The sequence below is a fragment of the Petromyzon marinus genome, chromosome 28 (assembly GCF_048934315.1).
Source record: "Petromyzon marinus isolate PM22_M1 ecotype Great Lakes invasive population chromosome 28, UKy_Petmar_22M1.pri1.0, whole genome shotgun sequence".
Classification (NCBI taxonomy): Eukaryota; Metazoa; Chordata; class Hyperoartia; order Petromyzontiformes; family Petromyzontidae; genus Petromyzon; species Petromyzon marinus.
Window position 1 is genome coordinate 1715093 of NC_133694.1, and position 143397 is coordinate 1858489.

Here is a 143397-nt window from a genome sequence, read left to right on the forward strand (position 1 = left end):
GTGCGGTAGTGAAGCGGTTTGCGCGCTGTGCTACAAACCCGGCGACACGGCTTCGATTCCCGCTCACGGCCAACACCCAGTGACGATTATCTGAACGGATCCTGGGTCTCCCCAAGGTCGACACAGCCTCAAACATCGCCACTGGGGAGACGAAGGCGGCCGGGCGTGGTGCAGGCCACCCACTCCCTCGTGTGCAGTGCCGCCCTTCACAGGTGCTCGCTAAGAGCACTTTCCGCCCACAGTACGGGAGATCTTTGTCTTTGGAATCCGCAGGGCACGCATCCACAGAGGGACTTGTCAGACAATGATACTACGCACAGTAGTCATCATCAGCCATAGCCCATCCACTGCCGGATGAAGGCCCCTGCGATGTGGTAACCCGCCCGGCACCTGCGGACAAACCTCGCTCCGTCTCCCATGGCAGTGGACGTCCTCACCTGGACGCGTTCCGCAATTTGCGGCTCTGCCCACGGATTCTCAACGTTGGGCGGCAGGGAGTGGTGGCGGCGCGGTGGTGAAACCCGTGCCCCGCAGCAGGAAGACCTCGGTTCGATTCCAGACTCGGGCACCTTTGTGTATGGAGGGTGTATGTTCTCCCTATGATCTCCGTATGTTCTTCGTATGTTCTCCGGGGTCTCAAGTTTTCCTGCCCTTATCGACAATAAATTGCACGCGATGTAACCGGTATTGGATAGAACATCCCGAGGTTGCAAACATTCACAGCAAATTACTCGGTTGGGATTACACACAGCAGTATCCTTGGAAGCCACTGCGCACAAAGAAAAATGCACTTGGCAGGAACATCCTGACGCATTCCTGGGTAAAACAAGCGTCACAATTTTACTATTGAGAACCCTGAATTAAATTGCTCCTTGTAAAATGTAAATTATTATGATCATCAAGCACATCTTTTTAGAACTGTGTTGATGTGCTTAGTTTGTTTTGCCCTTCCCCCGCACCTCCAATTAGCACGGTTGGCTACGTACGGTGTGAAAGAAGTTCACCATACATACAGTGAGGGAAAAAAGTATTTGATCCCCTGCTGATTTTGTACGTTTGCCCACTGAAAAAGAAATGATCAGTCTACAATTTTAATGGTAGGTTTATTTGAAAAGTGAGAGACAGAATAACAACAAAAAAATCCAGAAAAACGCATGTCAAAAATGTTATAAATTGATTTGCGTTTTAATGAGAGAAATAAGTATTTGACCCCTCTGCAAAACATGACTTAGTACTTGGTGGCAAAACCCTTGTTGGCAATCACAGAGGTCAGACGTTTCCTGTAGTTGGCCACCAGGTTTGCACACATCTCAGGAGGGATTTTGTCCAACTCCTCTTTGCAGATCTTCTTCAAGTCATTAAGGTTTCGAGGCTGACGTTTGGCAACTCGAACCTTCAGCTCCCTCCACAGATTTTCTATGGGATTAAGGTCTGGAGACTGGCTAGGCCACTCCAGGACCTTAATGTGTTTCTTCTTGAGCCACTCCTTTGTTGCCTTGGCCGTGTGTTTTGGGTCATTGTCATGCTGGAATACCCATCCACGACCCATTTTCAATGCCCTGGCTGAGGAAAGGAGGTTCTCACCCAAGATTTGACGGTACATGGCCCCGTCCATTGTCCCTTTGATGCGGTGAAGTTATCCTGTCCCCTTATCAGAAAAACACCCCCAAAGCATAATGTTTCCACCTCCATGTTTGACGGTGGGGATGGTGTTCTTGGGGTCATAGGCAGCATTCCTCCTCCTCCAAACACGGCGAGTTAAGTTGATGCCAAAGAGCTCCATTTTGGTCTCATCTGACCACAACACTTTCACCCAGTTGTCCTCTGAATCATTCAGATGTTCGTTGGCAAACTTCAGACGGGCATGTATATGTGCTTTCTTGAGCAGGGGGACCTTGCGGGCACTGCGTAGTGTGTTACCAATTGTTTTCTTGGTGACTATGGTCCCAGCTGCCTTGAGATCATTGACAAGATCCTCCCTTGTAGTTCTGGTCTGATTCCTCACCATTCTCATGATCATTGCAACTCCACGAGGTGAGATCTTGCATGGAGCTTCAGGCCGAGGGAGACTGACAGTCATTTTGTGTTTCTTCCATTTGCGAATAATCGCACGAACTGTTGTCACCTTCTCACCAAGCTGCTTGGCAATGGTCTTGTAGCCCATTCCAGCCTTGTGTAGGTCGACAATCTTGTCCCTGACATCCTTGGAGAGCTCTTTGGTCTAGGCCATGGTGGAGCGTTTGGAATCTGATTGATTGATTGCTTCTGTGGACAGGTATCTCTTATATAGGTAACAAGCTGAGATTAGGAGCACTCCCTTTAAAAGTGTGCTCCTAATCTCAGCTCGTTACCTGTATAAAAGACACCTGGGAGCCAGAAATCTTTCTAATTGAGAGGGGGCCAAATACTTATTTCCCTCATTAAAATGCAAATCAATTTATACATTTTTTTGACATGCGTTTTTCTGGATTTTTTTGTTGTTATTACGTCTCTCACTGTTCAAATAAACTTACCATTAAAATTATAGACTGCTCATTTCTTCGTCAGTGGGCAAACGTACAAAATCAGCAGCGGATCAAATACTTTTTTCCCTCACTGTACATACTCACTGGTCAGAGTAAAATTATCAAGACTCAAGCGCAAGATTGCGAAAGATTGCACTCGAATAGCAAACTCAAGGTTCAATGGTACAAGATGACCAAAAAAAACCCGAAAACAATGGGCCCAATTGAGACCACGGCTGGCGTGGCTATCGGCGGTGAGTGTCGATTCTCCCTCCCGTCGTATCGCGCCCACCGCAGCACCTGAAGCCAGCTTGACGACCCTGGGGCACCAACTCGGTCCGCGCATCTCGCCCCCCCCCCCCCTCCAGTTAGAGATGATCGCGTGGGAGGGAGGCCTGCGACAATAAACGAATGGCCCTGACCTGAAGCGATGACTTCACAAAGAGAAAGATGCCCAACGTTGACGCGGTGCTATCTTGCTGCTCGTCTGTGTGTGTGTGTACACAATGGATGGGAGGGGGGATAGTGGCGCAGTGATTAGCACACCGCGCTACGATCCCGACGACCCTCACTTCAATTCCCCCAGCCATGGCCGTGGTATATCTGACGATGTCATACCCAAGATTATGTAACGTTGGGCCAACGTTGGAAATACGGTTCGAACTACATTAGCAACGTTGGCCCAACCGTTGCACGTGCAATGAGTAGCACCAGCCCTATAGACGAGTACCGGATGACTACGTCACGCACTGTGCGCTGGGGTGGGAAGACAAAGGCGGCCGCCGGGCTGCCACGCGGTGTCTGCCCATGCCGCCCCCGCATGTGTCACGTGGGCCTGTGGCAGGAGGTCCTCGCTCATAGCGCGCGGCCCTTCGCAACGTCGCGGAACGAGCGGGCGGCCGATGGCAGCGGACGAAGCGGCTGATCTCGTGGCGGCCACGTGACCTGGGTTATAATTGACCTTTGACAGCCAAAAACAAAGATAGCCGGCGATGATTAACGGAACGAATCCGTGGAGATTACAGAGGAGACGCTCACAGTTTAACACGCGGTGGGAGGCTTTACCGACCAATATCATCCATATTACAGGGTTTTTTGGGGGAGTTAGATCGCGTTAATATAAATGCGTCGTTAAATCCGCCACAAACCGAAACACCGCCAACGAGTAAGGTTTGTCACGTAAACAGAACGTGCCAATTCGTGACTAGTACAGCACACCGGTGTGTTGGAGAGCAAATCCACAACATTTACAATCTGAGTACTGTGGACTCGCTGTCCAACACACCGGTGTGCTATACGAGTAACAAATTGGCACGTTCTGTTTACGTGACAGACCTTACTAACGGGCTGTGTCGGGTGGTGGCGGGTTTAACGACGCATCTATATTTACGCGCGATCTAACCCCAAGAAAACTGTATTAGAAACGCTGACAGCACTTGCTCCCAACAACGTGAGAAGTTTATACCTGGGGGAGGTGAGCGTGGTGGAAGGGACCTTTCTCTTTGAGCACAATGCAGCCGCCGTGATCGCTTGTTTGCGATCGATAAGCCGCGTGTACAGAGGAGGAGTGTTGTGTACGGTTCTGATGTTACCATATTGTGTCAACGGCCGAGAGAGGTTATACAAGACAGCGCGCGCGTGTGTGTGTGCGTCTTTGTGTGCTCAGGGGAGCGGTAGTGTAGCGGTTTAGCGCTACGCTGCGCTACAAACCCAGCGACCCAAGTTCGATTCCCGCTCACGGTCACCAACACCGGTGACGATTGTCTGAACCGGCCCTGGGCCTCCCCTAGGTCGACTCAGCCTCAAATTAGTACCTGGTGCGGTGTGGAAATATCGCCACTAGGAAGACAAAGGCGGCCGGGCTTGGTGCTGGCCACCCACCCCCTCGTGTGTCGTACCGGCCTTCATAGGTGCTACTCACTAACAGCACTTGCCCCAAAAGTCTGCTAAGACTATACGGGGGGGGGGGGGGGGGGGGCTTTATCTTTGTCTGTAAGAAGCTCACAGGTCAGAACAAGTGAAGGCTGCTGCTGCGGTGTTTGTGTAAAATTGAGGGGTGGTTAAAATTCCTCTGAACTTGGCAACAAATTCCACCGCCTTATTATTATTGTTGTTGTTGCGACTCGCCGGTCAGAGGTCGCCTGCTACAGCCCAACAGGGGCACCACGGTGGCTAGGTGATGTTAACTACCTCGCCTGGTATGCAGGAGGTCGCTGGTTCGATCTCGACCTTGACGATGCCTGCTGCTGTATATTTGGAGCTTGCGTGTCTGTCTGACCGTGGTGGCGTGGATGTTTCTGCTGATCCTCCGGGTTCTTCTCACCACATTTAGAATCAACGTCACACGTTAACAGGATTTGTCTGCTGTGAATTTCCACGTGATAAGCGACTTCGTTGAACTGTCATTTGTGACCAGGTCGCTTCTGAAAAGGAGTTATATATCTCAGTGGACCTTACCTGGTGAAATAAAAATAGTAGTTTGAATTTATAGTTTTCAAGTACCCTGCGAAGCAGGTATAACCCCAACGGGCAATGTCTCGCAATTGCAGGGCTGCGCCTTCATCTGTGTCTGACTCAGTTCGTGTTGGGGACTCGTGCGGATTTGTGAGATGCGAGATGGCCAGGGGATGGATGAGGTAGACTAATAATAATAAGTCGACGGACCCACACTTTACACCACCCAGGACGGGCCCGGGGCATATCCCACCTTGTGGGTCCCCCTCCCGACGCCTTCAAACTAAACCGGAATTATCTGACGTCGCAGCGCGGGGCCCCCCAAAGCACGGGGCCCGGGGCGGTTGCCCCCGATTCGTCGTGCCCTGGGGACAGTTCTGACTCGACCACCCGCGGACCTGCCGTGCAGTGTCCGGGATATCCGCTGGGTAGGCAGAGCGTTTTGGCTCAGAGCGTCGGAAATTTTTAAAGACGAGAAAACTCGCAACATGATTTCACCTGCCGCGCCGTGCCGTGCCAAGTGTCGAATCTTTAGCGGCGACCTCTTGGGTTGCAAGTCCAGTTGAGACACCCCCCCCTCCCCCCCAGTGTGGCCATTTACACCGCGACTATGGCAACCCCTCGAAACTCCGAAGACTTCAAAGACTAAACGACGGCGCCTTAAATAGTTCACTCCCGAGGAGTGCAACTCTTAAAATGGCTCACTTTGGTGACGCGCGGCGTGGTTGTCATGGAGATCCGCGAATGGCGCACGTAGCCCACCGTGCATATCGGGAGGTGCGGGGGGAAGGACAACGAACGGTGGGGTCTCTGTGTGAGTCCATGGGTCTCTGTGTGAGTCTATGGGTCTCTGTGTGAGTCTATGGGTCTCTGTGTGAGTCTATGGGTGTCTGTGTGAGTCTATGGGTCTCTGTGTGAGTCTATGGGTCTCTGTGTGAGTCCATGGGTCTCTGTGTGAGTCCATAGGTCTCTGTGTGAGTCTATGGGTCTCTGTGTGAGTCTATGGGTCTCTGTGTGAGTCCATGGGTCTCTGTGTGAGTCCATGGGTCTCTGTGTGAGTCTATGGGTCTCTGTGTGAGTCTATGGGTCTCTGTGTGAGTCTATGGGTCTCTGTGTGAGTCCATGGGTCTCTGTGTGAGTCCATGGGTCTCTGTGTGAGTCTATGGGTCTCTGTGCGAGTCCATGGGTCTCTGTGTGAGTCCATGGGTCTTCGTGCGAGTCCATGGGTCTCTGTGTGAGTCCATGGGTCTTCGTGCGAGTCCATGGGTCTCTGTGTGAGTCCATGGGTCTTCGTGCGAGTCCATGGGTCTCTGTGCGAGTCCATGGGTCTCTGTGTGAGTCTATGGGTCTCTGTGTGAGTCTATGGGTCTCTGTGTGAGTCTATGGGTGTCTGTGTGAGTCTATGGGTCTCTGTGTGAGTCTATGGGTCTCTGTGTGAGTCCATGGGTCTCTGTGTGAGTCCATAGGTCTCTGTGTGAGTCTATGGGTCTCTGTGTGAGTCTATGGGTCTCTGTGTGAGTCCATGGGTCTCTGTGTGAGTCCATGGGTCTCTGTGTGAGTCTATGGGTCTCTGTGTGAGTCTATGGGTCTCTGTGTGAGTCTATGGGTCTCTGTGTGAGTCCATGGGTCTCTGTGTGAGTCCATAGGTCTCTGTGTGAGTCTATGGGTCTCTGTGTGAGTCTATGGGTCTCTGTGTGAGTTCATGGGTCTCTGTGTGAGTCCATGGGTCTCTGTGTGAGTCCATGGGTCTCTGTGTGAGTCTATGGGTCTCTGTGCGAGTCCATGGGTCTCTGTGTGAGTCCATGGGTCTTCGTGCGAGTCCATGGGTCTCTGTGCGAGTCCATGGGTCTTCGTGCGAGTCCATGGGTCTCTGTGCGAGTCCATGGGTCTCTGTGCGAGTCCATGGGTCTCTGTGCGAGTTCATGGGTCTTCGTGCGAGTCCATGGGTCTCTGTGCGAGTCCATGGGTCTTCGTGCGAGTCCATGGGTCTTCGTGCGAGTCCATGGGTCTCTGTGTGAGTCCATGGGTCTTCGTGCGAGTCCATGGGTCTTCGTGCGAGTCCATGGGTCTCTGTGCGAGTCCATGGGTCTCTGTGCGAGTCCATGGGTCTCTGTGCGAGTCCATGGGTCTCTGTGTGAGTCCATGGGTCTTCGTGCGAGTCCATGGGTCTTCGTGCGAGTCCATGGGTCTCTGTGTGAGTCCATGGGTCTTCGTGCGAGTCCATGGGTCTCTGTGCGAGTCCATGGGTCTTCCTGCGAGTCCATGGGTCTCTGTGTGAGTCCAAGGGTCTCTGTGCGAGTCCATGGGTCTCTGTGTGAGTCCATGGGTCTTCGTGCGAGTCTATGGGTCTCTGTGCGAGTCTATGGGTCTCTGTGCGAGTCCATGGGTCTTCCTGCGAGTCCATGGGTTTCTGTGCGAGTCTATGGGTCTCTGTGCGAGTCCATGGGTCTCTGTGTGAGTCTATGGGTCTCTGTGCGAGTCTATGGGTCTCTGTGCGAGTCTATGGGTCTCTGTGCGAGTCCATGGGTCTCTGTGTGAGTCCATGGGTCTTCGTGCGAGTCCATGGGTCTCTGTGTGAGTCCATGGGTCTTCGTGCGAGTCCATGGGTCTTCGTGCGATTCCATGGGTCTCTGTGTGAGTCTATGGGTCTCTGTGTGAGTCTATGGGTCTCTGTGCGAGTCTATGGGTCTCTGTGTGAGTCTATGGGTCTCTGTGCGAGTCTATGGGTCTCTGTGTGAGTCTATGGGTCTCTGTGCGAGTCTATGGGTCTCTGTGTGAGTCCATGGGTCTGCGTGCGAGTCCATGGGTCTCTGTGTGAGTCGATGTATGTGTAGTGACATGGAATGGGTCACGACGTTGCATTGCGCGGGTTTTGCTGGCAGAGAAGAGAATCTGCAGTTGCAGCTGCCCTGTCTGGGCGTCAGGTCACGTGACAAGCCAGCAAAGGTCACAGAGGGGGCACGTGAGGGAAGCCCGCGAACCCGCGAGGAGGTTCTAGAAGGGGGGCGTGGCCGGGGCGGAGCGAGGCCGCGCTTGGAGGATAAAAGGAAAACCCCGAGCGAAGACTCGGGGCTGTCGCCTGGAGTGGGATCTCCTCGTCGTGCTGCTGGAGTTGCGGATCTGGTCGTCACACCAAGATCAAAGACAAAGATCCCCCGTACAGCATTAACAGACTGTAGGGGCAAGTGCTGTTAGCGAGCACCTATGAAGGTCGGAACGGCACACGAGGGGGTGGGTGGCCAGCACCACGCCCAACCACCTTTGTCTCCCCTGTGGCGATGTTTACACACAGCACCAGGTACTCATTTGAGGCTAAGTCGACCTAGGGGAGGCCCAGGACCGGTTCAGATAAACGTCACTGGTGTTGGCCGTGAGCGGGAATCGAACTGGGGTCGCCGGGTTCACAGCGCAGCGCGCTAACCGCTACATCACACACACACACCCAGTGACACACACCTAGTGACACACGCAGATACAACAACAAAAACCCCCATTCGCCACTAAGTGGCGGTGACGTCACCACGACGCTTGTGCCAGGCTATGTGCACCTTGAGGCTACCACGTGAAGTGTCGAACGCCCGCTGGCAGGAGGTCACGGGGCAGACCCAGCAGGTGCCACGGATTGTCTGACGGAGACGACTGGCTGATGCACCACTTGTGCCCCCTACTGTGCCACTTGCTGTGCTTTAGCAACCCGGCGCTCTGCCCGTTATTGTGAGCATCGCTCCTCCGCCCTCCATTGTTGTTGGAGGGCGACTGCCTCCAAATTACCACGAGACCACAGACACATACACAGACACACAGATACACACAGACACACACACACAGACACACACACAGACACACATACACAGATACACACACACAGACACACACACAGGTACACACACGCGCGCGCGCACGTGACCGATTAATCGCCTGGCACGCTGCGCAGTGCGTACTTGCTCGCACGCTGCAACTGTCACGACTTGTCCAAATGTGTTCGCATATCCGCCTGCACATCACTCCGCAGCGAAGTGGGATGTGGCCACGGTGAGCAATGAACGCACTTCGTGCGCAATCTATGAACACGTTAGCTGCTGCTGCTGGGTTGGTAGCACAATTCACAAACTCAGCCCAAAACGTGCAAAAAATAAGACGAGGTTTCACCCTTTCTGGCAATAAATCAAGAGGTGATAAGATGTTCGAACACCAAATAGTAACCCATTGGCAGGGAATCGTGTCTGCATTAACCACAGATACCTGTGGTGAACATGCAAACAAAAACATGCTCTGATAATTACAAAATATGACGGCATCGTCTTTGAGACAACAGCCGCCTTCTCTCGGGCCCAGTCTCACCACCGGTGTCGGATCAGAGAACAACACAGAAAGGCGAAGTGGCAAAAAAAATGTCCCATTTTTCAACGCAACACATTCCGTGTCAATAACACTCTGCCTGGCAATAAATAAATATGACAGGCGACGTTACGGGCAATGCTCCTTTGTCCGTGTGCATTTGTGCATGTGTGTCTGCATAATGTCAGCGGCATCGGTTCGACGAGAGCAAACTCGGGTCCGGTTTCGACATGCAGTGTCTCATCAGCAGTCACGATCGCGTGAACCAATGCTTGTGAACTGCCGGATGACGGCCGCTAATCGTCTTGCGTACGCGGTGCATTTAATGACGACTTATATTCTCCACGCCGACGCGAGTGATTGCGTTCTGTTGCCATTCTTGGCTGGGGGGGGCCCTCGCGTGGTGAAGTATGGTCGAGTGACCCCCACAAGCGCTGTGGTGCGTGGTGGGTGGGGGTGGAGTGGAGGTGGGGGGACGGCGGCGATGACTCGTCTCATTTTGCCTTTGGGTGGCAGCCAACAGATGAATAATTGACACACGGTGCGCTGTTATACCTTGCCGTGAGATCAGCACGCGTGGAGTGGAGCTCGAGAGGGAGGGAGAGGAGAGGAGACGGTGGTGGTGGGGTGAGAGGGAGTGGTGGTGGTGGTGGGCGAGGGGGTGTCGATGATGATGACGACGACGATCCAGGGGGAGGAGGAGGAGGAGCGTGAGACGTGAGGGAGGTGCGGGGGGAGGGTGCCTCCAGCTGGGAACTCGCTCAGCTGGTGCCCGCGTCGCACATCGGTGCCAGGGGACGGACGAGAGCGACTGCCGCCCGACCAGGTAAGGGGTCCCTCCGCGTTGGGGTCCCTCCGCGTTGGGGTCCCTCCGCGTTGGGGTCCCTCCGCGACGGGGTCCCTCCGCGACGGGGTCCCTCCGCGACGGGGTCCCTCCGCGATGGGTACCTCCACGACGGGGTCCCTCCGCGACGGGGTCCCTCCGCGATGGGGACCTCCACGACGGGGTCCCTCCGCGACGGGGACCCTCCGCGACGGGGACCCTCCGCGTTGGGGTCCCTCCGCGACGGGGTCCCTCCGCGACGGGGTCCCTCCGCGATGGGGACCTCCACGACGGGGTCCCTCCGCGACGGGGTCCCTCCGCGACGGGGTCCCTCCGCGATGGGGACCTCCACGACGGGGTCCCTCGAGCCCGGCCACACCAGCGAGGCGTCTCCCCCCACGTCTAACGCGCGCACTCCCATCACGGCTTCAGAGACGCATGCCGCGTTGTTAGGCGCATGTTATGCACCTGGTGTGTGTGTGTCATCGACGTGGGGGTGGTAGTAGTGGTGGTGGTGGTGTTACCTGGCGAAGTGTAATGATGGTTTGTACAGCTGGCTGCTCACCCTTCTCATCTCCAGGTAGCTGGGACAGTGGGCAACTTAAATCCCCAGCCCCCCATTGCCCTCTTCTCGCCTTTGTCCACCCAGCAGCAGGCCGCGTGTGCTGGCGGTGGGGTAGAGTGTGGGTGACTCCCAGTGGTAGCGGTGGGGTAGAGTGTGGGTGACTCCCAGTGGGAGCGGTGGGGTAGAGTGTGGGTGACTCCTAGTGCTGGCGGTGGGGTAGAGTGTGGGTGACTCCCAGTGGTAGCTGTGGGGTAGAGTGTGGGTGACACTCAGTGGTAGCGGTGGGGTAGAGTGTGGGTAACTCCTAGTGGTAGCGGTGGGGTAGAGTGTGGGTGACTCTCAGTGGTAGCGGTGGGGTAGAGTGTGGGTGACTCCTAGTGGTAGCGGTGGGGTAGAGTGTGGGTGACTCTCAGTGGTAGCAGTGGGGTAGAGTGTGGGTGACTCCTAGTGGTAGCGGTGGGGTAGAGTGTGGGTGACTCTCAGTGGTAGCGGTGGGGTAGAGTGTGGGTGACTCTCAGTGGTAGCGGTGGGGTAGAGTGTGGGTGACTCCTAGTGGTAGCGGTGGGGTAGAGTGTGGGTGACTCTCAGTGGTAGCGGTGGGGTAGAGTGTGGGTGACTCTCAGTGGTAGCGGTGGGGTAGAGTGTGGGTGACTCTCAGTGGTAGCGGTGGGGTAGAGTGTGGGTGACTCCCAGTGGTAGCGGTGGGGTAGAGTGTGGGTGACTCTCAGTGGTAGCGGTGGGGTAGAGTGTGGGTGACTCTCAGTGGGAGCGGTGGGGTAGAGTGTGGGTGACTCTCAGTGGGAGCGGTGGGGTAGAGTGTGGGTGACTCCCAGTGGTAGCGGTGGGGTAGAGTGTGGGTGACTCCCAGTGGTAGCGGTGGGGTAGAGTGTGGGTGACTCTCAGTGGTAGCGGTGGGGTAGAGTGTGGGTGACTCCTAGTGGTAGCGGTGGGGTAGAGTGTGGGTGACTCCCAGTAGTAGCGGTGGGGTAGAGTGTGGGTGACTCCTAGTGGTAGCGGTGGGGTAAAGTGTGGGTGACTCCTAGTGGTAGCGGTGGGGTAGAGTGTGGGTGACTCCTAGTGGTAGCGGTGGGGTAGAGTGTGGGTGACTCCCAGTGGGAGCGGTGGGGTAGAGTGTGGGTGACTCTCAGTGGTAGCGGTGGGGTAGAGTGTGGGTGACTCTCAGTGGTAGCGGTGGGGTAGAGTGTGGGTGACTCTCAGGGGTAGCGGTGGGGTAGAGTGTGGGTGACTCTCAGTGGTAGGGGTGGGGTAGAGTGTGGGTGACTCTCAGTGGGAGCGGTGGGGTAGAGTGTGGGTGACTCCTAGTGCTGGCGGTGGGGTAGAGTGTGGGTGACTCCTAGTGGTAACGGTGGGGTAGAGTGTCAGTGACTCCCAGTGGTAGCGGTGGGGTAGAGTGTGGGTGACTCTCAGTGGTAGGGGTGGGGTAGAGTGTGGGTGACTGTCAGTGGGAGCGGTGGGGTAGAGTGTGGGTGACTCCTAGTGCTGGCGGTGGGGTAGAGTGTGGGTGACTCCTAGTGGTAGCGGTGGGGTAGAGTGTGAGTGACTCCCAGTGGTAGCGGTGGGGTAGAGTGTGGGTGACTCTCAGTGGTAGCGGTGGGGTAGAGTGTGGGTGACTCTCAGTGGTAGCGGTGGGGTAGAGTGTGGGTGACTCTCAGTGGTAGCGGTGGGGTAGAGTGTGGGTGACTCTCAGTGGTAGCGGTGGGGTAGAGTGTGGGTGACTCCTAGTGCTGGCGGTGGGGTAGAGTGTGGGTGACTCCTAGTGGTAGCGGTGGGGTAGAGTGTGGGTGACTCCTAGTGGTAGCGGTGGGGTAGAGTGTGGGTGACTCTCAGTGGTAGCGGTGGGGTAGAGTGTGGGTGACTCTCAGTGGTAGCGGTGGGGTAGAGTGTGGGTGACTCTCAGTGGGAGCGGTGGGGTAGAGTGTGGGTGACTCTCAGTGGTAGCGGTGGGGTAGAGTGTGGGTGACTCCTAGTGGTAGCGGTGGGGTAGAGTGTGGGTGACTCTCAGTGGGAGCGGTGGGGTAGAGTGTGAGTGACTCCTAGTGGTAGCGGTGGGGTAGAGTGTGGGTGACTCTCAGTGGTAGCTGTGGGGTAGAGTGTGGGTGACTCCTAGTGCTGGCGGTGGGTTAGAGTATGGGTGACTCCTAGTGCTGGCGGTGGGGTAGAGTGTGGGTGACTCCCAGTGGTAGCGGTGGGGTTGAGTGTGGGTGACTCTCAGTGGTAGCGGTGGGGTAGAGTGTGGGTGACTCCTAGTGCTGGCGGTGGGGTAGAGTGTGGGTGACTCCCAGTGGTAGCGGTGGGGTAGAGTGTGGGTGACTCCCAATGGTAGCGGTGGGGTAGAGTGTGGGTGACTCCCAGTGTGGGCGGTGGGGTAGAGTGTGAGTGACTCTCAGTGGGAGCGGTGGGGTAGAGTGTGAGTGACTCTCAGTGGGAGCGGTGGGGTAGAGTGTGGGTGACTCCCAGTGGTAGCGGTGGGGTAGAGTGTGGGTGACTCCCAGTGGTAGCGGTGGGGTAGAGTGTGGGTGACTCCCAGTGGTAGCGGTGGGGTAGAGTGTGGGTAACTCCCAGTGGTAGCGGTGGGGTAGAGTGTGGGTGACTCTCAGTGGGAGCGGTGGGGTAGAGTGTGGGTGACTCCTAGTGGTAGCGGTGGGGTAGAGTGTGGGTGACTCCCAGTGGTAGCGGTGGGGTAGAGTGTGGGTGACTCCCAGTGGTAGCGGTGGGGTAGAGTGTGGGTGACTCTCAGTGGTAGCGGTGGGGTAGAGTGTGGGTGACTCCCAGTGGTAGCGGTGGGGTAGAGTGTGGGTGACTCTCAGTGGTAGCGGTGGGGTAGAGTGTGGGTGACTCTCAGTGGTAGCGGTGGGGTAGAGTGTGGGTGACTCCCAGTGGTAGCGGTGGGGTAGAGTGTGGGTGACTCCCAGTGGTAGCGGTGGGGTAGAGTGTGGGTGACTCTCAGTGGTAGCGGTGGGGTAGAGTGTGGGTGACTCTCAGTGGGAGCGGTGGGGTAGAGTGTGGGTGACTCCTAGTGGTAGCGGTGGGGTAGAGTGTGGGTCACTCTCAGTGGGAGCGGTGGGGTAGAGTGTGGGTGACTCCTAGTGCTGGCGGTGCGGTAGAGTGTGGGTGACTCCTAGTGCTGGCGGTGGGGTAGAGTGTGGGTGACTCCTAGTGCTGGCGGTGGGGTAGAGTGTGGGTGACTCTCAGTGCTGGCGGTGGGGTAAAGTGTGGGTGACTCCCAGTGGTAGCTGTGGGGTAAAGTGTGGGTGACTCCTAGTGCTGGCGGTGGGGTAGAGTGTGAGTGACTCCTAGTGCTGGCGGTGGGGTAGAGTGTGGGTGACTCAGTGGTAGCGGTGGGGTAAAGTGTGGGTGACTCTCAGTGGTAGCGGTGGGGTAGAGTGTGGCTGACTCCTAGTGGTAGCGGTGGGGTAGAGTATGGGTGACTCTCAGTGGTAGCGGTGGGGTAGAGTGTGGGTGACTCCTAGTGCTGGCGGTGGGGTAGAGTGTGGGTGACTCCCAGTGGTAGCTGTGGGGTAAAGTGTGGGTGACTCCTAGTGGTAGCGGTGGGGTAGAGTGTGGGTGACTCTCAGTGGTAGCGGTGGGGTAGAGTGTGGCTGACTCCTAGTGGTAGCGGTGGGGTAGAGTATGGGTGACTCTCAGTGGTAGCGGTGGGGTAGAGTGTGGGTGACTCCTAGTGCTGGCGGTGGGGTAGAGTGTGGGTGACTCCCAGTGGTAGCTGTGGGGTAAAGTGTGGGTGACTCCTAGTGGTGGCGGTGGGGTAGAGTGTGGGTGACTCCTAGTGCTGGCGGTGGGGTAGAGTGTGAGTGACTCCCACCACCACTGCTTCTAAGACGGCTGCTCTGCGTGGAAGAGCAGGGTAGAGATGTCGCAGCAGCGGCGTAAGCAATTGCAGGGCAGCGCCTTTACCTTTGCCAATCAGCAATAACATCATCGTCAGCCATGGTCAGTCTACTACTGGATGAAGGCCTCCCTCCGCTAGCCTGTGATGTTTAATCCACATTAGCGCGGTTAATCGCCCCATCTCCTCTCCGGATGTCATCATCCACCGACCGCTCTCTCGTTTTAACTACCACTGTTACTATGACTACCACTCTCACCATGACTACCACTGTTACCATGACTACCACTCTTACCATGACTACCACTATTAACATGACTACCACTGTTACCATGACTACCAATCTCACCATAACTACCACTCTCACTATAACTACCACTCTCACCATGACTACCACTGTTACCATGACTACCACTGTTACCATGACTACCACTCTCACCATGACTACCACTGTTACCATGATTACCACTGTTACCATGCCTACCACTCTCACCATGACTACCACTCTCACCATGACTACCACTGTTACCATGACTACCACTCTCACCATAACTACCACTCTCACCATAACTACCACTCTCACCATGACTACCACTCTCACCATGACTACCACTCTCACCATGACTACCACTGTTACCATGACTACCACTCTCACCATAACTACCACTCTCACCACACTTTACCCCACCACGTTGCCTGGTGCAGGGCGGACGCGGCCGGGGTCTCGGGGTGGATTTACGGAAAGTTTCACTGCTTTCACGGCTGCCGCGCCGTGAGATCGAATCGAGCCGGCGACCCCTGTGACACTTCAAATCCAGCGCGCGCGAGCACCACTTTACACCACCAATGTGGCAGCATTCCCTTAAACGGCTGCAGTGGTTTAGAGTGACCCGCTTATGTGCGTGTGTGCGTGCGCACGCATGTTGAACTTCGTTCGCACAGCAAACTACACACAACAAGCAGTGCTGAAGAAATGAGTGTTCAATCTGGTGGACTTAAATGTGCACAGCTGCGGTGGCTTCCCGATATCGGAAGGAAAGAACGTTCCAGACGGCCGCGGAAGCGCATCTGAAAGCGCCGCGCGCTGCGGTGAGTCTCTTTGTTCGATGGCCCAGCCAACAAAAGCCGCCGCCGCTGCTGCTGCTGCAGCGAGGACGCGGAGTTGATCACAGCAAGCGGCTGGCTCGTCATCTTCTGCCCTGTCCCCCCGTGGCTGCAGACGGAGACGGAGTAGCAGCCCCGTACGCCGATACAGTGGAGGACAGGTGGCACGCAGCGTGTGGCAGTCACGCCAGGAGACGTGACCACCACCACCACCACCACAGTCGTCTCTGAAGACCAGGGGACCGCGTGAGACGCACGGCGCATCATGCAACACCACCAGACCACCTCGGCAGACCTTCCCGCCTCTCCCGAGGATGATCGCGGAGTTCGTCTCAAGGTAAAGGGCACCGCGACAGCTGCCGCGGTGCCCTGGGCGAGTTCGGGTTGGGGCGGTCGTGGGCGGTCGGGGGCGGCCGGGACCTTCGGTTGCCCCGGCCGCCTGACTCGACCCCTGCCGGGTGAATGGGTGGCCGGGTCCACCCGCACCCCCGCATCGATTATTTAGGGCGCAGCGGAGAACGCCGTCACGGTAATCCTACGAGGACTGTACAGTGTGGTCCAGATGTCTTGTGATACCCCCCCCTCCCCATTTAATTATCTAAGACGTAATCTCTTTTTTAAAAGTATCGTTTATTTACAATATGAAATGGGGGGGGGGGGGAAACGGTTTAGGGGTAAATTAATTAGGGGTCACAAGACCTTTGGACCACCCCGTACGCCACGCCTGATCCGGTGCTGCACCGGCCACAGATCCGTGAGTTCCAACCTCGCGCGTGGATCCCATCCGTCCGGGTTGTTCTCCCTCCCTCCCTCTCTCTGGGGCAAAGTCCTCGCTTTGATGGCAACGCAACCTCGTACTGGTACCCTAAACGTCACTTGGACGTGGCCATAAATGTCACCAATGCCCTCTGGAGGGACTGTCTGGAGCCGCGTTCTTCACCCATTTGAAACCATTGGGGGGGGGGGGGTTGTGACAGCAACACCACGACAACGATGGCGATGATGATGGAGTTGTGTTCTCACCATTTGTGTATCGTCAGGGCCCGCACTAAAGGCCATCAGGGGCCGCCAGGGGCCGCCAGGGGCCCACGGGGCCTTGCGGTGACTCACTCTGGTCTAGAGCCCCTCTCTAGCTGTGCCTTCTACCGCCAGCAGTGGCGTGAGCCGGCACTTGCGGGGCTGCGCCTTTACCTCTGACTCAGTCCAGCCGTGAAGGGCTTCTTCCCACAGCGGTGTCGGTCGTTCGCAGGGGGGTTATTTGACCATACTTCACCACGCTGATCAGCGCAAGGTTGGCGAAGGGGGCAGGGGGGGAGAAGTATGGGGGGGGGGGGCACAGTGGCACCTAGGACCGCACCTCCGATTAGCACGGTTGGCTACGTACGGTGCGAAAGAAGTTCAGCGTACATACACGACCCTCGAGGCCGACGTTAGCCTGACGTTAGCCGTGACCGTGAAAATCGAGAAGGTCACAGGGGTTCGTCGGCGCTGGGTGCTAGCCACTGCGTCACCGCTCCCCATAACACCTGCTTGGCAAAGGTACAGATCCCCCGTGTAGCCTTGACAGACTGGTGGGCAAGTGCTGTTAGCGAGTAGCGTCTATGAAGACCGGCACAACGCACGAGGAAAAGGGAGGCCAGCACCACTCCCTGCCGCCTTTGTCTCCCCAGCGGCGATGTTTACACACCGCACCAGGTACTCGTTTGAGGCTGAGTCGACCTAGGGGGAGGCGCAGGACCGTCAGCAATGGTTTGCTTGGGGGTGGGGTGGAGGGTGAACCTTACTTTCCGCAGCGTTTTCTAGTCGGGTGAATACGTTAACTGTGTGTGCAGTAAGGCAAATAACAAGTAGTAGTAATAATAAGTCGTAGTAGTAATAATAAGTCGTAGTAATAATAATAATAATAAGTCATAGTAGTAATAATAAGTCGTAGTAATAATCAGTCGTAGTAGTAGTGATAATAAGTAGTAGTAATAATAATAAGAGTGTGCTGAAGACGGGCGAGCGGGTGGATCGCGCGCGCGTGCCACGCGCACCGCATGCATCTTTAATGCGGACAATGATGCGGCTGGGTTATTTACGCAAGTGTTCGCTTACAACGTGGACACAACAACAATAATGATGGTGGTGGTGGTTGTTGGTGATCATGGTGGTTGGCGGTTGTGATGATGGGGCGCGGTCGCGTAGCGGTTAGCGCGGTGCGCTATGAGCCCGGCGACCCGAGTTCGATTCCCGCTCACGGCCAACACCGGAGAAGATATATGAACGGGTCCTGTGCCTCCCTTAGGTCGACTCAGCCTCAGTTGAGTACCTGATACGATGTGTAAAGACATTAGCACTAGGGCGTGGTCCTGGCCACCCACACCCTCGTGTGTAGTGCCGGCCTTCATAGGTTCTCGTTTACAGCAATTTCCCCAACAGTTTGTTAAGGCTATACCGGGGATCTTTGTCTTAGATGATGATGATGATGGTGGTGATGATGACACTATCATTATCTGGTGCAGGAGCTCTTCTGTATATAACAATTATAATGTCCAGCCAGGGTAGTTGAATTAATTTAGATTGTTTCCATAGGAAGTGTTATGACTGACGTTAATGTATGAATCGTGTAATGTATAGTAGTTCAATTAGAATTTAATCATTCTTATTTATGTATCGGAGAAGCCACTACTCGTGTTGTAATCCCGAGGTGGTGGGGGGGGGGAGTCGATTCGATCTCCCCCAGTGCGCAAGTTGAAACTTCTTAAATTCGCCCCCCCCCCCCCATACCTCTGTCCGGCCACCACAGCTAGTCGATGGACAGGTCCAAGTGTGGTGCGGTGAAGTGTGGGGAACGTCCCAAAGACGTCGGAAGAAGTAGGCCAAAATACCCTCGCAGAGGGCAGATCAACAAATAGCGTCTCGTTCGTCTGGTCGTGTTGCGTACGATGGCAAAAAGCGTTCAGGAGCTCGATGCCGATGCCGAGGTCTGCTGCTGCTGCTGGCCACGACGAGAGGGTTTCAGCAGAGAGAGAGACAGAGAGAGTTCGTGTCGTGTCGCTCTTCCTCCTTCTGCTACGTTGAAGGAGCGCAGAAGACCACAGTGGGTTCACTGCGCGGCCCAGAGTGTTGGGTTGCATGGTCACAATGGCTTGGGCCCCCACCCTTCCCCCACAGCGGGGCCAGCACGAACACCGCTGGGCACACGCAGAGAGACCACGGCGAGAGGGGTGGGGGGGGGAGCAGCAACTCGCGCCTCCACACAGACCGGCAAAAGAAATCTCTCTGGCCGGATCAATTTGCCTTCAACCGGGGATAGGGTGACGCCGTCAACTTAATCCACTACCCGCGCGCTGGCTCACGGGAATGCTTTGTTCTCGGAAGGAGTGGGATTAAAGATTAAAGATTCAAGGTGCTCACACGTGGACGCTCGACTGAGGGGGCACAGCCAGTGCGCGTGACCGTGTGTGTAGGGCCACCCACAGCGTGTGTCTAGATGTGACTAGGAGACACACAGCGTGTGTCTAGATGTGACTAGGAGACACACACAGCGTGTGTCTAGATGTGACTAGGAGACACACAGAGTGTGTCTAGATGTGACTAGGAGACACACGGGGTGTGTCTAGATGTGACTAGGAGACACACGGGGTGTGTCTAGATGTGACTAGGAGACACACACAGCGTGTGTCTAGATGTGACTAGGAGACACACACAGCGTGTGTCTAGATATGACTAGGAGACACACGGGGTGTGTCTAGATGTGACTAGGAGACACACACAGCGTGTGTCTAGATGTGACTAGGAGACACACGGGGTGTGTCTAGATGTGACTAGGAGACACACGGGGTGTGTCTAGATGTGACTAGGAGACACACAGAGTGTGTCTAGATGTGACTAGGAGACACACAGCGTGTGTCTAGATGTGACTAGGAGACACACACAGAGTGTGTCTAGATGTGACTAGGAGACACACAGAGTGTGTCTAGATGTGACTAGGAGACACACAGCGTGTGTCTAGATGTGACTAGGAGACACACACAGCGTGTGTCTAGATGTGACTAGGAGACACACAGCGTGTGTCTAGATGTGACTAGGAGACACACAGAGTGTGTCTAGATGTGACTAGGAGACACACAGCGTGTGTCTAGATGTGACTAGGAGACACACAGCGTGTGTCTAGATGTGACTAGGAGACAGAGTGTGTCTAGATGTGACTAGGAGACACACAGGGTGTGTCTAGATGTGACTAGGAGACACACACAGCGTGTGTCTAGATGTGACTAGGAGACACACAGCGTGTGTCTAGATGTGACTAGGAGACACACAGTGTGTCTAGATGTGACTAGGAGACACACAGCGTGTGTCTAGATGTGACTAGGAGACACACACAGCGTGTGTCTAGATGTGACTAGGAGACAGAGTGTGTCTAGATGTGACTAGGAGACACACAGCGTGTGTCTAGATGTGACTAGGAGACACACACAGAGTGTGTCTAGATGTGACTAGGAGACACACACAGCGTGTGTCTAGATGTGACTAGGAGACACACACAGCGTGTGTCTAGATGTGACTAGGAGACATAGTGTGTCTAGATGTGACTAGGAGACACACAGCGTGTCTAGATGTGACTAGGAGACACACACAGCGTGTGTCTAGATGTGACTAGGAGACACACAGCGTGTGTCTAGATGTCACTAGGAGACACACAGCGTGTGTCTAGATGTGACTAGGAGACACACACAGAGTGTGTCTAGATGTGACTAGGAGACACACAGCGTGTGTCTAGATGTGACTAGGAGACACACACAGAGTGTGTCTAGATGTGACTAGGAGACACCAACAGCGTGTGTCTAGATGTGACTAGGAGCCAGAGTGTGTCTAGATGTGACTAGGAGACACACACAGCGTGTGTCTAGATGTGACTAGGAGACAGCTTGTGTCTAGATGTGACTAGATGTGTCTAGATGTGACTAGATGTGTCTAGATGTGACTAGATGTGTCTAGATGTGTCTAGATGTGACTAGATGTGTCTAGATGTGACTAGATGTGTCTAGATGTGACTAGATGTGTCTAGATGTGACTAGATGTGTCTAGATGTGACGAGATGTGTCTAGATGTGACTAGATGTGTCTAGATGTGACTAGATGTGACTAGATGTGTCTAGATGTGTCTAGATGTGACTAGATGTGTCTAGATGTGACTAGATGTGTCTAGATGTGACTAGATGTGTCTAGATGTGACTAGATGTGTCTAGATGTGACTAGATGTGTCTAGATGTGACTAGATGTGTCTAGATGTGACTAGATGTGTCTAGATGTGACTAGATGTGTCTAGATGTGACTAGATGTGTCTAGATGTGTCTAGATGTGACTAGATGTGTCTAGATGTGACTAGATGTGTCTAGATGTGTCTAGATGTGACTAGATGTGTCTAGATGTGACTAGATGTGTCTAGATGTGACTAGATGTGTCTAGATGTGACTAGATGTGTCTAGATGTGACTAGATGTGTCTAGATGTGACTAGATGTGTCTAGATGTGACTAGATGTGTCTAGATGTGACTAGATGTGTCTAGATGTGACTAGGAGACAGCTTGTGTCTAGATGTGACTAGATGTGTCTAGATGTGACTAGATGTGTCTAGATGTGACTAGATGTGTCTAGATGTGACTAGATGTGTCTAGATGTGACTAGATGTGTCTAGATGTGACTAGATGTGTCTAGATGTGACTAGATGTGTCTAGATGTGACTAGGAGACACACACAGCGTGTGTCTAGATGTGACTAGGAGACAGCTTGTGTCTAGATGTGACTAGATGTGTCTAGATGTGACTAGATGTGTCTAGATGTGACTAGATGTGTCTAGATGTGTCTAGATGTGACTAGATGTGTCTAGATGTGACTAGATGTGTCTAGATGTGACTAGATGTGTCTAGATGTGACTAGGAGACACACACAGCGTGTGTCTAGATGTGACTAGATGTGTCTAGATGTGACTAGATGTGTCTAGATGTGACTAGGAGACAGCTTGTGTCTAGATGTGACTAGATGTGTCTAGATGTGACTAGATGTGTCTAGATGTGACTAGATGTGTCTAGATGTGACTAGATGTGTCTAGATGTGACTAGATGTGTCTAGATGTGACTAGATGTGTCTAGATGTGACTAGATGTGTCTAGATGTGACTAGATGTGTCTAGATGTGACTAGATGTGTCTAGATGTGACTAGATGTGTCTAGATGTGACTAGATGTGTCTAGATGTGACGAGATGTGTCTAGATGTGACTAGATGTGTCTAGATGTGACTAGATGTGTCTAGATGTGACTAGGAGACAGCTTGTGTCTAGATGTGACTAGATGTGTCTAGATGTGACTAGATGTGTCTAGATGTGACTAGATGTGTCTAGATGTGACTAGATGTGTCTAGATGTGACTAGATGTGTCTAGATGTGACTAGATGTGTCTAGATGTGACTAGGAGACACACACAGCGTGTGTCTAGATGTGACTAGATGTGTCTAGATGTGACTAGATGTGTCTAGATGTGACTAGGAGACAGCTTGTGTCTAGATGTGACTAGATGTGTCTAGATGTGACTAGATGTGTCTAGATGTGACTAGATGTGTCTAGATGTGACTAGATGTGTCTAGATGTGACTAGATGTGTCTAGATGTGTCTAGATGTGTCTAGATGTGACTAGATGTGACTAGATGTGACTAGATGTGTCTAGATGTGACGAGGAGTGCCGTGGTCTCCGACTTCGCGTGGCCGCTGTTTGGTGTCCAGGCGGTTGTGGAGCCCCGGATGATTTCGTCAGGAGTAGCGGGGTGGTGATGATGCCTCCTCCACATGCAACTCTTACGTGAATCTCTACGTCTCTATGTGAATCTCTACGTCTCTATGCGAGTCTCTACGTCTCTATGCGAGTCTCTACGTCTCTATGTGAGTCTCTACGTCTCTATGCGAGTCTCTACGTCTCTATGTGAGTCTCTACGTCTCTATGTGAGTCTCTACGTCTCTATGTGAGTCTCTACGTCTCTATGTGAGTCTATGAGTCTACGTGGGATCTCTGCGTGTGTCTGTGGTCTATGGATCTCTATGTGAGACTGGATCTCTATGTGAGGCTATGGATCTATATGCGAGTCTACGGGTCTCCGTGTGAGTCCGTGGGTCTCTGTATTTGGGTTCGTACGGCTGATGTAGAGCTACAGCCGTGATGTTACGTCGAGGTGGTGGGCGAGCCCAGATGATCGCGTCAGCAGTAGCGGAGTGGTGAATCATCGCTGCTGTGATGATGCCTCCTGCTGCTCCATCGCGTCTGTGACTCGTGAACATTGAGTCGGTCTGCGCTCCACGGCTCTGTTCTGGGTGGTGACCACAGCCCGCGCGCACTGCTGCAGGGCTTTAAATTCCCGATTTGTGCAGCAGCAGCATCAGCATCACCATCAGCAGCATCACCATCAGCAGCATCACCATCATCACCATCATCAGCATCACCATCAGCAGCAGTGTCCGCGTCTGCCACTGCTGCCTTGCGTTGCGCAGTGGATGCGGCTCCTTTGGGGAATGGCGACCCTTAAGCCCCGCGAAGGGAAGTCGAGCGAAGCCATGGAGGGATCTTCTGCGTCGTCCGCAGTCTTACGAGGAGGCGCGCGCGCGCTGCGTGTCGTGCCGACGGCCTTCACAGGTCCCCGCTTAGGCTACACGGGGGAAATCTTTGTCTTCGTGTGCGCTGTGTGCGCGTGCGATGGGTAGCCCCGGGGGATTCAGTGTGTGCGTGTGTGTGCCGCGAAGCAGCAGGTGTTGGCAGGCTGATAAGGTGGTGGTGTTGTGTGTGGTGTGTGTGCTGTGTGTGTGTGCCTGTTGTAAGCGTGCCTCTCCGGGCTCTCCAGTTTACCTATAAACAGCTCCTCCCACCCCCCCCCCCCCCCCCCACGGTCTTCCCGTGCGCGTGTAAACACCACGGGGAAGATGAACCCCGGTTTTGTCCCCCTGCCCTCCTCCGCGTTGTGAGAAAGCGCTGCTTCCTATAATCCGTTATGGCTGCGTCCTATAATCCGGCGCGTGTCATTCGATTTTCCACGTGTGGGGAGCGGTGGCGCAGTGGTTAGCTCGCCCGCGTTCGATTCCCGCTAGCGACCAATACCAGCGGTGCATTGTTCGAAGCGGTGCTGCGCCTCCCCTAGGTCGGCTCAGCCTCAATAAGTGCCCGGTACGGTGTGTGAACTTCGTCACTGGGGAGACGACGGAGCGCCTGGCCGGGCGTGGTTCTGGCCACCCTCACCCCGTCGTGCGCCGTGCCGGCCTCGCAGAGGTGCTCCCCAACAAGACTTGGCCCCAACAGTCTGTTCGAGAGACGGTAGTGAGATGAGCAGAGCGAAGCAGACGGGATAGAGATGAGCAGAGGGGCGAATTGGCTTTGAATGCAAATGAGCTCGGTAGGGTTTTGCTTGGCGTGAGCTGGGCCGGCGAGACATGTGGGGGTCTGGGCGGATATGCGAAAAGGTCACATGGGCGAACATCATCACATCGAGAGCAAATTGACGCTTACACCGCGCACGAAAACAGCGCTGGGTGTGGGGGCGGTCGATCGGGCAGGGCAGGCATGCGACAGCCGGGTCGCGTGGACATCTGTGCAAAGAAAGAGCTCAATGGCCCTTCGCTATTGCTGCTGTGTAAATACATATTCTGATTCCGGTGTGACATCGTACCGTGCGCGTTTACGGGCGCGAAGATCGTTGACAATCCGTTGGAACGATGTGGGACAATCTGACAACGAATTGAAAAAAAACATCAGCAGCAGCAGCGGCAAACGGGAAAAAAACCCTACCCACATAATCCGCGACAAAGAGAGCCCTGGACAGACAGGGGCTGCATGGTGGAGCAAAACTCATGCCACCAATTTATTAAGGGTCACGTCGTCATAGAGGTCAAATGTCGTTGGGGGGGGGGGGGGCGGGTTTGTTTAGCATAACCCTCCACCACCCGACAGAGCCAATCAAGTTGTCGCATGGGGTGCAAATCCGTCCCCGAATGATTTGTGTGGTTTGTTTTGAGTAAACTGGTGGGATTTAACAACAGCTGAGCTCTCTCTGGAAACAAAAAGAAAACACAATCGGGGCACATTCGCCCACGACGTGGCAACTTGATTTTATTCGCTCCGTCGGGTGGTGTCAGGGGTTATAGTTCAAACACGAATTTGACATTACACACTCCAAAAGAAACTGCTGTGCTCATAAACCGTTACATCTCCTTCGATTCATTTATTTCTCACGGTTCAAACGCCAGCTTGAGTTGAGTTGATTTGTTACGCAGATGGCGATGGTGGTCCCCTTTAGCCCAGTCGCCCGGATATTTTACACGGGTGATGCTGCATTGAGCAGAGCAGCAACAACGAAACTAAACTATGTTTAATTTTACCAGGTAAAGCCGACTGAGCGATATAGCTCTTGATCAGACGCGACCTGGATATCACATATGATAGCCCGACGAAGTGGCTTATCACGTGGACATTTATAGCGGCCAACTACTCTCTAGACACGTGATGTCGATGACAAATGTGGGAGGGAAAAAATCGGAGACACCCAGAGAAAAAATCCACGCGACCACGAGGAGAGAAAGAGAGAGATGCAAACTCCAAATATACAGCAGCAGACGGCGTCGTGGTCGGGATCGAACCCACGACCTCCTGCATACCGGGCGAGGCAGAGCACAGAAGGGTCGTCATTGAGGCATATCGCAGGACTAACAAGGGAGGCGTTTGGATGCTGCTCGTGCCGCTGAGTTGTTTATCGGCACAGGGACGCAGGGCCCCTGGCTCGGCGTGGCGTCGACTCGCGAGCGCGACGGAGTCGTAAACACGGGGTGGTTTGAACGTTGGATTGAGGACAGACTCCATCCGAAGCCCCGTGGCTCGTAACGAATTTTCCCCTCTGATAACCACCCTGCTCCACCCCCCCCCCCCACGTGGGACGAGGGTATTTAACGAACTGAGTGAGCGACATTCCGCCACTGGCGACCTTTGGTCCGGGCGGCCCTGTTGTTTTCGAGCGAAGGAAAAAGATAAAGAAGAAAAACCATCATCATCACCATCATCATCATGATCACTATAATCACCATCACTATGATCATCATCACTATAATCACCATCATCATCACTATAATCACCATCACCATCACTATGATCATCATCACCATCATCATCATCATCACCACCATCATCATCATGATCACTATGATCACCATCATCACCACTATAATCACCATCACCATCACTATGATCATCATCATCACCATCATCATCACCACCATCATCATCACTATAATCACCATCATCACCACTATAATCACCATCACTATGATCATCATCACGATCATCATCATCAATATAATCACCATCATCACCACTATAATCACCATCATCACCACTATAATCACCAACACTATGATCATCATCATCACCATCACCACCATCACTATAATCACCATCATCACCACTATAATCACCATCATCACCACTATACTCACCATCGCCATCACTATGATCACCATCACTATAATCACCATCATCACCACTATGCTCATCATCATCACCACCATCACCATTACTATTATCACCATCACTATAATCACCATCACTATGATCATCATCACCATCACCACCATCATCATCACTATAATCACCATCATCACCACTATAATCACCATCACTATGATCATCATCACTATAATCACCATCATCACTATGATCATCACCATCATCACCACCATCATCATCATCATCACTATAATCACCATCATCACCACTATAATCACCATCAGCATCACTATAATCACCATCATCACTATGATCATCACCATCATCACCACCATCATCATCATGATCACTATAATCACCATCATCACCACTATAATCACCATCAGCATCACTATAATCACCATCATCACCACCATCATCATCACTATAATCACCATCATCACCACTATAATCATCATCACTATAATCATCATCATCACCACTATAATCACCATCATCATGTTCCCTATAATCACCATCACTATGATCATCATGATCACTATAATCACCATCATTGCCACTATAATCACCATCACCATCACTATGATCATCATCACTATAATCACCATCATCACCACTATGATCATCGTCACCATCATCATCACCACCATCACCATCACTATGATCACCATCATCACCACTTTAATCATCATCACTATAATCACCATCATCACCACTATGATCACCATTATCACCACCATAATCGCCACCATCACCATAATCACCGTGTTGTTCGCCAGCGATGATCGAGGTGACGTCAGGAGCAATGCACGACGGGAAACGAGGAGAGACGGCGAGTCGGCTGTGGTTGTGGTGTCTGCCCAGACACCCAGTCCGCAACAATCACCATGGCCCCTCGCTCCTTCCAACCGACTAGTCTAACCACGATTTAAAGCTTTCGTGACTGCAATGATTCATCTTCTTTGGTTCTTTCGGTAAAGTCACGTAGAATGAGAATAATTCTACGTGACTTTACCGAAAGAACCAAAGAAGATAGTCTAACCACAATAGCAACAGCAACGACCTAATCATCATTTTTCTATGAGACCCTTTTTTCCAGTATCAAAGTATGAAAAAACAAGAATAGAATTTCTCCCTCCCTGGTAAAACAAAAAAATAGGTCTCAAGATGTTCAGAGATCAAATAGGTACCTTTTACAAGGAATAAAGTCTGCATTAACCACAAGTACCTATGGCAAAGCATACAAACAAACATGCTCTGACAGTATATCAGAGCATTGTCTTTGAAACTGATTGGCGTCCGTCGTGTATGTGCATTGCATCTCACAATTGCTTAGGAACCAGATGTGAAGGCGACGAGTGTTGTCTGCTTTTCCGTCTCGTTATTTATATTTCACTGCAAAGGCCCTCGACAAAACAATTCCTCAGGAGTCACCAACATTGGCCGAGCCGAGCGTCAGCACGGCAAAGAAGGACCGCTGTGACATTTTGGGATGGCGTTTTGTTCCACCCAAACGCCATGGATCACCACCGTTCATTTTGCCATGCAAATGTGGTCAAAGAAAATAAATCTTGGCTCAATTTGTATTTTGTTGCTACTGCTGCTGCTAAAGGTTAGGCCCATAAAGAGCCTCTGGGTAAATGGCCATCGGGAAGCGTTTTGACCGTAGGGTGCTGTGGCGTGGTAGAATGAGGCCGTGAAATATGGAAGTCTGAAATTGTGATAATGAAAGTCGACGTCTCATGCCCGCACAGGGTTAGCCTGGGTGTGTGGGTGTGTTACCGGCCGCGCCTGGTATACTACAGGAGGTCGTCAGTTCGACCCTGACGCCTGCTGTATTTTTGGAGCTTGCATGTTCTCCCCGTGGTTTTTCCCCTCCACATTTATAAACATGTGTTTATAAATTTTGACTTGAAACTTTCGTGACTGTAGGAATTCATATTCTTTGGTTCTTCCGGTAAAGTCACGTAGATAGAATAATAATTAAGTGAATAAAAAAATATGAAAAATAAAGTATCCAAGACGTTTCGATTGCAACACAAGCGGTCGTCTTCAGAAAAAGGGGGGTGAGCCTCTAAAGGCAAACTCTTGGGCACCATAGAGCCCAATGCATATCCGACCAGGAACACATAGCCAGTGAACTCAAGCACGTACACCAAGCTCTTAAGGTTAATGGTTACTCCGACTACACAATCCGCAAAGCTATCACTCCAACCATGAAGAAGGACCCTCTTGAGGAGCCATTCAAAACCATCACTTTACCCTGCATTGCTGGGATCACGAAAAAAGATCTCCAAAATCTTGAATAAACACAAGATCCAGGTCCAATTAAACACATTACATAAAATCCGTGATCTGGTTCCGTCTGTAAAAGATGTGATTCCGGATATACAGTACCCTGGTGTCTGCAAACTAAGTTGCCTCTGTGGTAGTAGTTACATTGGAGAAACCAAACGACATGTCTCGGACCGCATCCGTGAACAAAAAGCAGACCTAAAACATGGTAGGACCAACACCTCGGCCGTGGCAGATCACTGGTATAATTCAGTAGGCTCACATGACATTGACTTCTCCAAGACAGAGGTTATCTGCAAGCCATCTGGCTACCATGAGAGATTCGTTCATGAGGCTATCCACATATACAAACACAGAGACAATTTCAACGGAGAAGATGGATTCTGGCTTAGCAATCATTGGAAGGATTTGATAAACCATTTCGGGTCTTAATTGATTGTTCACGCTTACGGTGGCTTTCAGACCGCATCCATTATTTTCGTCTCCCCCCTCCTCTTTTCCGTACATAGATGGACTCGTCCATCTGAATAACTGCCAAATCGCTCTCCGTGGTGCTAACGTTAAAAAACCGCCACTTTTTTCAAAATTTTCTTGCTGTGGTTTTCACACCTGATGATGATTGCTTGTGTTGCAGTCGAAACGTCGTGAGAATCTTATTATTTTATATTTTTATTATTTTATTGTTTCTCTTCGAAGTGACTTTACCGAAAGAACCAAGAATATGTTTATAAACAGTTAGCCCCCTTTTCTTGATGACGACCGCTTGTGTTGTGATCGAAACGTCGTGGTTTTTATTTTTATTATTTTTTATTTAAATATTTTATTTTATTACTGTTATTAATTATTTTTATTTTATTATTATATTTAATTATTTTTCTATCTACGTGACGTTATAGGAAGAACCAAAGAATATGTGTTTATAAACATGCATTTCGAGTAAGTGGCTGATCTAAATTTCCACGTGATAAGCCACTTCGTAAAAGTTATCATTTGTGGCCAGGACGCTTCTGAAAAAAAGCTATCCAACTCGGTGAGTCTTACCTATTGAAAACAAAACATTGTTTCGTGTGCTTGCCCATATGTTGCGGAATTTATCTTGGTGATTTCGATTCTTTGCTCGACCCAATGCTCGATCTCACGCTGAACCCCACGCACAAACACACAACACCTCCAACGCTCTCAAGTCGAACCGGTAACCTCGGCGATTTCTAATTTCCCTCGTGACCGAATCGACGCTTCCCATCGGTTCGGTCACTGCGTGCCGTCGCTCTCCCCATCGGCTCCAATTTGGACCGCGCAGCACGTGCAGCGGCGAGCGCCACAGCGCCCCCCGGGCCGCCACGTGCGCCGTGAGTCCGCACCCGCCCCCCCCCCCCCCCCCGTGAGTGGTTGGGCCGGATTGTTTCCGTGGGGGAAGCTGGAAAATAACCAGAGGGGGGGAAAAGAATGAGGCCGCACGTGGGGGGTTGTTGCTGCTGTTGGCGTTCTGTTTTGATGGCGACACAATTGCAGCGGCAGTAGCATTGCTGCCGCTGCAATTGGAGGAGGACCCAAATAAAAAATTTCTTAGGCCCCCCCCCCACTTCCCAATTATCCTGCAGCCCCACTGAGCGTGCACATTACTCGGGAGGGGGGGGGGCAATTTAAACCCGCGTGACCTCGTCCTCACAATGACGGCAAAAGTCCCTCTGCAGCGCGCCGAGAGGAGCCAAGTTCACTGAGCGAGGCGCCCGCAGGGCAACGTCGTGGCAGGGCCACCAACCTCACCTCACGGTGCAGGGGCGGCAGGGCCACCACGATCGCTAACCGGCGACCTTTGGGCCCTGAGTTATAAAAATGTAAAAAAAAAACAGAGTAAAAAAAGACACCGACCCGAGGCGTCGTCGTCGTAGTCCGCGCGGTGTTAATGTTTCACCAGAGCAGCAGCAGCAGCAGCACGTGGCACTCGATGAACTCACACCGCCGCACATCGATGGCCTTGAGGTCAAACCGCGCGGTCCCCCCCCCGCCCTCCAAAACCTCAGCCGATTAAACGCGCTGTCAGCCACACGGGCAAAGGTGTTCAATGCTATCATCTCCACGTCGTCATGGTTTAATTGTGTACTATGATCATTATTCTTTGGTCTTTCGGTAAAGTCACGAAAGACCCAAGAATATGAATATCCTGCAGTCACGAAAGCTTTAAGTCACGGTGATTCTTGTTGCTTGTCCTTCCACCGCACCTCCGATGAGCACGGTTGGTTACGTACGGTGCGAAAGAAGTTCAACAAACATCTGCAGTACACACAGCTCTGTCCATCCACTGCTGGAGTATAGTACATTAACAACCGTGGATATAAACATTTATGCTTTTGTATTTCATCGGATTTACGATTATTACAGTATTTAAAAATTATCATATTGTCCCATTGCATTATTAAACGTCCGCTCGTTCTTATAATGTGGCTCAAATTTCCAGCAACGCGTTAAAACTCGTTCTTCGATGATGACGATGACATGAACGGTGCTGTTTGCTGCTGCCCTCTTGGTGGTGGTGTTTTTTTTTATTTAGCCTCTGGGACCTCTGCGCTCAGCAACCGCGATAATAAAAATAGAGGAGGAGTGAAACTAAAGGCCGACGTTTTGTAGCCTCTGGTGCCAACCGACTCGAGGGCCAGGGTTTATAATGCCACGCCATACCTTTGTTGTGACACGGAAAGAGGGGGAAAATTGCACGGTTGGGGCTGGGTTTCTTTATCTTTTTGAGGGTGTGAGGCCCTCTTTGAAGGCCAGCTCGCCCGCTCGGCGTCTGCGTGGAAATTCTATACTCGCCGGCCGGCCGGCGTCTTTCAGCAAGAGGAAACAAAGCGAGAGAACAAGTCCATTACTTTGTAAGGGCGCCAGAGGTATGAGGCGCCATCCTTGACGACAGCGGCAACAGCAATTGACATCGCTCATAGGAACGGAGGGGGATGGTGGGGGGGGGGCTTTGAGATTCTGTCGCTGCCACTTGTGGTGAAATGGGTTTTTTAGCGCCACGGACTTACAGTGATGGTTGGGGATGATGATGATGGTGCGAATGGTGGTGGTGGTGATGATGATGGTGGCGCTGATTGTGATGTGTTTAGTGTTGATGATGGTGGTGGTGCTGATGATGATGATGGTGCGAATGATGATTATCTTGATAGTGGTGCTGATGATGGTAGTGTAGATGATGATGGTGCTGATGATGATTGTGGTGTTGATGACGATAATGGTGCGAATGATGATGATGATGATGATGTTTTAGTGGTACTGATGATGGTAGTGTAGATGATGATGGTGCTGATGATGATGATGATGGTGGTGGTGCTGATGATGAACAATTTTGTGGTGTTGATGACGATGATTGCGGTGTTAATGAAGATGATGGTGTTAATGATGATTGATGGTGCTGATGATGATGATGGTGGTGTTGATGATGATGGCAGCTGAAACAACGGCGCAGGTTTCTTAAATCCGATGCCCCGCCGCACTCCCACGGCCTCTGTCCGCCCAGCAGTATGAATGGTGGTGTAATAAAGAGTAGGCCAAATACACATCGACAGAGAGGCGACTCTCGAGGTGGACCTCGTGTGGAGGCTGTTCCACCCGCAGTGGCGCGAGGAACAACGAGCGCAAAGTCAGCAGCAGCCGGCACGTGGCAATCCGGCACCAGAGCCCCCCCCCAAGCTCTGCGGTCCCTTACATATACTAAGATTGTATTGGCCGACCGTTGAGTGTTTACTCGCGCGTGCGAGGGGGAGCAACACCTCCCCCCTCCCCACACATACACACATAGCCGGGACACGCGGAGTCCACGTGTGTTGCTGTACCGCCGTCTCCTGGCCCAGCCGGGGTATGGCGCCTCCTCGACCCCGCACCCACGGGAGCGAGGGAGCTTCGCGGCTGCACCTGCGGTGATCCACCGACACTGCCTGCACAGCGCTGTGTGACAGGGAGCAGCGACGTGCAGCAGCGTAGCCACTACACCCCCGGTAGTGCAGCAACACAACCACCACTACACCCCCGGTGGTGCAGCAACACAACTACTACCACCACCACAGTGGTGCAGCAGCACAGCCACCACTACACCCCCGGTAGTGCAGCAACACAACCACCACTACACCCCCGGTGGTGCAGCAACACAACCACCACTACACCCCCGGTGGTGCAGCAACACAACTACCACCACCACAGTGGTGCAGCAACACAACTACCACCACCACCACAGTGGTGCAGCAGCACAGCCACCACCACCACAGTGGTGCAGCAACACAGCCATCACCACCACCACCACCACAGTGGTGCAGCAGCACAGCCACCACCACAGTGGTGCAGCAGCACAGCCACCACCAGGTGTGCTGCCACATGGCCACGGCGTCGCGATTGCGCGCAACCGGTTGCAGAGGCGTCCACGCGCACTGTATCAGAATCAGAATATTTATTTATTTTGGAGGAATCCGATGAGCTATGAAGCTCTTTTTCGCAGAGCGCAAAGGTATAGGTAATGTAAACAAATCGCGTAAAATAAATATGAATATACACAAATAAAAATAAACTACGTTTGTAGTTTTTTTTAATCGGCCGTGGACATCGACAGCGGCGACTTCGTCAAAGCGAATCTCGGATTTCACGCCACCACCGATCGCTCGCGTGTCGGAGCCGCCTCGACCCGGCCGCTGTCCGGCCGCCGTCACCGCAGAAGTTCCACTGCGGGGTTTTATTTCATTTTTTTTCCGCCTGAGGACGGCCGCTTGCGTTTGCGATCGAAACGTCGTGATTCATTTTATTTTCTACCTACTGCGTGATGACTTTACCGAAAGAGCCAAAGAGTTTGGATTCCTGCAGTCACGAAAGCTTCAAATCAAGATCGATTTGAAGCATGTTTCATGTTCAAAATGGAAATATGGTTTTGGGGGGGGGGGGGAGCTTTGTGACGTCATATTTGAGGGGGGTCTAACTTTTTGTGACGCCGTGTGACGAGGGGGGGAGTGGGGGACAAAAATCGGCCAAAATCGCGTGACGTCATTTATGGATGGCCCCTCTGTCTGTGAGTGAGTCTATGGGGTCTGTGTGTGAGTCTATGGGGTCTGTGTGTGAGTCTGTGGGGTCTGTGTGTGAGTCTATGGGGTCTGTGTGTGAGTCTATGGGGTCTGTGTGTGAGTCTATGGGGTCTGTGTGGGAGTCTATGGGGTCTGTGAGTGAGTCTATGGGGTCTGTGTGTGAGTCTATGGGGTCTGTGTGTGAGTCTATGGGGTCTGTGTGTGAGTCTATGGGGTCTGTGTATGAGTCTATGGGGTATGTGTGTGAGTCTATGGGGTCTGTGTGTGACTCTATGGGTCTCTATGTGAGTCTATAAGTCTCTGTGTGCGAGTCTGTGGGGTCTGTGTGTGAGTCTATGGGGTCTGTGTGTGAGTCTATGGGGTCTGTGTGTGAGTCTATGGGGTCTGTGTGTGAGTCTATTGGGTCTGTGTGTGAGTCTATGGGTCTCTATGTGAGTCTATGAGTCTCTGTGTGTGAGTCTGTGGGGTTTGTGTGTGAGTCTATGCGGTCTGTGTGTGAGTCTATAGTTCTCTGTGTGAGTCTATGGGTCTCTGTGTGAGTCTATGGGTCTCTATGTGAGTCTGAGTCTCTATGTGAGTCTATGAGTCTCTATGTGAGTCTATGGTTATCTGTGTGAGTGTATGGTTCTCTGTGTGAGTTTATGGTTCTCTCTGTGAGTCTATGCTTCACTATGTGAGTCTATGGTTCTCTGTGTGAGTCTATGGTTCTCTGTGTGAGTCTACGGTTCTCTGTGTGAGTCTATGGTTCTCTCTGTGAGTCTATGCTTCACTATGCGAGTCTATGGTTCTCTATGTGAGTCTATGGTTCTTTATGTGAGTCTATGGTTCTCTATGTGAGTCTATGGTTCTCTATGTGAGTCTATGGTTCTCTATGTGAGTCTATGGTTCTCTATGTGAGTCTCTCTGAGGTGTCTTTCTAATCGAGAAGGCTTCAAAGTTGGGCTAAAAATAAAAGCGCACAGATCAACAAGCTTTGTGCAGTGGAAAACACATCAGAGTTCGTGTACCCAGGGCAGTCATTGAAGGCGGATCAGCCTCAATAATATAAAACTGAGATTAGTAGCAGCATTGGCCTTGGATGATAACATAAAATCGCCACATTCCGTTGAGATGTGTTTTTGTTTTTCTGGGCAGAGTGCTGTCTGTAAATCTGTTATTTCCCCCCATTCCGTGAGCAAAGAGGCTGCATTCTGGACGTTTATGTGGTTGTTGTGACATCCTCTGTGACTGCCAGAGTGGTTCCTCGTCTGTGATGTCAACTCTGACCTTTCGGCCTCCTCGTGAGGATAGGGCAGGCCCCAATTCACAGGCTCCAGCAAAACCTGCACCACCTCCAGGTCTTCTCTACCACGCTCTGGTTTGGCCAAACTTACCTTCATACAGATCTTCATTTACAAGACACCTTGCCTTGGGCAAAAACACATCAAAGGTATCCCCATACTTTATGATTGCGTGTTACTCAACACTCATGCCTTGGCTGTTGAGCCATTGGTGGAAATTCCATGTTCTCGGGGCGAGGACTCGCCTGTCTTTTTTTCCCACCGTGCGGTTCCTCATTTTACCAACCCCCAGAGAGATGATGGGCTGAGTCTGCTCGTGAACTTAAAGTCTCACGACGAGAGCCCGACTTCTCTCTCTTTCTAGGTATCGGGCCTAGCCAGACGTCTCGGAAGAATTGCCATCACCCACACTTTACCCCACCGCGTGCAACCGTTTGCACTCACGGCTGGCGCAGACCTGCCGCTCCGGGAGAACGAATCGAGCCGGCGACCTCTGTCTAAGGCTTGCAAGTCCACTGGTGCTAAACGAGCATCCTTAGTGGTGTGTACGGGAACGTGTTGATTTAGTGCATCGTGGGGAGCGGTGGTGTAGCGGGTGGCGCTGCGCTACAAAACCCGCCAGAGACCCGGGTTCGATTCCCGCTCACGGTCAACGCCGGTGACGATTATCTGAACCGGTCCTGGGCCTCCTCCCCTAGGTCGACTTAGCCTCAAATTGAGTACCTGGTGCGGTGTGTAAACATCGCCACTAGGGGAGAGGCGTGGTGCTGGCCACCCACCGCCTCGTGTGCCGTACCAGCGTTCATAGGTGTAACTCGTTAACAGCACTTGCCCCAACAGTCTGTTCAGGCTACACGGGGGCGGGTTGTCTTTGTCTTTGTTTCGTGTCTTCTCGGCGTGGTGCTGGCGGCGGCACGTGCGGTCGCTAACAACAACAACAACATTCGCCCTCGCGGTCTGTTGGAGGCTATCTGATGGGGTACCTTCGTCGTTTGGTGCCTGTCCGCACATGAGAGTGACCCTAAGAAGCTCAACATACCTTGCGTGCAAGCGAAACAACAACAACAGCAAAACCTTGTTGCCGAGAAACGAAAAGGGAAGTTTGGCGTGGCGGTGGTGGCGGTGGTGGCGGCGTGCCCCCCCCCCCCCCCCCCACGTCTGGGGAGAAACACAAAGTGGGCCGAGTCAGAACCCGCAGATGAATATAGGACGACACTTTCAGTTCGTCCCACTGGAGGAATCCGATGAGTTATGAAGCTCTTTTTTTCTTCACAAATGTTCAGTAGGGGGCGGAGTCGGCAAGTGACAACAACAGACGAGCGAAAACGCCGCTCACACCCAGCGTGGTCCAAATGTCCAAGTTGTCCAAGTTGTTCAAGTTGTCCAAGTTGTTCAAGTTGTCCAAGATGTATTTTGTTTAGCCAGGTGACATCTCGCATTTTGCTGAGATCACTTGGGGCATCAGTCTGCCAGGAGGGGAGCGATCATTGCTGCTGCCGTGTGTACAATCTCAATTGGGTCATTTGCGGTGTCGCTTTTGAAATGTGGCAGAAAAACATAAATACGTAAATAAATAAACGTGTAAATTTTTATTTAAAGCTTTTGTGACTGCAGTAATTCATATTCTTAGCTCTTTCGGTAAAGTCACGTTGAAGGGAAACAATAAAATAATATATATAAAACAATACAAATTCTCACGACGTTTCGACCATAACACAAACGGTCGTCATATGATGACCGTTTGTGATGACGACCGTTTGTGTTATGGTCGAAACGTCGTGAGAATTTTTATTGTTTTATATATATTTTATTATTTTATTGTTTCCCTTCAACGTGACTTTACCGAAAGAAATAAATGTGTGTCTGTGGAGTCCGGCACGCAATGGGCCCCCCTGCTCGCGGTCACCACACTCGCAGTGGTAACCAGGGCGTCCCGCTGAGATTCGAACCTCTCGAATGGAACGCCTTGCAACGGCAAGCGACGGACGCGCTGAACGCCGGGGCAACGCCTCCAACGTGGGCCAAAAGCCTCGGGACATCACCACGTGCATGTTTTATAACACATCAGAACGATATTGTCTACGGATTGTACATACTATGGTACCCCTTTAATTATATGGGGGAGTTAATCAAAAGGTTACGGCTAGGACCTTGCTATCATGCACCGGTGTGACCTAGAGGTGATACGCTTTAAAACAATCATTGTTAGCATTTGCCACCCTCGTTGGTACCGAAAAGACAAAAGTGTGAACAATGGCTCTGAAGAAACCGAGCGAGCGGTAGCCATGCCGCGTTTTTGCAGCTGTGTTACGCGCAGGGCTCAATTTCTCACGCAGGGCTCAATTTCTCACGCAGTTTATTCCGGAACGCTGGTAGGGATTGTCGGCGTAAGGCACTACCACTAGAATAGTTTTGACAACAAAAATAATAATTAAAAAAAATAATAACCGAATGCAATCCAAAGACTGAGACTTGCCCCCATCTCTGCGACGTTTGTTGTCGCTGACTGTAGACATAGGGGCTTAGGCTCAGCTCACGGGGCGATCCTGAACGTGGCTGGGAACGAGGCTCAGAGCCTCGGAGAACGGCTCAGAGGTGCGAGGAGGAATTGCAGACGAGCGGGGAAGGCAGCGGCAGCAGCCTGGCGGTGATCCGGCAGCATACCCCCCCCCCTCCCCTCACACCAAGCTCTGCTGTCCTCTATATATAAAGGTGTTGTCGGCTAACTAACGAGCGTTTACACGTGGGAGCAAACCGGAGTTCCTGGGACTCCCTTAACAGGCTGTGATTACAAATAGAGCACGTGGGATTAATTGCGATCTGTATTGCATCTGTACGGCGACAGCGTTCTCCTGTCACCCCCACCCCGCGCTCGTGGGGTTTCTCCTGCTACTTTGGGTTTTAAAGGACTCGTTATGAATGGAGTTCGCCAAAAAATGTAGGACCGCAGAGCTTGTGAAATTGCCGGTAGAGCTGGTTCTAGCTGCCTTCCTGCCTGCCCTGTTTGTTCTGTGGATTCCCGCGCCTCTGAATCATTATCTCTCTATATTTGGGAGTGAAGGACAAACGCAGCACGCGTTTTATGAACGTGAAGCCGTGCCTTTATTTGTATTGACTTATTCAGAAGCAAAAGATACTTTGTTCGCGGTGCAGTCTTGCCAAATGAGGTCTGCCTGAACCCCCCCCCCCCCCATCGCTATTGTAATGCGCGGCCACGCCAGGTAAGTGAAGCAGTGGATTGATGGTGTTGTTGGCAGAGCAGGTGGGGGGGAACGAGTGAAGGGGGGGGGAACGAGTGAAGGGGGGGAACGAGTGAAGGGGGGGAACGAGTGAAGGGGGGGGGGGACGAGTGAAGGGGGGGGTCTCGCGTCGTTCCTTGCACCCAGGGTCCATGCCAACCATTCCTCACCTCTGGTGTAGCGTTTGCGTGTGTTGTTAGTATTATAATTAAGTGTGTGTGTGTAGTGTGCAGTGTGTATAACTTCTTTTTCACTTTACGTAGCCAACCGTGCTAATCGGAGGGGAGTGTATGGTGTATGTAATGCGTGTAGTGAGAATCGAATGTGTACACAGCCAATTAAGAAACGTGTGACGTGATGAACAAACGTGCTAATTTATTAGCGTGTCAGCACTACCGGTGCATTTCGAGAGTAATATCTCAATTCTTTAACAATTCGGTTGTCCGACGTTTCGCTTTTAGGTACAAAAACTAACATCATGATCAGACATTCATCAGAACTGTGAAAATCTCATGCATGGGTTCAAAGTGCAGAGTGCTAACCACCACGCCCACCCGTGATTTACACGACACACGCACAAAGACAAAGATCCCCCGTATAGCCTTAACAGGCTGTTGGGGCAAGTGCTGGTAGCGAGCACCTATTGTCGGCACGGCACACGAGGGGGTGGGTGGCCAGCACCACGCCCGACCGCCTTTGTCTCCTTAGTGGCAATGTTTACACACCGCACCAGGTACTCATTTGAGGCTGAGTCGACCTAGGGGAGGCCCGGGACCGGTTCAGATAATCGTCACTGGTGTTGGCCGTGAGCGGGAATCGAACCCGGGTCGCCAGGTTCATAGCGCAGCGCGCTAACCGCTACATTATCGCTCCCTACCCACACCCACACACTCACCCACACCCACACACTCACCCACACCCACACACTCACCCACACCCACACACGCACCCACACACGCACCCACACACGCACCCACACCCACACACTCACCCACACACTCACCCACACCCACACACTACCCCACCTGTGTGTGAGTGTGTGGATACGATTGGGCAACAATGCAAACACTCTCCTCTCCAATGGCACCTGCCCTGGGAGTGGTTACAGGTGAGCCCGTGGCGCTGTGATTAGACTCTATTTATAGTGCGTCCCTGACGTCACCGTGCGAGCAAAGTAAAACTAGTTGGCCAGACCTCCCACCATCTCAATCTCCCCTCTCTCTCCACACCTCCCCCCCCTCTCTCTCTCCACCTACCCCCCTCTCTCTCTCTCTTTTTTCCCCTCTCTCTCCATCTCCCCCCTCTCTCTTTCCACCTCCCCCCACTCTCTCTCCATCTCCCCTCTCTCTCCATCTCCCCCCTCTCTCTCTCCACCTCCCCCCTCTCTCTATTCACCTCCCCCTCTCTCTCTCCACCTCCCCCCTCTCTCTCCACCTCCCCCCACTCTTTCTCCATCTCCCCCCTCTCTCTCCACCTCCCCCCTCTCTCTCCACCTCCCCCCTCTCTCTCCACCTCCCCCCTCTCTCTCCACCTCCCCCCTCTCTCTCCACCTCCCCCCCTCTCTCTCCACCTCCCCCCTCTCTCCACCTCCCCCCTCTCTCCATCTCCCCCCTCTCTCCATCTCCCCCCTCTCTCTCCACCTCCCCCCACTCTTTCTCCATCTCCCCTCTCTCTCCACCTCCCCCCTCTCTCTTCACCCCCCTCTCTCTACACCCCCCCCCCCCTCTCTCCATCTCCCCTCTCTCTCCACCTCCTCCCTCTCTTCACCTCCGCGTGTTATTACCGCCGCTTACTCGACAATCAGTGGGCGCGCTCATAGAGAGCACAGAGGCAAGGTAAGGGAGCGAGCAATATAATGTGGTGATGATGTTTCTGCCCGTAATGATCGAGCTGTTCAGGCGCGTCCAGCGGAGGTAGGGAGGTTTCGCCGTCTGGAGGTGCCACCAGCAGGCATCGGGTCAAACCGGGGCCGACTCCGCTGATGAGACACTGAGAGTCGAAACCATCTTTGAAGCGATGCTGCCGGTCTGCCGGCCTAAATGATGCGCTTCCAGAAGGAATGGAGTGTGGCTGACGGAATGTGTAAAACTTGTTTTTTAAGCAGAGAGACAGATTCGAGGAGGCGAATTGACAGGGTTGTTTGTGATTTGTTTTCTGGATTATAAGACCCCCCCCACTCCCCGGTATTTTTAAGCAAAAGTTGGAGGTGCGTCTTGTAAGGGGCCATCCATTGAGTACGAACGCATGGAGGGGGGAGGGGGGGTTAACCCAAATGCGTTCGCTTGCGTATGGGGGGGGGTCTACTAACAATGTACTTACGCATAGGAAACGAGGGGGGGGGGGTGAAGCCTCGATAATAATTTGTCTACATTGGCCTTCAAATTAGTTAGATAGTCCGGCGGTGGACTATCTGTTTGCTTAAACACGTGAATATTATTAATCCTTGATCGTTTGTGCATGGATTATATATCGGCCGTTCTATAGGATTCGGTGGGGGGGGGGTGGGTCAAGCGAACGTAAGCAGGTGGGGGGGGGGTGTAAAGAGTCCCCGTGCGTACACAGCGCCATTGGGGAGACAAAGGCGGCCGGGCGTGGTGCACCCACCCCGTCGTGTGCCATGTCGACCTTCATAGGTGCACTTGACCCTACATCCTGTTAAGGCTGTACGGAGGATCTTTTGTCTTGTCCTTGTGTGTGCGCGTGACCTCATTTGTGGAACCCAATTCACAAAGTGCGCACGGTTTGTGGCGGAGCGTCTTGTAATCCGGAACGTCTTGTAATCCGGAGCGTCTTGTAATCCGGAGCGTCTTGTAATCCGGAGCGTCTTGTAATCCGGAGCGTCTTGTAATCCGGAGCGTCTTGTAATCCGGAGCGTCTTGTAATCCGGAGCGTCTTGTAATCCGGAGCGTCTTGTAATCCGGAGCGTCTTGTAATCCGGAGGTTGCAGTGACTGCGATGGGTTCCGGGCAGCTTTACATTAACTTATTTTTTTTTTTACCGCGTCAATTTCCCGAACCAAGGGGAGGAGTGGCGGCGCAGTGGTTAGCGCACTGCACAACCATAAACCAAGCCACCTGAGTTTAATTCCCGTTCGCGGCTATCATCTGAACCGGTCTTGAGTTACATTCCACACCCCGACCTCCCCCTCTTTCACAAACCCACACTGACCAGCGTGGTGAAGTATGGTCATATATCCCGGCCCGCGAGGCGTGGGGTGGTGGGCATCATCCCTTTTCTCGGTCTGTTTCACTTTTTAAATCACTTCCTTCAAACGCACCCATGTGGCATTGCAGGCTGTCCGTGTACCGTAAGATTTAAAAGCCAACTTCGTTGTCTGATTGGATTACTCTGCAATTATTATTCGCATTCATCATAGTTCTTCGTATTATTGGAATTTCCAGAGTAGTCGCTGATATTGTGATAATTATCAGCATTACATTTCTCTTCGATTTTATCTCGACTCGACAGTTGTTGTGGATTTGCTTTCCAACACACAACCGGTGTACTCTACTGGTAACGAATTGGAATGTTCCGTTAACGTGACATACCTTACTAACTGGCTTTGTCCGATGGTGGCCGGTTTAACGACACATTTATATCTTCTTTGGTTCTTTCGGTAAAGTCACGTAGAATGAGAATAAAATAATAAATTGATAAAATAAAATAACACAATAATATTCTCACGACGTTTCGGCCACAACACAAGCGGCCTTCATCAGGTGAAGGGACGAGACTGTCAGCGCTGTCCTCCAGACAGTCTCGTCCCTTCACCTGATGAAGGCCGCTTGTGTTGTGGCCGAAACGTCGTGAGAATATTATTGTGTTATTTTATTTTATCAATTTATTATTTTATTCTCATTCTACGTGACTTTACCGAAAGAACCAAAGAAGTTGAATCCTTGCAGTTACGAAAGCTTTAAATCGAGACATTTATATTTACTCGACCTAACCCAAATAACCTATATTATGGGTTTTTTTTAATGTACGGCGCTTTGAAATATTTCAATATGAAAGGCGCTTTATAAAATAAAGGCTATTGTTATTCACCAGTGGATTAACAAACGGACATGCATAAACCCTTCTGTACCATCACCACACACAAACATTCAACACTGATGTGTGCTTAAAGATCATGGCTCAACCAGTGATTCGCTCTGAAACCCAGTGTAAGATTCTTTCCATTCGCATTGCTCTTCACACAAATAGTCCTTGCGGTCATCATCATGATCACCATCATCATGCGTGCTTACCTCGAGAAGACTCACCGAGTCTCAAGACTCTTGGTTCTTTCGGTAAAGTCACATAGAAGGGAGACAATAAAATAATAAAAATATAAAACAATAAAATTATCACGACGTTTCGACTGCAACACAAGCAATCATCGTCAGGTGTGGAAACCACAGCAAGAAAATTTTTGAAAACTTTTTGGAAAAGTGTTTTTTTTTGCTGTGGTTTTCACACCTGATCATGATTGCTTGTGTTGCAGTCGAAACGTCGTGATAATTGTATTGTTTTATATTTTATTATTTCCCTTCTACGTGACTTTACCGAAAGAACCAAGAATATGAATCCCTGCAGTCACGAAAGCTTTAAATCAAAATCTCAAGACTCTAAAGTTTTTGCATGAAGAGGTGAGCTTGCTGCTGCTACGTGATCCCAACTGAGTAAGTTGTAAGTACATCTTCAGTACCACGATGTTTTGGCCAATACCAGTTACAACGTCTTACTTTTTTTGTTTAGCTATCGGAAGGGGGACCGACTAACCCCGGAGGAGAATACATGCAGCATAGGTGGAGAACGTACCAATTCTACACGCTCGCACACTCACGTACACCCTGCAGAACAGACGGAGAACATACACACTCGCTCTACGCACACCTTGCAGAACAGGGCGAGAGCGTACAGACTGCGCCACGCACATACACACATCGTCTATGAATAGTTCAGGGAACAGAAAGTTTACAGACAAAGGCACAGGTAAAACAAAAAATCACCTTGCTGCATATGAGCAGTGAAATACCACAGTTGCAGAGATTGCAAACAAAACCAGCCAAGTGTGGTGTAAACTCATTCTGAGTCAACAGCCATCGTCGTCAGCCACGGTCATTCCAATTCCGCTTGAAGACCTCCCCAAGGCGCCAACATCCCTCACGATCTCGCCGTGTGACTGAGATCGCGCGCCCCCCCCCCCTTCCGCCACGCGCGTTGATTTACGAGTTGATGCCCCCACCACCCCATTCCATTCCTCGGTTGCCACTCGGATCTCGTTATTCTCGACTACCGTCCCTTTTGGCGACGTCTCCGTGAATTGTCGCGTCTCCGAGACCTGGATGCGTCCGCTCATCCCAGGTGCTCTTCAGCCCCCTCCCCTCGGTGTAATCGTGCCCGGAGTGCATCTCTCCGTCTTTCTTCGCAACGCTTTTTCTGTTGCTGTTCTTCCCCCCCCCCCCCCCCCATTTTAATTCATTCGTGATCACGTTTCTGTGCCGCAACTCTCTTTATTTTTTAACCGTGGCACACCGCGGAAAGAGGGACTCATGACAGACAAAGAGAGGAGAGGGCATGGCTCCAGGTGACCAGTAGGACGATAGGAAGAGGGGAGGGGAGAAGGAATGACCGGGCCAAGATGCTGGGGATGAGAGGGCAGCGGCGACGGTGATGATGATGACAGGAGAGGGAAGAGAGGATGAGCAGGAGAGCGGGAAGGAGCGAGCACTAGCGAGCACTAGTGAGCACAAGCGAGCACTAGCGAGCACAAGCGAGCACAAGCGGAGCGGCGTCTGTCCTCGCAGCGGGCGGCGGGGTGGAACTCGGAGTGGGGGTGGCCACACGGAAGTCACGTGACTTACGGGAGGCTTTAGCTGATTTAAATAGATTTTGTCATTCCAGGTGCTGACTATGCAACGATTATTTTTTTTCTCTTGAGTCACATTGCTGCGTTACTTTAAAAAAAACAGATTCAGTTTTCCAAAAGTCGATCCGCCCTGCTCCCGTCCGCCGTCGCTTTATTCGCTGAATTGATCCCGGGCCGCCTTCAAAGCCTCTCCCAGGGTCACGCGCTCAGCCGTGTCTCGAAGTCGTGGCCCTAGGCAAGACGCCTCCAGACGTTTGACCAATGACAGCAAATTCCCTGGCACCTGTTGTCATCGCAGTTCACATCCGACTGATCAGTTGCATGCAAACCGAGCTGCATGCAACTGATCGTGCATAAAGAAAACAATTCTTAGCACGGACCCACCCAAAACACCCACTGGTGGTGTCGGTGATACCCGAGCCGTGTGTGGAGGGATACAGCGGCTGCGGAGGCTTAACCCATCACACGCATGGCTAAGTGGGGAGGTATTTGCAGGAGGTAAACACAATGCGAACGAGAGAATACAGCGGAGTCGGGTTGCACTCAATTTGTATTTCATCGACGCACGCTCATTGTTTGCCGAATCGTGCCGCATGGGAAGATTGACGCCCCAGCAGCAGTCGTGGGTCATTTTCAGTGCGCGGACACGAGCGGGCCGACGTTGAAGCCAAATTTTCCGATTTGCAGTAAAACGGATCGAGGCGGCGTGAGCGTTCACCCCCTCGTTATGAGAAGGGGAGGTTCGAACTTCCGAGAATTAATCAGGCGGGTCGCCCAGGTTCACCACAGCAGGGGGAAGCGCGTTCACCTGTGAACTCGCCCGGTTGCTCAAAGGCTCTCCATCGGAAAGGTTTGTGAAGTCAAGTACCTCCTCCTTCGATGGAGGGAGGGGGGGGGGGCGATAAATGAGGGACCGTAATGGGGATCTTTGTTTTTTTTTCTGTTTGTCGGCATTTTCACTGCACGCGTCCAGAATCCCGTCAACTCTGCAGCAGGACATTCTGAATGTATCTATAAGGGAAATAAATATAAAACTGGTGGCGCTATGCAAAAGTACCAAAATAAATATAGATTTTGCAACGCTTTGAGGAAATAACACGGGTGTCCCATACAGACGTCAATCATCTGAACATGTTGGTATGACAGCAATTTTCCGAAATGCCGCCATATCAAGTGGCAGTTTAGCTGCAACAACAACAAAGGCAAAAGCTCACACCTCCCCTCTATCAGTACTGTGCACCTGCAGGGCAACCGTCCCATGCCCCCCTCCTGGCGAGATGTTAACTACCTCGCCGGGTGTGCAGGAGGTCGTTAATTCGATTCCGACCCTTGACGCCTGCTGTATATTTGTGGCGTGGATTTTTCTCCGGGTCCTCCGGTTTTTCCCTCCACATTTAAGAAACACGCGTTTAGACTATTTGGCAGCTGCTATAAATGTCCACGTGATAAGCCACTTCGTTGGGCTATCATTTGTGGCCGGCTTCTGAAAAAGAGCTTTATAGCTCAGTGGGCACTACTTGGTAAAAAAGTAAATAGTGAATAGTTTTAGTGTAGGTTATTACTGTGGTGTTAACCGTAAATAAATAAATATAACTGTGCGTCGTCAGTTTCGCAGTTGACATAAACAGAACCCCCCCCGTGACGATATCCAAAACGGGTCGGCCGTGTTTGTGTGACTGCGTCACGGTCTCGATTAAATGACACCGAAAATGACTCGACTTGGAACTACACACGGATATCATCCGCCAGCAGGGTGGGACGCTGCTAATTGGTATGACACATGAGGCCCTTCGCCGCCTATAACTGAACGACATCTTCTTTCGCGTGGGCTGCCGATGTGGACGTGGAGCAACGACTACAACTTGACATTCAGGTGGTCAAGCACAGACAACCGCGTCAGGTGTAGCGGAGTGTATCATCGCTGCGATGATGTCTCCTTCTCGTGTGTGTGGATCGGGGCATTGCATCGTTATACGTTGCACGGTGTCTGTTCTGGATGACCGCAGCCGCACACTGCTGGAGAGTTTTTCATCTTCTACTTGACCGACTATCCGTCCGTGAGACAGCACAGCGCCTGAGTGATGGCCCTGCGCTGTATAGGAATGCCGTGAATACCACATTACCAAATTATCAGTCGGTATTATTCCTGCGAGCAGTTAAAATAATAGCACAGTGTATCGCACCGTGCATTGCCTTGCTCACCTGTCTCCTCATCATCCTCTTCCTCCTCCTCAAAGCCCGAGGCTACTTCTGTGGCCTTTACGGCTTACGATCTGGGGGCATTTTGACGCCCCCGACGGCATTCTTTCTAAATTCCTGGTGCGCCGAGCGTGCCTCTCTCCCTCTCGCCCCTTCTTCTTATTAGTATTCCTTCATCGTCATTGTCATCGTCGTCATCTGCGTTTGCGACATCCATGAGGGGTAGGGTCAGTCTGCTGCGGCGCAAGCTTCAGCCGACACGGCCAAAACGTGAGTCTCCGTCGCAGAATCGAACCATCTTGCGTGAGCTATCGGTGCGGTTTTAAATTGGCCACAGATATAATCGTTCCATATGTTGGTATTCCTGCACGTGCTAATGGCAGCAGCAGCAAGATGTTTCAGGAGCTCGATGCCAATGTCAAGGTCTGCAGCTGCTGCTGCTGGCCACGACGAGAGGGCTTTGGCAGGGGAAGTTCGTGTCGTGTCGCTGTTCTTCCTCCTCCGCAGACGGCAGTGGTTTAGTTTGTGGTCCACAGTTTGGGTCGCACGGCCACTTTCACACGACTGTGGCTTGTCTTGAATTCATCTCTATGGGTCTCTATGTATCTCTCTGCGTGTCTCTGTATCTCTGTGGGTTTGTATGTATCTCTATATGTCTCTATGTATATCTAATGTATCTCGTGCGTTTCTATGCATCTCTATGGGTCCCTATGTATCTCTAAGTCTCTATGTATCTCCTTGAGTCTCTGCGGGTGCACTATATAGTTAATAGTTTGTCGCTGCGTGGCCACAATCGCGCTTTTGTGGCTTGCCTTAAATGTCCCATTCATGAAGGAGTTGCGCGTGCCGCCAATTCATATTCCCACGCGGTTGATGCGAACCCCGGCGTATTCGAGGAATGTCGACGCCAGGAGGTGCGGTGTTCGGGTCTCCGCTCAGCCGCTCATTGTGGACGTCCGCGTCGTTGCTCGCTGCCCGCCAAGTGCCCTCCCGGATGTGGGTGAGATTCTGGTGGCGGTGATGGCGGCGGCGGTAGCGGCGCGATCGAGACTCGAGTAGTCAGCGGCGAGTGGCATCGCCGAGGTCTCGGTCGATGGGTAGGAAATGCACAAATCGCAAGCAATTACTCATTGACCGAGGATGGCCTTCACTCGATAGAATGAATAATGGTTCGGAGGTTCCTGCATCGTATGTCATTTTTTTTCGCCCAACGTCAGTGAGGGCCTGCAGGGCACACGCAAGCGGTGGGTGGGCAGCGACCACGCCCGGCCGCCTTTGTTTCCCCAGTGGCGATGTTTGCGCACCGCACCTCCCCAGTGGAGATGTTTACACGCCGCACCTCCCCAGTGGCGTTGCTTGATGTTTACACGAACACGCACACGCACTCACAAACGCACGCGCATGCAAATAAGCGTTATATCGCACACTCGCTGCCGTGATCTATCGGTTGGCTCGGTGGACTTGCAATCCAGAGGTCGTCGCTTGGACTCGATCTCCAAACGCGGCAGTTGAAACATTGGGGGGGGGGGGGTGAATTTCTTCAAGCCCCAACGTCTCTATCCACCCAGCGGTGTACATTGGCTTCACCGCGGGTAGGTTTATCGGCAGGTCACGTGTGGCGGTGGGGTAAAGTGTGGGTAAGTCCCACAACTTGAAATACATTTGGCCGGCGTTGAAGAGTAGACCAAAAATACCCTCCGGAGGAGGGTGGGGGGGGGATCTCTCTCTCGAGCTCACCTTTGTCAGTCGTTTTTGGTGGTGAGGTTGGTTCCGCCAGCAGTGGCGTGAAAGTGGGCAATTGCAGGGCCGCTCCTCTACCTTATCATCAATCTCTCGCCATTGCGCAATGCCGAGTCTTCCTCATTTGTGAAACAAAGGCAACCTCGATCGGTTTCGGAACTGCGCTCGGGGACGGCTTTCGCGCTTGGCGGCTATACAGACGAACACGATATGGGTGTCAAGCCCTGCGTTGCTGATGAGGAAGCCGGTTTGAATGGACGGCTCGGGCGTGGGCGTTCGTACCTTCGCCCTGTGCGCATTCCTCTGCAGAACTGGCCAGTTCAGCCTCAGCACAAACCCCCCCAAACCCCCCCCGCTCCCTGCCCCCTGCCCCCCCTACCCCCACGACACCCACCCCCTCCCTCCAAGTACCACATCCCCAAAGATCAAAGATCCCCCGTGTAGCCTTGACAGACTGTTGGGGGTAGTTCTGTTAGTGAGCAGCACCTATGAAGGCCAGCTTGGCACACGAGGGGGTGGGTACTCATTTGAGGCTGAGTCGACCTAGGGGAGGCCCAGGACCGGTTCAGATATTCGTCACTGGTGTTGTGCCGTGAGTGGGAATCGAACTCGGGTCAGCCGGGTTCTTTGCGCAGCGTAGCGCTAACCACTGCACCACCGCTCTCCCCTCCCTCCCACTGGCTACCACGTGCCCCCAGCACATCCACCAACATAAATTAACGCCATAGTTAAGCCCCCAAAGGTGACAAGACAATGTATTAAAAAATACCTAGAATGCGTGTGTGTCTGTGGTTGTGTGTGCGGCCAAGGCGTGGTGCTGGCCACCCACCCCGTCGTGTGCCGTGCCGGCCTTCACAGGGTGCTCGCTAACAGCACTTGCCCCAACAGTCTGTTAAGGCTATGAGAGGGGGGGGGGTCTTTGTCTTCGTGTGTGTACTTTTAAAAGCCACGTGCCAATCATTGCCGTTTTGCAACATCTAAATAAAGGCGCGGCCAAGCAATTGCTCACCCACGCCAGAGCTGGCTGGCGGGGGCCTCCACTGAGATGAGCTCGAGAGAGAGAGAGACCCTCCTAGTGGAGAGATAGTAGGGTACTTTGGCCTCCTCTTCCATGCTGGCCTGCTTTTTTATGCTATTGGGGCGGCGGTGGAGTGTACACCCACACTTTAACCCCGCCACCACGCGCGTCCCGGTCTGAGCAAGCCGCTGGGTGGACAAAGGCGGCGCGGGGCGGGAGTTGAGGAGCTCGCCTGTCGCCGCCAGCCCCTGGCGACGCCGTCGGCCGTTGGCAGCCGCGTGGACTCTGACCGCTTGGCTCCTCGGCCCCCTCCCGCCGCAGCTCACGCCGGCGGTGCTCGAGCAAGCGCGCCTCCGCCGAATCCCCGGGTTCCAGAAGCCGCGGACTCTCAGCCGCATCCAGGCGAGCCGCGAGAAGCAGGAGCTCGAGCGGCAAAACGGCGCCGAGGAGGGGGACGCCGCCGCCGCTGCCGCCAAGCTCAACGGAAAGGTGACGGAGAAATTGAACGACCGTTTAGTTTGGGTTGTTTTTTCTGTGTGTGACGATTGTCATGGGGAGCGGTAGTATAGCAGTTGGCGCGCTGCGCTATGAACCCGGCAACCCGAGTTCGATTCCCGCTCACGGCCACCAACACCGGTGATGATTATTTGAACTTGTCCCAGGCCTCCCCTGGGTCAATTCCCCCTCGAATGAGTACCTGGTGTGGTGTGTAAACGTCGCCACTGGGGAGACAAAGGCGACCTTCGTGTGCCACGCCGGCCTTCATGGGTGCTGCTCGCTAACAGCACTTGCTCCAACAGTCTGGTCAAGGCTATATGGGGGGATTTTTATCTTTGTGTGTGCGGAAACTTTCTTACCGAGTTCGATCCGTGCGAGTCCAGAAGCCCATGGGTTGTGTGTTTTTTAATTAAATCTTGTACTCGGTTGTATCCCGATTGTGCTGTCGGCGTTATGCCAAGAGACGAGCCATCGATTCAGAACGCTCGCACAGCGCTGGCACTCTTCGATATCCGCTTACGGCCAGTGGAAGCGGATATCACAGAGCTGCGTCTGACATCCCTCAGCGCAACAGAAGGCGGTGCGTTGTAACTCGCTCTGCATATGAGAGTAGTGCTCATCTTGTGACTGTCAAACCAATATTTATTTCTCAGAGCTGGAATTTAATGGGAAATTAGCGCAAAACCAAAATTAAATGTCCTTTTTGTGCAGTCATCGGTGACTGGGCTGAGGCGACCATCAACTCGCTGCTGTACTTGAGAACGTGATTTTAATCACAAGCAACTTCAGTTCGTGAATTCGGTTGCTGCATGAAGCTCCCGGCACGCGGAGAAAAACGCAGAAACGCCCAAAAACGCATCTGGATTGAGCGGCGTGCGCACGGCCCAGCGGCCAGACCCCCTCTCCCCGTGGGCACGCGTGCGGTGCCACTGCTAACGTGGCCGTCTCGCCCCCCCCCCTCCGTGCCCGCATGCTGCCCAGCAGCCCTCCGCTGGCAAGCGGGCGACCCTCTCCCAGCAGTGGATGGAGGTGACGCAGGGAGAGTCGGCGGACGGGGCGCCCCCCCGTGCATGCCCCGGCTCGACGGCAAAGCCCACCGCCTCCGCTCCAAAATTCTCCGCCTTCCACGCCACCGCCATGCCCGTCGCCAAAATCCCGGCCCCTCCGAGCCACCCTCCGCCGGCCGCCCCTTCCGCCGCCGCCGCCGCCCGCGTGCCGACGACGGCCGACAACCGTCCGGACGTCCCGGGCGGCGATCGCGCCGACGGAAGGGAGGCCGTCGTCCCTGGCTCCGCGGCCGCCGTGGATCTCGACTCCGACATCCCGCCGCCCCCCGGCGTGCCGGCACCGCCGCCCCCCGGCTTGCCGGCACCGCCGCCGCCACCGCCGCCGCCGCCGCCGCCGCCGCTGCCACCGCTCGTAACAGAAAACGGCGTCCGCTCGGCGTGGCCGCGGCCCGGCAGCAGCCTGAGCAGCGGCAGCATGGAGGAGACGTACGGCTCGTCGTCCCGCCGCTCCTCCTCCTCGTCGTGTAAGGCCCCCCCACACCACCCACACCCACCGACCCCCCCCCCCCTCCCTGCCGTTGCGCACCGGCGGTCATGGAAAGACGTGTCAATGATTTGGCAGATGTCACAGAGCTACCTCTGAGATCCCTTCTTCAAGTGACCTCTAGTCCACCGCGCATACAGCGGAGGGCAATTCTTTGCCCCCTACTCCGCCGTGTGAGTGTCAGATTCGTCACATGACAGCCAAACTGATAGAGGGCGGACATTGTCGCCACAATTAAGTGCAGAGCCAAATTTAACGCGATGGGTTTTTGTTGTTGTTGTTGTCGTTGAGACCATCAACTCGCTGGACTCTAGAAACCACTTGTATCACGGGCAGTTGAAATCTGGATTCGAACCCGGGACCCCAATAGTTGCCGGCTCGGCACTCTTACCTCTGGGCAACCGTCCCACCCAGCGCGATCCATTCATAGATACCCCGACTAAAATCGTCGAACCGCGTCACAACAACAACGCGGCGAGGGCTGTGTCGCACTCGAGTTCCCATGAATCGTTTTCTCCTCTTGTTTGCGCCCCCCCTTGTCCTGTGGACCCCCACACCCACCACGCCCCCCCCCACCCCGGCACCCCGCGCAGCCAGCATGCCCGTGTTCAACATGCAGTCGCCGGGGCCCAACGACGCGCTGCTGCAGGAGCTCAAGGCGGGCCGCGTGCTGCGCCCCACCGCCAAGAGCAAGGCCGTCACCACGGTGTTCTCCGGCCGGGGACAGACGGTGAGGCCCCGGGTTGTTTACGGCTCGGGGGGGGGGAGGGGGGGGTGGGGGTAGGGGCACCGGGTGGCCGAGTGGCTGTGAGCGGTCGCAGCGGTGGCCGGTTCCACGCGCGTACTTTTCCACTGGCACGTCGGAGCCGAGCCAGCGCAGGGCTCCGACGGTAAGGGGTATTTATTCACTTTTGAGAAAAATCGCCGGCTTCTTTGCCGTGACCAGCCAGAACCACAACCACAACCCATAACACGCCGGCCTCGCGTGAAGACGTCCCATAGCTGAAAATAAATAGTCGCGTACTATCTTATACAGGTTGAAGAGAGCAGCGCCTTATTTAGAGACACTTTAGAACAATTATAATATTGGTATTGAACCCACGACTCTCCCGTAAACCTGGTGAGGGAGTTAACATCGGCCTTCATTTATCGGTGCTCGCTAGCAGCACTTGCCCCAGCAGTCTGTTAGTCAATGCGGTGGATCTTAGCGCGTGTGCGTTGGGGGGGAGCGGCAGTGTTAGCGGTTAGCGTGCCGCGCTACAAACCCAGCGACCCGAGTTTAATTCTCTCTCACGGCCACCAACACCGGCAACGATTATATGAACAGGTCCTGGGCCTCCCCTAGATCGACACAGCCTTAAATGAGTATTTGGTAAGGTGTGTAAAGATCGGCACTAGGGAGACAAAGGCGGCCAGGCGTGGTGCTGGCCACCCACCCCCTCGTGTGCTGTCCCAACCTTGGTAGGTGCTCGCAAGCAACGCTTGCTCCTCCAGTCTGTTAAGGTAAAGGAGGAGATCTTTGTCTTTGTAAAAGTAGCGTGGTGGTTATCACACTGCGCTACGAACCCCGTGACCCGAGTTCGATTCCGGGTCGACTCGGCCTTAAATCAATACCCGGGTTGGTGTGTCAACATCAGCACTGTATTAATAGGTGCTCGCTATCAGCATTAGCACCCAACAGTCTGTAAGGCTATCCAGGGGTATCTGTGTGTTGTATATAGGTGACCGCTGCAGCCACATCCTTGTTTGCTGTTCGTGTGTTTGATGGGTGCTTGGTAGCAGCACTTGTCCTCTGGTGAACTGGAATATGGCGAGTGGCGCCACTGGACGTTCACATCCAGGGGTCACGGAGGTTCAATCCCATCTCCCGGTGTGGCATCTGAACCCGTGGTGTAGAAAGGGTACCCCCGCTGGTTAGCCAATGGGCAGGTCGCGTGCTGTGTGGGTACCCTCACCCCTTCAAGGACGTCTGACCGGTTTGGATGAGTTTGCCACCTGCCCGGGTTTGACTTGGCCACGTGCTGGTTTGACCCGGACAGTCTGCGAAATTGGGCATCCGTGTCCAGGTTGGTGGGGCTATAGTGTGGGGACTCCGACCCCTTCGGAGACGTCTGGCCTGCGTGGAAGAGTAGGCCTGGGGAGGCCCCCTCGAGTGGAGGCCCCTTTCCGCCAGCGGTGGCGTAAGCGGGAAATTGCAGGGCTTCACCTTTACCCGTCACCTGTACCTTTCTCTCGGCGTGTGTTGACTCGGTCCTCAAATGAGTACCCGGTGCGATGTGTAAACGTCGCCACTGGGGAGACAAAGGTGGCCCGGGTGTGGTGTTGGCCACCCACCCCCTCGTGTGCCGTGCAGGCCTGCAGCGGTGCTACTCGCTAACAGCACTTGCCCCAACAGTGTGTGAAGGCTATACGGGGGTGGGGGGGATGGGGGGTTTTTGTCTTTGTTGTGTGCGCAAGGTGGGTAAGGCAATCGGCTGCTGGGATGACATGGCAGCACGAGCGCGACAGCTCCGCTTGTTTGGCCGCTCCTAAAAGCAGGAAATGTGAATGCTGCTCACGGACTCGTGACATCGGGTGGTGGCGCAGGGGTAACACCCATGCCTCGCAGCAGGAAGGAGGGCCTGGGTTCGATTTCCGACCCAGGTCGCCTTCCTGTGCTGGATTTTGTATGTTCTCCCCCTGTTACGTAGAGTGTGAGTGAGTGGGTGATTTTGTATGTTCTCCCCTTGTTATGTAGAGTGTGAATGAGTGGGTGAGTGTGCGGAGTCTGTATGCTCTCCCCCTGTTCTGCACGGGTTTCCACCAGGTTCTCCGCTTTCCTCCCATAGCTGAAAATAAACACACGCATGCACACAATTTGACTGGTATTGCCTATAACATCCCAATGCTACACTCAGCTGCAGCAGCAGTAGCGGCATGATCGCGCCCCCTGCTGTGACATCTTGCGAGAGTCCTCCAATTAAAAATAAAGTCCTGAGACTTGGTGAAGCGTTCCTGGGGAAACAAGCGTGATCATAATTCTTACAGCAATACGGGGGGGGGTGGGGGGGGGCGGGTTGCGTTCCTGCAAAATGCCTCTTTGTTTAACGAGCGGACGGCTAGATGCATTCGACGATGTGAACACTTGCGCTGTGTCGTTATGTGTGTTGAGTACGAGTTACATTATTGTGCAAATAAACTATACGCGAAAAATGTACACGCGCAACAACATACGTGGTAAATAAATCATTCTCGCAGTCAATTCATCCGCACCTTCCGACGGACGCGGCACTACTTTTCAACGCGGAGGTGCCCTCGTGAAGCAAACCGCGTCGAGCCAAAACGAGCGTTCGATAAAACGGCATTGGGTAAGCTTTCCCGTGTATCGAATGAAGCGCGCCGACGATGCAATATCTCATTCCTCCACCCTGCCCCTCCTGCACGTGTCTTTCGACAGAGCCTGAACGACAACGCACACATGACGGAAACGCATGCCGCGCCGCAGAGGGTGGACGGTGCCGGGGCGCAGGCCGGCGGTGTCACCACCAACCCCACCAACGCGGTCAATGGCACGGTCAAAGCCACACCCTGTGTTGACCACATGGCCAATGGCGGCGCAGCTGGCACCAAACCGACAGCCAATGGTGTGCCGAAATCCTACAGCTCCAGTTACGGCCCTACCAGTCCCACCGCGGCCGGTGGGCTCGGCGCCAGTTCCAATGCCGGTAAATCTGCAACCACAAGTTTCTTCGGTGGACCCACTGCCAATTCCGCTGCCGGTAAATCCGTCGCAAGATATTCCTTCGGTGGACCCACCGCCAATTCCTATACTGGTAAATCTGCGACCATAAGTTCCTTCGGTGGAGCCACTGCCAATTCTGCATCCGATAAATCTGGGACAAGAAATTCCTTTGGTGGATCCACCGAAAATTCCGCTGCCGGTAAATCTGTGACTGCAAGTTCCTTCGGTGGAGCCACTACAAATTCTGCATCCGGTAATTCTGCGACAAGAAATTCCTTCGGCGGATCCACTGCAAATTCCGCTGCCGGTAAATCTGTGACCGCAAGTTCCTTCGGTGGACCCACCGCAAATTCTGCTGCCGGTAAATCTACGACCGCCAGTTCCTTCAGTGGACCCACCAGCATTTCCGCTGCCAGTAAATTCACCATCAGTTCTGCCGGTACAACAACCACCACCAGGGCAGGACCCAACTCCGGAGGTGACGTCACGGATGGTAGCGGCGGCGGCGGTAGCGGGGACGCCTCCAGACTCAGGATGAATTTGAATCCCGGAGGAGGAGGGGGATGGGTGGTGACGCCTGGCGGGGGTGGCAGAGGAGGTACCACCATCACTGGAGCAGCGGGTGGGAGTAATGTCGCTATCGGGCAGGTGCTCAACACCAAGGCAGCTGGGCCAGCTGGCGGGGGGGCCAGCTTCAAAATCCGGAGCGCGAACGGAAAGGAATTCGGAGGCATGACGGCCGGCACGGTCAAGGGGGGAGCACCGACCGGTGGTGGCGGTGGTGCTGTTGGCGCTGGGATGAACGGCCAGATCAGGCCGGTGGTGACACTACCAGGTGAAGGCAAGGGAGCAGCACCAATCAGTGGCGGTGGTGGTGGAAAAGCCTTGGGTGCCGGCGCCCGCGGTAGCGTTAAATCTGCTGAGAAGAATGGCCAGGTCCGGTCGGCAGTAGTGGCGCCCCCGCAGATGCCCAGCGCGACGGGAAACACTCTGCCCAGCTGGCAACTGGAGATGATCCAGCACAGGAAATCCAAGAAGGTGGAGAAATGAGAAGGACGTGTCCCGTGGTGGTGAGGTTTGACGATAAATGTTTTTTTGTTCCGGCCAGAGTGATTGTTTAACTGAGATTAAAAATAAGCACCCGGGTGAGTGGATGGTCCTCCGTCACCAAATGGCTGCACAAAAAAAAATAGAAAAAACAATACATTTATTTCTGCACTTCATTTGGATAAATTCCAAAGGATTAAATTATCCGTTTGACTCTCGTGCAATAAAACTCGCTCGCGCGTGGCAGATATATTGTGCTAGTTGACCAGAGGTCGCTGAAAACAACGTCCGACGGTAGCTCTGTGATATCTGCTTCAGCGGGCCCTTCCCCCGTCACGAATCGTCGCACTGCTCCGCGAGAGATCCGAATTCTCCGTCTCGTGACGCGACGCGCGTTGGCGCAATTGGTCATCAACATCAGGTGGAAGAAAAAAAACACAAAACAGATTGACAACAAAAAGGCACGGCATTGATTGCACGCGGTGGAAATGTAAATTAGTATATGCACAAAGGCAGTTTAATATAATTGAAGCTCGTGAGAATATTTTCTGGAGGGTGGTGGGGTGGGGGGAACTCGAGGATGGACTCAAGCTGCACTGCAATGACACTCACGCACTTCCCGTGATGTCCCTACTCGCTCGGTCGCTCGCTCGGACGTTGATGCCACGGACTTCTCCAGATCTCGTTCCGCTGCTTGGAGAGGATTCAGCAGGGGATGAGATGGATGGACGTTGGGATGGGGGTGGGATGGATGGACGTTGGGATGGGGTGAATGCATGGGCGTTGGGATGGGATGGATGGAAGTTGGGATGGGATGGATGGAAGTTGGGATGGATGGATGGACGTTGGGATGGGGTGAATACATGGACGTTAGGATGGGATGGATGGAAGTTGGGATGGGATGGATGGAAGTTGGGATGGATGGATGGACGTTGGGATGGGGTGAATACATGGACGTTAGGATGGGATGGATGGAAGTTGAGATAGGATGGATGGAAGTTGGGATGGACGTTGGGATGGGGTGGATGGACGTTGGGATGGGGTGGATGGACGTTGAGGTGGGCAACGGTGGTTTGGTTCAACGCAGCAATGGCTCTGCCCCATTGGACCGGATGGGAAAGTCTGGTGCGCGTTTCTTGTCGTACGGCTATAACTTTACTAATAAATCAGGTATCGTGATGATGAATGTCTTTAATAATTATTGTGATTACGATAGTCGAGAAATTATGATGGCGGCCCCCGGGCAGGAGATGGAGCGATGAAATGAGTTGCTGTGGAGGTGCCGGGGTGGATTATTTAATCGCAGGATCGCGAAGGGATTTTGGCGACAGTGGCGGCCGGCGGCTTTAGGGCAGGAGGCTCCATCCAGCAGTGGATTTATCGTAGCTGATGATGGTGAATAATAACCGAGTGTATTTTGTTGTTATGTCATCCATGTGAATCGTCAACACTCATTTGTAATACTGCAATCGTAACAAGCATGTCTTGCTCTACAAATTGTGCCATTTTGTATTTTAGAAAAACGTGCGCGTGCACAAACACACACGCACACACGAAGACAAAGACCCCCCCCAAACCCATATCCTTTAAAAGGCTGTTTGGGGCCAGGTCCTGTTAGCGTGCACCAATGAAGGTCGGCATGGCACAAAAGTTGGGGTGGGTGGCCAAAACCCTATCCCGGCTGCCTTCGTCTCCCCCGGTGTTGACGTTTATACACCACATCAGGTACTCATTTTAAGGCTGAGCTGACTTAGGAGCAGGCTCAGGGACCGATTCAAATATTCACTCGCACTCTTATTGATCGTGAGCGGCAATCGAACGCGGCACGCCGGGTTCGTAGCAAAGCGCAGCGTGCTAACCGCTGCAGCGACGCTCCCTCCACACGCATCAAAGACACACACACACAAAGACACACACACACATTATAAATTACACACATATAACCTTGAAAGTGTCTAAATAAAACGTGCTCTTGTGCGACGTGTGAATGATCCGCGTGTCGTGGCGATACTGCGGGGCTGTGCGTGCAACTCCATTCGTCCCGTGGTGGATGTCGCGAACTCGCCCCGCGGTATCTACGAACTGTTCCGTCTGTTTCGGCCGCTGGAGATCGCCGCCTATCGCCGTGCTGCAATGTAAGGTCGACTGACGAGAGGGAGGCAATAAACGTCGACTTTTCGTGGCAACGGGAGTCGTCGCTGTTCTTGTTTGCGTGCCGCGGATTTTTTTTTTGCTTCAACGGCGGTCTTCGGATTTTGTCTTTCGCCGCCCAAATTTGCCGTGACCTAAATCGCCTTCCCAAAGAGTGACCAGCGTGGAAGTGAGACAAAGTTAGCCCATAGAAGAAGGCAACCTGATGATGCCTTAACCCCCTTTTACAGACCGACTCAGACCTTATCGGTCAACCCGTGCCATTAAATCTCAACGTTCATCCTACAAAGTCCGAACACAAGGGAGAAACACAAACAAATAGACAATCACCACTCGTACACTCGCCACTACTCACCACGAGTACACTCACCACTACATACCTGTCAACCCCTTATCAGTGCCTACCCTATTACAGACCGATTCAGATCTTATTGGTCACCCCGTGCCCTTATAAATCTCAACGTTCATCCTTAAGTCCCATCACAAGGGAGAACACACAAAGACTAAAAAAATGTGCCCGGATGGAAACGGCTGTGGCGCCACATGGACATGAAAAGCAATTTCCCTGTACAAGAATACGGGGCACACCGTATGGGTTGACAGGTCTGTGGTGCAGACAGTGATGAGAATGAAACTGTAACTATTTTGACATTCGTGTTGGATGAACAACAGGAAAATTAAAAGTGTCTTGTTGTTATTCGGAAAAATGGAAGGAATAGGAAAGATAGGAAGACCTAACAGAGAATGTCTTAAATTTCGATTTAAAGCTTTCGTGACTGCAAGGATTCATCTTCTTTGGTTCTTTCGGTAAAGTCACGTAGAATGAGAATAAAATAATAAATTGATCAAATAAAATAACACAATAAGAATATTATTAATAAATTGGTAAAATAAAATAACACAATAAGAATATTATTGTGTTATTTTATTTTATCAATTTATTATTTTATTCTCATTCTACGTGACTTTACCGAAAGAACCAAAGAAGAGAATGTCTTGATGACGACAAGAGAGGTCGGTGCCAAAAAGATGCGGCCACTACTTGAGACTATTGGCACGAGACGGAGGAGGAAAGTGACAACAAATGACGAAATGTGCAGTGAACACCTACTGGCGATGTGCCCATGGATCGTGATAATGATGATGATGATGAAATCATTTCCCAAACCTTTCGCACATAAATTAATCAGCGGGCCCGTGATTGGGCAATACACGTGGCTTGTCTGTTGTAATACCGCACGCTGGAAGGCAGCAGGCCAGGGTTGGTGGATCACGCACACGTACACACAGATGTGAAATTCCCTTCCCCGTGGGTGGGCGTACCCTGACTCGCCAGCAGACGACGCCTGTCCCGTCTGTGTGGGATCGAGCGTTTCTCCTCCCACCCCCGTGGGGTTTCTCCCAAGTTTCTCCGGTTTCCTCGAGCATGTGAAGGCTCATTCATCGGCCGAGACCATCTCGGTATGGAGAGGACCCGCAGAGCTTGGGGGCCGTCCATGAATGACGTCAGGCGATTTTGGACGATTTTTGACCCCCCCCCCCTTCGTCACACGGCGTCACAAAAAGTCAGCCCCCCCCTCAAATATGACGTCACAAAGCTCTGCCTCCCCTCCCCCCCCCAAAAAAAAATAAACGATGCTTCAAATAACTTTAAACTATTGTCATTGTAGTGCGCATTTAATGTGGCGCTGCACTCTGATGTTGTAGGAGAAAACATTTATTATAAAAGTATTTAATTAAGTAGAACGTGTTGTACTCTTTGGTTCTATTCGGTAAAGTCACGTAGGTAAAAATTTAAAAACAAAAATCACGACGTTTCGGCCACAACACAAGTGGCCTTCATCAGGTGAAGGGACCTTGCTGTCACGAAGACAGCGTTGGACTTAAGAAAGTCAAGCCAGGTCGCGTCCTTTAAGCTGTGTGGGAGGAAACCAAACGCTTTGACAAAGGAATTAGCGTAAAGTGCTGATAGAGCACCTAACACGGGGGGGAGGGGAGTTTACAAACGTTGTTTTGAAGGGAAATAAGCTGCTGTGAAAGTATGGTATATCACTACTTGGATAAATATACAGTATCATTGAAAATTAGTTTCATGTTTGGTATGATTTAGAACATCTTTCCAATGATTACTTAATTTTAAACCATCTTCTCGGTTGAAATTGTGTCTGTGTTTGTAAATCTGAATTGCCTCGTGGACAAATCTCTGATGATAACCTATTCGTTTGCAAAGGACCTTGGTATTGGAGAACACTATATCGTGATCACCCACAGCGTTGTAACAGTGGTCAGCCACGGCAGAATAATTCGTTCTGCCGTGTTTCAAATCTGATTTGTGCTCGCGAATTCGGTCAGAGACATGTCGCATCGTCTCCCCGATATAGCAATCACCGCAGGTACAACTCAATTTGTAAACCCCGGGGTACTGTAAGTCAGGAATGACATCCTTCACGGATGGGATCAGGTCACGGATTTTGTATACTGTATTGAACCGGACCAGGATCTTGTGTTTGTTTAGAATTTTGGAGATCTTTTTAGTAACGCCTGCTATATATGGTAGTGTGATGGTTTTGACCGGAGTATCAAGTGGTTGTTTCTGTAGGGAGGGAGAAACAGCTTGGCGGATGGTACGGTCAGAGTATCCGTTTCTCTTGAGGGCCAGGTGTACATGTTTTAATTCACTGGTCAGGTGGTGTTGGTCCGACATGCAATGAACCCTGTGGTATAACGTTTTGATGAGAGAATTCTTTTGAGCTGGGTAGTGGTGGGAATCAGGCTTCAAGTAGGAATCTGTGTGTCCTGTAGACAGAATGCCCCAATGAGCCATCAGGTCTCCTCTCAAATTCTTCTGCCGTGGCTGACCACTGTTACAACGCTGTGGGTGATCACGATATAGTGTTCTCCGATACCAAGGTCCTTTGCAAACCTATAGGTTATCATCAGAGATTTGTCCACGAGGCAATTCAGATTTACTAACACAGACACAATTTCAACCGAGAAGATGGTTTCAAATTAAGCAATCATTGGAAAGATGTTCTAAATCAAACCAAACATTAAACTAATTTTCAATGGTACAGTATATTTATCCAAGTAGTGGTATTCCAAACTTTCACAGCAGCTTATTTCCCTTCAAAACGACGTTTGTAAACTCCCCTTCCCCTCCCCCCCGTGTTAGGTGCTCTATCAGCACTTTATGCTAATTCCTTTGTCAAAGCGTTTGGTTTCCTCCCACACAGCTTAAAGGACGCGACCTGGCTTGACTTTCTTAATTCCTACGCTGTCTTCGTGAGAGCACGGTCCCTTCACCTGATGAAGGCCACTTGTGTTGTGGCCGAAACGTCGTGATTTTTGTTGTTTTATTTTTTACCTACGTGACTTTACCGAATAGAACCAAAGAGCATGGATCCTTGCACTCACGAAAGCTTTAAATCTAGAATAGAACGTGTTGTCTATGTTTATTTAAAGTTGCGCATTTTGATGTGACGTCACATTTCTCAACCCCACCCCCCTCGTCACGCATCGTCACAAATGTCTGACCCCACCTCCTCCTCCCCCCTAGGTGCGTGACGTCATTTATGGACGTCCCCTTGGGCAATCGTGAGGGCCGGTTCCTCGACGCGGTGTTTTTGTTGTTGACGAATGTGCTGAGGCGGTCGTTCGGTCATTGTGTGCCCAGAGCCCGCGGGGATCGAACTCGCTTCGACGGCTCCATGGAGCTAAGCCGCGGCCCCTCCGCTCCTCTGCAACCAAAACTCGAACAAATGTGTACACAGTGGACGGCCCGCGATCGTTATGAAGAAGAGAGTACGTGGTGGGGTGTGTTTGGAGATTTATAGATCATTCATAAAGCCACTTCATTTAAAGGCCATCAGCCTGTGAGCCTTCCGGAGCAATAAAGTTGATTGATGGTTGATTGATTGTTGATTGATTGTTTATTGGTTGTTTATTGGTTGTTATTGGTTGTTGATTGATTCATCTTCTTTGGTTCTTTCGGTAAAGTCACGTAGAATGAGAATAAAATAATAAATTGATAAAATAAAATAATAATATTCTCACGACGTTTCGTTGATTGATTGTTTATTGGTTGTTGATTGATTGTTTATTGGTTGTTGATTGATTGTTTATTGATTGTTTATTGGTTGTTGAGTGATTGTTTATTGATTGTGTATTGATTGTTAATTGATTGTTTATTGGTTGTTGATTGATTGTTGATTGATTGTTAATTGATTGTTTATTGATTGTTTATTGGTTGTTGATTGATTGTTTATTGGTTGTTGATTGATTGTTTATTGATTGTTTATTGGTTGTTGAGTGATTGTTTATTGATTGTGTATTGATTGTTAATTGATTGTTTATTGGTTGTTGATTGATTGTTGATTGATTGTTAATTGATTGTTTATTGGTTGTTGATTGATCTGCCAATTGCGAACGATTGCGCCCCGGCGACTGTCCCGTTTTCCGACGTTGCGGCGTGACGTCACCACGCACTTCGGTACGCCGTGACGTCTCAACGCTGCACATGCGTTGTGACGTTGCCACCGCGCTCCGTACGTCGTGACGTCACCACGCTATCTCCGGGGCGTGACGTCGCCACCGCTCCCCGCACCGTCGTGACGTCACCGCGTCATCCGCGCGCCGTGACTCCCGCCCGTCGCTCTCCGTACGTCGCGACGTCACCGCGCTCTCCGCACCGCGGTGACGTCACCGCGTCATCCGCGCGGCGTTACCCTCTTACACTCCACCGGCGCTCGCGATGACGTCACCACGCTCCCCGCACCCGCGAGGTGACGTCAGGACGCACGAGGGGACAAGAGGCGGAGGCGAGCCGCCATTTCACGCAGGGACGAGGCCGCGCCGCACCGCTCCGACTCCACCTCCACCACCACCATGAGCGAGGCCGCGGCGCAGCCCGAGAAGCCCCGGCCGGCGGTCGCCGAGAAGAAAATCATCGGTAATGGGCGCCGAGGCAAATGTTGGGTGGATGGGGGCGGTGGGTTTACCATCACCACCACCGCCGCCGTCAGCGGTGGCCTGACCGGCGTCTCCGCACCGGGCTGCCCGACGAGGCTGTGGCACGTGTTCCCGGGGGCAGGGCCAGGGCGCCCCAGGAGTTGAGCGGGAGCGCCGGGAACTACGAGAGGAGGAGGGGGGGGGGGTTGAGAAGCGTGGCTTAAGGGGATGAAAAGATGGGTGGTGTGTGGAAGCCGACACGAGGGGTGACCCCTGGGCTTGCGGAGCTTGGCGGGAGACGCGCGGTGCAGGCGGCTCCTGCCACGTGGTGGCCGTTCGGGGCCTCCACGAGACCCGCGGCCTTCGCTTGGTATCCCTTGGCCAGCGCGGCTCTTTGTTGGTTTACACCTCTGGGATTTTCGTGCGTTCCCCCCTCCTCCTCCCCCAGTGGTCCACCTCCTAGCGGGCCGCTCTTTGTTCCATTTTTATTAATCGCGCCGCGATGTCTCTTAAAGGTTGCGTCCCGGATCTCGCATGTGTCGTGCGCTCGTCTCTCTCGTGCGGCTCCCCCCGAGCCCTTCACGTGGCATGGGGGGGGGGCCCCTTTCATTCTTAATTTTTGTACCGGGCATGCATTTGATCTTGTGTCCCCTGGCTTTCTTGTTTCGTGAGCTCGTGTGGAATTAATTTATCCGAGGCCCGTCCTCCTTCCACGCGTTCAGGATGTTAAGTGTAACTATCTTGGTCCTTGATTTATATTCATTTGTCGTGGGCCTTCAAGCGTTCGCGTGAAGGGGCCTTAACATATATTTAATGTGACGCCTGACAATTCGTTGGGGTGGGACGCGCATTGATTTTTTATTTGTACCGCTTCAGGTTTCGGATTTAATCCGTGCACGTGTTCCCGAGCCTTCCCTTCGTCTGCCGGGTCCCTTTTCCCTTTAAGTTGGATCCTTAATGCGTACACGGCCTTAAATGCATCTATTTAACCCTGGTCTTCGTGTGTACTCGTGTGGCGTTAATTAGTGTCTTCACGTGTGCAGGATGTAAAAAAAAAAATCCATCTGCATCTCCCCCGGCCTTTGCCGTGTGCGGGGCTTTAGAATAGTCCCCCTGGGCCCCTTCAATACCTCTGTTTTTGAGGCCTTCCACGCGTGCCTTGCACGTGTGCCACGTGTGGTGTCTGCTGTGTGTCAATGGACAGACCTAACCCCCCCCGCTCTCTGATTTTCTTGACGAAATATTTAATACATTTAACTTTGGCTTTTTGAGCTCGTGTGTTGAAGGCCGCCTTATAAATCCAAATGATGTTTGTCCCGGGTCACACACTTGACGTGTCGCGCGCGCTCGTCTCCCCCCCCCCTTCCGTAGCCACCAAAGTTCTCGGCACCGTCAAGTGGTTCAACGTCAGAAACGGATACGGCTTCATCAACCGGTGAGCCTGGGAGGAGGGGTCATTCGGTCATGTGGGGTCATTGGGTCAAACCCATGAGACGGGGGTGGTGGTGGGCTCGCGTCGGTAAGGGCGTGACGTGTGGCCGTTCGGCCCTTTGTGGGTTCTTTGGGGCTGGTTGTTCCACGTGACCATGCGGGCCCTGAGGCTGGTGGTCCCGTGACGGGTGGCTGGGGTTTGCGGCGTCTTTTTCGAGTGGCCGGACTCCCGTGTTGTTGCTTGTCGTCGTCTTTGCTGAGGGATTCTTCTTGCTTTGTGCCGCAGGAACGACACCAAGGAAGATGTCTTTGTCCACCAGGTGAGGCGGGTGACGAGCGAGAGTGGTTTAGCCGTGCACGCCGCGGCGCTCGGCAAGATCACGCGGTGGTGGCTGGTTGGAGATGTGGGCCGCGGGGAGATGGGAAACGGTGGATTGTGAGGAAGAGATTAGGGATTGAAAGGGAAATTGGGGCTTGAGAGTTGAGGATCAGGAGAGATGGGTGTTAAAGGGGAGTTGGGGACACGGGCGCAGTGGAGCCAGGGGGTGGGGAGGGTGAGAGAGATGGCATTGGAGGAATGGGAGGGGGGGGGTGCTACAAAGATGAGTGATGGGGAGAGAAATGTGAGTCAGAGTTTGGAGATCTGCGTGGTGTAGGCAGAGATGCGAGCTAGAAAGGGAGAGATGAGTAAGTGGGGGAGGGTGGCGGCAAGGGGGGGGGGAGGGGAGATTGGGTAATCGAAGACCCGAGTCGGGGGGAGGTGGAGTCGCAGGGAGAAGTGGGAGAGATGGGGTCAGGTGGTCAGTGGTGGGGGCAGGGCTGTCGGGGGAAGGGGGGGGAGAATTTGGACAACACGTGTTCCATGCACACGTGTGGTCCCGGAGTCATTGTACCGCAGCAGTAGACAGAGCCTGAACCTGGCAGAGGGCGCAGCCCATTGTGAGCTGCCCGCATTGGACCCTCGTCGTGCACTACGATAGAATGGTAAACGAGTGAACGCAATTGATAACATTATGCACGTATTTAATCCTGTGCGTATTAATTTTATTGTGATGCTTTAAATATTAATGGATATATCAGTCCTTTGTCAGCTGCCTATAGACCTCTATGCCCATGTGACCTTTTTGGCCATACTTGACCTCGCCGGTCAGCACGGTGCTGATATCCCTCGCCACTGATGTTAGCCGTGGTGGGGAATTGAACTCGTCTCACCGTTGCTTATAGCGCAGTGTGAACCCCTGCTTCACCGCTATGTTGTGCATACATATGATCTGCTCCCCCAAGGTAGACAAAATACTAACCCGAATAGGAGCTCAATAATTATTCTGAAATCGCTGTGGGCTGTACACGTGACGACGATTCTGCACCACGCGCAAGATGAATAAATCCGTTGTGGAGTGACGCGGACGTCTTGTGCGGATGGTTTATTTGCTCGAGAAATGACGACACGCACGGTGTGCCGCTCACAAACGGCAGGAAGGAAGCAGTCCCCCGTCATGGCATGCATGGAAGTCGTGTGTCTTGAACTTCTCCCACCGTACGTAGCAAACCAGTTGGTTGGCTACGTACGGTGGCTGCATGCGACGGTGTGACCCCCCGCACCGCGTTGTGTGTACATTACGCAAAGGCAGGGCTAGAAAACGGTGACTCGAAGCGGTGAGCCAGGCTGTGAACGACTGGAGTGGATGTTGAGATGATGGCTCGGGAACGGGAATGAGTCGAGGAAGTTGGAGCGTTTATGACCAACTAAATCATTCGTAGGGGGGGGGGGGAGGGAGTTGATGAATGACGACAAGCAGAGGCGTGCCGCTAGCACGCAGCAGCGAGGACGGCGGCACTGGAGTCGCGCGGACACCACGCGTTACACGGTCAACGCCGCCAGCCTCGTCTAGACCACCAGCTCAATGGGGACGGGATCGAGTGGAGAAAGGCAGCAGTAAAGTGGAGACCCCCCCCCCCCCATCAGTGGGGAACATGCCTGAAATAAGAATGTTTTGAGTTCTCGCATTGACAGACCTGATGTGCGTGTGTTGTGGGTAGACTGCCATCAAGAAGAACAACCCAAGGAAATACCTTCGGAGCGTGGGGGACGGAGAGGTGGTGGAGTTTGACGTTGTGGAGGGAGAGAAGGTGAGGCCGCCGCTTGGCACGCTGGAACCTGGCGCCCGACCGGGGGTCAATCATCTTTTGCAATTGCAGCATTGCTAGCTGACACGTTCATTTGCATTTTTATTGTAGGCCTTTTTGTATGACCGATGTGATTACAGTTGTAATGGACCCCAGGGACTGTCTCGCGCCGACATCCAAACACGGTAACATTGGTGCAGTTCTCCATGCCCACAGTAATCTGATGGTGTAGTGGTCGAATCTGACTCAAATGAGTACTTGGTGCCAGTGTAAACTGTCAACACTGGGGAAGACAAAGGTGGCCGGGTGTGGTGCTGGACACCCCAACTCCGTCATGTGCCGTGCAGCCATTCATAGCTGCTGTTTGCTAACAGCACTTAAAGGCTGTACGGGGGATCTTTGTATTTTGTGTTAATCCCACGTGTGCGTGCGGGCGCAGGGTGCCGAGGCGGCCAATGTGACCGGGCCGGGTGGAACGGCGGTGCAGGGCAGCCGCTACGCGGCCGATCGCCGGCGCTTCCGCGGGGGTTACTACGCCGGGCCTCGCCGGGGCCGGGGAGGGGCGCGCAATGTGAGCAAAGCCCCACGCTCACCTCCACCAGCAGCAGCCTGCCCACAGCACACTCCTTAACCACCAGCACACTCGCTTAACCACCAGCACACTCGCTTAACCACCAGCACACTCGCTTAACCACCAGCACACTCGCATAACCACCAGCACACTCGCATAACCACCAGCACACTCGCATAACCACCAGCACACTCGCTTAACCACCAGCACACTCGCATAACCACCAGCACACTCGCTTAACCACCAGCACACTCGCTTAACCACCAGCACACTCGCTTAACCACCAGCAGCCTGCATCTGCACCAGCGGACGATTGCTGTGCCAGCAAGCCGCCCACAGCTCCACCAGCAACGCTCAGAAACAGCAGCGGCACACAGTTCCGCCAGCAGACCACAGTGTTGCTTTCGTATCACGGTGTTGTTGTAGCTGTTGACACCTGATGTTGTAGCTACGTTGTCTGTGTTGCGCTGTTTTGTATACAATGTCGTGTGCGGTTGTTGTAGTGTCGCCACAGTGTTGTCTGGGTGTTAAAACTGTTGTAGTGGCTTGTAATGGTGTTGTGGTAACGTAATGGCGTTGTGCGAGTAGTGGCCTGCGGTGTTGTTTTGTCGGTGCTTAACGCGTCTGTGCTGATGGTGTTGCCGCCTTCCATGGCGGACTGCGATGCTGCCCCGTATCGGTTGCCGTCTCGGCGTCGTGGTAGTGACTGTTTGCCGTGTGCGGTGCTGGGCGTGTGTGCCGCACCGCTCAGGGTGGCGAGGGCGGCGATGGAGCCGAGGAGGCGTTGGAGGAGGAGGACGACCAGGCCGGGTACCAGACACAGACGCGACGTCCCGCCTACCGCGGCCGTCGCTACCCGCCCTACTACGTAAGCGTCACCCACCACCCCACCCCGGCCTCGCACAGCCCTCGCTCGCCCCGTCTACTAGCCCAGTGTCTAGAGGTGGATCCACTCTTTGCCCAGCCTCGCTGTTCATCCAGCCCAGTCTTGCACAACCAGCTCCACTGCCTCACAGGGGATAACTCCGATGCTTTCCCTGTCTACATGCCCATTTTCGCAGAGGTGGCACGACTACGAGCCCTGGCCTTGCACAGCTCCGCTATTGTCCATGTCAACTGCTGGACATCTGTGAAAGAGCTTTATAGTTAATCGGATTCCTCCAGTATAAATGAACATTATGATTCTCAACTCGCTCCGGTCTCAAGCACGCATCTCCTAACCCTGTCCAGCCCAATCTCCAGAGCGCAGTCTCACTCGCCACGGTCTCCCAAACAGAGACATCGCCGCCACGCACAGCCCAATCCAGCCCCGTCTCGCATTCCCCGTGCAGCCCAGGTTTTCCTGCACCGTATGGTTGTAGTGGTTGTCATCTCCTGTGGTTGATGTAGATGTTAGCGGTTGCTGTAGTTCAATTATTTGGCGTGTTGCGTGTGGTTTACAGTATTGTTTTCTGTAAATATGGTGAACGTGTGGTGGTTTGCTGTTGTCTCCGTTGGTAGCGGCTGTGATGTCGTTGCAATGGTCACGCGTGCCTTGTGTTGTACCCCACCTCCCCACAGGGCGGCGAGGCTGGCGAGGGCGAGGAAGGCGCCGGTGACGCCGGAGTGGACGGCACGGCTCCACCACGCCGCCCAGGCGGCCGCGGTTTCACTCGCCCCTACCGCAGGTACTGGGGAAGTGGCTGGGAGTTGAGTGAGGGGTGGGGGGGGGATCAGCAGTGGACATTAAGATCGTGTGTCCCGGTTACACAACGGGCTGGGTCTCCAAAACGATTGCACGCTCTCGCTCCTCCGGTGATTACGTGTCGCTTTTGGCATCGTCATTGGTCATAAATTTAGCCGGGCAGTGGCGGCAGCTACGCACGCCTGTAACCCAGCACTGAACCCCTGGTTCGCCCGGGAGAAGCCAGTATAGAAAAACAAATCTGGACTTCAGCTGTTGGAATAGTGTGTTTCCCCTTCACCATGCGTGGGGCTTTCTCCACGTGCCCTTGGTGTTGTTCCCCCTTTCGGAAGGAAGGGCCGGAATCCACAGGCAAGCTTGAATGCAGAAAGAAGCCGTAACGACATCAATTGCCCATGCTCTGTAGGCCTATTTTTGGGATGTTTGGTTATCTTCATTTAACAGGTGTTTTGATGGGACCTTTGTTGATAACAGACAATGGGACCGTTTGGCATTAAAGTTTGCTGATAAAGAGATTAGTTGAGGTAAAGCCCCATTGAGCTAGGAAGGTCCTTTAATCACTGGCTGTGGTGATGAATCGTAATCTGGTCGTGTCTGGGTGGTGGCTGTCGATGGGGACGTGGTTAACGGTTCTCCAGTGCGATGTCGCGTGTGTTGATGTACGGAGTCGTTAGTGTTTTGGGAACATTGTCCGTGGACGGTCGCGTTGGCGCGTGCTGACCGCCCGCCGCTGGCACGTACAGTCCGCTACTGACGTCACCGTGCGACCGTACTGACGTCACCGTGCGACCCTCGCAGTAGGCGCGGGCCCGTGCGGCCCCGCGCCGGCCCCCCCGGGGAGGGTGGCGCCGAGGACAAGGAGAACGAGGCCGGAGAGGAGAGGCCGTTCCGTGCCCAGCAGCAGCAGAACTTCCGCCGGCCGTACTACAGCCGGGGTCGAGGCCGGGGGGCGCGGCGCGGAGGAGGTGCCGCCGCCGGAGAGGGCGGCAAGGCCGCGGCCGGCAGCGGAGGGGAGGCGAGCGGCGCCGCAGCCACCACCACCACCACCAGCGGCAGTGGCACCGCGGCCTCCGCCACGACCACCACGACCGCCACGTCCGCAGGGGGAGAGGCCACCGCCGCCGCAGCGCCACCATCCCCAGCGGTGGCGGCGGCGCCGTCCGAGCCGCCTGCTGCTGCTGAATGACTCCATCAAGGTGTGAAGAAGTGGGTGGAGGGCCCCCGATTTTGGAGCCCTTCCTGGGTCCAATCCCACCCCCCCCCCGTGGAGAAAACGAAATGAGCTTTAAATAAAAATACTCGCCCGCCCCCTGCACGTTTCGCAGTTTTATGAACGGCATCGTTCCAACACGGGAGATTTTCGCAGGCGAATAGATTTTTGTTGGGCCTCGTCGTCTTTATCATCTTGCCAATTTTTTTGTTGTGAAACCCCCTCCACCACCAAACACGCTCGAACCAAGCATTTTGTATCGTGCCAGTTCTGATTCGGCTCGCCAGTAAGTCCAGGTTCTCGCGATCAGCTCGATTGTAGAACGGCGTGTTTGTTTGCTCGCTTAAGGGCAGCATCGGGCGTGTGGTCAATTGTAACTGGAATGAAATGAGCCAGCCCCCCCCCTCTCAATTAACTTTGACTTTTGAATTATTTCTCCAAGGCTGCGTATAGTTGGTGGAACTGAACTCTTGCCGTTTGGTTATGCTGTTAGTTGGCACTGAAAACTGTGTAGTGGGGAGCGGTGGCACAGCGGTTAGCGCGCTGTGCTTCGAACCCGGCCACCCAAGTTCGATTTCCCTTCCCGCGACCAATTAGTCTCCAATTAGCACAGTTGGCTACGGGCGGCGCAGAAGTTCTTCACGTAAAATAATAGTGCCAGCGGCTATCTGAGCCGGCCCTGGGCCCTCCCCTTGGTCGACTCGCCCTCAAATGCGTACCTTGGTGCGGTGTGTGAAACATCAGCACTGGGAAGACGAAGTTCCGCAGGGCGGTGGTTCTGACCACACCACAACCCCCTTTGTGAGCCGCACCGGGTTCCTCTCTGACTGCACTTGCCCCAACAGTCTGTCAAGGCTCTAACGTGGGAAAACCTTTGTCTTTTGTGGTGTGTGCGTGAACAGGAAGCGGAGGGGCCAATGGCCTCATCCCAGCAGGAACGGACGGGCAGGCAGAGACCCAATCCTTGCCGGCACTGTTGACCTCACCATCGCCAGCGTTCTCTCATTGGCCTTCTCTCTCCGCGTCTCATTTTTAAATCAGCTCTTAACACCAAGACTGAAATCTTTATACCTGTCACCGTTTGTAATAACTTTGCGTACCACCAGAAAGTACCTCCTTTGGATTTTAGTAGAGTTCAAAACAACTCTTTTTTTTACCCTTTGTGGAAACTGTCAACACGTGCACAAGGCAAAATAAAGGTTGAGTAACGTGCGTTTAAACCTGCCTGCGAGTCTCCTGTGAATGCAAATTCTTATCCTCCATGGGTGGCTGTATGCTGCTGAGAGTACTCATCACGTTGGCTTGAGTAAGTGAGGGTTGGGGGGGGGTGCTAATTTGTTTTATTTTTATTGGAACCGACTTCATAAAGTCATGGAATTGATGGTCTTAAGTCTTCCACCTTGTTTTCCGGACTCGTGAAGACCTGGACAAATGGGCCTTCCATCCTGCTCTCCCAGCCCAACTCCTCCCTCCAGTTCCGCATCACCCCCCGACCCCTCACCCATGTGTATTTCGAGTTGGTATGTTCTCCCTGTTGGTGGTGTAGACTTTTCTGTGGATCCTCCGGTTTTTTCCTCCACATGTAGCATCAATGTCACGCATTTTAGAGTATTTGGCTGCTATACATTTCCACATGGTAAGCTATTATTTGTGGCCAGGTCGCCTCTGAAAAAGAGCTATGTAGCTCAGTCGGCCTTGCCTGGTAAAATAAAAATAATTTAGTTTGAGATTAATGATGTTTAGGAAATGAAAAATTCCACCAATGCAAAAAAATCAAGTAAACATGTCTCGGGGTGAAGCTGGCACCGCTAATATCCAGCATCGAGGGTCCCTTTAGGTGCTTGTGGTCCGGTCCTGAGCTTTTGGTTTGGGTCACTGCGTCTGCTTCCACAGCAGCGGACGATACTTCGAGGAAATCATGCTTGGTGTGACGGAGGTGAAGCTGATATCCTGGATTTCAATCTTAAGTTTTTGGCTGCTTCGGAGTGAGCACATGGCCATTTGGTGCCTGTCGGCCAATAACTGCACCAAAGACCCCAGCTCTCAAAGACAAGATCGATTTCCAACTCGGCAGTGGGATATGTGGTCGGGCTGAAACTGGGAGTCAATATATGGCCGAGTATTTGTGCTTGAAGCTTAAGGTTTTGGGGCAAGTTTCCCCACCCCCGTGGGATGTCTAGATCTGGGTGGAGTGGGGGCAGCCTCTCACCTGGCCCTGCGCGGGGTTGGTGCCAAGGGGGGGTGAGGGTCCAGGCCGTGTCACGTGGACCCCTCCCGCTCCTGTCGGCACCGTGACAGCTGCGCGCTAAGTTTGGCCATGGCCTCATGAGGCCTATTTCTGCCCCCGCGCCTCCACCACGCACCCATCCCTCCTGTAACCACAACGTTGCTCAGAAACGCATGGAAAGCTCCCCGTTTGGGGACGGTGGCAAGTTCAAAGCCCGGTTGAGGGTTGACTCTGGGCCCATCGTACTTTTACCTGGGTCGATAAAAATTAGTGCCACTCGTGTGGGGGGGGTGAGTCAACAGTGGTCGTTTGAATAGACCGCACCGTGCCATAGCAATGTGCAATTTGCACCATGGTAAAATAAACGTTTCTAGTTTTAGTTTAGATGAACACCACCGCATCGATGCACCTTTGAGCAGGAAGCCTCTGACTTCAAAATCATTATATACTTAAGGAATCTGATGAGCTAATAAACTTGTTTTTGTCACATGTCCAGTAATCTACAGTCGTGCACGTGGTCGGGTGTCTGGTGTGGATCAGAGAGAGCAAGCCCCCTTTCGTGGAAGTTCACCCCTCCGCCGAAGCTGCGATTTCAGTGTCAGCGCAGGCGATGAGATTACGGCGGCAGCTGCTGTGGGATGATGGGTAATGGCCAAGGGGCCCGTTCAAGTCAACAGCAGCCCTTCACTTTCGGGGCCCTATCTCAACCATCTCCCTCCCTGGGGAGTGTTTTGGAGAGGTGCGTTGGAGGGGAGTAAGAGTGAGAATGGATAAGTGGGAGGCATGGACAGGTCCGTGGTGAATCAAGGTCGGGGATCTGAAACTCGCGGCTCTCTAAGGACTTCTGCTTCGTGGCGTTATTTATTAAGGACTCCCCCCCCCCCCCCCCCACGTCTCGCATTCATCCACAGTGCATTATGGTGGCTCTTGTTGTGTTCGTTGCCGACCCCTGATCAAGATTCAATCAATCCCGTTTGTCCTCTCGCCTCTGAAGAAGGCCCGGTGCCTGAAACGTCAGCCTGCTCGGTATTATTCTTCTCGGAGGAGGATTTGCACGTACGCATAGGCCGCTGGCTTACACGCCTGGGCAACGTGCGTCAGCACTCCGTCGCGACCGGCCCACTCCAGCCAGGGGCGACCTCGAGTGGCAGCGGTCCACGTGGGGTCGAGGGTGGCCGCGGCCCCGGCTTGCAAGCGGTCATTCGTCGCCTGCCGCGAGTCGGGGAGCGATGTTGCCGTGAAGTTTAGCTGCAATGAGTGATTTGCGGGGGGAATCTGTGGGGTGGTTGGCCGTAGATCGCGTAAAAATAAATGCGTCGTTAAACCCGCCACCACCCGAGGCAGGCAATTAGTAAGGGTTTGTCACGTGAACAAAACGTGAGAATTAGTTACTACTTCAGCACACCGGTGTGTTGGAGAATAAACCCACAAACAACTACTTTATATTTAGGGAAAAAAAAACCTTTATTATGTATAATACCGGTCGCGAACAGCAGGGAGGAGATTGTTATTGTCTGCCAACGGTCTCCACGACGTTCAATTTATTCGTGAACTTAAGTGCTGTGAAGAAGAGTGATCGTCTGAAACGTCGCCTCATACATTCTCATGTGAAGGCCACAGTGGTGATTAACTAACGTGTAGCAGAGGCTGACGGTTCGAATCCAGCGGCCGCCTCGGTTATCACTGTAGCGTGTGCGTGTCTGTGTGTGAACCGTAGTGGTAGTGTAGCGGTTAGCGCTACGCTGCGCTATGAGCCCGGCGATCCAAGTTCGATTCCCAGCTCTCGGTCAACACCGGCGACGATTATCTGTACCGGTCCTGGGCCTCCCCTAGGTCGACTCAGCCTCAAATGAGTACCTGGTGCGGTGTGTAAACATCGCCACCGGGGAGACAAAGGCGGTCGGGCGTGGTGCTGGCCACCCACCACCTCGTGTGCCGTCCCGGCCCTCTTAGGTGGTGCTACTCGCTAACAGCGCTTGCCCCAACAGTCTGTTACAGGCCGTACGGGGGTGGGGGGTGGTCTTTGTGAACCGTGAACCCCACGCTCTCGTCTGCTTCACTAAGATCCCGTGACGTCGTTCGGCCGTTGTGTGCCGGCGTGTCACGGTCCACGTCGAAATAGTCCCCGCGAAACGACTCAGAGTGGCATCTCGCAGAAACACGCACACACACACACGCGCGCACACACACACACGCACACACACGCACACAAAGCCACCATCGCCAACTGCTGCGAAACAATTTGGCAGGACCCTCCTTGTGGCACTACGGTGGTGAGATGTTAACTCCCTCGCCTGGTATACAGGAGGTCGTAGGTTCGAGCCCGATCCTGTTGCCTGCTGTATGTTTGGAGTTTGTGTGCCTCTCGCCACGTGGTCGCGTGGATTTTTCCTCCGGTCCCTCCAGTTTTTCCCGCTACACGTTTAGAAACACGCGTTTAAGGGTATTTCGCTGATATCACTTTCCATGTGACAAGCCACTTCGTCGGGCTATCAGTTGTGGTGGCCAGGTCGCTTCTGATAAAAGAGCTGTATTACAAACTCAGTGGACCTTCACTTGTAAAATAAATAAATACAAAGTTTCATTAAGACAAAGAGTGACGAGACTGGGTGATGCCTTTATGAGTCAACCCCGCGGAATACGAGGGTCAGGTTCTTGGGAATCTGCGCGAAAATAGAAACACAAACGTCGATGCTGTTCTACGTTTGGGGAAACAGGGGGATGGGTGGGTGGTGAGGTTCCCGTGTCCGAGTGAACGTACCGCAGAAAATTAAAATGTATCATAACATGAATCCTGGGCAGTTACATCCCCATAATGTACTTAATTAAATTGTACAACAGTACAAAAATATAACACAAATAATGCAACAAAAATAGAATACGTAAACAAAGCAAAACCCATGCACACACATTTATACCGTGAATTTGGAAGTTTTATTTACCCCGACACATCAACGTGGCGGTGTCCTTGCGCGTTCAAGATACGCCACCTCGAGGTGCACACAGCAAGGCGTCTTTGCTTGTGAGTGGTACACAAGATGGCTTGAGTGCACCACACACGGACCCCACGATTCACCCACTCAGCAAGTCCCCATGATGACACTTTACCAATTCGCGAATGGTCGAGGGGGGGGCGGAAGGGCGCGAAATTTGAAATGGTATACACATTTTTTTTGTTAACCGCGAATAAATGAATTTCGCGAGGGAAAAAAAATATCCGCGAAAGAAAACGACTTACTGGATTGATAAAAGTTACGATAGCGCGTTGAGTTCGTTCTCCGTTCAAGAGTCAATGCGATGCTGCCGCCTTGTGTCGGAGTGAGGTATAGCGGCAGTGGTCCGGATTCACACTCAAAAAATTAGAGGCGCAGCCCCTGCAAATACTTTATGTTGTGGCTTGGCTCTCCAACACACCGGTGTGCTGCACTAGTGACGAATTGGCACGTTCTGTTTACGTGTTCAACCCGTACTAGTTGGCTGTTTCGGGTGGTGGCGGGTTCTAACCACACATTTATATATTTACGCGATCTACGCCAAAATAACCTTTATTATGAATATTGGTCGCGAAAGCCGAAGTGTTAAACTGCTTTATCTCGTCACTGCTGACGGATGAGGGCCTCAACTAAAAGGGAGCGCGATTGTGCCTTATCAAGAGATGTGTCAAGATCGATCTCTGTCGAGGAGGCTCGTGAAGGACATTACCGGGCGGTGCCAGGCTAGGTGCACTTTGAGGTCACCTGGGCAATTGAAAGGCAGTCGCTTGTAGAGCCCCTCGAGAAGGCATTTGGCCTCGTCGTCCATGCCAGTATGTCGTGGAAGGGATGAGAGTACCCACAATTTGCCCCACCGCACGCGGCCTGCAACATCGACCGCCTGTGGTGGACACATTTGTACCGCTGGATGGACAGAGTTGCGGCGTTAACTGCTAAGCCCTAACCTCCCTCCCCCTCCTCCTCCTATCGTGAGGGGTCGTGGGGGGCCAACGTGGAAGGGTTAGACCATCCGCCAGCAGGGGCGAGATGGAGCCGTTGCAGGGCTGCGCCTCCCCCTCTAGCACACGCGCGAAGCTGCAGATGCCGGCCGAGTCCACGAGGTGGCAGCACCTCCTCCGTAATGAACAGCAACAATTCATATGCTTAGCTCTTTCGGTAAAGTCACGTTGAAGGGAAACAATAAAATAATAAAATATATATAAACCAATATATTTTATTGTTTCCCTTCAACGTGACTTTACCGAAAGAGCTAAGAATATGAATTACTGCAGTCACGAAAGTTCTAAATCAAAATTTGAACAGCAACAAGACAAAGACCGCCCGCATAGCCTTCAACAGGCGGTTGGGGCAAGTGCCGTTAGCGAGGAGCACCGATGAAGGCCGGCACGGCGCACGAGGGGGTGGGCAGCACCACGCCCGGCCGCCTTTGTCTCCCTCGTGGCGATGTTTTACGCACCAGCTACTGAGTCGACCTCAGGGAGGGCGGCCCGGGACGGGTTGAAATCGGATTGGGGAATCGAACTCGGGTGGCCGGGTTCGTAGCGTCGCCTGTTGTATTTGATTTGTTTTCCCCACGTGAAGGCTACCCGGTGTTGTTGACACGTCACGTGTTGCGTTGTCTTCTCGTTGGCTCGCAGCAGCATCACCAAACAATTTGTTGTTATTTTTTTATTCAAATCGGTGTCAAATAGGGGCGAAGTTCACTTCAAGGTCTCTTATTCAACTTGGCCACTCGGGCGAAGAGTAGAAACAAGCCGACGGATGAATCAACAACAAAACGTCTCAAGGAGCGGAGCAATTCACTAATTAAATGTCCCCTTCCTACCCTCTCATCACTGTCCAGTGTCCCGCCCCGCCATAGCCCAGCGATTGCGACCCCTCCCCCTTGAGCACCTGGGACGCCCCTCGTCCCCACCCCCCTCGCCCCCACCCCCCTCGTCCCCCACCCCCCTCGCCCCACCCTCACTGCTTTGGCGCGTGGGACGTGAGACGTGAGACACGAGACGTGAGACACGTGACACGTGAGACACGAGACGTGAGACACGAGACGTGAGACGTGTGACACGTGACACGTGAGACGTGAGACACGAGACGTGACACGTGACACGTGAGACGTGAGACACGTGACACGTGAGACGTGAGACACGAGACGTGAGACGTGTGACACGTGAGACGTGAGACGTGACACGTGACACGTGAGACCGTCTTCCCCCTCTCCCTTCTTCCCCCCCCTTTTCCCGCCCCACCGCTTTGGCGTGTGCGGCCGTCTCCTCCACAGCCCCGCCCTTCTTCCCCCCTACCCCCCCCCCACCACCGCTTTGGCAAGTGCGACCGTGCCCCCCCCCCCCCACCGCTTTGGCACGTGGGCACGTACCCCCCCCCCCCCTTTAGCACGTGGGGCCGTCTCCTCCCCCCACCACTTCCCCACCGCTCCTCTCCGCGCAGCTGCACCGCCTGCGCACCCGCGATAGCCGAGGGGCAGCGCGCGCGCCCCCCCCCCACCCCCCGCGAGACGACGCGGCCGTTGCGAGGCCGGTAGAGACGCAGCGACCCCAGCCCGCGACAGCGGCGGCCTCATCCCTCGCTGCCATGGAGCGCCCGGGTATAGGTTCGACTCCTGCCCGTGGGGGTGTCCCCGGTAAGTCGGCACACACACGCACACACACGCGCGCACGTGCACGCACGTACCACAATAAACACAAACGTTGCTCGTTCTAAACGCGCTTCTTACGTATCCCATCAGTGGCGCGCGCGGCCTTCTGGGGTCGCTAACTTATCAGCAGCGTTTGTTTCAAGACAAGGAGAAGACTCTGGACAGGTCTCGTCACGCAGTGTCTCATCAGCAGGCTCTGGCTTGCTTGACTCCCTGATTTAATGGCCATCGAGGCGGTGTTCATGGCATATTTACAACCTTGAGCCAGCGGTGGGAAATTCCACATTCCTATGGCGGTTGATGTGTTTATCCAAATAGACAACCAGTTGGTCTGCCCCAGAAGTGCGGTAACTATTTTATCGACACCGGAGAGATGATGGGGCGAGTCAACTCCTCTCAACCGGGATGCGAACTCTCGACCCTGTATGTTGAACTTTTCTTGCACCGTACATAGCCAACTGGTCTTCATCCGCTGAGCCACCCGGCTGGACGCGGCACTCAAGGGGAAACTGATATCGCGGTAATCGTCATATCGCGATATTTCATATCGTGAAAAATGCTATCGCGGCAACCTTCTTCCCATGATGTTTTCCATTTTTTTGTACATCAGAGGTGGCAACCCAACATACAGGACGGATTCAAGCCCCCGTCCTCCCTCTGGTCGTCACTGCTCTCTTCTGCTGCTCCTACTGCCTCCTCGTGTTCACTGGACACGCAGTTGCGGAGTTTCCTTACAAGAACGAGTTTGTTCGAGACGAAGGCGAGAGTTGACACACTTGACATCGTGGATATGAGTTCGTATGCACACCACGGCTAACACGAGTGGCGAGTGGGGTTGCCACCCGTCCCGTTTTTTCCCACGATCGTACTCTTGTTGAGGAGGCAATTGTTTACTGTTTTGAGAGATTTCACGGGACATTAACAAATTCCAATAGTTGTATCAATTGCTCAATTATAACAACAACGTACCACTTAAGACCGTGCATTCACATGCAGTAGTCCTCCCCTCTCCTTGGTATTGTGAGATTCTCCCCTCCCATGATATGTCCCGTTTTTATATCAGAGGTGGCAACCCGAGTGGTGAGTGACATCTGATCCAGGCCTGGATTAACCACCCACGCAGGCTGGCTCCTCCTGCACACCATGAGTAGCCAATGTTAACTCGGGACTTAGGAGAAACATAATCGTAGGTGGAACACACGGCGTTGCTACGATGTCGCAGTCTGCTTCAGCTTCTTCTTGTTGCCGTACGTCTGCTGATGCCGACGTAGAGAGACAAGGACTGCAATTTCACATTCGGGCGGTCGAGCCCAGATAAGCGCGTCAGGAGTAGCGGAGCTTTTGCGAATCGTCGCCGCGATGTCTCCTTCGGCATCGGTGTGGTCGTGACACGATTCTGGTAACTCCCCCACCACCACCCCCACCACCACCCCCACCACTCCTCGCAAGGTGCCGGTGGGACGCCGCCGCCGCCGCTCCGGCTGAGCGCCTGGGGCCCGTGGCAGTGCCACTGCGAGGCGAGCTCCCAGGCGCGGTGGCGCCGCGTGCTCTGGACCCAGGGCACGCGGCCCGTGCGCCCCCCGCAGCTGGTGCAGGTGGAGGCGTGCAACCTGCACGCCTGCCCGCGCTGCACGGCGCGAGACTGCCGCCTGCTGCCGGACAACCGCGCCGAGGGGTTCTGAGCTCCCCCCCCCACTCATTCCCCCCCACCCCTCATCCCTCCACCCCTCTACCCCCCAACCCTGATCCCACCCCTCCCCCCCACCCCTCCCCCCACCCCTCCTCCCCCCAACCCTGATCCCACCCTCCCCCCCCGCCCCTTCTCCCCACCCCTCCTCCCCCCCGAACTCTCTCCTATCCCCACCCCTCGTCCCCCCAACCCTCTCCTGCCCCCCCCCACCCTCTCCTGCCCCTACCCCCCCCCCCCACCCTCTCCTGCCCCCACCCCTCCTCCTCCCCCCACCCCTCCTCCCCCCAACCCTCTCCTGCCCCCACCCCTCCTCCCCCCAACCCTCTCTTGCCCCCACCCCTCCTCCTCCCCCCAACCCTCTCCTCCCCCCCACCCCTCCTCCCCCCCCCCACCCTCTCCTGCCCCCACCCCTCCTCCTCCCCCCACCCCTCCTCCTCCCCCCCACCCCTCCTCCCCCAACCCTCTCCTGCCCCCACCCCTCCTCCCCCCCCCACCCTCTCCTGCCCCCACCCCTCCTCCCCCCCCCCACCCTCTCCTGCCCCCACCCCTCCTCCCCCCCCACCCTCTCCTGCCCCCACCCCTCCTCCTCCCCCCAACCCTCTCCTGCCCCCACCCCTCCTCCCCCCCCAACCCTCTCCTGCCCCCACCCCTCCTCCCCCCCCCCACCCTCTCCTGCCCCCACCCCTCCTCCTCCCCCCAACCCTCTCCTGCCCCCACCCCTCCTCCCCCCCACCCTCTCCTCCCCCCACCCCTCCTCCCCCCCCACCCTCTCCTCCCCCCACCCCTCCTGCCCCCACCCCTCCTCCCCCCCACCCCTCCTCCCCCCACCCCTCCTCCCCCCCCCACCCTCTCCTGCCCCCACCCCTCCTCCCCCCACCCCTCCTCCCCCACCCCTCCTCCCCCCCCCAACCCTCTCCTCCCCCACACCCCTCCTCCCCCCCCACCCCTCTTTTGTCCCCACCCCTCCTCCCCCCAACCCTCTCCTGCCCCCACCCCTCCCCCCAACCCTCTCATCCCCCCCACCCCTCCTCCCCCCACCCCTCCTCCCCCCAACCCTCTCCTGCCCCCACCCCTCCTCCCCCCCACCCCTCCTCCCCCCACCCCTCCTCCCCCCCACCCTCTCCTGCCCCCACCCCTCCTCCCCCCACCCCTCTCCTGCCCCCACCCCTCCTCTCCCGCCCCCCGCTGTGTGGTGCCCTATCCTGCCAACCAAATATGAAAATGTAATTTAAAATACAATATTATTCACAACAGAAGTTGTGGGTTAGATCGCGCAAATATAAACGTGTCGTCAAAACTGCCACCACCCGACACAGCCAATTAATGAAGTTTGTCACGTAAACAAACCTGTCACTCCGTTAGCAGTACAGCACTAACCGGTGCGTTAGAGAGTAAACCCACAGTCTGGCTGTCGCCTGATAATGCTAGCTGTAATTACTGGCGAAACGTCGAACTCAAGTGGTAAACGTTGTGGGTTTACGTGACAAACCTTACTAATTGGCTGTGTCGGGTGGCGGCGGGTTTCACGACAAATTTATATTTACACGATCTAACCAAAAAAACCTCTTATGTACGATTTAAAATATTAAAGCTCGGACACGTGTGTATGTTGAATTTGTCTCGCACCATCCGTAGCCGACCGTGATCATCGGGGGGGGGAGGGAGGTGTGTGGGTGTGGGGGGGTGTTTAGTGGGGGGGGGGTGTGAGTGGGGGAGTGTTTAGTGGGGGGGGGGGGGGTGTGAGTGGGGGGTGTTTAGTGGGGGGGGGGGTGTGAGTGGGGGGTGTGAGTGGGGGGGTGTGAGTGGGGGTGTGTGAGTGGGGGGTGTGTGAGTGGGGGGGGGTGTGAGTGGGGGGGTGTGTGAGTGGGGGGGTGTGTGAGTGGGGGGGGGGTGTGAGTGGGGGGTGTGTGAGTGGGGGGGTGAGTGGGGGGGTGTGAGTGGGGGGGGTGTGAGTGGGGGGGGGTGAGTGGGGGGGTGTGTGAGTGGGGGGGTGTGAGTGGGGGGGTGTGAGTGGGGGGGGGTGTGAGTGGGGGGGTGTGAGTGGGGGGGGTGTGAGGTGGGGGGTGTGTGAGTGGGGGGGTGTGTGAGTGGGGGGGGGGTGTGAGTGGGGGGGTGTGTGAGTGGGGGGGGTGAGTGGGGGGGTGTGTGAGTGGGGGGGGTGAGTGGGGGGGGGGGTGAGTGGGGGGTGTGTGATGGGGGGTGAGTGAGCGGGGTGTGAGTGGGGGGGGGGGTGTGAGTGGGGGGGTGTGAGTGGGGGGGGGTGTGAGTGGGGGGGGTGTGAGTGGGGGGGTGTGAGTGGGGGTGTGTGAGTGGGGGGGGGTGAGTGGGGGGGAGTGTGTGAGTGGGGGGGGGTGAGTGGGGGGGTGTGTGAGTGGGGGGGTGTGAGTGGGGGTGTGAGTGGGGGGGGGTGTGAGTGGGGGGGTGTGAGTGGGGGGGGGTGTGAGTGGGGGGGGGTGAGTGGGGGGTGTGAGTGGGGGGGGGGTGTGTGAGTGGGGGGGGGTGTGAGTGGGGGGGGTGTGAGTGGGGGGGGGGTGAGTGGGGGTGTGAGTGGGGGGGGGGGGTGTGAGTGGGGGGGGGGTGTGTGAGTGGGGGGGGGTGTGAGTGGGGGGTGTGTGAGTGGGGGGTGAGTGGGGGGGTGTGAGTGGGTGAGGGGGGTGAGTGGGGGGGTGTGAGTGGGGGGGTGAGTGGGGGGGGTGTGAGTGGGGGGGTGAGTGGGGGGGTGTGAGTGGGGGGGGGTGTGAGTGGGGGGGGGGTGAGTGGGGGGTGTGAGTGGGGGGTGTGTGAGTGGGGGGGTGTGAGTGGGGGGGGGGGTGAGTGGGGGGGTGTGAGTGGGGGGGGGGTGTGAGTGGGGGGGTGTGTGAGTGGGGGGGTGTGAGTGGGGGGTGTGTGAGTGGGGGGGTGTAGAGGGGGGGGGGGAGTGGGGGGGGGGTGAGTGGGGGGGGAGTGGGGGGTGTGAGTGGGGGGGTGAGTGAGTGGGGGAGGGTGGTGGGGGTGTGAGTGGGGGGTGTGTGAGTGGGGGGGTGTGTGAGTGGGGGGTGTGAGTGGGGTGTGTGAGTGGGGTGTGTGAGTGGGGTGTGTGAGTGGGGGGTTCTGTATAGTTACGATCTCACGTGCGAATGAATGACGTGGCCACGAGCCCGATAGCGACTCACGTCGACAGCAGTCGACAAGACCAACGGTGGTTGTTGCTATTGTCACAGAGCCGCAGGTAAATAGGAATAGATAAGGCTCGTGGTGATTAGCGCTGCCACCGAGGGCGTGCATCGACAGGGATAGCGACGGCAGCAGCAGCAGCAGCAGCGACCTGGTTACCCGGTAGCACAGCGATGAGGCCATCAGCAGAGAGGATGGCGACTACGCACGGGGCTATTAATGCGCGACCGGCTCAACGCTACACAAAGTTCCCGCGACACGTTCGTCAGTAACACCGCGCGTGTGTTAGTATGTGTATGTATGTGTATATGTATGTATATGTATGTATGTGTGTATGTATGTGTGTATGTATGTGTGTGTGTATGTGTATGTATGTGTATGTATGTGTATGTATGTGTGTGTGTATGTGTGTGTATGTGTGTATAGGAGTGTGGGGAGCGGTAGTGTAGCGGTTAGCGCCATGCTGCGCTATGAACCCGACCACCCGGGTTCGATTCCCGCTCACGGCCAACACCAGTAACAAATATCTGAACGGGTCCTGGGCCTCCCCAGGTCGACTCAGCCTCAAATGAGTACCTGGTGCGGTGTGTAAACATCGCCACTAGGGAGACAAAGGCGGCCGAGCGTGGTGCTGGCCACCCACCCCCTTTGTATGCCGTGCCGGCCTTCATAGGTGCTCGCTAACAGCACTTTCCCCAAGAGTGTGTTCAGGCGATAGGGGGGATCTTTGTCTTCGGTTTTAAAAGTAAAAACATAAATATAGCATCGGCGGCGATGTTTCGTGTGATGGCCCTACTTCAGAGCACAGCTCTAACGGAGGCCCATCTCCCTTCACGAGTCCCTCGGCGCGAGTGAACAACACAGCGGCGGGTTGAGACGGCAAACCCGCATCACGCGATCGCAGCGACACCGCTCGCTCGTACGCGTGGCGACTTCAATTGGTTTGCCTCTGCCGGCTGGTGGGAGGGCATTTTGACACGGACGTGGTCCCACATCATAACGTGGCTTTGGAAAAAGAGAGACGACAGAAGGGGGAAGGAGGGGGTATCTGGTGAGATTCGATGAAGTCGGCGAATTCAGGGCGACTTGTTCGGCTGTCGCTGACTGCCACCACCACCACCATGACTATCACCACCGCCGTCAATGTCACCGCCACCACCGCCGTCACGTGGCGAACGCGGGCACCCGCCGCTCTCTGCCGCCGTCGGGGGCGTCGCCCGTGGTGCCGTGCGTGCCACCGCTGACGGACGGCACGGCGGCCCGCACGGCCCTCCTCCTCCTCCTCCTCCGGTGGCGGCGCAGCAGCGCTCCGGCGACCTCCGCGCGCAGCTCGGCGGAGCGCAGGCCGTAGACGAGCGCGTTCACCGCGGGCACGCCGCACGCGTTCGCCACCTGCAGCACCGTCTTGGCCGCGACGATGCCGCGCAGCGTCGGGGGGAGCTCCTCGTCCGCCGTGTGGCTCAGCCGCTCGGGCGCCTGGAACTCGGCCACCTCGAGGAGGAAGATGGCCATGCCCACGGCGTAGGAGACGGAGAGCAGCGTGCCGTGCGTGAAGCACGTGTGCAGCGCCTTGCGGCGCGACGGCACCGGCCTCGACCGCTCGCCGGCTCCGGCCATCGACGCCCGCATCACCTACAAATAACAATAATAATAATAATTCTAGATTTGAAGCTTTCGTGAATGCAAGGATCCACACTCTTTGGTTCTATTCGGACGCGACCTGGGCTTGCTGTCTTCACTCCAACGCTGTCCTCTGGACAGTCCAGTCCCTTCACCTGATGAAGGCCACTTGTGTTGTGGCCGAAACGTCGTGATTTTTTTTGTTATTTTATTTTTACCTACGTGACTTTACCGAATAGAACCAAAGAATAATAATGAGAAGTAAGAATCTCAACCTGTCTAACTATATAGCTGTTTTTTTATTAACTCGGTAAGGCCCACTTTGAGCTGTGTGGATTTTATTTTTTCATAAGCGACCTGGCCATCATTAATAATAGCCCAACGAAGTGGCTAATCATCACGTGGAAATGTATAGCAGCCACATACTCTAAACGCGTGATGTTGGTTCTAAATGTGGAGCGAAAACCGGAGGACCTGGAGAAAAAAATCCACGCGACCACGTGGAGGGAGCCACGCAAACTCCAAATATACAGCAGGCGTCAGGGATGGGATCGACCCCACGACCTGCTGCATACCAGGCGAGATAGTTAACATCTCGCCACCGTGACGCCCCTAGTTGTAACTCGCCGTCACGCAGTATTCACTCGGTCTCGACAAGAGAGAGGGAGAGGGAGGAACCACAGCAGCAGCAGCAGCCACGCGTTGAGGAGCCGGCGCTCCGAACGATTTGCCCAACAGAAGCACAGAGAACAAAGCAAGCAACAGAAATAATGAGAATCCCTTGGTGGAACGGCTCACTGTGGAGCCGTTCCACAACGACGATTCTGCACCACTCGCCAGCGAAATACATCCCAGTGGGTGGGGGGGGGGGCGATAATCATCGTGTCGGGTTCACGGGCCCGGTGAGGGGTCGACCCGCAAACGGCGTTGGCCGCTAGCACACACACACACACTCGCACACACACTCACACACACACACTCGCACACACACACACACTCGCACACACACTCGCGCACACACACTCGCACACACACTCGCACACACACACACACTCGCACACACACTCGCACACACACACTCACTCGCACACACACACACTCGCACACACACTCGCGCACACACACTCGCACACACACACACTCGCACACACACACACACTCGCACACACACTCGCACACACACAGTCGCACACACACACACACACTCGCACACACACTCACACACTCGCACACACACACACACACTCGCACACACACTCGCGCACACACACTCGCACACACACACACTCGCACACACACACTCACTCGCACACACACACACTCGCACACACACACTCGCACACACACTCGCACACACACACTCGCACACACACTCGCACACACACACTCGCACACACACTCACACACACTCGCACACACACGCACACACACTCGCACACACACACTCGCACACACACGCACACACACGCTGGCACAAACACACACACTCGCACACACACACACACACGCTCGCATACACACACTCACACACGCTCACGCACACGCACGGCAGCGAGGAAGGCAGCGCCCGAGTGACGCGACCGAGCGTCGGCCTTGCCCAGACCACCAGCTCACGTGGGAGCCCTTGGGGCTGGGGGTGCCCGCGTCACCTTGGCGTAGGTGAAGGTGCTGAGCAGCAGGAAGGCGGTGGACATGACGCCGGTGAAGGCCGAATCGAAGGCGACGTCCGAGGACGAGCTGTGGCACGAGGCGACGGCCAGTGACATGTGGTCGCACATGAGGCCCGGCAGGCGCGGGGGTCGGGGGGGCCGCGTGGCGGGGGCCCCCTCGGAGCCGCCGGGGGGCGGGCAGGCGCGCAGGTGCAGGGAGGCCCCCAGGAAGGAGGCGGCGACGGCGAGGGAGGCCGCCCAGCCCACCGCCAGCGCCACGCAGGTGCCGCGGCCGCCGTGCGTGCAGCGGAGGTAGTGGAACGGGTGGCAGATGGCCAGGTACCTGGGCGAGGTGCGCCGCGGAGGGGAGGGGCGGGGGGGTCGTGGCGGCGGTGGCACCGCGTCGAGCTTACGGCGAAATGTCCGACGTTTCGCTTCACGTGCCGAGAGCTTCGTCGGGAATGGAGCCGTGACTCCCAGATGGGGGAGAGACCGCCCCCACCTCCTCATCCATCCAACCAAACTACCCCCCCCTCCACCCACCGACTCACCCGCCCGCTCACCCCCCCACCCCTCCACCCACCGACTCACCCGCCCGCTCACCCCCCCACCCCTCCACCCACCGACTCACCCGCCCGCTCACCCCCCCACCCCTCCACCCACCGACTCACCCGCCCGCTCACCCCCCCCCCACCCCTCCACCCACCGACTCACCCGCCCGCTCACCCCCCCCCACCCCTCCACCCACCGACTCACCCGCCCGCTCACCCCCCCACCCCTCCACCCACCGACTCACCCGCCCGCTCACCCCCCCACCCCTCCACCCACCGACTCACCCGCCCGCTCACCCCCCCACCCCTCCACCCACCGACTCACCCGCCCGCTCACCCCCCCACCCCTCCACCCACCGACTCACCCGCCCGCTCACCCCCCCACCCCTCCACCCACCGACTCACCCGCCCGCTCACCCCCCCCCACCCCTCCACCCACCGACTCACCCGCCCGCTCACCCCCCCCCACCCCTCCACCCACCGACTCACCCGCCCGCTCACCCCCCCACCCCTCCACCCACCGACTCACCCGCCCGCTCACCCCCCCACCCCTCCACCCACCGACTCACCCGCCCGCTCACCCCCCCACCCCTCCACCCACCGACTCACCCGCCCGCTCACCGAGCCACGCACGCACTCACCTGTCGAGCAGCATGCTGGTGACGGAGGCGAACCCGGCGCTGGACGTGAACGAGAAGAAGAAGAGCTGAGCGCGGCACGCGGACAGCGACAGTGGCACCGCGGCGGCCCCGGGCAGCCCCGGGCGAGCGAACAGGAGGAGCGCGAGCCCCGCGTGGGCGCGCAGGAGGTCCGCGAGCGCCAGGCTGGCCATGAAGCAGAACATCGCCTTGCGGCGGAGCGCCGGCAGGCAGGAGATGGCCGCCACCAGCGCTGCGTCCAAAGCGCAGCCGACGACGTAGAGCGCCACGGCAAGGCCCTGCACCAGTGGGGCGGCCTCGCCCAGCCCGAGGGCCGGGTGGTAGGAGAGGAGCTGCGGTGGCTCGATACCGTTGTCGTCGTCATCCGGCGGCGGCGGCGGCGGCGCCAGCGACGCGTTGGGCGACGCGCGACTCATCTCGCGGTGCCCGCACGGATGCCCCCGTGGGCTTCCGCGCGCCGTGCGCGGTTTGCTGTGGGCGGCGGAAGAGTTGGAAATTGAAGCGGGCATCTTCATCGCGACCGCCGCTAGCATCATTGCGACCGTCATCGGTATCACCATCTTCTCAACTTCGGCTGCCCCAATACAACCACGCGTTCCGCCAGAGCACGCGTGGATGTATTGGGGTAGCTGAGTGGAGTAGTGCACTCGTTCCCCCAGAGTAACCACCCAGGCACTCCATCACATACCTCGCCACCAACACGACCGCCCGCGCCCTCTGGGCAACACAAAGCTCCCCACCCACCACCCAGCACCACCACCCACCACCGTAGTCTTAAGCGGACTGTTGGGGCTGTCGGCACCACGCCACAGCCGGGTTCGCTTAACAACGCCGCGCTAAAGCTGGCTGAGTCGAGTCTGAGTCGACCCCGGGGGTGGGGAGGGAGATCCCAGGAGAGGTTCGGAGAACAATAATAATAAAATAATAATCGTCGCCGTCGGTGGCCGTGAGCGGGACTCAAACTTGGGTGGCCGTGCCCGTGTCTCGTCACGAGACGTAAACACGAGAGAGCGCTCACGCGGACGCGATCCCGACGCTCCCACGCGTTCATCATCATCACAATCAGCCGTGGTTTAGAGACGCGAGCCAGAGCGGTGAGATTGAGGCCACGCAACCCGACACTGCGGGCAGTCCAGTAAAGCCATCGGGATACAGAGAGATATACTCATAGAGATACAGAGAGATACATAGACATACATAGAGACAGAGAGATATAGTCATAGAGATACAGAGAGATACATAGAGATACATGGAGACAGAGACATACATAGAGACACAGAGAGAGATACTCATAGAGATACAGAGAGATACATAGAGACACAGAGAGATATACTCATAGAGATACAGAGAGATACATAGAGACACAGAGAGACACAGAGAGATGATCATAGAGATACACAGAGATACAGAGAGATATACTCATAGAGATACAGAGAGATACATAGAGACACAGAGACATACATAGAGACAGATAGATATACTCATAGAGACACAGAGAGATACATAGAGACACAGAGAGACACAGAGAGATGATCATAGAGATACATAGAGACACAGAGAGATATACTCATAGAGATACATAGAGACACAGAGAGATAAACTCATAGAGATACAGAAAGATGCATAGAGACACAGAGAGATATACTCATGGAGATACAGAGAAATACATAGAGATACATAGAGACACAGATACATATATAGAGACACAGAGAGATACTCATAAAGACACAGAGAGATACATAGAGACATAGAGAGACACAGAGAGATGATCATAGAGATACATAGAGACACAGAGAGAGATACTCATAGAGATACATAGAGATACATAGAGACACAGAGAGATATACTCATAGAGATACAGAGAGATACATAGAGACACAGACAGAGATACTCATAGAGATACATAGAGATACATAGAGACATAGAGACATACATAGAGACACAGAGAGATACTCATAGAGATAATAGAGATACAGAGAGATACTCATTGAGATACATAGAGACACAGAGCGATACATAGAGACACATCGAGATACATAGAGATACTCAGAGACACAGAGATATACATAGAGACACAGAAACATACATAGAGACACAGAGCGATACATAGATATACTCATAGAGATACATAGAGACACATATAGATGCATAGAGACACATAGAGATACATAGAGATGATCATAGAGACACAGAGAGATACATAGAGACACAGAGATACATAGATATACTCATAGAGATACATAGAGACACATAGAGATACATAGAGACACAGAAACATACATAGAGACACAGAGCGATACATAGAGACACAGAGAGATACATAGAGATGCTCAGAGATACATAGAGACACAGAGAGATACATAGAGACACAGAGAGACACATAGAGACACAGAGAGATACATAGGGACACAGAGAGATACATAGAGATGCTCATAGAGATACACAGATATACATAGAGACACAGATAGATACATAGAGGCACAGAGAGACACATAGAGACACAGATATACATAGAGATGCTCATAGAGATACATAGAGACACATATAGATACATAGAGACAGAGAGAGATACATAGAGATGCTCAGAGATACATAGAGACACCGAGAGATACAGAGACACAGAGCGATACATAGAGACACATAGAGATACATAGAGACACAGGGAGATACATAGAGATACTCATAGAGATACATTAAAGACGAGGCACAGTAGTGCGACTGTGGCCATGCAACCCACACTACGGACCGTGCAGTGAACCCACCGTGGTCTGCGCTCCTTCAACGCAGGAGGAGGAACAGCGACACGACACGAACTCTCACTCTGTCTCTCTGTCTCTCTCTGTCTCTCTCTCTCTCTGTCTCTCTCTCTGTCTCTTTCTGTCTTTCTGTCTCTCTCTGTCTCTCTCTGTCTCTCTCTCTGTCTTTCTGTATCTCTCTGTCTCTCTGTCTCTCTCTGTCTCTCTCTCTGTCTCTTTCTGTCTTTCTGTCTCTTTGTCTCTCTCTGTCTCTCTGTCTCTCTCTGTCTTTCTGTCTCTCTCTGTCTCTCTGTCTCTCTCTGTCTCTCTGTCTCTCTCTGTCTCTCTGTCTCTCTGTCTCTCGCTCTGTCTCTCGCTGTCTCTCTCTGTCTTTCTGTCTCTCTCTGTCTCTCTGTCTCTCTCTGTCTCTCTCTGTCTCTCTCTCTGTCTCTCTGTGTCTTTCTGTCTCTCTCTCTCTGTCTCTCTCTGTCTCTCTGTCCCTCTCTGTCTTTCTGTCTCTCTCTGTCTCTCTCTGTCTTTCTGTCTCTCTCAGTCTATCTCTGTCTTTCTGTCTCTCTCTGTCTCTCTCTCTCTCTGTCTCTCTGCCCGAAGCCCTCTTGTCGTGGCCAGCAACAGCAGCACCAGACCTCGACATTAGCATTTAGCTCCTGAACATCTTGACACTGCCATCATACGCAAGAATGTAATCAGCCGTGGTCAATCCACTGCTGGATGAAGGCTTCCCCGCGGCGCCTCCGGAGCCACCGCGATCCTGGCACGGGGAAGATCCGCACGAGTCTCTGATTTCATGGCTCCATCTCCCCGGCCGGACACGACATCCTCTCGTACGACCCCAAAAAACATTCCTCGATCGATTCGCACCTCCGATTGGCAGGGTTGGCAACGTACGGCGCGAAAGAATTTCGACATGCATGCATACGAACTCGCTCCGACGGCGCCTTTCTCAAAGCCAGGGGGCCCCGTGGACTTAGAGTGATCCTCTTAGAAAGGAATAGAGGCCCTCATCCAGCAGTGGAGCGACCGATCCGACGCCGGCACGAGGCAGCACGCACCCTGGGGGTTAGGGGTCAATCCGCACCTCGGTCACTGCCGCACTCTTCTCGATGCGCTGCGACAAATCCCACGGCCGAGGGCCCCGGCGCCCGTGGTCGAGTGCCCCCCCCCCCCCCCCAACGCGGGTCGTCACTCGCAGGGCGCGCCGAGCGGAACGCCGCCGTCGTCTGCGAGTCCCGGGGTCTGGGAGCTTCAGCGGGCGACTCGGAGGCGGCGGCTGCGCTCGTAGCCCCAGCGGGGGGGTCACGGGATAACGAATGGGAGCTCGCGAAGTGGAGGGAGGGAGGGAGGATGGGAGGCGAGAGAGGGAGAGGGACACGCGTCTGCTGACCCAGCCCCAGTGAAGGATGTGGGACAGTATGGTGGTGGTGATGATGATGGTCGTGGTGATGATGATGGTGGTGGTGATGATGATGATGATAGTGATAATGATGGCGGTGATGATGATGGTGGTGGTGATGATGATGGTGATGATGATGGTGGTGATCGTAATGATGATGATGATGGTGGTGATGATCGTAGTGATGATGATGATGGTGGTGATGATGATGGTGGTGATCGTAGTGATGATGATGGCGATGAGATGCTCAGCCATGGCCATTCCACTGCTGGATGATGGCCTCACCCCACACCCCCCTCCCACCTCAAGCCGTCAGTATTTATTGACGCTTCGTGACGTCTTGTTTAAATATTCTCTACTTTGCACCCCTGTCGTGTTTTTGGACTGTTTGTTGTTGTAACTTGCTGACCCGCCCCGACTTGGACGTCTGTGAAAAAAGAGCTTCACAGCTCATCGGATTCCCTCCAGTCTAATTAAAGATTCGGATTGTGACCTCTCACGCGTCTTGCGATACACTCAACCGCACGAACACACGCATTCTATTATTATTAGTATTACTATGCCGGTAGGAGGAAGCCACTGGAGCTACGCACTTTTAAAACTAGATGGACAAACTCATTTCTTTAGAACTGATTTTTGTGTTTCGTTTGTTTGTCCTCGCCCCCAACCTCTCATGAGAACGGTTGGCTAAGTACGGTGCGAAAAAAGTTCAACGTACATACATACACACATAGACTCGCACGAAGATCCATGGACTCACACAGAGACCCATAGACTCACACAGAGACCCATAGACTCACACAGAGACCCATAGACTCACACAGAGACCCATAGACTCACACAGAGACCCACCGTTTGCCGTCCTTCCCCCGCACCTCCGATTTGCACGGTTGGCTACGTACGGTGCGAAAGAAATTCGACGTAAGTGCGTAGACCAGCTGATTGTCATAGCTCCATCTCCTCGACGGACGTCCCCTCCTCACGAGTTCCCCGTTCCAAGACTTCTGACCACGCCGAGCCCTGCCCACTCCCCCACTCACCTCTTTATAATAATTTAAATTATGCCATTAAACCCTTGCAAGCGTTCCCCCAATCCGTGTGTGTCTCTCTCTCTGTCACGCACTGTAACTTACCAGGATGCACGTCTCTACCCATTTTCGGTGGTTGGATGTTTTTTTGTTGTTTGTCGTTCCGTTTTTCTCTGCGTGGCGATCGGCGGCGGGGGCGGCGGCACCGGGAATTTTGCAATCCACAAACGTCGCCCGGTCAGACCCCCGAGCCCAACTCGCGACTGCGCCCGTTGAAATAGTCGGGGGGGGGGGGTGGGGGGGGGCGACACGCTGAGGTCCTCCCACGCACCCCTCCAAACACGCCCAAGTATTATTGTGGCCGGCCTAAGGCACTACCACGAGAGGACAAGCTACGCCTATCCATAATAACCCCATATTATTGTGCGATATCTTATTATCATTCCGTGAACAGATTTGTAGATATATATAAGAATGTGTATTAGTTATAATTCCTGGAGCAGCGTTCCAGACTCTTCGGACAAATCAAATCAAGCCCTGGGGACCCAGCAGAGTCGATCGTGCGGTGGGGTCGAATGTGGGTACGCGCTGCCTCTTACTTGCAAGTCTCCTGTCGTTGAGCGCGGTTGAGTCGACCAAACACCCGCCTCGAGCTCCCCTTCTCGCAGAGGCTCCTTCCGCCAGCAGTTGACGCGAGCCGAGCAATTGCAGGGCTGCGCCTGTCTATCACGACGATGACGATGCTGCTGCTGGTCTTGGAGGAGAGTTCGGCGCAGCGGAACAAAATCGTAAAATCTTACAACCTCCCAGCTTAGAAGACGCACGCACGCGGTGATGATGATAATGATGATGATGGTGGTGGTAAATCCTGGGTGTATGTTTTGCCCCCACCCAGACAAATACACAACACGTTCTGCCTCTGGACGTGCGCGAAACGCGGCACTGGAATTGACGTCGAAGGTGGGGGAAAGCCCCCTGCCCATCGCAGCCCCTAACCGAGTGGGGGATCCGATAGCACCCCACGTGTTTACAAGCGCGTCCGTCACGGTCGGGTAACAATCGCAACCCCGCACGTCCATCACAGATGGGAAGTTTGGCTCAGCGGGAACTCGGAAATTGCGCGGTTCTCTTGCGCATTCCGCTCGCCTCCTGTAGATGCCCCCCGCCCCCCTACGCGCCCGTGAGCCGTTCTCTCCGTGGGCACTGTGGCGTAACGAGCGTGGGGCAGGCGAGGGGGTGCCCCCCCCCCACTGCTCCCTCCCTCACTGGTGGCCAAAGCTACGAGTTTCCCCCCCCCCTTGACAACCACCATGAGATGTGTTGTCAACAACGGTGTCAAACAACACAACATTGTTTTGCGACGACGGAGCGCCCCTACACGATGACTAGGAGATGTTAATTACCTCTCGCGGTATACAGGAGGTCGCGGGTTCGATCCCGGCCCTGACGCCTGCTGTATGTTTGGAGTTTGCGTGTCTCTCTCTCATCATCATTACGGTGGCTAGGAGATGTTAACTACCTCTCCCGGTATACAGGAGGTCGCGGGTTCGATCCCGGCCCTGACGCCTGCTGCATGTGTGGAGTTTGCGTGTCTCTCTCCCCGTGATCGCGTGGACTGTCCTCCGGACCCTCCCGTTGTCCCCCTTCCATGTTTAGAATCATGCCTTTAGATTATTTGACTGCCTTACCTGGAAAGATAAAAAAAAATAGTTTAGTGTAGTTTTAATGTTCGAGACCGTGCGCGTGACGATGTGATTAGGCAAGAGGAGCTGCGATCTCTAACAGCCTCGAGGTGCGACCGTGCGAGACAAATCAAATATCGGTGCCCCACACCTCACCGATTGCCGCACCCCCTGAGCTGACAACGTCGTTACTACGTCACCGACAACGTCGTTTCTACGTCACTGACGACGTCGTTAATACGTCACCGACAGCGTCGTTACTATGTCACTGACGACGTCATTACTACGCCACTGACGACGTCGTTACTACGCCACTGACGACGTCATTACTACGCCACCGACAACGTCGTTACTACGCCACCGACGACGTCGTTACTACGCCACTGACGACGTCGTTACTACGTCACTGACGACGTCGTTATTACGTCACTGACGACACCGTTACTACGTCACCTACAACGTCGTTAATACACCACTGACGACGTCGTTACTACGCCACTGACGACGTCGTTAATACGTCACTGACGACGTCGTTACTACGTCACCTACAACGTCGTTACTACGCCACTGACGACGTCGTTACTACGCCACTGACGACGTCGTTACTACGTCACTGACGACACCGTTACTACGTCACCGACAACGTTACTACGTCACTGACGACACCGTTACTACGTCACCTACAACGTCGTTACTACGTCACTGACGACGTCGTTACTACGCCACTAACGACGTCGTTACTACGCCACTGACGACGTCGTTACTACGCCACTGACGACCTCGTTACTACGTCACTGACGACACCGTTACTACGTCACCGACAACGTCGTTACTACGTCACTGCATGCATCGATAGATAAGTGAAGTCAAATTGCATTCGGCCCGTGTCTCTGCAGAAATGCACCGCCGATGCTTGAAGGAGGCGCCCACACTGCCAGCTGATTAGCGGTTCTGGTGCGACACGTGGGTCAATATTGCCGTGCTTTGTCAATACACGTACCTACGAGGGCATATGTACATATAACAAAGGCAAAGATCCCCCATAGAGCCTGCGCAGACTCTTGGGGCAAGTGCTGTTAGCGAGCACCGCCACGGCACACGAGGGGGTGGGGGGTACGGGGGGGTGGTCAGAACCAACGCCCGGCCGCCTTTGTCTCCCCAGTTGTAGCGAACTTTTACACACCGCACCAGGTACTAAATTTTAGGCTGAGTCGACAAGGGAGGCCCAGTACCGGTTCAGAAAATCGTCACTGGTGCTGGTGGCCGTGAGCGGAAATCGTAATCGGGTCGCCGGGTTCGTAGCGCAGCGCGCTAACTGCTGCACTACCGCTCCCCCCATATACTTATAAGAATATACAAACATACACACCTACACTAATTTAAACTAAACTTTTACTATTTTGTTAATTTTACCAGATAAGGGCCGCTGAGCTATATAGCTTTTTTTCAGAAGCGGCCTGGCCACAATTGACAACTCAACGATGCATTTCCACGTGGCTTTTTCACGTGGAACTGTACAGCAGCCAAATACGAAATGTGGCGGGGGAAACCGGAGGACCCTGAGAATAATCCACGCGACAACGGAGAGAGAGAGACACGCAACCTCCAAATATACAGCAGGCGTCAGGGTCTGGATCGAACCCACGACCTCCTGTATACCAGGCGAGGTAGCTAACATCTCCCAGCCACCGTGATGATGATGAGAGAGAGAGACACGCAACCTCCAAATATACAGCAGCAGGCGTCAGGATCGGGATCGAACCCACAACCTCCTGTATACCAGGCGAGGTAGTTAACATCTAGCCACCGCGGCGTACAGGCTAGGCGATGTTCTGTGGCAGCACGGGGCTTGCGTTTAAGCCGACGGGAGCGTCGCTAAATCCTGGAGCGCACTACTTCCACTGGCTTGCACAACAGCCTCGGCATATCTTCCGAGAGGGACAGCTGGCAGTTCGCATACTCCAATGAAAGAGTGCGTCCGTGCACGCGAGCGGTGATATGGCCGGACAGACGGTTCGGGTGGGGTCAAGTGCTGTGGGCGAGGAGAATGCGATGCAGTGTTTGGCCGTGGTTATAGCCCCGCGCGACGAACCCGGCCACCCGAGTTCAATTCCCGCTCAAGGCCACAAACATCATTGGCGAATATTTGAAACTGGACGCCTCCCCCCCCACATCCCCTAGGTCGCCTCAGCCTTAAATGGGTACTTGGTGCGGTGTTGGTGTGAATCGTCAGCACTTTGCGAGACAAAGGTGGTCGGGGTTCACAGTGGACGACAACGATCCGTCTATTGGGTGCCGCGTATCACGGTCCAGATTCGTCTGAAATTTTGCCATCAAATTATAGGAACTCCTCTACTTACGAACATTCGACGTACGAACTTTCAGAGATACGAACAAACCTGTCCGTGTGTCCAGTTGCCTGCTCGGAGCGAGGGTCGTAAGTTCAACCGCCGCGCAATGGATGGCGGTGGTGGCATCTACATCTGCAGAACGTGAACCAGTGGCATCTACATCCGCAGAACGTGAAGAACCAGCGGCATCTACATCTGCAGGAGATTATACAACTTATAAAGCCATTCTAGATTTAAAGCTTTCGTGACTGCAAGGATCCATACTCTTTGGTTTTATTGGGTAAAGTCACGTAGGTAAAAAATAAAATAACAAAAATCACGACGTTTCGACCACAACACAAGTGGCCTTCATCAGGTGAAGGGACCAACCTGCCCGGAGGACAGCGTTGGCGTGAAAAAAGTCAAGCGCAGGTCGCCTCCTTTAAGCTGTGAGTGGGTAAACAGAAAAGACGCCTTGACAAAGGAATTAGCATAAAATGTAAAGCTGTGCAAGCTCGCAAATAGCATCAAAAATACATTAGCACCACCGTGAGAGTTTGGGATGCCACTCATTGAATGAATATGCTTAAAGCTTAAAGGAGGCGACCTGCGCTTGACTTTTTTCACTCCAACGCTGTCCTCCGGACAGGTTGGTCTCTTCACCTGATGAAGGCCACTTGTGTTGTGGTCGAAACGTCGTGATTTTTGTTATTTATTTTTTACCTACGTGACTTTACCCAATAGAACCAAAGAGTATGGATCCTTGCAGTCACGAAAGCTTTAAATCTAGAATTGATAACCTCTATGGGGAGGGCTTTCACCTATCTGTTAGAGCTTTTAACAGACAACGGGACAAGAAGTCACAGCTCATCGAGACGCTGACCTTCCTCAAAAGATGCCGCGATCACAAGGTAATACCCATCGCTTTCACACTCACTTCTGCTGCTGTATCTTCTCCGAATTCTAAACAGATTCTGCTTAAGGCCAGCCTATCTTTAATCTCAGAGAGGATAAGGCTACTCCGATTTGAACTCGATACTTTAGACAGGACTCTCCTACAAGCTCATTTAATGTTAACACAAAAAATGTCACATTCGGATTGGAATCACGTAGACAACATGACTGCTTCTTCTGCTGAGTCACTGTCAGTCAAATGTAAAGCTAACCTGATTTATAAATTCAACCACCTATCAAAGAAGAACCCAGTTCCACATATAACAAAACTAGATGTTAACAAAATCGTCATTAATCAGAGTAGCACCCCGATTTCGGACAATCTGAAAACAGTACTGGCTAGGGGACTGAATTTTGCTGTCACCCCAAAACACATACCAGTAGATGATATCATCTCTCAGGTCGATGTAGCCCTCAAAGGCGTAGGACACATCCAAGCAGACGTTGCGAGAGCTGAAATAGCCACTATTCTTAAGAATGCTAAGAAACCCATTAGTAACATCAGCAAAAATAAACGCTCTGAACTCGCGAATTTAAAAAACAGAAGTGATATAGTCATCCTCTCAGCCGATAAAGGCAACGCTACTGTTATTATGGATAAAGATTCATACAACAACAAAATCCAGAATCTGCTCAATGATGGAAGTTACTCAAAAATAAAAAAAATGACCCTACCAATAGCCTAACGATAACAACCAACAAGATCATCACAAGTTCGACCTCCCTAATCGACCCAACTAAACGTCCCTCCCTAAAACCTTCTGCTGCAAGACCCCCTAGATTCTATGGTCTTCCCAAGATTCATAAAGAAGGCACCCCACTACGACCCATCGTATCCACGATCAACTCCCCTACCTATAGACTAGCCCGTTTTCTGTCAGATACCTTGCTGCCTTTCACTGGCAAGACCGCCTCAGCAGTACTTAACCCAGCCCAATTGGTCTCTATGGTCAAAGACGTTGTACTGTCCCCTGACGATATCCTTGTCAGCTTCGATGTGGTCTCTTTGTTCACCAAGGTCCCAGTACCTGATACCATTGAAATAATTGAAAATTTGGTCCAACATGGACTAGACCCCGACACACCTGCACTGGTTAGGCACTGCCTCAACAATACCTACTTTATATTCTTAGTTTTTTCGGTAAAGTCACGTTGAAGAGAAACAACAAAATAACAAAATATATATAAAACAAAAAATTCTCACGACGTTTCGACCATAACTCAAACGGTCATCAAACGGTCGTGAGAATTTTTTGTTTTATATATATTTTGTTATTTTGTTGTTTCTCTTCAACGTGACTTTACCGAAAAAACTAAGAATATGAATTACTGCAGTCACGAAAGCTTTAAATCAAAAATACCTACTTTACTTGGAATGGCTCCTTCTACAAACAAAATGAGGGTACCCCCATGGGTTCCCCGTTGTCACCAGTGATAGCTAATATTTTCATGGAGAAATTTGAATCAGACGCCATCCAGACTTCCACACTCAGACCTTCCTTGTGGAAGAGATATGTGGATGACACTTTCGTCATTTGGCCACATGGCCTCCCAGCTCTGAACCTTTTCCTACACCACATCAATTCCAGACATCCCGCCATCAAATTCACCATGGAAGTAGAGAAAGATGGCAAGCTACCATTCTTAGATGTTCTGTTTGAGAGGAGACCTGATGGCTCATTGAGACATTCTGTCTACAGGAAACCCACCCACACAGATTCCTACTTGAAACCTGATTCCCATCACCACCCAGCCCAAAATAATTCTCTCATCAAAACTTTATACCATAGGGCTCATTGCATTTCGGACCAACACCACCTGACCAGTGAATTAAAACATGTACACCTGGCCCTCAAAAGGAATGGATACTCTGACCGTACCATCCGCCAAGCTGTTTCTCCCTCCATACAGAAACAACCACTTGATACTCCGGTCAAAACCATCACACTACCATATATAGCAGGCGTTACTAAAACGATTTCCAAAATTCTAAACAAACACAAGATCCAGGTCCGGTTCAATACAGTACACAAAATTCGTGATCTGATCCCATCCGTGAAGGATGCCATTCCTGACTTACAGTACCCCGGGGTTTACAAATTGAGTTGTACCTGCGGTGATTGCTATATCGGGGAGACAAAGCGACATGTCTCTGACCGAATTCGCGAGCACAAATCAGATTTGAAACACGGCAAAACGAATTCTTCTGCCGTAGCTGATAACTGTTACAACGCGGTGGGGGATCACGATATAATTTTCTCCGATACCAAGGTTCTTTGCAAACCCACGGGTTTTTATCAGAGATTTGTTCACGAGGCAATCCAGATCTACAAACACAGACACAATTTCAACCGAGAAGATGGCTTCATATTAAGCAACCATTGGAAAGATGTTCTAAATCGAACCAAACGTTAAAGGAATTTTTAATGGTACAGTATATTCATCCAATTAGTGGCATCCCAAACTCTCACGGTGGTGCTAATGTATCTTTGATTCTATTTGCGAGCTTGCACAGCTTTACATTTTTTATGCTAATTCCTTTGTCAAGGCGTCTTTTCTGTTTACCCACTCACAGCTTAAAGGAGGCGACCTGCGCTTGACTTTCTTCACTCCAACGCTGTCCTCCGGACAGGTTGGTCCCTTCACCTGATGAAGGCCACTTGTGTTGTGGTCGAAACGTCGTGATTTTTGTTATTTTATTTTTTACCTACGTGACTTTACCCAATAGAACCAAAGAGTTATAAAGCCATTCCCCGTGCACTCGCCGTATGCAACACGTTTGGAATCGACAGGAGTAAAGTTGGACTTACGAACAAATCAACTTACGAACAGACAATCTAGATTTGAAGCTTTCGTGACTGCAGGGATCCATGCGTAGGTATAAAATACAATGAATCACGACGTTTCGGGCGCAACACAAGCGGCCATCATCAGGTGGGAAAGCCTTGGTCTGCTGCTGAGGCAGACTGTTTTAAAAGGTTTGAAATGGGTGTAGCCCAAGGGTCATAAAGAAGTGGCCGGGGCTAGTGATGTTAATGTGAGAAATTAGCATGATATTAGTGTGAGGGATTAGCATGATGTTAATGTGAGGGATTACCATGATGTTACTGTGAGGGATTACCATGATGTTAATGTGAGAAATTAGCATGATGTTAATGTGATGGATTAGCATGATGGTAATGTGAGGGATTAGCATGATGGTAATGTGAGGAATTAGCATGATGGTTATGTGAGGGATTAGCATGTAACTGTACATTCCTAACAGACCTCTGGAACCGAACTCGTTCGTAAGTAGAGGAGGCCCTGTCCCCAACGAGGTAAAACCACATAGCAACATCGCCCCCTCCTGGCAGACTATATATATCCGCCTGTGAAACAACACACTTGTGATAGCTTTGCGCGATCCTAACGGGGCGGATACCAGATGTACCAAATGCTGGCTATTATTGGTTCTACAATTATCAATCTGTCCGCGACACTCTGTAGACCAACCACCACCACCACCACAAGCAAAGTCAAGTAAAGAGCAACAAAATCGCCTGACGTAAATGGTATAGAACAATATAATGTAGCGTTATGGGGAAAATAGAAGGGAACGTCAAAGTGAAGAGAGAAAGGAAATAAATGGAAAATAAGAGGGGGAACGGAAAAGTGGGAACCGATGGAGAGATGAGGATGGGGCAGGGAAAGGCTGCTGCATCAGGGACGCTGCATCAGGGACGCTGCTGCTGCTGCTGCACGGAGCGGGGTCTGTTTCTCACAGCGGGAGGGAGGAAGCGGATGAGGAGGGAGGAGAGGGGTTCAGAGTCGGGGTGGCCGCACGGACGTGGCCTGATTTACGGGAGGCTTGAGCTGATTTAGATATACACAGCACATCGTGCAGAGCTGTGTTTGACGTTGTATACACGCAAACTGTACGAGTGGAAGATTGTAAAACGCCTGCGCATGAGAGTGCAAATCGCGTGTCCCGTCGCAGTGTCTGTCCCGCTGAGATCCTGGATTTGAATCGGGGTCTCAGCTGCCCGTCGTCAAAACCCAGTTCTGGCGCGTTTGCGGTACTGTCCGCTGACGTCCACCTATCAATCAGGGAGAGTCGATTAGCGGAGCGCGTGTCCTGATATTGGGAACGCTGCGAACGAGGGTCTGGTGTTACCGGGAGGAGGGAACGAGACGACCGCGCGACCGCTCGTGGTGGCGATGTGCGCCATCTGGCAGTCTGGTGTCACCCCAGCGCACTGCCTTCTAGGAAGCCAGCGGGGCGATTGGACAGGCAACACAAAAGACCAAATCTAAACTGAGATAACACTAAGCCATATTTATTTGACCAGGTAAAGGCCCACTGAGCTATATGGCTTTATTTTTCAGACGCGACCTGGCCACAAATTACATCTTATCACGTGGAAATGTATCGCAGCCAAATACTGCAAACTGATGTTGATTCAAAATGCGGAGGGGAACACCGGAGGACCCGGAGAAGAATCTACGCGATCACGGGGAGAGAGACACGCAAACTCCAAATATAGAGCATCAGCAGCAGGCGTCAGGGTCTGGATAGAACCCACGACCTCCTGTATACCAGGCGAGGTAGCTAACATCTCCTAGCCACCGTGATGATCATGATGAGAGAGATAGAGAGACACGCAAACTCCAAATATACAGCAGCAGGCGTCAGGGTCTGAATAGAACCCACGACCTCCTGTAAACCGGGCGAGGTAGCTAACATCTCCTAGCCACCGTGATGATCATGATGAGAGAGAGATAGAGAGACACGCAAACTCCAAATATACAGCAGCAGCAGCAGCAGGCGTCAGGGTCTGGATAGAACCCACGACCTCCTGTATACCAGGCGAGGTAGCTAACATCTCCTAGCCACCGTGATGATCATGATGAGAGAGATAGAGAGACACGCAAACTCCAAATATACAGCAGCAGCAGGCGTCAGGGTCTGGATAGAACCCACGACCTCCTGTAAACCAGGCGAGGTAGCTAACATCTCCTAGCCACCGTGATGATCATGATGAGAGAGATAGAGAGACACGCAAACTCCAAATATACAGCAGCAGCAGGCGTCAGGGTCTGGATAGAACCCACGACCTCCTGTAAACCAGGCGAGGTAGCTAACATCTCCTAGCCACCGTGATGATCATGATGAGAGAGAGAGAGAGACACGCAAACTCCAAATATACAGCAGCAGCAGGCGTCAGGGTCTGGATAGAACCCACGACCTCCTGTATACCAGGCGAGGTAGCTAACATCTCCTAGCCACCGTGATGATCATGATGAGAGAGATAGAGAGACACGCAAACTCCAAATATACAGCAGCAGCAGGCGTCAGGGTCTGGATAGAACCCACGACCTCCTGTAAACCAGGCGAGGTAGCTAACATCTCCTAGCCACCGTGATGATCATGATGAGAGAGATAGAGAGACACGCAAACTCCAAATATACAGCAGCAGCAGGCGTCAGGGTCTGGATAGAACCCACGACCTCCTGTAAACCTGGCGAGGTAGCTAACATCTCCTAGCCACCGTGATGATCATGATGAGAGAAATAGAGAGACACGCAAACTCCAAATATACAGCAGCAGCAGGCGTCAGGGTCTGGATAGAACCCACGACCTCTTGTATACCAGGCGAGGTAGCTAACATCTCCTAGCCACCGTGATGATCATGATGACAGAGAGATAGAGAGACACGCAAACTCCAAATATACAGCAGCAGCAGGCGTCAGGGTCTGTATTGAACCCACGACCTCCTGTATACCAGGCGAGGTAGCTAACATCTCCTAGCCACCGTGGCACCCCAAATGATCACTCAGCGTTGCTTTGGAGGTTGGCATTAACAAATGTGAATAATGTCTTCCGCCCATCGTTGTTTCTTCACGTGAAGAGTACAATAATAAATCATTGTAGATGTCATATCGGACGCACGGCCCTCTGGGGGACTGCCTCACGAGCAGCATTTATTTAAGACAAGCAAAAATTGCAAACTGGTTTCGACATCCAATGTCCATCAGCAGTGTCAGACCTCATAGTACCAGTGCCGGTGAACAGCCAAATGTTTGTAGGCGAGGGCCTTCCGTCAGATAAGGGTCTGAGTTTAGAATCAGAATCTTTATTTAGACTGGAGGAGAAATCCGATGAGCTCTGAAGATCTTTTTCACAGACGTCCAAGTATGGGCGGGTCAGCAAGTTACAGTAGCACATCTGTGGACTGTGTATGATGCACGATGCAAAGGTACGCTGACTAGTCACTTTCTTCCTACATCTGTTCCTCTACGTGAGAAAAAAATATATATAGGTACCGTGGTGGCGAAATATTAACTGGTGTACAGGAAGTCGTGGGTTCGATCCTGACCCTGACGTCTGCTGTATATGTGGAGTTTGCGATGCCTCTCTCTCTCTGCGGTGAGATGTTAACTACCTCGCCCGGTATACAGGAGGTCGTAGGTTCGATCCTGACCCTGACGTCAGCTGTATATGTGGAGTTTGCGATGCCTCTCTCTCTCTGCGGTGAGATGTTAACTACCTCGCCCGGTATACAGGAGGTCGTAGGTTCGATCCTGACCCTGACGTCTGCTGTATATGTGGAGTTTGCGATGCCTCTCTCTCTCTGCGGTGAGATGTTAACTACCTCGCCCGGTATACAGGAGGTCGTAGGTTCGATCCTGACCCTGACGTCTGCTGTATATGTGGAGTTTGCGATGCCTCTCTCTCTCTCTCTGCGGTGAGATGTTAACTACCTCGCCCGGTATACAGGAGGTCGTAGGTTCGATCCTGACCCTGACGTCTGCTGTATATGTGGAGTTTGCGATGCCTCTCTTTCTCTGCGGTGAGATGTTAACTACCTCGCCCGGTATACAGGAGGTCGTGGGTTCGATCCTGACCCTGCGGTCGCGTGGATTTTTCTCCGCGTCCTCCGGTTTTTTCCCCTCCACATTTAGGATCAAAATCGCCACGCGTTTGGAGTATTCGGCTCCTCGTCGTTGAGCTGTCACTTGCGATCGCGCCGCTTCCGGAAAAGATCTACGAATCTCACAGCGCCTGACCCTTAGTTGAGCAACCAAGGTGGTTTAACACATCCCGTCAGCCCCACACAGCTCCACTCAGCCTCGGCTCTGCCCGCAGGGGGCGACTTCCCCCGCGGGCCTCCTTCACGCCACGCGCCTCTCGCTGAGACCAACGTCCCAGGCCTCCCGCGATGGATTCACGCGATACGATCGTTGTTTTCACGATACGGTATAAGATTATTTTTTTACGATACGATACGAGTTTTCACGATATTAATTTTCACGATAAGAGTTTTCACGATAAGATGAGTTTTCACGAAACGAGTTTTCACGATGCGAGTTTTCAAGATGCGATATAAAATGTTAACGATACGATATGAGTTATCACGATACCATATTAGTTATCGCGATACAAATTTTCATGGTATGTCGATTGTCGCGATGTCAGTTTCCCACAACGTTTTCAAAGTATATTTGGCAGGTAATTGAATAAATGTTTTTGTGCTTTTGCCATAAGTTCGGGACAAAATAAAGATTGACTTTAACAGTAGTACAATTGCGTTTCACTCAGCATAAATCTGCAATAGGCCTTATTTTTTTAAATAATCGGCACCACTTTACAATCTATGACGCTTGTGTGTTGAACTTCTTTCGCACTGTAAGTAGCCAAATCGCACGTACTTGCAGCTAATTAGGAAATCTCCATATATATGAAAGGCAAAGTTGTGATTATGTGTGTCTGTTCAAAATGTTTAGCGTACTTCCCGACATGCAACAAACTGGAAATTTGCCATGTGGGTACTTTCCAGACTGTACACCATGCACACATTATAAAAATAAACTTTAGTTTTAGGGGGAGCTCAACAATGCACGGCGAGTGAGCTGGACGTCAAATCTGTCACGTGACCCTCGCATGTGGAAGCGTAACGCATTGTAGTGTAGTGGTTAGCGCGCTGTGTGTGTGTCTGTCTGTGTCTGTGTGTGTGTCTGTGTGTGTGTCTGTCTGTGTTTGTGTGTGTGTCTGTGTGTGTGTGGAAGCGTAACGCATTGTAGTGTAATGGTTAGCGCGCTGTGTGTCTGTGTGTGTGTCTGTCTGTGTCTGTGTGTGTGTCTGTCTGTCTGTGTCTGTGTGTGTCTATGTGTGTGTCTGTCTGTGTCTGTGTGTGTGTCTGTGTGTGTGTCTGTCTGTGTGTCTGTCTGTGTGTGTGTCTGTGTGTGTCTGTCTGTGTGTGTCTGTGTGTGTGTGGAAGCGTAACGCATTGTAGTGTAGTGGTTAGCGCGCTGTGTATGTGTCTGTGTGTGTGTCTGTCAATAGCTGTACCGGGGGAATCTCTATATGGTACAGATATAATGGGAGGCTAATCGATGCCCGGGTGCGGTCAAGGGATGGCTCCCTATTGCTCAACCACGTTATGTATGCTGATGATTTGGTAATAGCTGCTCAGTCAGAGGAGGAGTTGGAAACGCTGCTGCTGAGACTGGAGCGTGCCACTAAGAGATGGGGCCTTACCATCAGCCCCACCAAAACTAAGCACCTGCCTGGGTATTTTGTACCATCGGACACTCCACCCCCACAACTCCCAATCGGTGATGGGGCAGTTGTGGAGAGAGTGGAGAGTTTCCCATACCTGAGCAGTGTGCTTATGACTGGCTCCAGTTTAACAGCAGAGGTCTCACTCCGAATCAGTCGAGCGGCAATATCTTTTCATCGGGTGCGTAACGCTGTGTGGAATCTACCTGGTCTGTCGCTCCGCACTAAGCTTCAGGTCTTCTCGGCCACGGTCATTCCCTCCCTTCTCTACGCTTGCGAAACGTGGACCCCCCTAATGGAACATCTTCGCCGGTTAGAAACATTTAGGCTGGCCTGCCTACGATCCATCCTGGGTTTAACCAGACTGGATTGTGTGAGGAGCTCACAAATCCTTGAAAGATCTGGGCAGGGTCCCATCGGTGAGCTCCTCCGGCAGGCAAGGCTGTGATGGCTGGGTCATGTAGCCCGCATGCCCAGCCACCGCATGCCGAAACAGCTTTTGTTTGGCCGGATTGAGGGAGCTAAGCGAGCGCGGCACGGGCTAGAGAAGAGATGGAGTGATGTGGTACAGGAGGACGTGGAGCTGAGTGGACTTGCCGATGACTGTTACCAGCGGTGTCAAGATCGGCCTCTGTGGAGGAGGCTCGTGAAGCATGCTACTGGGCAGTTGGAGGCAGTCGCCCTCAGCCTCAAACGAGTAACTGGTGTGGTGTGTCAACATCGCCACTGGGGAGACAAAGGCGGCCGGGCGTGGTGGATCCAAGTCCCGGGCGAAGCCGGGTAGTACAGCTAGTAAAATAATCAAACTGACTGCTGCGGTAAGGATGCAAGCACACACAAGGCATGTTTAATGAGAAATACTGTACAGCTATTTAAATTAAAACTGTAATCACCGTCTTTCATATGTTCACAAATATAAATATTTTTCTGGTCAGGAATCATAAGATTTAAAACCAGCAACGGGGTCACGCTATGTGTGTGAAACAATTGCAATAAGATCGGCGATTATCGTCGACATCGTGCGATATATATCGTAGTGTCGCCATATCGCGGCGACTAACGCCGAGTTTATGAATAAATAAATAACCCCATGCGCTCACGGGAGCCGCTACCCCGGGAGAGGTCCTCGACGAGAGGTTCCACGCGCAGGGATCTCAATTCCTTAGGAGACCCAAATTCGGGGTCGCGGGCACTTGGGTGGCTTTGTAGCCCGCGGAGTTGCGAGCTGTGATGACGGGATTCGTGCACAACGCTTCAGGCGTGCGCAGGGCAGTCCACCGTGCCCCCCCCCGCCAGCTCTCCCCACTCCAACCCCTCCCCCCTCAGGTGAGTACAGAGTGTGACGTCATTACCATCTCAATGTCGAGGGCGGCGTCCCGGTACTCGGTGATTTAAAAAGCGGTGGACCCGCTCACCTGCCACAACTCACCTGCCACAACTCACCTGCCACAACTCACCTGCCACAACTCACCTGCCACAACTCACCTGCCACAACTCACCTGCCACAACGCACCTGCCACAACTCACCTGCGCGAGGCTCACACGTTTAAAGACCTGTCACGAGGACTTCACCTGCCACGAGGACCTCACCTGTCACGAGGACCTCACCTGCCACGAGGAACTCACCTGCCACGAGGAACTCACCTGTCACGAGGACCTCACCTGTCACGAGGACCTCACCTGTCACGAGGACCTCACCTGCCACGAGGAACTCACCTGCCACGAGGACCTCACCTGTCACGAGGACCTGACCTGTCACGAGGACCTCACCTGCCACGAGGAACTCACCTGTCACGAGGACCTCACCTGTCACGAGGACCTCACCTGCCACGAGGACCTCACCTGCAACAGATCCCCAACCCGCACGTGGCAGCACGCGTGGATCTCGTTCTCCAGGTAAGCGCGAGAGACTGCTGGGGGCACCCTCCACAGTCAATTGTCAGGTTAATAAATACATAAATGTCCCCATGTGGCGGGGTAAAATGTGGGTACTACCATCCCGTTTGAGACGCCTGGCCAGCATGGAAGAGTAGGCCAAATACCCCCGAGGGCCGTCCGCCAGCAGTGTAGTAAACAAGCAATGACAGGGCTACAAATAAAATTTTTTTGCAGCTACCACTTAAAACCCACGAATGTCGAATTAATCCGAGTTAGCACGTGGCAGAGGTGCAGGAATGAAAGTGCATTGGATGCGCAAGGCTTAGAATGATTTTTTTTAAGGAATTGGCGTTTATATATTTAGTTGTTACAATAATAACGTGAGAGGCGAGACACACAGAGAGAGAGAGCACGTGGATGACCGAGGCGCCAAAAGTTGTTTTGATGGGAACACAGATGAGAACCGGCGGTGTGCACAGCAGAGATTCCTCGGTTGCAGTCATCGCCCGTGAGCAGGAGCATCTTACGCACATTTCTCGTCTCGAATTTAACTACCGCGCGATTTGCATCGAGCGTTATTATGGGAGGCTGATGCACAATGCGGATCGAGTGTCGAACGCCGTATCCCCTACGCCGCATAGCTGCACAGTGTTCCCGTCGAAGATTTTTATTAATTTCATTTTGTATTTACATCGTTAATTTTCTGGTAGTTCTCTAACTAACAACCCCCCCCCCCCCCACTCGAATCCGGCTTGGAGAAGCTTCGCCGCATGTCAGAAAAGGGGAAACCGCGCACGGCGACACTCGCCAGTCTCTCTGTTCATTGCCTCTTTAAATGCCTCCATCTAAGAGAAGGGAGGCATGGTCTGGTTAAATTAAGTGGAGAAATCCTACCCAAGGCGGTTCAAGATCAGGGATAATTAAATCAAAACAACTCCTCCAGGATGTCATATCAACACCTCCACCCCCTCGCCCCTCTCCCGAACCTCCCCTCTAACCCCATTGTCCACCTGGAAAAACCTCACTTCTGACCCCCCCCCCACCCCCATTCGCAGGGCACCACAAATCGGCACCCTGGACGCCAAGGCGGTCGAGGCGTTGGGGTCCATGGACTCCGAGGGACCCGTGGGTCTCGGGTCACCATCCTCGGAGCTGCCCTCCCCGGGGGACCTGCCCCTCTACTCCATGTGCATCCAGACGGCCCCGGCACCGTCGGCGCTGTCGAGCTGGGCGATCCCGTGTCCAGCCAACGAGCAGCGGGCGGCGAGCGCTCGGGACGCGTGCGAGGCCTCCGCGGGGAAGCCCCAGGAAGAGAAGGAGCCCGCGGATCGCGTGACCATCAACGTGGCGGGGCTGCACTTCGAGACGCACCGTTCCACGCTGGCGCGCTTCCCCGGCACCCTGCTGGGCGACCCCGCCCGGCGCGACCGCTACTACTCGGCGAGACGCGAGGAGGTCTTCCTCGACCGCCACCCGGACACCTTCCCGTCCGTGCTCTACTTCTACCAGTCCGGCGGCGTCCTCAAGCGGCCCCTCCACGTGCCCTTCGACATCTTCGTGAAGGAGCTCGAGTTCTACGACCTGGGCGACGAGGCGATGAGCTCCTTCCACGAGGAGGAGGGGTACCTGCCGCTCAAGGTGATTGAGCTGCCCACGCGGCGCGCGCAGCGCATCCTGTGGCAGCTCATGGAGCACCCCGACAGCTCCGTGCTGGCGCAGATCGTCTCCATCGTGTCGCTGCTCTTCGTCTTCATCTCCATCGTCGTGTTCTGCGTGGGGACGCTGCCGGGATTTCAGACCGACGGCTTCGCGCAGAGCTACGCGACGAACGGCGCGGCGGCGGGGAACGCTAGCGGCGCGAACTCGACCGGTGGCAACGGGACGAGCGGGAACGGCACCGCGGTGGCCAACGCTTTGACTTTCGCGGGCGGGCCGCTGTTCACCACCGAGACGGTGTGCGTGGCGTGGTTCTGCCTGGAGATCGTGCTGCGCTACGTGTCGTGTCCCAGCAAGCTGGCCTTCTTCAGGGTCCCCATGAACGTGGTGGACATCGTGGTGGTGGTGCCCTACTTCATCACGCTGGGCATCGACGTGGCCAACATGGACTCGGTCAACGGGCAGCACACCGTCTCGCTCGCCGTCTTCCGCGTGTTCCGCCTGCTGCGCGTGCTGCGCATCCTCAAGCTGTCGCGCTACTTCAAGGGGCTGCGCATCCTCGCCAAGACGCTCACGTCGAGCATCCGCGAGATTCTCGTGCTCTTCATCTTCCTCCTCATCGGCGTCGTGCTCTTCGCGAGCGCCGTCTACTTCGCCGAGTCGGACCAGCCCAACACCGCCTTCCGCAGCATCCCCGAGTCCTTCTGGTGGGCCGTCGTCACCATGACCACGGTGGGATACGGCGACATGACGCCCGTAACGGCGGGGGGCAAGGTCGTGGGCTCGCTGTGCGCCGTCTCCGGCGTTCTCATGATGGCCCTGCCCGTGCCCGTGATCGTCAACAAGTTCACCCTCTACTACGAGCTGGACCGCAAGCAGCAGCTCCTGCTCAGGCGGCCGGCGAACGGCGGAGGGGCCGACGCGCGACTCTCGCAGCGAGTGACTATGGCGCTGGACCAGGTGTGCGAGTGCGGCGGGAGGCGAGGTAGCGCCAGGGCCGCGTGAACTCCCCCCACCACCACCACCACCAACCACCCCCCCACCACCACCACCAACCACCACCCCCCCACCCCCCCACCACCACCAACACTTCCCCACACATGCGCCGGCGTGGTGGGGGTCTGACTGAGGCACCTGCTCCCCCTGCTCCCCCTGCTCTCCCCCTGCTCTCCCCCTGCTCTCCCTCCACTGCTCCCCGCTGATGACCGCTGGTGCACGCACGGCGAGGGAGGGGGAGGGGGCGTGAGCCACGCTGGGGCAGCGCAAGGAAGAGACACAAAGAGGCACTTTTAGCACTCACCCTGACATCACCACACCTCACCACACCTCACCACACCTCACCACATCTCACCACACTTCACCACATCTCACCACACCTCACCACACCTCACCACAGCTCACCACACCTCACCACACCTCACCACAGCTCACCACACCTCACCACCACACCTCACCACCACACCTCACCACACCTCACCACATCTCACCACATCTCACCATACTTCACCACATCTCACCACACCTCACCACACCTCACCACAGCTCACCACACCTCACCACAGCTCACCAAACCTCACCACACCTCACCACCACACCTCACCACACCTCACCACATCTCACCACATCTCACCATACTTCACTCCAAACAGCGAACCACTTGCTCCAAACTTGCACACATCACACCTTGCCCCAACACCACACTTGGGGTGACTAACCCCCCCCCCCCCAACGGGGCATATGAATTCCGCCCCCCCTTAGGGGGTCTATATACCTCCCGGCTGAAGGAATCTGAACCCTTCCTCCCAGAACTCGTTTCGTGTCCGCGCGTTGAAGCTCACCGCGGGGGTCACGTGACGAGCCGGCCAATGTGACGTGTGATCGCAATGCGATCGGTTAACGAATGTGATTGTTTAGTCGCGATCTGTCTTTAAATGTATACTCTTTAGTCTTTAAATGCTGTCATAATAACGGTTTCAAGATGCCTGGTGCAGCTTCAATGGGTGTATGTGCTTCTTAATAAAAAAAAAACACAAAGTATTCTTACGAGACCTCATTTGCCAGTAACAAGATATAGTAATAGGTTGTCACCCTTTTAGCTGGCACAAAAAAACTGACACCTTTATACAAGGGATCATGTTTGCAATAACCACAACACAAGCAGTCAAAAATGCAAACAAAAAGAAGCAACTATGATAATGATATGCACTGTCCTTGAATTTGATTTGTCCACACCCGATACGGCTTTTCTTAGAGCCAAGTCTCCACTGGTGTTGGACCAGATGACGCCATAAGGCGTACAACTCAAAAACAGCGCACTATCAGAGTATTGTGAGCTCGGGGTAAGCCTTTACATTATGAAACTCAAAAACAGCGTATCATCATGTAAAGGCTTACCCCGAGCTCACAATACTCTGATAGTGCGCTGTTTTTGAGTTGTACGCCTTATGGCGTCATCTGGTCCAACACCAGTGGAGACTTGGCTCTAAGAAAAGCCGTATCGGGTGTGGACAAATCAAATTCAAGGACAGTGCATATCATTATCATAGTTGCTTCTTTTTGTTTGCATTTTTGACTGCTTGTGTTGTGGTTATTGCAAACATGATCCCTTGTATAAAGGTGTCAGTTTTTTTGTGCCAGCTAAAAGGGTAAAAACCTATTACTACAAAGTATTCTTATTATTATTTACGTATTTATTTATCCAGCAGAGTCACACTGAGTCGTGTGACTCTTTTTCAAGAGGGTCTTGCTGCTGCTATATAAGTTGCGTTTTACTTTAAGATGTAATTCAGCCCAATTAATGACGACCTGTGTTTATTATTCGCGTGGGAGGAGACCCGCAGTGTGTTAGACTGGAGGTGGCTCGGTGAGTGACTCAGAGGTCATCTGGACATCTGTGAACCAGAGCTTCATAGCTCATCGGATTCCTCCAGTTGAAATACATTTATTCTGATCTCAGAGCGCTGAGCTGCCACAGGTGATATCCTAAGGTTGGATTTCAAGCAGCCAGCTGTCTGTGATTGGACCGGGTCGTCAACGGTGGTGAGATGATTGTTTCAACCTGATCACGAATGACCACATGCACACAAAACATAAGATGGGAATTTGCTTGATGCCCAGGTGGGGTCTAGAGATGGCTTTCACCTGTTCAAACGTGCTATGTATATGCTGGTGCATCTGCCAGTCATCTCAGTCAGTCAACCCGTGGCACCTGGGTCTGTCCCGTGACCTCCTGCCAGCGGGCCTTCGGGACACTTCGCGTGATATCCTCAAAGTGCCCCTGGCCTGTCACCGTAACTTCGTGGCGAGTGGCGGTTTGTTATTGATGTTGTATATGCCGATGACTTGGTAATTTCTGAGAACGAGTTGGAGACTCTGTTGTTGAGCCTGAAGCTTGTTACAAATTACGTGGGATGGGGGGGGGGGGGTCTTACCATCAGTCCGACCAAAACAAAACGCCTGCCTGGGTACTCCGTGTCACGAACATTGAATACCCTCAGCTATCCACGAACCAGTGGAGCAGCTGTAGAGAGTCCAGGTGAGTGTGTGACTCGTACGGGGTGTGCACGATTCGGCTTGTTAAACGGCAAAACGGTGAACCGGTAGCCCCGATTCTTCTTTTCCGGAACCGATTACCGCTTGGGAAAGTTACGAACCTGGAACTTTGTTTGATTGTTGTCACGAATCGCACCGATTTGAGAGATGTGACCACCAACATCGTCGCAGCTTTCCGCGACGGGAGATGGAATTGAACCGGCGACCTCTGGATCGCGACTTCAGTGTCCCGCTTTACCTGCATCATCGATTTTTGTTCAACGCGGTTACCCGTAATGCACAAAGAAAATACGCGCGATGTTAACCCGACCCTCGTCATGACCAGCTGCAGTTCGGCAGCATAGGTCTCACTTCCAATCAGTCGCGTTGAGCTATCTTTGCATCGGCTGCATACCACCGCATGAGATTTGCCTAGCACTACTCTACATACCACACACGCCATCTCATTCTTTGTGGCTGTGATATGTGGAATCCCCCTTAGCAGTAACACCTGCGACCGGCTTGAAACATTCAGGTTGGCTTGCCTACGATCCCTCCTGCGTTTATTGGATCGTGTGAGGACTTCAAAGATCCTTCAAGAGATCCGGACGCGGACCCATCAGTGAGTTGCTCCGGCAGGCGAGGCTGTGGTGGCTGGGTCATGTCACCCCTACAATCATAGCCATCTCATGCCCAAGTAGCTTCTGATTGTATGTATATTGAACTTCTTTCGTACCGTGAATAGACAACCGTGCTAATCGGAGGTGTTTCGATGGTTAAACGGAGATGAATGGGTGTAGTACGTGCTAGAGAAGAGATGGGTTGATGCTGTCCATAAGTATTTGGAGTTTAGTGCACTAACCACTGCACCACCATGCCTCCCCAATGGTAAATATTTTTTGTTCCAAATTAAAATCAATTAAGGCGTAAACGTGAATGCAGGAGGTGTTAGCGATCTCAGGTTTGCTCACGGCGTGGTCATATAAACACCCGAATGGAAATAAACAGGATACGATTGAAGAGCTCCAGAAAGTAACACACATATGTAGGTTCATCACTTTCCTATCAATGCCGAAGCGCTGCACGAGCGAACATTCAAAGTGCTCTGTACCCTGCATGAAGGTCAACCAGCGCTTCTTGTTTCGCCCAGCGGGGAGATTAGCAACGGATATAAATGCGTTCAGCTCGAGGCTGGCGAGCCGGTTGAGGGCTAAGGGGAGTGATGTTCTCGATCACCTGACGCTGCGTGGTCGGCGAATGAGCCAAGGAGACATCGTTGTGGCCGCCACGGTGGCTCGGAGATGTTAACTACCTCGCCTGGTACGCAGGAGGTCGTGGGTTCGATCTCGACCCCGACGCCTGCTGCTCTATATTTGGAGTTTGCGTGTCTCTCTCTCCCTGTGATCCGGTCGATTTTACTCCGGGACCTCCGGGTTTTTCCCTCCATATTTAGAAGCAACATCGGGGCGTTTAGAGAATGTGGCTGCTATGAATGTCCACATGATTATAAGCCACTCGCTCAGCTATCGTTTGTCATAGCCAGATCGCTTCTGAATAGGAGCTGCAAAGTTAAGTGAGCCTTACCTGGTAAAATAAAATACAAATATTTTAGTTTTAGTCGTAGTACGTGTTCCCCTGGTGTTGGATTCGATCGCCACAGTCGCAATGCGCGGGTGAGCGGCTGCTTTAACTTTTTTTGCCGGTCTGATTGGTGTCCCGCATACCCAAGGTTCAAAGCAGACCGCACAGCTTCATTGGTTCGGTCCAATTCACAGGGTTCCGTACGAATGTTGGTTGATCGCGTATGTGGACAATGCATCGACAACACCACCAACATTATCAAAGTGCAACAGCTAAAAAAGGTTGGTTGCGGAATTCCGTTGTGGCGGAATCTCTGGAGGTAGGATCCATGCAAGCTAAGGTGGACTGTGCCTGGCACAGCGGCGTGAACTTCAGCACTGCTTGGGAGACAGAGGACGCCAGAGCCGTCGTGTTTCCGTGCCAGCTGAAATCGGTGGTCATGCCCCAACAATCTTCTCAAGTTTCATGGGATCTTTGTAGTATGTGTTTTAATGTGTGCGAGTTTGTATGAATGTGTGTGTGTGTGATACGTGTGTGTGTGATGGGAGTGTGTGATAAGCGTGTGTTGTGTACGTATGTGTGGGGCGGTGGTGCAGTGATCCGACGAACCGAGTTCAGTTCCTGCTCACAGCCGAACATCGGTGACGAGTATTTGAACCGGTCCTGTGCGTCCCCTAGGTCGAATCAGCCTTTAGCTAGTACTGGCGCGGTGTGTAAACATCGCCACTGGGGAGACAAAGGCGGTCGGGCGTGGTGATGCGGTCATACCATCCCCTCGCTTGCCACAGTGCCCGCCATCGCAGGTGATCGCTAACAGCACTTGCTCCGACAGTCTATTAAAGACTTTACGGGGGGTCTTTGTCTTTGCGTGTAATGAAAGTGAGCGCGCTCAGCAAATGCGTGGACTTCACAGCCAACGCGTGCAGTGTTGCTCAAGCGGCACCGCGGATCTCCCGCGTGAAATAGCCCGGGCGACTGGGATCATGCATCCGCCTGGCGAATAAAATCAACAACACTCAAGCCACCAGCTTCCATCGAGTGCTCAACATCCCAACGGAGGTAGCATCATCATCGTCATCATCGTCGTCAACATCATCAAGATAACATCCTTATCACACGGCACAATGACCCACCCCACACAACGTGTATGAGCTCGGCCAATCTGGGAGAACGCGGGGTGGGGTTCGAACAATAAACTCAGAGCCTCGGGGCCAGAATGATAATGGGCCTCACCACTCTCAGCCCCGTCTCCTTTGTCCACAGCCCCTCTCCGCCCCTCCCGCCACCTCTGCCGTGGGGGGGCCGTGCGGGTGAGGCCGGACCCGGCCGGTTTGAGCCGCGCGGCTGGCGAACAGTTGATAGATAACCCTACGGTTATCGCGATATGGCGATAGTACGATATATACGATATATAGTCTTGCGATAATCGTACCATACATTTGTTCAATATATCAATCCCTGATAAGTCTCCTTCTTTGCTTAATTTAAATTATTTATCTTATGTTATCTTATTCTTTTCTCTTATTCTTTTTTCCTATTTTATCTTAATCTTTTTATATATAATTTATAATAATTTCTAATAATTTATCTTTAAAAAATGCTTTTTTAATAATTTCTCTAGTTATTTTTTACTTATTTTCACTTCTTCTTTTCTTTCATTTTCTCGTATTCTTTAACGTTTCCATTTAACGGCGGAATATTTACGGAGTACCTAAGGACGTGGAGGCTATATTCGTGTGTGTGTGTCATAGAAGCAGCAGCAGCAGCAGCAATGTGGTTCAGGAGCTCGATGCCAATGTGGAGGTCTGCTGCTCCTGCTCGCCAGGACGAGGAGAGGGCTTCATCAGCAAGAGAGAGACAGAGAGATCGTGTCAATTCTGCTGCTCCTCCGTTGAAGGAGCGCAGACCGCGTTCACTGTGAGATGAGAGAGGACAGGCAGGGAGTTTGCGCGGGGGATGTTGATGAGCGGTTGATCAGGGAGAGGACTGGCAGCGGCATTTTGAATAATCTGGAGTTGTGAGAAGGTGAGAGGTGTGGGGAGGTGAGGAGTGTGGGGAGGTGAGGGTAGTGGGGAGGTGAGGGTAGTGGGGAGGTGAGGGGTGTGGGGAGGTGAGGGGTGTGGGGAGGTGAGGGTAGTGGGGAGGTGAGGGTAGTGGGGAGGTGAGGGGTGTGGGGAGGTGAGGGGTGTGGGGAGGTGAGGGGTGTGGGGAGGTGAGGGTAGTGGGGAGGTGAGGGGTGTGGGGAGGTGAGGGGTGTGGGGAGGTGAGGGTAGTGGGGAGGTGAGGGGTGTGGGGAGGTGAGGGGTGTGGGGAGGTGAGGGGTGTAGGGAGGTGAGGGTAGTGGGGAGGTGAGGGGTGTGGGGAGGTGAGGGTAGTGGGGAGGTGAGGGTTGTGGGGAGGTGAGGGTAGTGGGGAGGTGAGGGTAGTGGGGAAGTGAGGGGTGTGGGGAGGTGAGGAGTGTGGGGAGGTGAGGGGTGTGGGGAGGTGAGGGGTGTGGGGAGGTGAGGGGTGTGGGAGGTGAGGGGTGTGGGGAGGTGAGGGTAGTGGGGAGGTGAGGGGTGTGGGGAGGTGAGAGTAGTGGGGAGGTGGGGGTAGTGGGGAGGTGAGGGGTGTGGGGAGGTGAGGCGTGTGGGGAGGTGAGGGTAGTGGGGAGGTGAGGGCTGTGGGGAGGTGAGGGGTGTGGGGAGGTGAGGGATGTGGGGAGGTGAGGGTAGTGGGGAGGTGAGGGGTGTGGGGAGGTGAGGGTAGTGGGGAGGTGAGGGGTGTGGGGAGGTGAGGGTAGTGGGGAGGTGAGGGGTGTGGGGAGGTGAGGGTAGTGGGGAGGTGAGGGGTGTGGGGAGGTGAGGGTAGGTGAGGGTAGTGGGGAGGTGAGGGTAGTGGGGAGGTGAGGGGTGTGGGGAGGGGAGGGTAGTGGGGAGGTGAGAGGTGTGGGGAGGTGAGGGGTGTAGGGAGGTGAGGGTAGTGGGGAGGTGAGGGTAGTGGGGAGGTGAGGGTAGTGGGGAGGTGAAGGTAGTGGGGAGGTGAGGGTAGTGGGGAGGTGAGGGGTGTGGGGAGGTGAGGGTAGTGGGGAGGTGAGGGGTGTGGGGAGGTGAGGGTAGTGGGGAGGTGAGGGGTGTGGGGAGGTGAGGGTAGTGGGGAGGTGAGGGGTGTGGGGAGGTGAGGGTAGGTGAGGGTAGTGGGGAGGTGAGGGTAGTGGGGAGGTGAGGGGTGTGGGGAGGGGAGGGTAGTGGGGAGGTGAGAGGTGTGGGGAGGTGAGGGGTGTAGGGAGGTGAGGGTAGTGGGAGGTGAGGGGTGTGGGGAGGTGAGGGTAGTGGGGAGGTGAAGGTAGTGGGGAGGTGAGGGTAGTGGGAGGTGAGGGGCGTGGGGAGGTCGTATAGGAGAGGGCTGCAGTAGGCAAGCCAAGAGGCAATGAAGACCACGGACGAGGGTCTCAGGCGTAGCCAGGGTAAGGAAATGTGGGATGGGAGAGATTGCGTTGGTGGAGGGGTGAAGTATTCCTGGAACGAGAGCTCTGAAACGTTGAAGTTTCCAGAGCGTTGAAGTGTTGCCTCGCCGTGTGCGTGGTGTGGGTTTGCACTCGTATCTCGGCGAACGTTCACTGACATTCCCTGTTTCTTCAATCATAATAATAATCGGCGACCTCTCTCGGAATGTTTTTGCTGCATTGTCAGCGACATGCGAGTTAGGTCCTCGCTGGGGACACTGCTGACTTTGCCAGTTCGTGCCGCGCCAGGAGCTCTGCCATGCGTGAAGCCCTCCCCAACTCGCGTGACGCCACTCGGATGAAATTTGGGCGGAACAAATGTTTTTGTCTTTGTCTATTTATTTGTACAAAGACAACCAAGACAAAAAAATCCTCCCGTTTATCCTGTAATAGACTGTTGGGGCAAGTGCTGTTCGCGACCACCTATGAACGCGAGGGGGTGGGTGGTCGGCACCACGCCTGACCGCCTTTGTCTCCCTAGTGGCGATGTTTACGCACCGCAACCGGTACTCATTTGAGGCTGAGTCTACCTAGAGGAGGCCCAGGAACGGTGCAGATAATCGTCACCGGTGTTGGCAGTGAGCGGGAATCGAACTCGGGTCGCCAGGTTCGTAGCGCAGCGTGCTAACCGCTACGCCACTGCTCCCCACATTTTTACACACACACAGATGAAGGAGGAAATTCGGCACGTAAAATAAACTTGTGCATTGTCTTGTGGCGAGTCGTGTTTGTGCAAACACATTTATTTTCTGTTGTATATCCGTCTGTGCGGGGTTGTTTTACTCTGAGTTTTAATAGTGATGGTTGTTTTTACTAGTTTTGACGCCCTTGGTTTGATCGGGTATTGCCCTTCCTTGGGAATTGATAACTTGGTAATGATTGCCATTGTTTTACGTTCCAAGGTGTTGGTTGGGTCTCGTTCAATTTTAAGGTAGGTACCCTCATCGAGTAAATCTTTGATGTTATTATTGTAATCCTCACAGGGCATCACAACAGTTGATCGGCCCTTATCAGCAGCAAAAATACATACATTAATATCTGGTACAAATGATGTATTACCGAAGCTATCAACAGAAGGTGTGTACCGGAGTAATTGCGCTTGTGGCAAATGCTATGTTGGCAAATAGGACAAATGATCAGCACGAGACTAAAATAACACCAAAGAAATATTAATGCCTCCCAAATAAAACTGTCGGCAGTAGCAGAACACTGTGCCAACAAGGACAATCAATTGATTTTTATAATGTTGAAGTTCCGTGCAAAATTTGTTATTACTGGTCAAAGCTAATTATAAAATCTATCTAAATTGAGAGAAATTAAAAAATAAATGTAACCGTTCAGATAGCTACAAACTTAGTGCTGATTGTAAGCGAATCATCAAGAAATACACTGTTTAATTGCATGCCTATAAAGGCCACCATACTTCAATGGGGATTACCGTTGAACAATAACTGGTACGGATATTTTAGTGCACACAATTCACAGGAGGTACAAGTACAATGTGCTTGCACAATGCGCATGCATAATGTGCGTTGAGTACCATATACAGCGAGGGAAAAAAAGTTAATTTAAAAGTGAGAGACAGAATAACAACAACAAAATCTAGAAAAACGCATGTCAAAAATTTTATAAATTGATTTGCATTTTAATGAGAGAAATAAGTATTTGACCCCCTCTCAATCAGAAAGATTTCTGACTCCCAGGTGTCTTTTATACAGGTAACGAGCTGAGATTAGGAGCACACTCTTAAAGGGAGTGCTCCTAATCTCAGCTCGTTACCTGTGTAAAAGACACCTGTCCACAAAAGCAATCAATCAATCAGATTCCAAACTCTCCACCATGGCCAAGACCAAAGAGCTCTCCAAGGATGTCAGGGACAAGATTGTAGACCTACACAAGGCTGGAATGGGCTACAAGACCATTGCCAAGCAGCTTGGTGAGAAGGTGACAACAGTTGGTGCGATTATTCGCAAATGGAAGAAACACAAAAGAACTGTCAATCTCCCTCGGCCTGGGGCTCCATGCAGGAGTTGCAATGATCATGAGAACGGTGAGGAATCAGCCCAAAACTACACGGCAGCTGGGACCATAGTCACCAATAAAACAATTGGTAACACACTACGCCGTGAAGGATTGAAATCCTGCAGTGCCCGCAAGGTCCCCCTGCTCAAGAAAGCACATACACATGCCCGTCTGAATTTTGCCAATGAATATCTGAATGATTCAGAGGACAACTGGGTGAAAGTGTTATGGTCAGATGAGACCAAAATGGAGCTCTTTGGCATCAACTCAACTCGCCGTGTTTAGAGAAGGAGGAATGCTGCCTATGACCCCAAGAACACCATCCCCACCGTCAAACATGGAGGTGGAAACATTATGCTTTGGGGGTGTTTTTCTGCTAAGGGGACAGGACAACTTCACCGCATCAAAGGGACGATGGACGGGGCCATATACCGTCAAATCTTGGGTGAGAACCTCCTTCCCTCAGCCAGGGCATTGAAAATGGGTCGTGGATGGGTATTCCAGCATTACAATGACCCAAAACACACGGCCAAGGCAACAAAGGGGTGGCTCAAGAAGAAGCACATTAAGGTCCTGGAGTGGCCTAGCCAGTCTCCAGACCTTAAGCCCATAGAAAATCTGTGGAGGGAGCTGAAGGTTTGAGTTGCCAAACGTCAGCCTCGAAACCTTAATGACTTAGAGAAGATCTGCAAAGAGGAGTGGGACAAAATCCCTCCTGAGATGTGTGCAAACCTGGTGGCCAACTACAAGAAACATCTGACCTCTGTGATTGCCAACAAGGGTTTTGCCACCAAGTACTAAGTCATGTTTTGCAGAGGGGTCAAATACTTATTTCCCTCATTAAAATGCAAATCAATTTATAACATTTTTGACATGCGTTTTTCTGGATTTTTGTGTTGTTATTCTGTCTCTCACTGTTCAAATAAACCTACCATTAAAATTATAGACTGATAATTTCTTTGTCAGTGGGCAAACGTACAAAATCAGCAGGGGATCAAATACTTCTTTCCCTCACTGTACACAACCCAACCGCCAATGGATACCCATTGCCATTTACAGTAAAACCTTGGATTGCGAGCATAATTCGCTCAGGAAACGTGTTTGTAATCCAAAGCACTCGTATATCAGTTGTGATCATGTGACGCTCGGCAGACAAAGCGTATACGTACTACTCGTATTGCAAGACCTCGCTCGTTTATCAAATTAATATTTATTTTAACAAAAATTGCTCATATTGCAAAACACTCGCAGATCAAGGTACTCGCAATCCAAGGTTTTACTGTATATGCATGCATTAATCTCCCCCCCCCCCCACTTTGCTCAAGAAAGGATCACGAGTGACGTCATCACATCTACCCCTCTAAGGAACGAAACAGGAGGATTTCTCCACAAATCTGGCTGTCGCCTGGTGAAGCTAGTTGTAATTACTGGCGAAACGTCGTACTCAGATTGTATATGTTGTGGCTTTGCTCTCCAACACACCGGTGTGCTGTACTAGCGACGAATTGGCACGTTCTGTTTACGTGACAAACCTTACTCGTTGGCTGTGTCGGGTGGTGGCGGGTTAAACGACACATTTATATATTTACGCGATCTATCCCAACAAAAATTGCATTATGGATGATAAAGTGGAAAATCTATTCTCATATTACGGATTATATTGGTCGTGAAAGCCTTCAAGTTAAACTTTAAAATAGCCGTTAGACTGCATATTGGCTTGGAGTGATTTTTCGGTCACTACATCTCCCCCCCCCACCCCCTTGAAAAAAAAACAAGCCGTCTTGGCTAACTTTAAAGGAGGAATGACCGACCTACAGAGCACGAGGAGCCCGTTGGGATTTTAACACAGAACGCGATGGCATCATGTACAACATTTGTGTCGACAGTGTGGCAATAATCAAGTGTAATTACAACGTGTGGTATGGATAATTCTATCAGCGCAGAAATTGCACCTCCCACAATTAGGAACAATAACAGGATTGTGCGAACAAGGGTTGCAATGGTCTGCCGTACCGACCAGTCCATCGTCAGCACCATCTTGTGCAGTCTGCACGGGATCTTGTCGCCAGGCCGGCTTCCGTTGCAGGGTCCCGCTCCGATGCGTCCTGGGTCACACTCGGCCCTGTGGGTGGCACAGAGTCACGAACTTGTGATCCTGGTGCTGCTGGCGGCTGCAGCGGCTCGTCGGACACCCCAGACTCCGGCGAAACAGGGCATGGGGATGAGATGCTCGGGTGATGATGGAAATATGATTTTAGGCGCGACACATACACGTTGCGGCCGCTTTATTTCAATTATTTCCACAGGGCCCTGCCATGGTCGATGCAACTTAGGGGAGGTATGTAGTGGGACCTTGGACAATGCAGCCACGCCTTCTCGCCAATTGGCCGTGGGAGTGTGCGATTCCCTGGCATTTTGTGTTGTTCATTTGCAGCCTGGGCATTCGAGGTGTTGGCCATTGCCGCTATCCGTGCTTCATGTAGTCAGTCCAGCGAGACCTGTAAGGACACCGGCTGACCTGACACGCCTTGTTGAGCATCACCCTCATTAGTGAGGAGCTGCTCAGGAGGTCCTTTGTCCATCACGTACCCGTGAAGGACAACATCAGTAATTGAAGCTGCTGTCTGGTCGGGAGCGGCCATGCCATCGGCCACCTTGTTAGGTATTCTACCCCGACCAGGATATATTTATTTCCCCTGGATGCGCATGGAAAAGGCCCTAGAATATGGAGCGCGACCAATTCGTTGACTTTGGAGACCAACGATGGATTGTAAGAGAGGCTGTGAACTATGTCAGTAGTTTGTGAGGTGCGCACTCTGTGCACTCTGCAACTAAATCATGGCTGACCAATACGGAGCCATCCCTTGACCGCACCCGGGCATTGATCAGCCTCCCATTGTATCTGTACCAGATGGAAATTCCTCCGGTACAGCCATCGAAGGCTTCACGAACTACGTGGTCGAAATAGATGTTAAATAATGTGAGAGCCAGAGGCCACCCTGTCGCACCCCAAGGTTAACAGGAAATGGCTCCGACTGCTGTCCACGTAGTTTTACCCGGGACTGCTCACCATCATGAAGGTCCATAATGATCGTGAGCAGAGGGTCAGGGACTCCGAAAACACGAAGAACAACCCCGAGCCCAGGCCAACTGATGGCATCAAAGGCCTTGACCAGGTCAATAAAGCAGAGATGTAGGTCTTGTTAGAATTCCCTACACCTCTGCTGTAGCAGACAGACAGAAAATATGGCATCTGTGCAGGACCGCCGTTTCCTGAAACCGCATTAGGGCTCCGCAAGTCTCTTCTCAGCGTGCCTGGCAAGGCGATGCTGAATAATCCTTGCCAGGACCTTTCCCGGCACTATACACTACACTACTATACACACTACTAGACACTACACCAGACATGGGCAAAGTACGGCCCCTGGGCCGTATATGGCCCGTTGGGCTTTTTAATCCGGCCCGCCGAACTTGTCCAAATATTATTCAATTAAATTTTACCTTTCTCCTGTAATGCCCCCATTTCCCCATTAGATGGCGCACTTTAACCGGGAGTGTGGTGTTTCGGGCTCGAAAGGGCACATGATCTCACAATGCATTGTGGGCCATCAGCGCCATTTTCAGGGTTTGTTTACATTGCTAAGTTAGATACGGTGCTCCCTTCACTTTTTCGCTTTGCCCTGTGAGCCCTTCTGTAAAATGAGCGGATCAAAGAAACGAAAAGTGGACAATGAGTGCCGAGTGTTTAACACGGAGTGGACAACACAATACTTTTTCACTCAAGTCCAATCGAAGGCTGTATGCCTGATATGCCGAGAAACTCTTGCATTTTTCAAGGAGTACAACATCAGCCATCACTTTGCTACGAAGCATGCTAACTACGCTAGCAAGGAGTCAACACAAGAACGGGCGGCTACGGCTCAGAGGTTAGATAGATACTTTATTGTCATTGTCACCAGTACAACGAAATTTAAAGTGCTCACCAGTCAGTGCATCATTCATAAATTTAAAATAAATAAAACAAGAAATAAAAATAAAATAAAATAAAAGATCATCAATAAATTTTATATATAAAAACTGCCCAAGTATACCCACATACCCACATAAAGGTACATTTTGTCATTGCACATCCCTATTTTACAGTCAATTGTAAACAGTATTACTTAATAATTAATTAGCAGCATTGAGTGTGGTAATTGCTGTAGGATAAAAGCTGTGTTTGAATCTGTTTGTCCTTGTTTTGACTGATCTGAATCGTTTGCCTGATGGCAACAGCTCAAACAGAGAGTGTCCAGGGTGAGAAGAGTCCTTTATAATGTTCTGCGCTTTTTTGATGCAACGGGAGCTGTGTAGTTCTTCCAGTGTGGGGAGAGGGCAGCCGGCGACTTTTTGGGCCGTGTTGATGACCCTCTGCAGCGCTTTCCTCTGAGCCACTGTGCAGCTGGTGTACCATACACAGATGCAGTATGTAAGAATGCTCTAGATGGAGGCTCGGTAGAAGGACACCAGCAGTTTCTGTGTGATGTTATTCTTTCTGAGTATTCTCAGGAAGTAAAGTCTCTGCTGGGCCTTTTTCAGTAGCTCAGAGGTGTTGGCGTTCCAGGTCAGGCCCTCCCCAATGTGGACTCCTAGGAAGCGTAAGTCTGCCACCCTCTACACACAGTCCCCGTTGATGATTAGTGAGTGTCCGTTTTCTTTCTCCTGTAGTCTATTATGAGCTTCTTGGTCTTTGCGGTGTTAAGGAGCAGGTTGTTGCCGCTGCACCATGCTGTCAGCCGCTCCACCTCGTCCCTGTAGGCAAACTCATCCCGCCCAGAGATGAGCCCCACCACTGTGGTGTCATCAACAAACTTCACAATGGTGTTGCTATGGTGGACGGGGGCACAGTCATGTGTGTAGAGGGAGTAGAGCAGGGGGCTCAGTAGACAGCCCTGGGGGGAGCCAGTACTAAGGCTCAGGGCTGTGGATGTATGACGGCCCACTCTGACCCTCTGTCTGCGGCCCGAGAGGAAGCTATGTATCTACATGCAGGTGGAATGTGGAAGCCCCAGGTCGCCCAGTTTTACCACCAGTTTGTGTGGGAGGTTGGTGTTGAACGCAGAACTGTAATCCATGAAGAGCATCCGCACACAGCTCCCCTGCTGCTCCAGGTGTGACAGTGCAGCATGCAGTGCTGTGGCCACGGCGTCCTCCGTGGATCGGTTCGCTCTGTAGGCAAACTGGTTGGGGTCAAGGCTTCGGGGCAATGTTGCAATGATGTGACTCCGGACCAGTTTTTCAAAGCACTTCATCACCACTGGCGTCAGTGCTACGGCCAGGTAGTCGTTGAGGCTGGAAATGTGGGGGGTTTTTTTCGGCAGGGGGACTATGGTGGAGGACTTTAGGCAGGGTGGTACCGTGGACTGTTCCAGAGACAGGTTGAAAATCCTTGTGAAGACTCCAGCCACCTCGTCAGCATAGTCCCTCAGCACACGTCCCGGGACGCCATCAGGTCCCGCAGCCTTCCTTGGGTTGACGGCCCGCAGCGTACGCCTCACCTCATGCTCCTCTACTGTGAGGTTCAAGCTGCTGTGGACCGTGGGGCTTCGTGATGCTGTCCCTGGTGGTGTCACCTCAAAGCGGGCAAAGAAGAGGTTCAACTCCTCTGCCAGAGCGGTGTCACCATCAGCAGCTCCGAGGTTGGCCCTGTAGCTGATGAGGTGCTGGACTCCCTGCCACACCTGCCTGCTGTCGTTACTGTCCAGGCGTTCCTCAATCCTCCTCCTGTAGTCTGCTTTGGCCTCACGGATGCCTCTCTTCAGGTTAGCTCGGGCTGTACTGTAGAGAGCTTTGTCTTGGGATTTGAAGGCGATGTTCCTCTCCTCCAGGTACTGATGTTCGAAGACGCCCCAGTTGGTCCTATCAAAGCAGTCCTGCAGCTGCTGGGTGGCAACCTCAGGCCAGGTGGCGACAGTTTTTGTGATGGTCGGAGCCGTTTTCTTGATGGGGGCGTATGCAGGGATCAAAAGCAGGGACAAATGGTCAGACTGGCCCAGGTGTGGTAGTGGTCTAGCCCTGTAGCCTAGTTTGATGTTGGTGTAGACCTTGTCCAGAGTCTTAGTTCCCCTAGTAGCACACTCAACATGCTGGTGGAATTTAGGGAGTGCTTCCATTAAGTCTGCATGGTTGAAATCCCCTGCTATAATCTGCACAGCGTCAGGATACTTGCTCTGCTGAATGCTAATGCTGCCATGTAAAAGTCCAATAGCTGAGTTAGCATTAGCATCCGGTGGGATATAAACAGCAGTTATCATGACCACAGTAAACTCCCTTGGGAGGTAAATGGGCCTGCATTTAACAGTCACATACTCCAGATCTGGTGGGCAGTGGCTGTCTACAGTCACTGTGTTACTACACCAGCTGTTATTCACGTACACACAAGAGCCCCCCTCCTCTGCTCTTACCGGAGTCTACTGTTCTGTCATGGCGCTGTGCTGTGTAGCCTGCTAGCTCAATAGCAGAGTCCGGGATGGATGAACGAAGCCAGGTTTCTGTGCAAAGCAGAATGCAGCTGTCCTTCACTACGTTGTTCACTGTAGTCTGTAGCCTCAGTTCATCCATTCTGTTCGCGAGGGATCTGGCATTCGTGAGAAATAGGCTGGCTAGCGGTGGTTTGAGTGACTGCCGCCGTAGCCTGGCTAGCGCACCGGCCCTGCAGCCTCGCTTCTGCCTTCTGTCTCTACGCCGCCTTCGCCTCCTCCCCGCCGGGATGACAATCCACGGAGAGCCGGGGTTCCTCGCCAACTCCACCGGAATCTTGTGAAGACGGAGAAGCTCGCTTGTAACACTCCGTTCGTAACATAGTCCGATCTTTAGGAGATCGTGCCGGCTAAAGGTGTTACTCGCCCGACAAAATGTACACAAACAACCATACAAGGCACCGACCGGGTAGACACTGAGCTGCTGTAACTGTGTGCACCGCCATCGTGATCTCGTTGGCGGCTAATTTACAGACTCAGCAACATTTTTTTCACTGACAAACTGCGATTCAAGAGTCAACTACCAAGGCAAGTTTTTTGGTGGCATTCGAAATAGCAAAGGCTAGCTAGCCTTTCTCCGAAGGCGAGTTTGTAAAAGAATGCATGGTACAGACAGCAGACATCTTGTGTCCGAAGATCAAAAGCAAATTTGAAAAAGTCAGTTTATCACGCAGGACTGTGACTCGCCGAGTGGAACTGATTTATGAAAATAACCAGGTGTCTGCTGTCATCGAAAGAATGAAGCTACCTTGGAGTAAACTTGTCAATGTCACAACGGATGGATCGCCAAATTTAACTGGAAAAAAATGTTGGGCTGTTGAAAAGAATCCAGAATAAAGTGAAAGAGCAAAACCCTGACCAGGATCTTATTTTCCTTCACTGCATCATCCATCAGGAATCCCTGTGTAAGTCTGTATTGCAGCTTAATCATGTCGTGAATCCAGCCGTAAAACTTGGTAACTTTATACGAGCAAGGGGACTTCAGCACCGTAGTTTATTACGTTCCTGGAGGAAACTGATGCGGATCATCAGGACTTGCTGTACCACTCTCGTGTTCCGCTGGTTAAGTTTGAGGAAAGTGTTACAACGAGTGTGGGAGCTGAAAGAGGACATCATCGCATTTTTGGAGTTGATGGGGAAATCTGACGAATTCCCTGAGCTAAGCGACAAGAACTGGCTTAGTGACTTTGCGTTTGCTGTGGACATATTTTCACACATGAATGAGCTGAATGTGAAACTGCAGGGGAAAGATCAGTTTGTTCACGACATGTACAAACATTTTATGTTTGTAACCAAAGAAGATGTACAAACATGCGAATGCCTTCAAATCCAAGCTCACTTTGTTCTCCAGACAAATTGCTCATTTCCCCCACACTTGCCATGCAGGAAGAGGCACCGCGAAACGCAAAAAAATACAGCAAATCACTTGAGGACCTGCACGGAGAATTCTGCCGTAGGTTCTCTGATTTCGAAAACATTGAACAGTCACTTCAGCTGGTGTCCTGTCCCCTGTCACAAGACTCTGAAACAGCACCACAGGAGCCGCAGTTGGAACTGATGGATCTATAGTCTGACTCCGTCCTGAAGGAGAAGTTCAACTCTGTTCAACTGAATGACTTTTATGCTTCACTTAACAGAGCCACCTTTCCAAACCTCCGGAGGACTGCACAGAAGATGATGACTTTGTTTGGCTCGACTTATGTGTGTGAGCAGACATTCAGCGTCATGAACGCCAACAAAGCCCGTCACAGATCAAAGTTAACGGATCAGCACATCAGATCTATCCTGAGAATTGCCACAACCAAAATAACTCCAGACTTGGATGCATTGGCAAAAATGGGAGATCAACAACTCCCTTCCCACTGAAACTGAAAGTGATGATGTGTTGCTGCAGCGAGGTTGGAGCCAAATCTCCGACACACAGCCTGCTTGGCTGCTCTAACCTGTTAATGTAGATCATAAAGAAGTTCAAGTGAGGTAATTGGTTTGGGCACAGGTCTCAGATGTTTTCATGATGTTTGATCAGTCACGTTATGACATGTTTTTGTATTGTTCATGTTCGTGCAATTTGTTAATTTGCCTTGCAAATAAATGCTTTGCTACCTGTTAAAGGCCAAATCCTTTCATGTAATGATTTTTACATGTCATTTATATTAGTTCACACAAACACTCCATTCATCTGTTCCTGGCCCGGTCCCTCTGTAAAAATTTAGAACCCATTGTGGCCCGCGAGTCAAAAAATTGTTCCCACCCCTGCACTACACTATACACTACACATTGGGCTCTATGGAGACACGTCGTTAAGCGATTAGTCATTAACAGGGGTGGTCGTTGAGTGGGGTTCTGCCGTACAATAATGATCAATAATACTAACAACGGAAACAATAAAAGGATCCTTGATAACATAAACATACCTAAGTCGCAAGCTGCCTGAAGTGCACAGAGCAACGCGAGGTCAAGCCGGGCCCTGTTGCAGGGGTGCTTTGGTGGTCCTCAATCTCGATTTGAAGCTTGAAACGTCGTGATTTTATTTTATTTCTAACTACGTGACCTTACCAAAAGAACTAAAGAGTGTTGGTGGAAGTCGTTTTGCCGGGAGCTCGGGGTTGGTGTCCTTGAGAACCGTTGGCTACGTACGGTGTACAAGAAGTTCAACATACACGCAGGTACATACGTGGGCGGGGGGGGGGGGGTCATATTCCTTGCAGCTGATGTAGTAGTGGACGTGATGATGAGGCTTCCGTTAAGCAGCTTCTGTTTGGCCGCATAGAGGGGGGCTAAACGGGCGCGGCACGGGCTAGAGAAGAGACGGAGCTGATGCGGTATGGGAGGACGTGGAGCTGAGTGGACTTGCCGATGACCGGTACCAGCGGTGTCAAGATCGGCCTCTGTGGAGGAGGCTCGTGAAGGACGCTGCTACTGGGCAGTTGGAGGCAGTCGCCCTCCAGCAACAACGGAGGGCGGAGGAGCGACGCTCACAACAACGAGCGGAGCGCCGGTTGAATTAAATGCAGCAAGTTGGCACAGTAGGGGGCACAGGTGGTGCGTCGGTCAGTCGTCTCAGTCGTCTCAGTCGACCCGTGGCACCTGCTTGGTTTGTCCCGAGACCTCCTCCTGTCAGCAGCGAGCCTTCGCCACGTCACGTGGCCTCAAAGTGCATCTAGCCTGGCACAGGCGCCGTGGTGACGTCGCCATCACTTCATGGTGAACGGCGGGTTTGGTTTTTGGTGTTGACGCGATTCCGTGTTCTCCTACGCCGTTTATGATCGTGTAGAGTAGGAGTTAGTGACGTCATGTCACGCTCGCCCTCTGGCACGATGACGTCACTGATGGTGACGTCATGCACAGGGGGCGGGGAGGTGACGTCAGGTCCACCTGGGGGATTTAAGCTGGAACCCGTCACGGGTTCAGGGTCGTCTGGAGGGTCCGGGAACGTGAAGGGTGAAAGTCGGGACCCAGGGTAGGGGGAAATTGGCACCAGGCTAGGGTAGCCTGTGGGTGTGCTAGGGAATCCCCAGTACCTTTCCCCTGGGGTGTGGAGTGTAGGCAGTGAGTGTGCAGTACACGGAGTCGTGTGCGAAGAGAGGTCTTTAATAAAACAGCTGGCGCAAGCCCCTACACGAATATCTGCCTCCGAGTCATCATTTACGCCTCAACAACTGGTGTCAGAGGTGGACTTTTTCAAGGCAATGCTCTTGAAAAAGCGGAACCCACCTGTTGCGTCTTCCAACAACGCATGGGTGGCGCCGCGGGACCGGACGACCCCGGGCTCCGTGGCCCCGGTTATTGCGGCCATGGCTGGTGTGTCTACAGAACCAGTGGAGGACATCGGGTGCGCTGGGAGACGGCCTCCATTACAGGTCCTCCAGTGACCACGTGGCAGGCCGCCGCCATCTTGACCATCGCGGTGGAGAAGCGGTCGGGAGCGGCCATTTTGGAGGTGCCACGTGGTGCGCAGCCTGCTGCTGAAGCAGCTGTGGTGCGGGAAGGAGCCGCGAGGAGAGGACACCGCCGTCGCTGCAGGGGGCTGGCGGGGGAGGCTCGGAGGGCATGCGGGGGCCGCGGTGGGGCCGCCATTTCGGCGGCTGGCGGGGACGCTGGTCCTGCCAAAACGCCGTTCCCGCCAAAATGCCTTTCCCGCCGACATCAACACCTGTGGAGGCGGAGCTCCACACGTTCGGGTGGTGGCTGCAGTCGCAAGAGGAGTCCGTGGTTGGCGTGCAAGATTCTTCGGGGCATCCCAGCGCTCCACCCTGCCGTCCTCCGCTCGTCACAGCTTGTCAGGCGAGGCGTGATGCGACACATACCGGCCCCTGTTGACACCTCATCCATCTTGCGTGCGCCGGGTTGTGAGTTAATGTTGTTATTTTTTTTATTGTTTTCCCGCCGGGATGCGGGGCGTCCAATTGCTTTTAATAACGTGCGTCTGTCCGTGGCGTTCGTGTCGGGTGTCCGTGTGTTACATTATTGGTTCATTAAGGCGTCGGGATTGTTATCTAAAGGAGCCAGTTAATATTCTTGGTTCTTTCGGTAAAGCCACGCAGAAGTAAAACAATAAAATAATAAAAAATATATAAAACAATGAAATTATCACGACGTTTCGACTGCAACACAAGCAATCATCATCAGGTGTGAAAACCACAGCAAGAAATTTTGAAAAAGTGGTGTTTTTTTAACGTTAGCACCACGGAGAGCAATTTGGCAGTTATTCAGATGGACGAGTCCATCTATGTTCGAAAAAGAGGAGGGGGGAGACGAAAATAATGGATGCGGTCTGAAAGCCACCGTAAGCGTGAACAATCAGTTAAGACCCGATATGGTTTATCAAATCTTTCCAATAATTGCTAAGCCAGAATCCATCTTCTCGGTTGAAATTGTTTCTGTGTTTGTATATGTGGATAGCCTGATGAACGAATCTCTCATGGTAGCCAAATGGCTTGCAGAGAACCTCTGTCTTGGAGAAGTCAATGTCATGTGAGCCTACGGAATTATAACAGTGATCTGCCATGGCCGAGGTGTTGGTCCTACCGTGTTTTAGGTCTGCTTTGTGTTCACGGATGCGGTCCAAGACATGTCGTTTGGTTTCTCCAATGTAACTACTACCAAAGAGGCAACTTAGTTTGTACACGCCAGGGTACTGTATGTCCGGAATCACATCTTTTACAGACGGAACCAGATCACGGATTTTACGTAATGTGTTGAATCGGACCTGGATCTTGTGTTTATTCAAGATTTTGGAGATCTTTTTTGTGATCCCCGCAATGTAGGGTAAAGTGATGGTATTGAATGGCTCCTCAAGAGGGTCCTTTTTCATGGTTGGAGTGATAGCTTTCCGGATTGTGTAGTCGGAATAACCATTGGCCTTAAGAGCTTGGTGTACGTGCTTGAGTTCACTGGCTATGTGTTCCTGGTCGGATATGCATTGGGCTCTATGGTGCAGAGTCTTGATGAGGGAATTCTTCTGGGATGGATGGTGGTGGGAATCCGGTTTCAGGTAAGCATCCGTATGGGTAGTTTTCCTGTAGACAGAGTGGCTCATTGAACCATCAGGTCTCTTTTTTACTAGGACATCCAAAAAAGGTAGCTTGCCATCTTTTTCGACTTCCATGGTAAATCTGATGGCTGGGTGTATGGCATTAATGTGGTCGAGGAATTGGTCTCGAGCAGGCCGGCCATGTGGCCAGATGACAAAAGTGTCATCCACGTACCTCTTCCATAAGGTTGGGCGCAGAGTGGCAGTCTGGATGGCGTCAGTCTCAAATTTCTCCATGAAAATGTTGGCTACAACCGGAGATAGGGGGGAGCCCATTGGGGTGCCCTCAGTTTGTTAGTAGAAAGTTCCATTCCAAATGAAGTATGTATTGGTTAAGCAGTGTCTCACCAGGGGGGGTACCTCCGTGTTTAGCCCTTGATGAACCAAGTCTTCAATGATTGCGATGGTGTCAGGTACAGGAACTTTGGTGAATAATGAAACTACATCAAAACTGAGAGGCAGGTCGTCTGGGGACAGGGAAATACCCTTGATTGTCGTTACCAGGTGAGTAGAATGTTGTACCGCAGAGGTGGTTTTTCCATACACCCAGCCATCAGATTTACATAAAAGTTATCCAAAATCTTGAACAAACACAAGATCCAGGTCCGATTCAACACATTACATAAAATCTGTGATCTGGTTCTGTCTGTAAAAGATGTGATTCCGGACAAACAGTACCCTGGCGTCTACAAACTAAGTTGCCTCTGTGGTAGTAGTTACATTGAAGAAACCAAACGACATGTCTCGGACCGCATCCATGAACACAAAGCAGACCTAAAACACGGTAGAACCAACACCTTGGCCATGGCAGATCACTGGTATAATTCAGTAGGCTCACATGACATTGACTTTTCCAAGACAGAGGTTCTCTGCAAGCTATCTGGCTACCATGAGATTCGTTCATCAGGCTATCCACATATACAAACACAGAGACAATTTCAACCGAGAAGATGGATTCTGGCTTAGCAATCATTGGAAGGATTTGATCAACCATTTCAGGTCTTAATTGATTGTTCACGCTTACGGTGGCTTTCAGACCGCATCCATTATTTTCGTCTCCCCCCTCCTCTTTTCCGAACATAGATGGACTCGTCCATCTGAAAAACTGCCAAATCGTTCTCCGTGATGCTAACGTTAAAAAAACGCCACTTATTCAAATTTTCTTGCTGTGGTTTTCACACCTGATGATGATTGCTTGTGTTGCAGTCGAAACGTCGTGAGAATTTTATTGTTTTATATTTTTATTTTATTATTTCCCTTCTACGTGACTTTACCGAAAGAACCAAGAATATGAATCCCTGCAGTCACGAAAGCTTTAAATCAAGAGCCAGTTAATTATTAATTCGGCTAGGTGGGGGGTCTCAGGCTCCGTTAAGATCCAGTGGATTGCCGGGTTAATGATTTGTTGACACTTTGTTGGTTTCCGTTGCGGAGTCGCGATTGTATTTGGGTAAAGAGTATGGAGCTTCGCTTGTGAGTGTTGTCAACGTGTGACTGTGGAAAACTGTTCATCATTGTTAATGTATAGCTGTGCTGTGATTGTTAACAGTGTATAGACTGTATGGGGCATTGCTCGAGATGGTTGGCTGTATGCAGACTGCATACAGTATACTGTGTTACCCCATTCGGCGATTATTGGGCGTTTTGTGTATTAATTTTTTTGCTCCTCAAATTGGAATGCCTGAGTCCCATGATAAATGTTGAGGGGGATTTTGAAATGCAAGGTTCAAATTGTATGTGTTGTGAGGGTGTGAGATTGCGATTGTGTGGGGGATGATTGCCTTGGTTTGTGGCTCTGCCGATGGGTACGGAGCATTTAAATTTAGATGGTGACATGCTGCCAGTGTTTGGAATTGTGGTGCTGGCTGTCAAATTTCTTGGGGCGCAGATCCTGACCAGGATGGTCCAGGGGGTGTTGCGTGCCTAACATGTCAGTTGTGGTCCCGTTATGCTATGGCTGACGGCTTGACCTGGCCACCCGGAGATTGAAACACTCCATGGTGTGGATAGCCTAGTGGGCTGTGCGCTCACATGGCTCAGAGAGTGTGGTCCCGTCATGCTATGGCTGACGCTTGACCTGGCGGCCCGGAGGTTGAGACCCTCCGTGGTGCGTCTGGAGCTGGAGGCTCGCCCTGCCAGCCTGGAGATCGAGGCACTCCGAGGCGCGTTGCAACAGAGGGCTGGCGATTCGTGTTGTTCGGGCGTTGTTGTCCGGTTGCATTGAGACTGTATCCCTCCGTTGTTAGGGTGCATGTTGTGCAGTAAGTGAGCGCTAGGCGGTTCTTCCGTCTTCGCTCTATCACCGTCTAGTGGATGTAACGGTGGCTGGGGGTCGGGGAACCCTGCCACCCGTGTTGTGTGGGTGAAGGTGAACGTACAGTGGTACCCCGGAGATCAAACTTAATTCGTTCCAGACGGCCATTCCAACACCGATTTGTTCCAACACCAATTTGTTCGGGTTCTAGTGCATTCCATCTCCAAGGTTCTACTGTATTTGGGTTCATCGCGGCGTTGGTTGTGCATCCAACGCGTCTGAATTTGTGTTATTTTTTTTCTTCTCTTCTCTCGCGCCGGCCGGAATCCCCTCATCTCCACCACTCAGGGGCCCGGGTGTCTGTTGTGCGGCCCGCCGAGCCGGGCCGCACGAGTTGTGATGGCGCGAGCGATGCCGTGCCTTTGTGTGCACCTGCAGAAGCCCCGCCAGTAATTCCACCAACGGCGCCTCGCCTGGCGGATTGGCCGGCGGACTGGACACCTGCCAGCACACCGCCGATTCTGGCGCCGACGCGGCACGGCCGGCGTCACGCACACGCTCGCGGGGCGTGCGGATACGGTGACGGCCAGTGGGGCCGTTTCTTTGTCCCCTCCCTTCGTCGGACACGTTCCGGTGTCCCGTGTGGGGACCGTCTCCAAGTTGCCCTGTACCGTGCTGCCCTAGTGTTGGGTTGTGTTCTAGCAGCTGGTCCTGTTCTCTTCACACACATGTCACTTGCACTCTTTTGATGTAGTTGTCTTCACATTCGGGTTGCCGGGCGCTGCTCTTGTAATGGTTGCAGCCGGGTCGGCTGATTTTTTTTCACGGGGTGGGGGGGGTGATGTAGAGTAGGAGTTAGTGACGTCATGTCACGCTCGCCCTCTGGTACGATGACGTCACGGATGGTGACGTCATGCACAGGGGGCAGGACGGTGACGTCAGGTCCGCCTGGGGGATTTAAGCTGGAACCCGCCACGGGTTCAGGGTTGTCTGGAGAATCCGGGAACGTGAAGGGTGGATGTTGAGACTCAGGGTAGAGGGAAATTGGCACCGGCTAGGGTATCCTGTGGGTGTGCTAGGGACCTCCCCAGTACCCTTCCCCTGGGGGAGCGATGGGACCCCGGGGTAGGGGGAAATTGGCACCAGGCTAGCGTAGCCTGCGGGTGCTATGGAATCACCAGTACCTTTCCCCTGGGGTGTGGAGTGTAGGCAGTGAGTGTGCAGTACACGGAGTCGTGTGCGAAGAGAGGTCTTTAATAAAACAGCTGGCGCAAACCCCTCCACGAAGATCTGCCTCCGAGTCATCATTTACGCCTCAACAATCGTATAACAATCGTAGCCTGTTGCCACCTGTGGCAAATCTTAAGACACTTTCCTTGACTCCGATTTCAAGTTTCTCTAAAACCCCAGATCCCTGTCAAATATCCAAGTCTCCCGTATATCCCAGAACTCTCATATCCAAGTCTCAGAAAATCCCAGATTGTAGCCATACGTCCCTCTCGTACCCCAAGATCCCCAACGTATCACTCTCTCCCATGTCTCCGTTGCTATCTCTGGTCTCAGAATCGTGACCCCGAAATGACCCCAGAACTCGCTAAGCACCCGTCTCTCCTTCTCTCTCTCTCTCAACGATGTGCTAGGTATCACAAACAAACATCGATGTTCATCGATGCAAGTGGTGAGGGGTGGTGGATAGGGTGGCCCAGAAAACTTGGAACGTTGTGCCAATGTTGGGCCATTGATTCCAAGTATATGCAAACGTTGGCTCAACGTTGCGTGTTTACTGTGGAGTTGAGGTACAATGGTCGTGATGAGGGAAAGGGGGGTAGAGTGAGTGGAGTGGGTTGGTGAGGAATAGTTGATAGGGCGAGTTGACGTACATGTGGAGTGACATAGAATGAGTCACTGGAGCGCATAGCGCTGGGGACTGATAGACAATGGAATTGGGGGTAGCAGCTCGTTCTACCAGTTGGACCCATGGGCGAAGCCCGGAGCCTTCTGGGGGATCCAGAAGGGGGCGTGGCCGAGGGCGGAGCCTGGCCACGCTGGGGAGGATAAAAGGCGGGCTCCGACTCACAGTCGGGGATGCTGCCATCGGGAGTGGAACTCGTCGTGCTGCCATCGTCGTGGTCTTCGCCTCTTCGAGCTATGGGTCTGGCAGCATGTTGGCTGTCCTGACCCGGTATGTAGTTATCCTCTAAAGCTGTGAAGGCCGGAATTAACGAGAGAGTGCCTCCTACTAGTGTATCTGAATTAGTACACTACGCATGTTTGAGGTGAGGGAAAGATATTAACATCGGGGGATAGTGAGGTAAGCAGCGAGGGGTGGTGAGGGACGGTGAGTTGAGGCAATCGGTTGGTGCTGAGGGAGAGGGGTTTAGATTGGAGGGTAGGGAGGTGAGGAACGAGGGGTGGCTAGGGACGGTGAGTCTGAGGTGGTGGGGTGGCGGGAACGGGCGAGAGAGGCCAACCGAGGTGAAGGGACTGTGAGGAACGGTGAGCTGAGGTAAATGTTTGGGGTGAGGGTGAGGAGTGGGATCCCTGCATGCTCGCGGTACTTTTCCACATGCGATGGGACGGGGACGGGTGGCGAGGTGTGGGTGGGGGGGTGTTGTATATATGGGCCTTTTTCCATTTTTGTTTTTGATATTAATAAGGATTTTGCCAGTATTTTTCTTTCAATCGTGGTGTCACTTAGGGCAAAAGGGTGACGTGAACAACCCCCTCCCCTCACAGCAGCCGCCATTCTCACACACAACAGGCCACCGAAGATAGGCAATAAAAAGTAATAAACCCAAACACGGCTAAGAAAACTAGCCAGCTTCCAAGGCGGCGAAAACCGGACAGACAGGTTTTGGTTATTTTTATTAACAGAAAGTCCAAGAAACACTCAGCAACAAGAATAAGCTGACATTATAGGAATCTACACACTCACTACGATAAAAAAGACTACAATCTACATAGTGGGTTATTACTTCCCATACATAATATTAATACTAACGTTATTCACCTTAAATTATATTACATCTTGCCGTTTACGTGACCTTGCAAAAACCAAGGAATATGAATTCCAACAGTCAAGAAACTTACCTCTAAAGCTCAGGAAATAAAAAAATAATAATAACTCAAGCATAACAGCACCGATCCCCGGATACAGGCGGGGGGACGAAATTAATAAACCCTAAAAAAATACGTGGTGATGACAATGTTAAATCACAAATCCTAGGCAACATTAACCAAATAATATTTATGCAGTATTAAACCGAGGGTTATCGAGAAGGTTTGAGGCGAAGTAGGTCAAACTTACACAACCAAGATAAACTGTGTTCCATAGGAAAAGAGCCGCCCAGCCGTCTTTGTCTTCCCGCAGCACGGGATAGCAAGAAATGTAACACCCAGAGGAGGGGGACGGTGATCACAGGGAGAGACACAGATGGCTTAATAAATGACACAATGACACACACACACACACATGGACACACGTACAGCCCCCCCCCCCCCACAACACAGAGCGAGACCAAAGTAAGTTCCGGTCCTTTGTGAGAGGGCGAGCGGAGTAAGGATTTTTTTGGCATGAAAAGAGACACAAGCCAGCGTTGAACGCAGCCACCAGTGGCAGAAGACGGCGACCATCAGCTTGACAAGAAGACACACAGCAGCTCGGAAGAGGACAGCAAGGCAGCTCCGGGGCATGGCCTCGAGATCAACAACAGTGCGTGTGGTGCGTCACAGAGAAGAGTGAGCGCACAGCAGCGCCACCAGCACCACCAAGCGAGGGTGTCAGCCGCCAGCGGACGAGCGTCGTGCCGGCTCGGCTCATCCAGCAGGGGAAAGAGCCTGACCGGCCGCCCGCGAGCGAGAGCGTCGGCGCCAGCGAGCGTGCCGTGAGTCCGACCCGCGCGCGCGCCGAGCGGTACCAGCTGGGAACCAAGACGAGAGCGAGGAACGGCGACCAGCGGACGAGCTGCGGGCGCTATCCGACGACGGATCATCGCGCGCCGACGGCGAGCGTTGTGCCAACTCCTCCAGCCAGCAGTGGACAGAAACTGTGGCCGCCCCCGAGCAAGAGAGAGAACGAAGCCGTTCGTATGACCTTCCCCCAACATTTCGTTAAATGACGAAATCTTGCCTGTGGATTCATTGCCGTATACTTTGCCTTCGGGACATGTTTCTTTATTGTTTTCGTATGAATGTCGTTGCATGAACTTTTAAGGACTTTTGGTTCCTATCGCCGTGTATGCTCGCGTACTCTGAGGAAGTAATCGATTGTTCTGTTACCCAGTTAACAAACGTGATCATTGAGGGTTAAATGTATGGATCAATGAGGGGAACATCTCCTGGAGTACTGTGTTGACAATTTCAAGCATAAGAATTCGCATATTAAAATTGCTTAACACAGAAGTGTTTGAGTGTTTATTTCCTAAGTTCATGCATAATAATCTTAATTATAAGAACTGTATCCTGCAATGAGATTTGAATTTGGAGACCTGACATAAACACACTAATACATAATCAGTAAATGTTAAATCGAGAATAATTGTATTATACCGATTGATAATACAACCCTAGACAACGACGCAAAGTTTAATCTTGTATACTTACAGCACACCTGCATAACTTCATACAATTAATTGTACCATCCCGCTTTATGATACGACCCTCGTCAGCGAGGCAGGGCCTAATTATCATAACGGCTCGCATTAGCATAATCGCATGCATTAGCATAAATTAATATGGTTATCTCTCGAATTAGCATAATTTATGCACATGATTACATCAATTAACATAATTTCGGACAATTACGCGTTTTTCCAAATTTCATTTAAATGTTATTATTTTCATTAAATTTTCATACCCGGCAGGCAGATACAACAGGGGAACGGGGGGAGGGGGTGGGGGGGTGCCTCGCGCTTCGGAACGCCACCAGCTCGGATTCCCGCCAATTGATAAACAACGCCTCGCGCTCACGCAGTGGGAGTGGGGGGGGGGGGGGTCACCGATATTTAAAATAAATAAAAACAATCTTGATTTGAAGCTTTCGTGACTGCAGGAGTCCATACTCTTTGGTTCTTTCGGTAAAGTCACGCGGGTAGAAAAATAATAAAATTAAAATAAAAAAATAAAATTAAATATCACGACGGTCCGATCGCCACACAAAGCGGTCGTCCTCAGGTGGGAAAAAAAACACAAATCCATCAGTGGAACTGCTGCAACAGCGAGAGAGCTGTGACAACAACAAACAACAACCAGAGGTTATTAATGTGGCTACGGGCAAGCAGGCGGGGTCCGAGCGGTGGTGGGGATGGTTCTGCTGGCACGGTGTTCGTCACTAACTTTCAGAGAGGGACACGATGGCCGATAAGATATCATCGGTGTTGAGTGCTGCCAAGCCATTTGAAACCATTGTTTGTGTTTCTGACAGCGACACGACGACGACGATGATGATGATGGGGTTTTATTTTCACTATTTGTGTTCTGTGGGGGTGCCAGGGGCTGCATTGAAGGCCCTCCTCCTGCCAACGCTGAAGCCCCCAGCGAGATGGGGAGTCGAAGAGGTAGCCGAGGAGGGCTATAGACGCGTGGGGAGACTTTCACGTTTGGCTCTTTCGCTTTGTTCTTTGCCACTCCGCAGAATTCTAGATTTGAAGTTTTCGTGACTGCAATGATCCACACTCTCTGATTATTTCGGTAAAGTCACGTAGGTAAAAATAAGAAATAAAGTTAATCAAATCACGACGTTTCGGAGGCAACACAAGCTGCCGTCATCAGGTGTAACTAGCACAGCAAAATGACTGTAAAGTAATTTTAATTTTGCTGTGCTAGTTACACCTAATGATGGAAGCTTGTGTTGCCTCCACTCCGCAGAAGCCGGCCGTGTGCACAGATGACGCGGTGGGAACGGCTCCTCGCAGAGTTGCTGACAGTCGTCGCCAGATGTCCAGATACTTTAAAATATAAAATATATATTAACTAAAGAGACACTTCATTTAGGCCTCCTTTGCCAGTACCAAAATGTAATAGTAGGGTTTTCCCCCTTTTTTCTGGCAACAAAACTGAAACCTTTTTACAAGGATTCATGTCTGCATTAACCACAATACCTGCAGTCAAAATGCAAACAAAAACATACTTTTTTCCAAAATCTTGAATAAACACAAGATCCAGGTCCGTTTCAACACATTACATAAAATCCGTGATCTGGTTCCGTCTGTAAAAGATGTGATTCTGGACATACAATACCCTGGTGTCTACAAACTAAGTTGCCTCTGTGGTAGTAGTTACATTGGAGAAACCAAACGCCATGTCTCGGACCGCATTCGTGAACACAAAGCAGACCTTAAACACGGTAGGACCAACACCTCGGCCGTGGCAGATCATTGTTACAATTCAGTAGGCTCACATGACATTGACTTTTCCAAGACAGAGGTTCTTTGTAAGCCATCTGGCTACCATGAGAGATTCGTTCATGAGGCTATCCACATATACAAGCACAGAGACAATTTCAACCGAGAAGATGGATTCTGGCTTAGCAATCATTGGAAAGATTTGATAAACCATTTCAGGTCTTAATTGATTGTTCACGCTTACAGTGGCTTTCAGACAGCATACATTATATAAAAAAAAAATTCGTCTCCCCCCTCCTCTTTTCAGAACATAGATGGACTAGTCCTTCTAAATAAACTGCCAAATCGCTGCGCGTGGCGCTAACGTTTTTTTTATTATAAATAAATAAATTTATGCAAACCGACACACCTGAAGACGACCGTTTGTGTAATGGTCGAAACGTCGTGAGAAGTTTTATTGTTTTATATATATTTTATTATTTTATTGTTTCCCTTCAACATGACTTTACCGAAAGAACTAAGAATATAAAAAACATACTATGATAATATATGTGGTATTGTCCTTGAAACTGATTGGTCCACACCAAGGGATGGCTTTCTTTTGAGCCTCGACCCAATTGGTGCTCGAGCAGAGGACGCCAAAAGGCGTACCCTCTGGTATTAAAGAGACACTGTCCTCAGTCAGGATGCATCAGCCACATCAGAACATTCACACGTTCATGCACAACATCACCTTCCTCCATGGGAAATTATAGCCTCAAGCCACAGGTGTGCGATTGTGGCCATGCAACCCACACTACGGATCATGCAGTAAACCCATAGAGACATAGAAGGAGACTCAGAGACACAGAGATACATGGAGACCCATAGATACACACAGACACATTGAGACACATTACAGGCAAACCACAGCAGAGCGACTGTGGCCATGCAACCCACACTACGGGCCGCACAGTAAACCCATAGAGACATAGAAGGAGACTCAGAGACACAGAGATACATGGAGACCCATAGAGACACACAGACACATTGAGATGCATTAAAGACAAACCACAGCAGAGCGACTGTGGCCATGCAACCCACACTACGGACCGCGCAGTAAACTCGCCGTGGTCTGGACTCCTTCAACGCATTAAGAGGAGGAGGAAGAAGAGCGACACGACACGAACTCTCTCTGTCTCTCTACTGAAGCCCTCTCGTCGTGGCCAGCAGCAGCAGACCTCGACATTGGCATGGAGCTGCTCCACGTACAGTGTTGTGTTTCTGCCATACACAACTTCGGTGGTCCTCATGCCACCTTGTTACCTGCCAATTAATGAGTGTTCGCATTCAATAATACAATAATTATTCAACGAGCATCCAGTAAGCACCATTTGGTTGGGGAACATTAAGGGCGGTTGTCATATGGATAAACTCGCCCCCTGTCATAGGAATGTGGAATTTCCACCACGCAGCTGAGGGCTGTTAAACGGGAGGATGATCGCCTCGATTCTCACTTGAGCAGGAAATCTCTTCCACTTTTCCAGTGAATCCTGACTATCCAGTGAGCGTTACGTGAGTACACAGTTTATTACACTCGTGCCCCGATTTACGTCTAGCCCTTTTACGTCGTTTCTCAAATACGTCGTCACTTTATTAACACCGCAATCCGATTTCCATCGCCCCATCCCCACACTTACGTCGCTGGTAGCAATCATCCACCCTTTCTCGTAATTTGTCGCCTCTCAGCCTTCGCCTCCACCACCGTACCCTGTAAATCGCTTCCATTTACGCCGTTTCGATATTTGTCGTCGCACATCCCAGGAACGCATCCCCCGACGTAAACCGGGGTGCGGCTGTGTACGCCACGTCGGGAGTAGTCAGAGAGTCGTGAGCGGTTGCCAAGGATGTGCAGAAGAGGTGTGAGCGTCGAGGGCAATTTGTGACACTCTTAGCTGTTATGACATTGCTGCAAGCTGGCGAGGAGGAGGTGGTGGAGGAGGAGGTGTTGGAGGAGGAAGAGCTGGTGGAGGAGGAGGTGGTGGAGGAGGTGGTGGAGGTGGAGGTAGTGCAGGAGGAGGTGGTGGAGGAGGTGGTGGAGGAGGAGGAGGCGGTGGTGGAGGAGGAGGTGGTGGAGGAGGAAGAGGTGGTGGAGGAGGAGGTGGTGGAGGAGAAGGAGGGGCCGTGTGTCACAGATAGGTACAGTCCGCCAGCAGGGAGCGACGTTGCTCATAGCACATCATCCCAAACGGACTAATCTGTGGGTCGGAACCATTACGCCGATCCACGGGAGGGCCTGTCTACTCCTTTCCAACGACGCCCAGTGGGGGGGGGGGGGGGGGGGAGGAGGAGGGATCTTTAACCTCCGCCCGTGTGAAGCAAACGCCGCGCAGAAAGCAATGTTAACGGTTGATCGTGTGCAACATTCATCGGCAGTGATGACCAGCGCGGCCTAACGCGAAATTCAAACCGCGAACCTCCTGCCCGCTAACGGGCAGCGAGTTCGGTGACGCTGTTATTATTACTACTACTACTACCACTAGGCTGGCGAGATGTTAACTACCTCGCTTAGTATACAGGAGGTCGTGGGTTCGATCCCAACCCTGACGCCTGCTGTATGGAATCTGTGTCTCTCTCCCTGTGGTGAGATGTTAACTACCTCGCCTAGTATACATGAGGTCGTGGGTTCGATCCCAACCCTGACGCCTGCTGTATGGAATCTGTGTGCGTGTCTCTCTCCCTGTGGGCGAGATGTTAACTACCTCGCCTAGTATACAGGAGGTCGTGGGTTCGATCCCAACCCTGACGCCTGCTGTATGGAATCTATGTGCGTGTCTCTCTCCCTGTGGCGAGATGTTAACTACCTCGCCTAGTATACAGGAGGTCGTGGGTTCGATCCCAACCCTGACGCCTGCTGTATGGAATCTGTGTGCGTGTCTCTCTCCCCGTGGT

The 143397-nt window shown here is 52.8% G+C and overlaps 4 protein-coding genes and 1 long non-coding RNA gene across 6 annotated transcripts; 4 read left to right on the forward strand and 1 right to left on the reverse strand.

Annotated features, from left to right (window-relative positions):
• The first annotated feature begins 10015 nt into the window (after nucleotides 1–10015).
• On the forward strand, nucleotides 10016–57856 carry LOC116946864 (uncharacterized). 2 transcript variants are annotated; one of them, XM_032962091.2, is made up of 6 exons: nucleotides 10016–10122; nucleotides 15769–15990; nucleotides 49175–49342; nucleotides 50336–50882; nucleotides 51496–51632; nucleotides 54339–57856. In XM_032962091.2, exons 2-6 carry the CDS (start codon nucleotides 15919–15921, stop codon nucleotides 55671–55673), a joined length of 2259 nt encoding a protein of 752 aa, XP_032817982.2. In that variant the 5' UTR covers nucleotides 10016–10122; nucleotides 15769–15918; the 3' UTR covers nucleotides 55674–57856. The 2 variants fall into 2 exon arrangements, with proteins under 2 accessions (XP_032817982.2, XP_075926354.1); XM_076070239.1 differs by lacking the exon at nucleotides 10016–10122 and adding an exon at nucleotides 14563–15638.
• A 4748-nt stretch (nucleotides 57857–62604) lies between these two features.
• Nucleotides 62605–71015, forward strand: LOC116946865 (Y-box-binding protein 3-like). Its single transcript, XM_032962092.2, has 9 exons — nucleotides 62605–62769; nucleotides 64140–64203; nucleotides 64486–64519; nucleotides 66240–66329; nucleotides 66766–66897; nucleotides 67649–67765; nucleotides 68458–68564; nucleotides 69380–69777; nucleotides 70694–71015. Exons 1-8 carry the CDS (start codon nucleotides 62706–62708, stop codon nucleotides 69765–69767), a joined length of 996 nt encoding a protein of 331 aa, XP_032817983.1. The 5' UTR covers nucleotides 62605–62705; the 3' UTR covers nucleotides 69768–69777; nucleotides 70694–71015.
• A 6518-nt stretch (nucleotides 71016–77533) lies between these two features.
• LOC142929284 (uncharacterized) lies at nucleotides 77534–87090 on the forward strand. Its single transcript, XR_012945513.1, has 3 exons — nucleotides 77534–77649; nucleotides 78275–79063; nucleotides 86980–87090. It is a non-coding gene; the product is annotated as an uncharacterized LOC142929284 (long non-coding RNA).
• Nucleotides 82404–87453, reverse strand: LOC116946824 (olfactory receptor 1B1-like). Its single transcript, XM_076070240.1, has 3 exons — nucleotides 86969–87453; nucleotides 85777–86119; nucleotides 82404–84139 (listed from the first exon to the last, which is right to left on the reverse strand). The coding sequence occupies exons 1-3, from the start codon at nucleotides 87400–87402 to the stop codon at nucleotides 83672–83674; spliced, it is 1245 nt and encodes a 414-aa protein (XP_075926355.1). The 5' UTR covers nucleotides 87403–87453; the 3' UTR covers nucleotides 82404–83671.
• A 21154-nt stretch (nucleotides 87454–108607) lies between these two features.
• LOC116946866 (potassium voltage-gated channel subfamily A member 7-like) lies at nucleotides 108608–111225 on the forward strand. Its single transcript, XM_076070241.1, has one exon. The coding sequence runs from the start codon at nucleotides 108654–108656 to the stop codon at nucleotides 110205–110207; it is 1554 nt and encodes a 517-aa protein (XP_075926356.1). The 5' UTR covers nucleotides 108608–108653; the 3' UTR covers nucleotides 110208–111225.
• The last annotated feature ends 32172 nt before the right edge of the window (nucleotides 111226–143397 follow it).

Excerpts from the sequence above, each read along its gene's own strand:
- LOC116946864 (XM_032962091.2), top strand. The coding sequence starts at position 15,919 with ATGCAACACCACCAGACCACCTCGGCAGACCTTCCCGCCTCTCCCGAG. Across the intron at positions 49,343-50,335 it reads CCGCCAAGCTCAACGGAAAG|CCCTCCGCTGGCAAGCGGGC; the intron begins GTGACGGAGAAA and ends GCTGCCCAGCAG. Across the intron at positions 51,633-54,338 it reads TCTCCGGCCGGGGACAGACG|AGCCTGAACGACAACGCACA; the intron begins GTGAGGCCCCGG and ends GTCTTTCGACAG.
- LOC116946865 (XM_032962092.2), top strand. The coding sequence starts at position 62,706 with ATGAGCGAGGCCGCGGCGCAGCCCGAGAAGCCCCGGCCGGCGGTCGCC. Across the intron at positions 62,770-64,139 it reads CGCCGAGAAGAAAATCATCG|CCACCAAAGTTCTCGGCACC; the intron begins GTAATGGGCGCC and ends CCCCTTCCGTAG. Across the intron at positions 64,520-66,239 it reads AAGATGTCTTTGTCCACCAG|ACTGCCATCAAGAAGAACAA; the intron begins GTGAGGCGGGTG and ends TGTTGTGGGTAG.
- LOC116946824 (XM_076070240.1), bottom strand. The coding sequence starts at position 87,402 with ATGAGTCGCGCGTCGCCCAACGCGTCGCTGGCGCCGCCGCCGCCGCCG. Across the intron at positions 86,120-86,968 it reads ACCAGCATGCTGCTCGACAG|GTACCTGGCCATCTGCCACC; the intron begins GTGAGTGCGTGC and ends CACCTCGCCCAG. Across the intron at positions 84,140-85,776 it reads GCACCTTCACCTACGCCAAG|GTGATGCGGGCGTCGATGGC; the intron begins GTGACGCGGGCA and ends TGTTATTTGTAG.
- LOC116946866 (XM_076070241.1), top strand. The coding sequence starts at position 108,654 with ATGGACTCCGAGGGACCCGTGGGTCTCGGGTCACCATCCTCGGAGCTG.